This window comes from Nycticebus coucang, chromosome 10, assembly GCF_027406575.1.
Source record: "Nycticebus coucang isolate mNycCou1 chromosome 10, mNycCou1.pri, whole genome shotgun sequence".
In the NCBI taxonomy this organism is placed as follows: Eukaryota; Metazoa; Chordata; class Mammalia; order Primates; family Lorisidae; genus Nycticebus; species Nycticebus coucang.
The window spans coordinates 31,900,554-32,044,732 of NC_069789.1; the positions used below are offsets into that span (position 1 = coordinate 31,900,554).

General features: G+C 41.1%; 2 protein-coding genes and 1 pseudogene across 3 annotated transcripts; 1 reads left to right on the forward strand and 2 right to left on the reverse strand.

The window, feature by feature from the left end:
* Positions 1 to 16,377: 16,377 nt before the first annotated feature.
* Positions 16,378 to 47,588, reverse strand: TAF5L (TATA-box binding protein associated factor 5 like). 2 transcript variants are annotated; one of them, XM_053605780.1, is made up of 5 exons: positions 47,404 to 47,588; positions 36,338 to 36,482; positions 32,317 to 32,421; positions 26,542 to 27,266; positions 16,378 to 18,342 (listed from the first exon to the last, which is right to left on the reverse strand). In XM_053605780.1, exons 2-5 carry the CDS (start codon positions 36,477 to 36,479, stop codon positions 17,545 to 17,547), a joined length of 1,770 nt encoding a protein of 589 aa, XP_053461755.1. In that variant the 5' UTR covers positions 36,480 to 36,482; positions 47,404 to 47,588; the 3' UTR covers positions 16,378 to 17,544. The 2 variants fall into 2 exon arrangements, with proteins under 2 accessions (XP_053461755.1, XP_053461756.1); XM_053605781.1 differs by lacking the exon at positions 47,404 to 47,588 and adding an exon at positions 46,828 to 46,974.
* Positions 47,589 to 47,725: 137 nt separating this feature from the next.
* On the forward strand, positions 47,726 to 86,363 carry URB2 (URB2 ribosome biogenesis homolog). The gene is made up of 10 exons (XM_053605779.1): positions 47,726 to 47,878; positions 49,148 to 49,286; positions 53,715 to 53,891; positions 56,047 to 59,395; positions 63,229 to 63,389; positions 65,177 to 65,287; positions 73,821 to 74,063; positions 77,641 to 77,728; positions 80,746 to 80,885; positions 84,458 to 86,363. Exons 2-10 carry the CDS (start codon positions 49,161 to 49,163, stop codon positions 84,653 to 84,655), a joined length of 4,593 nt encoding a protein of 1,530 aa, XP_053461754.1. The 5' UTR covers positions 47,726 to 47,878; positions 49,148 to 49,160; the 3' UTR covers positions 84,656 to 86,363.
* Positions 86,364 to 140,082: 53,719 nt separating this feature from the next.
* Positions 140,083 to 140,970, reverse strand: LOC128597392 (homeobox protein NANOG-like; annotated as a pseudogene).
* Positions 140,971 to 144,179: the final 3,209 nt, after the last annotated feature.

Here is a 144,179-nt window from a genome sequence, read left to right on the forward strand (position 1 = left end):
GATCTCCTTGTGATTCAGGAAGGTGCAAACCCCTGGAGTAGCTGCTCATTGGAGACAACTGGGTCAGAGCCCTGTGGGGTTATCAGTAACTGGGTGTGACAAAGGTGCAAGGCGGGGAAGGAGGCATCAACCTTCCCACACTAATCTATTTGCTAGGTGGGTCCCCCTGACCTCATGGAGCACCGGAGTAAGTCATATTTGAGTTGTCAGAAGATCCCTGTAATCTAGTTGTCAAAGACCTTGTAAACTCTCCCACCTGAGACAGGTGCTGACTGAGACAATTGATTTGGACCTTTTGAACTGAGCCAATCGCCCGAGTACTATCCAAGTGGTACACTGGATATGTGGTTGTAGGAAGGTTTGATTTTCCTTTTCCAATTGTTGCCTGTGGGGGAAGGAGTGACTTAATTATTGGTATTTCTCCACAGCTGAGACTTCAACAAAGAGTAACTGTTTCACTAGGGTCAGACAGAGAAAAGCTGAAAACAAGACAGAGCCACTTAGCCCAACCACACCAAGCAGGTCTCCAGTTTCTCAGACGGTAGCACTGTACGGGAACTTGGCAAAGCTCTAGGGGAAAAGGTACAGACACTAGTCCCAGCTTTTGGGCAAAGGGCTGGTTAATGACTATTCCTGAAGCCATGAACCCAACTTTTCTTTATCCACTCATCTAGTTAAATGGTGTAAAATAATCATGGGCGGGAATCAGTGGAAAAACTTTGGTAACCTGAATAACCAGAGTAGATCACCCTCCCCCCCCAAAAAAAGATATGGCAAATGTAACTGAAGATCCCATTCATAAACAGATGGCCGAGATGTGAGAAATCAAATTCAGAATTTGGATTGCAAACAAGATTAATAGAATGGAAGAAATGTTGGAATTAGAAATTCAAGGAGCAATTCAAAAGTTGTCTCAAGAATTCAACGAATTTATGGACAAAACCACCAAAGATTTTGACACCTTGAAGTAAGAATTTCCATCCCTCGAAGGTCTGAAAAAATATAGTAGAATCCCTCAGAAACAAAGTGGAGCAAGTTGGGGCAGCACCTGTGGCTCAAGGAGTAGGGCGCCAGACCCATATGCCGGAGGTGGCGGGTTCAAACCTAGCCCAGGCCAAAATCCACACAAAAAAAATACATAAATAAAAAAACACCAAAGTGGAGCAAGCAGAAGAAAGGATTTCTAACATTGAAGACAAAGCTTTTGAACGCTCCCAAACTCTCAAAGAGGAACAGAAATGGAGAGCAAAAATGGATCATTCTTTCAGGGAGCTCTATGATACTTCAAAGAAGGCTAATATCCGCCATAGTGGAATCCCTGAAAGCAATGAAGTGGCTTTGCAAGGCACAGAGGCTCTTCTCCATGAAATTATTAAAGAGAATTTCCTAGACATGCCAAGAGACTCTGAAATTCAGATAGCAGACAGTTTTAGAACTCCAGCATGACTCAACCCGAATAACACATCCCCCGTGCACATCATAATTAACTTCACTGAAGTTAATATGAACGAGAAAATTCTAAAAGCAGCCAGATGTAAGAAAACCATAACCTACAAAGGGAAAAATATTAGAATGATGGTAGATCTCTCTGCTGAAACCTTTCAAGCCAAAAGAGGGTGGCCATCGATTTTTAATCTCCTAAAACAAAATAACTTTCAACCCCAGATCCTGTATCCAGCTAAACTGAGTTTCATTTATGATGGAGAAATTAAATACTTTAATAACATTCACAAGTTGAAGAAATTTGCCATAACCAAACCAGCTGTTCAGGATATTCTCAGACCTATCCTCCATAATGACCAGCCCAATCCTCTACCACAAAAGTAAACACACTCAGAAACTTTAGATGAAACTCCAAATTCCAGAGTGGCGAAAGGATTAAAAATGTCCACTGGAGTTTTGAAAAACTTGATACCAAAAATTTTACCAGGCTTATCAATATTTTCCATTAATGTGAATAGCTTCAACTGTCCTCTAAAGAGGCACAGGTTGGCTAACTGGATACAAAAACTCAGGCCAGATATCTGCCACATACAAGAATCTCATCTTACCTTAAAAGATAAATATAGACTTAGGGTGAAAGGATGGTTGTCCATATTTCAGGCAAACGGAAATCACAAAAAAGCAGGTGTTGCAATTCTATTGGCAGATACAACAAGCTTTAAACCAACAAAAGTAAGGAAGGATAAGAATGGTCACTTCATATTTGTTAAGGGTAATACTCAATATGATGAGATTTTAATTATTAATATTTATGCACCCAACCAAAATGTGCCTCAATTTATAAAAGAAACTCTAACAGACATGAACAACTTGATTTCCTCCAGCTCCATAATAGTCGGAGATTTTAACACTCCTTTGGCAGGGTTGGATAGATTCTTCAATAAGTAGCTGAGCAAAGAAATTTTAGATTTAAACCTAACCATCCAACATTTGGATTTAACAGACATCTACAGAACATTTCATCCCAACAAAACTGAATACATATACCTCTCATCAGCCCACGGAACATACTCAAAAATCAATCAAATCTTACTTTACAAGTCTAACCTCAGTAAATTTAAAGGAATAGAAATTATTCCTTGCATCTTCTAAAAGAGAATAAAAGTTGGAATAAAAGTTGAACTCAGTAACAACAAAAATCTGCATACTCATACAAAAACATGGAAGTTAAATAACCTTATGCTAAATGATAGCTGGGTCAGAGATGAGATTACGAAGGAAATTGACAAATTTTTGGAACAAAATGACAATGAAGACACAAATTATCAGAACCTCTGGGATACCACACAGGCAGTCCTAAGAGGGAAATTTATAGCACTGCAAGCCTTCCTCAAGAGAACAGAAAGAGAGGAAGTTAACAACTTAATGGGACATGTCAAGCAACTGGAAAAGGAAGAACATGCCAACCCCAAACCCAGTAGAAGAAAAGAAATAACCAAAATTAAGGCAGACTTAAATGAAATTGAAAACAAAAGAATTATACAACAGATCAATAAATCAAAAAGTTGTTTTTTTCAAAAGATCAATAAAAGAGATAAACCTTTGGCTAACCTAACCAGGAAAAAAAGAGTAAAATCTCTCATTTCATCAATCAGAAATGACAAAGACAAAATAAGAACAGACTCCTCAGAAATTCAAAAAATCCTTAATGAATATTACAAGAAACTTTATTCTCAGAATTATGAAAATCTGAAGGAAAATTGACCAATAATTGGAAGCATGTCACCTTCCAAGACTTAGCCAGAATCAAGTGGAAATGTTGAATAGGCCTATATCAAGCTCTGAAATAGCATCAACCATACAAAATCGCCCTAAAAAGAAAAGGCCGGGACCAGATGGCTTCACGTCAGAATTCTACCAAACCTTTAAAGAGGAACTCGTACCTATATAACTCAAACCTTTTCAAAAATATAGAAAAAGAACGAAGACTACCCAACACGTTCTATGAAGCAAACATCACCCTGATCCCCAAACCAGAAAAAGACCCCAAAAGAAAAGAAAATTATAGACCAATATTACTAATGAATATAGATGCAAAAATATTCAACAAGATCCTAACAAACAGAATCCAGCAACACATTAAACAAATGATACATCATGACCAAGTCGGTTTTATCCCAGGGTTTCAAGGCTGGTTCAATATACATAAATGTATAAATATAATTCATCACATAAACAAATTAAAAAACAAAGACCATATGATTCTTTCAATTGATGCAGGAAAAGCTTTTGATAATATCCAGCATTACTTCATGATCAGAACACTTAAGAAAATTGTTATAGAGGGGCCATTTCTTAAGCTGATAGAGGCCATCTATAGCAAACCCACAGCCAATATCGTATTGAATGGAGTTAAACTGAAATCATTTCCACTCAGATCAGGAACCAGACAAGGCTGCCCATTGTCTCCACTGCTCTTTAATATTGTAATGGAAGTTTTAGCCATCACAATTAGGGAAGAAAAGGCGATCAAAGATATCCATATAGGGTCAGAAGAGATCAAACTTTTGCTCTTCGCAGATGATATGATTGTATATCTGGAAACACCAGGGATTCTACTACGAAACTCTTAGAAGTGATCAAGGAATACAGCAGTGTCTCAGGTTATAAAATTGGCATTCATAAATCGGTAGCCTTTATATATACCAACAATAGTCAAGCTGAAAAAACAGTTAAGGACTCTATTCCATTCACAGTAGTGCCAAAGAAGATGAAATATTTGGAAGTTTATGTAACAAAGGACGTGAAAGATCTCTATAAAGAGAACTATGCAATTCTATGAAAAGAAATAGCTGAAAATGTTAACAAATAGAAAAACATACCATGCTCATGGCTGGGAAGAATCAACATTGTTAAAATGTCCATACTACCCAAAGCAATAAACAATTTTAATGCAATCCCTATTAAAGCTCCACTGTCATACTTTAAAGATCTTGAAAAAATAATACTTTGTTTTATATGGAATCAGAAAAATCCACAAATAGCCAAGACATTACTCAGAAATAAAAACAAAGCAGGAGGAATCACGCTACCCAACCTCTGACTATACTATAAATCGATAGTGATCAAAACAGCATGGTTCTGGCACAAAAACAGAGAGGTAGATGTATGGAACAGAATAGAGAAGCAAGAGATGAACCCAGCTACTTACTGTTACTTGATCTTTGACCAACCAATTAAAAACATTCAGTGGGGGAAAAGATTCCCTATTTAACAAATGGTGCTGGGTGAACTGGCTGGCAACCTGTAGAAGACTGAAACTGGACCCACACCATTCACCATTAACTAAGATAGACTCTCACTGGATCAAAGATTTAAACTTAAGACATGAAACTATAAAAATACTAGAAGAAAGTGCAGGGAAAATTCTTGAAGAAATCGGTCTGGGTGAATATTTTATGAGGAGGACCCTCCTGGGCAATTGAAGCAGCTTCAAAAATACACTACTGGGACCTCATCAAACTAAAAAGCTTCTGCACAGCCAAGAACACAGTAAGTAAAGCAAGCAAACAGTCCTCAGAATTGGAGAAGATATTTGCAGGTTATGTCTCCAACAAAGGTTTAATAACCAGAATCCACAGAGAACTCAAACATATTAGCAAGAAAAGAACAAGTGATCCCATCTCAGGCTGGGCAAAGGACTTGAGGAGAATCTTCTCTGAAGAAGACAGGTGCACGGCCTACAGACATATGAAAAAATGCTCATCATCCTTAATCATAAGAGAAATGCAAATCAAAACCACTTTGAGATATCATCTAATTCCAGTAAGATTAGCCCATATCGCAAAATCCCAAGACCAGAGATGTTGGCGTGGATGTGCAGAAAAGGGAACCCTTCTACACTGCTGGTGGGGAAATTTTTTTTTTTGTGGTTTTGGGCCGGAGCTGGGTTTGAACCTGCCACCTCCGGCATATGGGACCAGCGCCCTACTCCTTGAGCCACAGGCGCCGCCCTGCTGGTGGGAATTTAAATTAATACATTCCTTTTGGAAAGATGTTTGGAAAACACTTAGAGATCTAAAAATAGATCTGCCATTCAATCCTAAAATTCATCTACTAGGTATATACCCAGAAGACCAAAAATCACATTATAACAAAATATTTGTACCAGAATGTTTATTGCAGCCCAATTCATAATTGCTAAGTCATGGAAAAAGCCCAAGTGCCCATTGATCCTCGAATTGTTTAATAAATTGTGGTATATGTACAGCATGGAATATTATACAGCCTTAAAGAAAGATGGAGACTTTACCTCTTTCATGTTTACATGGATGGAGCTGGAACATATTCTTCTTAGTAAAGTATCTCCAGAATGGAAGAAAAAGTATCCAATGTACTCAGCCCTACTATGAAACTAATTTATGGCTTTCATATGAAAGCTATAACCCAGTTACAGCCTAAGAATATGGGGAACGGGGAGAGGGAGGAAGGGTGGGGGAGGATGGGCAGAGAGAGGGTGATTGGTGGGATTACAGCTATGGTGCATCTTACAAGGGTACATGTGAAACTTACTAAATGTAGAGTATAAATGTCTTAACACGTAACTAAGAAAATGCCAGGAAGTTTATGTTAACCAGTGTGATCAAAGTATGTCAAATGGTGTATAAAACCAGTGTTTGGTGCCCCATGATCACATTAATGTACACAGCTATGATTTAATAAAAAAAAATTTTTTTTTTCTATTGCGGGTTGAGTTTTACAAGTTCGGACGCCCCTATTAGGAACTTTCATTACAAGTAAATAAAGACAAAGAAAACTAGGGCACAGACACACAGTTCTGGCTTCCATAGTGTTTTAGGTCTTGCTCTGTTGCCCAGGCTTAAGTGTATGCAGTGGGGTCATCGTAGCTCCCAGCAACCTCAATCTCTGGGCCCAAGCAGTCCTCTCGCCTCAGCCTCTCAAAAAGCTGGCACTATAGGATCATATCACCACATGTGGCTAATTTTTCTAATTTTTTGTAGCGAAAAGGTCTTGCTCTTGCTCAGGCTGGTCTTGAACTCCCAACCTTAAATGCTCCCCTTACTTTTTAGGATTACAGGTGTGAGCCACCACATACAGCCTTGGGAGGAAACTCTGGAGACACTTGCTCTCTTTGGGGAGCAGTGTGTGCTCTAAAGAGCAAGAAAAAAGTTTCTAGAAACCCTCTCAAGCCTCTCCAGCTTGCATTAGTTCTGCCAATCACTGAAGCAGTTCCTGATGAGGGATAGTCATATTGGCTTATAATAAGCTGAGGTCAGTCCTGCAAACCTGACACTACTGCTATGTAGGGAAAAGTGAGACCAGAGTCAAGCACAGGGTCTTCTACAAGAGTTATTGGCTTGTAGTTGGAATTTGAAGTCTTGCAAAAAAAAATGTGATGGCCAAGGATAAGAGCGTAGAGTAAGAAGAGATGAGAGGTTAGGCTGATGCCTGGAGGTTTGCTAAAACTTAGAGTTCAGAAAGGAACAGTCAACAAAGGCCAGAAAACAGGAGAGGACGGCATCCTGGAACCTTGGAGGAGAAGGTCCTTTATAATAGGGATCATCAGTTGTACTAACGCTTGTGAGAATTCAAATAGGGTGAGGACTGGAGAGTGTCCATTGCTATTGGTGAGCAGGTTGATGATCTTAGCACTAGCACTTTTGGCTGAGAAATATAAATGGAAATAGGATGAAAATGGACTGAATAGAGGAAAGTTAAGAGAACCAGAAATAGGAACATTTCATTTATGGCTGTTGACATATCACAGTAATGAAGAAAGAACAGACATTTTACCATAGTAGCTAAGAAAATTGGCAATCCATAAGAAAAAAAAAAAGAAACTAGACTCCTATCTCATTATGCACAGAAATTAATTCCAGATAAATTAAAGATCTGAATGTGCAAGACAAAACTATAAAGTATTAAAAAGAATGTCGTCAGGACCTTGAGCTAGGAGGAGATGTCTAAAAGAAAAAAAGCACCAGCCAAAAAAGAAAAGATCGACTAAATTGAAAAAGTCAAAAGATGAAAAGACTAGCTACAGACTGTGAGAAGATACTAGTAAAACCAGCCTTGTGTCCAGAAAGAGTGAGTCTGTGGGACCTGCTGTGGGGCCTTGCTGCAGCTCTGCCATCCAGCAAGGTAGCCGGCCAGCCACTTGTGGCTACTGAGCACTTGAAATAGGGCTAGTGCAACTGAGGAACTGAGTTCCTTATTTTACTAATTTAAATTTAAATACATTAGACTTGGGGTTACCATATTAGACTGTTCAGAATTCTAGAAGATGGAAAGAACTTTTATAAATCAGTGAGAAAAAAGCAGCCAATAGGGGAAAAGGGCAAAAGTTCAGAGAGTTACTTCACAAAAGAAATCTAAATGTCCCAAACCAATACAAAGTTACTTAACCATTTATTCTTCATGGAAATTTTAAAGCAAATTTAAAGCAATGAGATACCGTTATGTACCCATCAAATTAACAAAAATGTAAACACTTGAGTGTCAAGTGTTGACAAGGGCGTGGGGTATTAGGAAGTCTGGTGAGAATGCAAATTTGTAACCAATTTGGAAAAAGATGTGGTATTACTTAGCAAAGCTGAAGAAAGATAGTCAGTGTACCCTACAATGTTGAGTGAAAAAACCAAAAGCAAACTAATTCTTGCAGAACGATTCTATTTACATGGAGTTCAAAATCACACAAAATCCAACTGTATACTTTTAGTACATATATAAAGAAAACAAAACTGTAAAGGCAACGGGCAGGTGCCTGACCAGGAAGGGAGAGGCCTGGGATGTTTTACTTCTTGACTATGCCAAGTGTGCTTTTTTGAGAATTGTTCTTTATGTAGTATGAAGAAATTTTATTTTGATATGTTACACACACTTTCAGGCCGGGCACAGTGGCTCAGGCCTGTAATCCCAGCACTCTGGGAGGCCTAATGGAAGGATTGCTTGAGGCCAGGAGTTTCAGACCAGTCTGAGCAAGAGCAATATGATGTCTCTCTACTAAAAGTAGAAAAATCTGCTGGGCATGTGCCTATAGTTCCAGCTACTTAGCAGGCTGAGGCAGGAGGATCACTTGGTTCCAGGAGTTTGAGGTTGAAGTGAGCTATGATGACACCACTGCACTTTATCCAGGTGACAGAGTGAAACCCTATTTTAAAAAGAGTGAAGAATAAGAAGTAAGCTCCCATTTGTACAAGACAGGAATGAGGACTGTCTGGCCCTGCTTGCCATCAATAGCCCTCTCATAACTATGGGAAAAGCCAGCCTGGGATAAAATCAGCCACTGAAGAGTACAAAGCTGCACTGCAGAACACAGGTGCCTACGTGAGGTGTAGAAAGACCCACCTGACCTCCAGACTTTCCATCATGTGAACCAGTAAAATTCCTTACTTTAAAAACCACTGGGAGTCAAGTTTCTGTCCCTTGTAGCACTCTAATGCTACTCCCAAGTTAGCACGAGCCCAGGCCCCACCTGAGCTCCAGGGTTGTCTATTCAACTACCTACTTGGTGTCTGTGCTTGGTTCTCTCATAAAAACCTCTAACTTAAGAAGTTCAAAACTGAACTCTTGGTGCTGCCCCCATCCTCCTCTTCTTCTGTTTCTGTTTACCACAGTAAATGGCAACCCAGTCCACTGAGCTGCTCATGACAAAAAGATGTGGGTCATCTATGACTCCTCTTTTTTTCTCCTCCTGTCTAGCCCAGCATGAAGTCCAGCCAAACCCACCTCTGAGGTGCACATCAGGTCTGCCCCTTCTCCCCACTTCCACAGTGGTCTCCTAGTCCCATTGCTCTCTTCTGTTCCCTGATGGTCTTAACTGGGCTCTTTCCTCTCTCTGTCCAGACTCTCCAACCCATGTTCCTTGTAAGTGCCAGTGACCTTAAAAAATCAGTAATTAGGGCGGTACCTGTGGCTCAGTGAGTAGGGCGCCGGCCCCATGTACCGAGGGTGGTGGGTTCAAACCCAGCCCCAGCCAAACTGCAACCAAAAAATAGCCGGGCATTGTGGCGGGTGCCTGTAGGCCCAGCTGCTTGGGAGGCTGAGGCAAGAGAATCACATAAGCCCAGGAGCTGGAGGTTGCTGTGAGCTGTGTGACGCCATGGCACTCTACCAAGGGCAGTAAAGTGAGACTCTGTCTCTACAAAAAAAAAAAATATATATTTATAAAAATATAAAAAAAATCAGTAATTAATACTATTATTATTTTTATAAGACATGTGTTCTTGCTATGTTGCCCAGGCTGGCCTTGAACTCCTGGTCTCAAGCAATCTTCTCACTTTAGCCTCCCCCCTAGCTAGGATTACAGGCACAAGCCATTGTGCCCAGCTCAAAATCAGCAATTATTTTCTATCATGCAGCAGTTAAAAAAAATGGTCTGTGGAGCGGGACAGATGGGATAGTTATCTGTCTATTGCTGCACAACAAATTACCCCAAACCTTAGTAGTTGAAATAATATTCATCTCACAGCTTCTGCATGTCAGGAATCTAGACATGATTAGCTAGGTGCCTCTGCCTCAAGGCAGAAAAGTGTCAGTCAGGGCTTTGGTTTCAAATGAAAGCTCAGCTAGGACAGGATCTGTATCACACTTGAGTCCTTGTGGCAGGTTTCAGGGCCTCAAGGGCTGTCTGCTCCATGGTGCAGCTGTCAATCATCAGCTGTGCCCTGTAGTGCTTAGCACAGACTGGGGTCAGTGAATGCTCTTCTCCCAGTGTTGAAACAGACTTCTAGTTGTCAATGTGCTCGGTCCTCCTATGGCCAGTGATACCCAGGTGGACGCTGGATGGCATCACAGCTGTTCTATATCCTTTGATGGCTTCCATCTCACTGAGGAGAAAGGCCAGACTCCTCCTGGAGCCCTGACACTACCCAACCTCGTGCCATGCTGTCCTGTGCCTTGTGCCGCCTCACTCCCAGTCTCTGATTTGGTTGTCTGAAGCACTCAACTGTGCCTGCCTAACTCCTACTCCAGGTCTCAGAGTAATTATTACTTCTTCAGAGATCCTTGAATACTTACTGTAAATTAGATCCCCTCATAGATTCTTCCGTAGCACCCTAAATAGTGTTTACTGTAGTTTGAAACTGTATCTTTATGGTGCAGATTAATCTCTCTCCCTTTCTAAACCATAAACTTAAGCCAGGGACTACATGAGTTTTGCTTACCACTATATTTCCACCCACTAACACAATGTCTGCTAATAGAAATTTATGTAAAAATTTCTCTTAGGAATTTTAGTAAGTTGTACTTCAATGAATCCAAGGAACTTTTGCATTCCTTAAGTTCTATACTGGACAGTTTCTGTTTATCACAAAGCAGTTTCAGAGTCATTTGGCTGCTATGTAGGTGTTAATAATATAAATTTTTGGTGTGGGCTGGGCATAAACAATGAATACTTCTCTTAAAACATGCAACTGAAAGCCAAACTGAAATACAGACTAGTGCTTTAATCCATATACTTAAATACCAATCTCATCAACAGCAAAGTCAGAAGACTGCTACTCAATAATCTTTTTTATGCAACCAAGACATTTTAAATAAAGGAAAATATAGTAATCGTATCTTTAGAAGTTGGATTCTGAATCTAAAAACTTTAAATGGTTTCCTATTTCCTCTCTCATTACTTTATCTTAATTTCTCTCTCTTCCATTTGGCCTGTCTCGTGCCAGATTAAAATTACAGTCAGATTTTCTGAGCCTCTCATTCTAAGAAATTTCAGCTGGTTTTCCTCAACATGTTCCCGCCCCGCCCCCCCTCCAAAAAAAAAAGCACATTGCAGTGATTTATCATTGTGGTTCAAAATAATGGGATATTCTTAAGTTTGTTTTAGTAATCTTTTGTCTAGGTCTGTTCTTACTGCTAGGTCCTGATCTACTTGTGCTGCTGATTTATTTGGCACAGAGAAGCATGAGCCTTGTAATGATTGCCAGGAACATTCAGTTACTACCATCCCAGTTCGCTCTTTATTTTACCTGGTATTTCAAGAATGAAAAGAGACACCAGAGCATGGGTAAGAGCAGGAGCTCTGCAGCTAAACACCCAGGTCCAAACTGACCTTCCCAAGTACAGCTGTGTGACCCTCGGCTAGTGCCTTGATCCACCAGTGTCTCAGGTTCGTTACGTGGGAAATGGGGATAAAAATACACTCACCCCAAAGAGAAGTTAATTTTCATAAAACTCCTGGAGTAGTTTCTCGTCCATAGTAAATGCTATCTATGCACTTATTAAATCATTTATATATTTATGGTGGGATTACACCAGCAGTGCATCTTACAAGGGTATATGTGAAACTTGGTAAATGTGGAATGTAAGTGTCTTGGCACAGTAACTGAGAGAATGCCAGGAAGGCTATGTTAACCAGTGTGATGAAAGTGTGTCAAACAGTCTGTGAAGCTAGTGAATGATGCCCCATGATCATATCAATGTACACAGGTATGATTTAATAAAAAAAAAATGTTGCCAAGGGGAGTAAAAAAAAAAAATCATTTATATATTTACATTCATGTTTCTTTTTTGGAGCTAAAAAATTATTTTTGCTATCTTTGGACTATATCCTGGGCGGCGCCTGTGGCTCAGTGAGTAGGGCGCCAGCCCCATATGCCGAGGGTGGTGGGTTCAAACCCAGCCCCGGCCAAACTGCAACAAAAAAATAGCCGGGCGTTGTGGCGGGCGCCTGTAGTCCCAGCTGCTCGGGAGGCTGAGGCAAGAGAATCGCGTAAACCCAAGAGTTAGAGGTTGCTGTGAGCTGTGTGACGCCACGGCACTCTACCTGAGGGTGGTACAGTGAGACTCTGTCTCTACCAAAAAAAAAAAAAAAAAAAAGAAAGTGAAGATATTGAAACTATGGAACATTTTCAAGCTATGTCCATATTGGGGGTGTGTATGGACAACAGAGCTGTGCTAGGTGTTCACTATTTCACCTATGAAACGGTGCTACTGCCAGCCCCATAGGGCTGCTTGGAGGGTGACAGCATTCAAGTGGGCACGGACAAAGACTCACAAACACAACACACGCCCCTTGTAATAATTTTAGGAATTTTGGGGAAGTCATATTACCCCACATTAAAATTAGTTCATGAAAGAAAAAAATAAGGGCAACTATCTATGCAGGTCACTAACTTCAATGGAAATCATAAAGATGAACATGACTGGTGATAATAGTTTAACAAAGGAAATTCTGTATTAACACAAACACACATAAACCCTTTCCAAATCATTCTAAATCAGCGATACTCTCACTTCTGAGAGTAATTCCATTCAGGAATGTTGTTGTTTTTAATACATAACAGACCACACAGAACCTAAGAGTTTGCATGTACAGATAAGAACATATTTGTTCTTACTCTAGGATTACCTCCAGAACAAGTGGAAGGTGATGCTGTCAGACTTTACCAAAGTATCCTTTTTACAATGTCTCAAATCTACAGATTTTGTGAATAAGAAACATTTCCCATTAATTAACATCAGAAAAAATGAAAGTTGGCATGGGGTGGCACCTGTGTCTCAAAGGAGTAGGGCGCCGGCCCCATATACCGGAGGTGGTGGGTTCAGACCCGGCCCCGGCCAAAAACTGCCAAAAAAAAAGTTGGCATGAAATCCTAGTCTTCTTAGAAGTCATCAAAAAATACAGTAATGTCTCAGTATATAAAATCAATGTCCACAAGTCAGTACCCTTTGTAAATGCCAATAACAGTTAAGATGAGAGGCTAATTGGGTGGTGCCTGTGGCTCAAAGGAGTAGGGCCCCGGCCAAAAAAAAAAAAAAAAAAGATAAGAAGCTAATTAAGGACACAACTCCCTTCACGTGGCTTCAAAGAAAATGGAATACCTAGGAATATATGTAACAAAGGAAATGAAGGACCTCTGTAAAGAAAATTATGAAATCCTAAGAAAGGAAATAGCAGGATATTAACAAATGGAAGAACATACCATGCTAATGGCTTGGAAGAATCAACATTGTTAAAATGTCTATACATCATCTAACTCCAGTGAGACTAGCCTATATCACAAAATCTCAACACCAGAGATGTTGGTGTGGATGTGGAGAAAAGGGAACACTATTGCACTGCTGGTGGGAATGCAAACTAATACATTCCTTTTGGAAAGATATATGGAGAACACTTAGAGATCTAAAAATAGATCTGCCATTTAATCCTGTAATTCCTCTGCTGGGCATATACCCAGAAGACCAAAAACCACATCATAACAAAGATATTTGTACCAGAATCTTTATTGCAGCCCTATTCATAATTGCTAAGTCATGGAAGAAACCCAAGTGCCCATCGATCCACGAATGGATTAACAAATTGTGGTATATGTACACCATGGAATACTATGCAGCCTTGAACAAAGATGAAGACTTTACCTCTTTCATGTTTACATGGATGGAGCTGGAACATATTCTTCTCAGTAAAGTGTCTCAAGAATGGAAGAAAAAATATCCAATGTATTCACCCCTACTATGAAACTAACTTAGGACCTTCACATGAAAGCTATAACCAAGTTACAACCTAAGAACAGGGGGAAGGGGGAAAGTGTGGGGAGGGAGGGGGGAGATGGGTAGAGGGAGGGGGATTGAAAGGATCACACCTGCAGTGCATCTTACAAGGGTACATGTGAGCCTTGGAAAATGTGCAATGTAAATGTCTTGGCAAAGTAACTAGGAAAATGCCAGGAGGGCTATGTCAACTAATGAGATGAAAATGTGTCAAATATTCTATGAAACAAGTGTATGGTGCCCCATGATCATATTGATGTACACAGCTATGATTTAATAAAATAAATAAATAAATAAATACAGAAGTGGAAAACAAATGTCTATACTTCTCAAAGCAATCTACCTATTCAATGCCATTCCTATTAAAATACCAATATCGTACTTTGAAGATTTGGAAAAAATGATTCTGCGTTTTGTATGGAACCAGAATAAAACCTGTATAGCTAAGGCAGTTCTTAGTAATAAAAATAAAGCTGGGGGCATTACCATAACAGATTTTAGGCTGTACTACAAGGCCATAGTGGTCAACACAGCATGGTACTGGCACAAAAATAGAGACATACACATTTGGAATCTAATAGAAAACCAGGGTAATGAAACTAACATCTTACAACCACCTAATCTTCCATAAACCAAACAAGAACATACCTTGGGGGAAAGACTCCCTATTCAATAAATGGTGCTGGGAGAACTGGATATCCACATGTAAAAGACTGAAACTGGACCCACACCTTTCCCCACTCACAAAAATTGGTTCAAGATGGCAAAAGGACTTAAATTTAGGGCATGAAACAATAAAAATCCTCAAAGAAAGCATAGGAAAAACACTGGAAGATATTGGCCTGGGGAAAGACTTCATGAAGACGACTGCCGTGGTATTTGCAACAACAAAAATAAACAAATGGGACTTCATTAAACTGAAAAGCTTCTGTACAGCTAAGGAGACAACAACCAAAGCGAAGAGACAACCTACACAATTTGCATATTTTGAATCAGACAAAAGCTTGATAACTAGGTTCTGTATATAGAAGAGAACTCAAATTAATCCACATGAAAAAAGCCAACAATCCCATATATCAATGGGCAAGAGACATGAATAGAAGAACCTTCTGTAAAGACGACAAATGGCTAACATATGAAAAAATGCTCATCACCCCTATTTGAGAAATGCAAATCATAACCACTCTGAGATAGCATCTAACCCCAGTGAGAATGGCCCACATCACAAAATCTCAATGCAGATGCTGGCGTGGATGTGGAGAGAAGGGAACACTTTTACACTGCTGGTGGGACTGCAAACTAATACAACCTTTCTAGAAGGAAGTATGGAGAAACCTCAAAGAACTCAGGCTAAACCTCCCATTTGATCCTGTAATCCCATTACTGGGAATCTACCCAGAAGGAAAAAAATCCTTTTTTCATAAGGACATTTGTACTAGACTGTTTATCCCAGCTCAATTTACAATCACCAAAATGTGGAAACAGCCTAGATGCCCCCCAACCCATGAATGGATTAATAAGCTGTGGTATATGTACACCATGATTGAATACTATACAACCATTAAAAAATGGAGACTTTACATCCTTTGTATTAACCTGGATGGAAGTGGAACGCATTATTCTTAGTAAAGCTTCACAAGAATGGAGAAGCATGAATCCTATGTTTTGGTATGAGGACAATTAATGACAATTAAGGGCACGGTGGGGGTGGGGTAAGGGGAGACCACAGAGAGGAAGGAGGAGGGAGGGATGGGGAAAGGAAGAGCAGAGAGGGAGGAGGGAGGGGGGCAGGGCCTTGGTCTGTGCCACACCTTTTGGGGGCAAGACACGATTATAAGAGGGACTTCACCTAACAAATGCAATCAGTGTAACCTAGTTTCTTGTACCCTCAATGAATCCCCAACAATAAAAAAAAAAAAAGAAATCCTAGTCTTCTCATTGAATTTCAGCTGGTTTTCCCCAACACATTCCCCTCCTCATACACATCACAGTGATTTATCATTGTTGTTCAAAATATGATGACTCGTGGTGTCCTTGCCAGAAAATTATGTTTTGAAGTACACTTAATTTTGAATGAGTCCTTTATCTGGAATTGAGTTTATTAAAGAACCCAAGCCTTATGCTGTGCAGTAGAGAGTGGTCTTTTAAAGGAAGCTGGAAGTAGGACATTACCAAATATCTCTAGATGGTAAAATAAATGTCGTATCCAGTCGGCAACCATCAACTTGCATGTAAAAACATAAAATGCCATCAGTTATCCAAGGGAATGCCAAGGTAAATCACAATTTAAAGTAAGCTGAAGGGAACGCAGAATGGATAAGAGCACACCTTCACTGTTCACTGCTGCTACCCTGACGCGAAATGACGGGAGTGTCATCCCACACTCACCTGTGTTCAGTTTAAATGAGATGCCGACACTTTTTTTTGAAACTAAATGTATTTTAATAGAAAACAAAATACAAAATAACTCTTTTCAGAAAACAAATATTTAATCCTTTTTCCACAAATTAGAACTTGCCTTTTTCTAGAGCATACTTTGATATGCGTGCGTACATACTTAGGATTCACTTCACAAAGTGTTCACTAGCCTGGTATTGCAGTGCAGGAGGTGGGAGCGGATCATCACAGGCTAGAAAGATACAGAGAAAGCTATACCTCTGAAGGGTCATTTGGAAATTCCACATTTCTCTAATTCTATCTTGTGACTTATTACTCCAAGTTATTCTTTATCATAATCTTTCTTTTGAGCAGAGAGAATTAATAATAGAAGTGCAGCCATGGAAAGAATTTTTTTCCCCACCATCCCTGCAAAAGCCCAAGAGCCCAAACTTTCTCAATCAAACCCACCCACCCCCTTCCAGGAACATGTCAACCGAGGCGATCAATTGACCACCCCAAATTTCCCTTTCTCCCTCAACACTGTGATACCAAATTCTCTGAATTCCCTGAACCTCAAAATTCCAAGTATCAAAGCCAGTGGCAGGAGTCAAACCTGAAGGAGAAAAGCAGAGAAGGTCCCCTCGGCCAGTGCTAGGTCTCCTCTTCTCAATAATAATAATAATAATATAATAACAATAATAAAAAATCCTCATTCTCTGTAATTATGGAAAAGGAAAGACTTTTTGTCAGGATCATCCCCTCCCCTTTACTAGCTCCCACCCCAACATCCCTCCACCAATAAGGACTTCCTTTCTACCAAGGGCAGGACGGTAGGTGACACCTCTGCCATTTACTTCTAGAGTGCTCTGCAACCACCGTCTAAGCAGACCAGCCCTGGACAGGGGACGGGACAGATGAGACAGAGACAGGAAGATGCTCGCTGGTGCAGGGCATGCCACGGGACCTCTGCAGCATCCTAAGTCTAGATCTCGTGTCCACTCCCCATTGCCTTGCCTCAGCCTCCAACCCCAACCCAGGCCTTTGATGCTGGGGGGCTGAGTGAAGGAGGACCTGCCTGGGATGAGAGCCCTGGAGACAGGGGAGCAGGGTGCTCTTTCACAGTCAGTGATTCAATCTCAACTTGTGGAAGGACGGCAACTGGAGGCCTTCACCACTGCGCCGGTCCATTCCAACAAAGAAAAAAAATTAATGTTCCTGATTTTCTTGTGTAATTCCAGTCACCAGAAGAAGGTTACAGGCCATGAACTGCACACTCAGAACGTTGCTCATCTGCCCAGTGTATACGCCCACAAGCTCGCTGGAGGAGCCGTCGGCAGGCGCACTGCAGTAAGTGTTCCTGATGTCCCAGACTCGCACTGAGTTGTCCATGGAGGCAGAGGCGATTAAGCCGCTGTCTGGACTGAAAGTGAGGCTGGTGATATTGTCTGTGTGGCCTCTCAGTTCTTTATAAAGGGTCCCAGAGGCCAAGTCCCACAGCTTCAACCGCTGGTCCTCGCCTGCAGATGCCAAGTATTTACCATTGGGAGAGAAGGCAAGAGAAAGCACAGGGCCACGGTGGCCTGTGAAGAGTCTCACCGAGCTCCCCTGCTGGGTGCTCCACAGACGCACAGTCTTGTCGGTGGAGCCTGTAGCTAAGTAGTTTGAATTCGGGTGGAATTTGACACAGTCCACATCTGCCAGGTGTCCTGCATATATCCTCAGCGGGTACGTCCGATCAAATGACCACAGCCTGGCAGTACGGTCGTGCGACCCACTGGCGAAGTACAGACTGTAAGGGCTAATGTCCAGGTCCCACACAGGGTAGGCATGTCCTTGGTACAACACAGTGTTGGTGAAACTCCCCAGGTCCCAGTATCGAATGGACATGTCCTCAGAACAAGAGAGCAACCCTGAGCTGTCTGCAAGGAACCTCGTGCTGTACACGGGTCCACAGTGTCCCCGCAGTACCTTCATCTCTGTGCCGGCACTGTCATCCTCGTCATCCTGGGAACATTGGGGGTGGGTGGGAAAGGAAATGTACATGAAAAAAAATGTTTAGTGGTTTGACAAAAAAAATGAGTCCAGGAAGAAAAAAAAAGAGAACAGAAACTTCTTGGGAAATAGTATTTACCCCAATAAATGACAGTGGTCTTGCCCTTAAAGGTCATCCCAGGAAAGCAACTCCAAACTGCATAACTGAATATAAAGTCTCTTACAAGCTGCTTTTCTTTAATTCATCTTGCAGGTAAGACTATACCAGATTACAAGATATAGAAATGCAAGGCTATTATTCTAGAATAATGACTGTGGACCTTACTCTTTGGTTGAAGATAACACATGATTTCAAAATCTGATAAAAAGTTAGCCTGTGTGATTTTCATTGTTAATTCTGATATATGCCATTTGGAAGCATTTACTTCTGAATTTATATGAAGTACTTAGATTCTTTTATTATATAGGCATTGTCTTCAGCTGTCACTTTTTGATGCTTTACAAGCCATACTGCTATTTCTATTCTACTGGAAAAAATTCTGACCTGTTACACCCACAGCTGGGGTTAATGAAGGCAGACGTGGCCTCACTTTCAGATTAATACAGAACTATTAAAGGAATTTAGCCAAAATAAAGCTGGATATGTGAAAATTAACACTAAGCTAGAAAGGTGTGGTTCTTTGTAAATCACACTCTCCCCTTTTCCCCGAGTTACAAAACAAGGCATGGATTCAGAATTGCTTTAAATGTGTGGTTCTCAACCTTTGGGTTGTGACCCTTTTGTAATAATGAAAATACATCTTGCATATTAGACATTTACATTACAATTCATTAACAGTAGCAAAATTAGTTATGAAGTAGCAATGAAAACAATTTTATGGTTGGGGGTCACCACACACTAGGAACTGTATTAAAGGGTTGCGACATTAGGAAGGTTGAGAACCACTGCTTTAAACAAAGCCAAGCAGGCGGCGCCTGTGGCTCAAAGGAGTAGGGTGCCGGCGCCCCATATGCTGGAGGTAGCAGGTTCAAACCCAGCCCTGGCCAAAAACCAACCAACCCCCCCTCACCCCCCCGCCTCACACACACACACACAAAAAGCCAAAGCCAAGCAACTCCTGTGATGGATGCTTGGAAACAGCTTCCTGTGTGGAGGACAGAAGACAGCCACTTGTACTCAGAAAAGGCCCCTCTCTCCTTCCCCACAAGTGTATTGCCTATTTTCAAAACCCATTTTTTTCTTTATTCCCTAATAGATAAGCTCCTGACAACTACAGCTTTCTCTATCCTGGAATTCATAAATTACAAAGGGTTTTAATTAAACACTAGAAGAAAGGAGTAAGATGAAGATTCTTGAACTGATCAACTCTGTTGACTCATGTGGGAGCCTTTAGGTCTTACAAAGGAAAGGGGCATTTTTTTAGGAAGGACACTTTTTTTACTTGAAAAACATTACATTCAAAATAAAGGAATGTCTCCAATGTGTACATCAGGGGTTCTCAAACTGCGCCCCGCGGGCCACATGAGGTGGTGTGATTCTATTTGTTCCTGTTTTGTTTTTTTACTTCAAAATAAGATATGTGTAGTGTGCATAGGAATTTGTTAAGTTTGTTTTTTTTTTAAACTATAGTCTGGCCCTCCAACTGTCTGTGGGACAGTGAATTGCCCCCCTGTTTAAAAAGTTTTGAGGACACCTGGACTGTACATATTTGAGAAAAAGTTAAGAGAAAATAAACACTGATGTCCATGAATATTCTAAATGGCTGTTTCACATACTCGACATTAAAAATATATAAGCATTAACATTCTAATGAGTGCCACCAAGAATATTTGTAACTTTCCTTTCCACACAGCTTACAGCACTTTAAAATTTCAAGTTTAAGAATTATGGAATGTGGGAGCTAAAATGACACCAGATGAATTAAAGATCTTTTGAAAGTTAACTGTGAACTAAAGGGCTTGTTACTATTGCTGAGGCCTAAATGGTAATCATTTGGAAGAGGAAGCCATGGACGTGGGCCTTCACCTCCCAGTGGGGACCTCATGTCCTGGTTGGAGAGGTAGAGAGACATGCACGCCAGGAAAGTAATTGGCACTCTCAATGGCCCCCTTGACTGTCCTGGGTTGGTGGACCAAGAAACAGAGAAACCAGAATGCTCTTGCTGGCTATCACTCTCAGCTCTTTGCCAGGCTACAGCTTAAAATAACACAGCCATGTTTCTCTGTGGCTCACCCCCTCCCACAAGGGCCTCAGCACAAAGGGGCGGCTGATTCACAGGTTCTCATTCTCTCCCACAGATAGGATGATTTTCCACAACTCACTGTGCTTCTGATGGGATTCTGAAAGGGTGTGCATGCCAAATAGAAATGTTTAATCTGTGAAGTGTATTCATGCAATAATGAGTCTTCATTTTTTTTCTTTTTTTAAGACAGTAGGCTCTGTCACCCAGGTGGCAGTGCAATGGTGTAATCAAGAACTCACTGCAGCCTTGAACTACTAGGCTCAAATAATTCTCCTGACTCAGCTTCCTGAGTAAGCCAGGACTATAGGCACGTGTCACCATGCCTGGCTAATTTTTAAATTTTTTGTAGAAACAAGGTCTGGTTTTTTTGCACAGGCTGCTCTAAAACTCTTGGCCTCAAGAGATCCAGCTTTAGCTACTCAGAGGGCTGGGATTACAGGCATGAGGCCCTGAGCCAAAACTATGAGTCTTAAACTATGTACATATAAAACATACAGAAAGTAGAAATTTAAAGGTTAAAAAAAATAAGAATCAACAGATCTCCAAATATTATCTAATGGATCTTTGTGCTGTAGTCTGCCAACCCTGCTCTGGGCCACAGAGTTCCCACAAGTCTCACGTTTGTTACAGCTGCCTGTTCCTGGACCAAAAGGCTCCTTGTCCACTCAGTTCAGAAGAAGCTCTCTAGTCTTCCTACATCAGGGGTCCTCCATGGGGTTTGAAATTGACCCCTGGACTATTCTTTAATTAGCCATCAATGGAACTAAAAGAATTCAACTTGGCTGGTTACAATTTAGAAGTGAGTGATGGCCATCTACATGAGAAAAGATAGCAGTGTGAACCAGAAAAGAAAGGGAGGCCACTGGCCAGGGCAGATCCACATGTGCTGTTCACGTAAATACACATCAGATTTCTAAGAATTAGGACCAAAAATGAGAGGTATGTAACATATTCCATAAATAATCTTTTATATCATTTTCATGCTTAAATGATAATTTGTTCATCTTGGATTTAATGAAGTATAATACTAAAATTATTTGATAATATTTTTTCCTCTTTAAATGCAACTATTAAAAATTTTTCTTTTTTATTTTGTAGAGACAGAGTCTCACTTTATGGCCCTCGGTTAAGTGCCATGTGTGAGTGCAACCTCCTGTTCCTGGGCTTACACGATTCTCTTGCCTCAGCCTCCCGAGTAGCTGGGACTACAGGCGCCTGCCACAACACCTGGCTATTCTTTTGTTGCACTTTGGCCCAGGCCAGGTTTAAACCCGCCATCCTCGGTATGTGGGGCTGGTGCCCTACTCACTGAGCCACAGGTGCTGCCTGCAACCATTAAAAAAATTTAAAGTACATATATGTCTTACATTATATTCCCATTGGACAGCACTGACGTAAATAACGTTTTATATCCAAATCTAGAACTGAATGTTGCTGACAATGTTGGCTTCTTTCTTTTCAAATTTAAAGACCAGCTTGGGGAAAGAGTCATCAGACAATAAGTGAACTGAATATGGGAGTTTTATTGTCAGGCTAAGGGGGCAGGATGCTGACAGTGATGAAGGTAATTGTGTACACATAGCTGAAAAGAAAAGTGCAAATCCTTGATTTCCTATCTGTGGTTTTGGCATGTTGCTCAAATATTAAAAATACATACTTATCAATTAACAGACAAAAGTTGGATATCATTTCTATCTCCATTTCATATGGAACAAGGAATGGAAAGCGATGATCTCACCCTTCACGTTAGTGTCTGAAACTGGAGGAGGGCTGCTGTACCAAGGCACAGTGAGAGACTGGCATGTCAATTAACACATTTCCAAAGGTGAGCCTAGATTATCTTCAAGTGGGAGAGAATGGAAACTGTATTCATTGTGCACTATGAATCCAGTTTTATTTAGCATAATTAATAGAGAAAATTTTATGCTTACATAGCAGGCTCTTGGTTATTGTTTTCTTTTCTTTTTTTTAAAGATATAATTCACATATAATATTCAGTCTTTTAAAAAAGTGTACAATTCAATGCTTTTAGTGTATTCACAGAGTTATGCAACAGTCATCACTATCTAATACAGAACATTTTCAATGACTCGTAGAGAAACCCCAGTCTTTCTTCTACACTCAGCCCCTGACAACCAAACTACTTTCTGTCTCTACCAAAGGGCCTGTCTTAGTTACTTCCTATAAATGCAATCATACAATATGTGACCATTTGTGACTTCTTTGCTTAGCATAAAGCTTATGGATGTTACAGCATGTATTAGTATTTTACTTCTTTTTATGGCCAAGTAATATTCCACTGTATGCATATGCCACATTTTACTTAACCATTCATCTGACAATGGACATCTAGACTGTTTCTACTATTGTGAGTAATGCTGCTATGAACATTCACATACAAGTTCTCAAGGGAACGTATGTTTTTGATTCTCTTGGGTATATGTCTAGAAGTGGAATTGCTAGATCTGAACACTGTTAAATACTGTTAAAATGTTGTAATCCTGAGTTTAAGGACATACTTATTACTTTAGAAAGGATGGAGTAGAGTAGAAACTAACTTTTTAATTTGGTTTACATGGTTCTTACTTCCTATTAACCTCTTTAATCCATGCATCTTCACCATTTACTTTGACCTGCTTAGCTGCTTGCTACAGGCACGTTGAGTCTGTAACCCCTGCTTTAGGAGTCTTGATTTTAACTGTGAATTCTATAAGGAAAAAAGAAAGTCCAATTTCTCTCTGAGGAAGCATTAAAACCAAACTGTCATAAATAATTTGCTTTATTTATTTATTTAATTAGAGTGCCATGGAGTCAAGGCTCACAGCAACCTGAAACTCTTGGGCTTAAGCAATTCTCTTGCCTCAGCCTCTCAAATAGCTGGGACTACAGGCACCTGCCACAATGCCCGGCTATTTTTTGGTTGCAGTTGTTGTTTAGCAGGCCCAGTCCGGGTTCAGACCTGCCAGCCCTGGTGTTATGTGGCCAACTTTGTCAGAAACCAAATATAAGACTTTGGGTTCCAAGTGCTGTGACAGAATGGGGTGAGAGTACAGAAATCCCAAGCAGGAGGAAACTCCTCAACAACAAAATAGGAGGATCTTGATTTTAATTCTAAAGTTAAAAGAAAAAAATATATTCTTAAAAAAGCAGAGGCTGGAATCTACAGTACTTTCAATATAGATGATGAATAAACCAGAAAGATAAATAAAGCACCTTGCTCTTGTCTTGACTGACACAGCACTGCCATTCACCCAGCATTTGAACTGAGACAGCCGTGTCTCCCACCCCACCCCGAGGTTTCCTCTCCCCCATCCCCTGCAATAATCAGTAACTGTGCTTTTCACCAGTCTGCGCACGGTTGCCTTTCCCTCCACTACCACCACCTAGTTTGGCTGCCGGAAACAGCCCTGCATCACTTCCTGTCTCACCTTCGCTCCCAACCCCAGCCATACTTAATTTCTTTCAGTTCCTGAAAGAACTCATGTCATTCCTCACTTCTGAATCTTCAAATACACTTCTTCTGATGGCCAGAAATCCCCACAGGACAACAGAGTCACAGAGCTAGTTTTCAGTGGTGGCCAGAGAAGAGTCTTAAAACTTTTTTAGTTTACTATTCTAAGATACCATGCCATAATGCTATCTTCCTTAATGCCCAGAATAATCTCTAAACTTTCCATCATTAAAGCAAATAAGGTCAGAGACATAATTTTTTTAAGAAACAGGGTTTTACTCTGTCACCCAGAGAATAGCAGTGCTCACGACAGCCTGAAACTCCTGGGCTCAAGTGATCCTCTTGCCTCAGCCTTCCAAGTAGCTGAGACCACAGGCATGTGCCACACACCCAACTAATTTTTTTTTTTTTTTTTGCAGTTTATGGCTGGGGCTGGGTTTGAACCTCTGGCATACGGGGCCAGCCCCCTACTCCTTTGAGCCACAGGCACTGCCCAATTTTTTTTTTTTAATTTACCCTGTTTAAGGGCAGTGCCTGTGGCTCAAGGAGTAGGGTTCCAGTCCCATATGCTGGAGGTGGCGGGTTCAAACCCAGCCCCGGCCAAAAACTGCAAAAAAAAAAAAAAAAAAAAAAAAAATTTACCCTGTTTGTGGTGGGCAGAGGGAGGGTGATTGGTGGGATTACACCTGCGATGCATCTTATAAGGATGTATATGTGAAACTTAGTAAATGTAGAATGTAAATGTCTTAACACAGTAACCAAGAAAATGTCAGGAAGGCTACGATAACCAGTGTGATGAAAACATGTCAAACGGTCTATAAAACCAGTGTATGGTGCCCCATGATCGCATTAATGTGCACAGCTATGATTTAATAATAAAAAAAAATATTACCCCATTTGTAATTTGTAAAGACAGGGGTCTTGTTACTTCCTGGGCTGGTCTCAAACTCCTGGCTTCAAGTGATCCTCCCACTTTGACCCCTAAAGATGCTGGGATCACAGGCATGACCCATTCCACCCATCCAATTTTTTTTTTTTTTTTGAGACACAGTCTTGTTAGAGTGATGTGGGGTCACAGCTCACAGCAACCTCAAACTCTTGGGCTCAAGGAATTCTTTTGCCTCAGCCTCCCAAGTAGCTGGGACTACAGGTGCCCACCACAACCCCAGCTACTTTTAGAGACGTGGTCTTGCTCTTGTTCAGGCTGGTCTTGAACCTGTGAGCTCAGGTGATCCACCCACCTTGGCCTCCCAGGGTGCTGGGATTATAGGGGTAAGCCACCTTGCCCAGCCCATCCTATTTTTAAATTACAGAAAATCAAAAGTAGATGAGGGAAGTATCCTTCAGTTGTATGTGAAGAACTCCCAAGCAGCAAGAACTATGTCCAAGGAAAAGAGAAGCCTGATAATTCAAACACAAGTGCAATGAAAAATACCTTTGGAGGGTACTCTAGAAATCAGAGCTTGTACCTGAGAATCCATACTCTTTTATTCATTGTAACAAAATTCTCTAATTATATTGTCTTAGTGGCAAGAATCCAAAATTCAAAATTTCAAAGGCTATACTAAGAAAAGAGCAGGAAAATAAGGGTTTAGTGTACCCAATATTCCTGACATCCTTAATTGTACTTTAGCTAGAGTGATGTTTACTCCTTAATATATCAACCCCATGTAAAGAATTTTTCACCTCAAGTAACTTGAGGCAGAGGTACCTAAATTTCAGCAGTGACAGGACAAAAATACTTGTGTCCACAGCTCTAGTGGGACCATGCTCAGAGAAAGTTAGCTCTGCGTGGGGTTTCCCTTATATCTCCTTGGCCCACGTTCTTTCTAAGACTATGATTCTCAGTGACCTGCAACTCGGGTCACAGGGTCTGCCCTTTTCAAAGACGATCCCAAAACAAACTAAATAAGATCTGACAACAGATGGTCACACTGACTGACAGGTGAACTGGCAATTTGCTTCCATGTTACTCTTCAAACTGGGGTCTGGGATCACCCTGAGGCACACCCAGCCAGAGGCTAGGCTCTGGCCTCAAAAGCCAGCTACTCCGGTGTGGTGAGATTGCAGGGAAGCTAGCTGCTGCTGAACCATGAAATGGCACAACTTTTGTGGGGAAATGATAATATGCAAAACAGTTTAAAATGTAGACCCTCTGACCCAATAATCTTACTTCTCAATATATGTTTGCAAATGTGCACATACAAAAATGAATATATACTGTAAATCTCAACTAAAGTCAGTATTAGTTAAAGGTTTTTAGGATTAGTGATGTTATCTACATTTCAGACAGCAATAAATAGTAACCATCCATCAATGATATTAATATTGTTAAAAATAGTTTTCATCTTTCAGGTGAGGCATGTGCAGGAGTTCAATGGCTACAGGTTATGTGGCTTTAGCTACATGATGAGGGAAATAAGGAAGTCCGTTCTCCATAAGGTCTGTTGTGTTTGTTAAGAATAGTCTAAGCAAATTGGAAAAGCAGGTGCAGGGAAGAAAAAATGGTATTCATACCTCCTCTTCCAGAATATCACAAGCCAAGTGGATACGGGACACGTCTACTTGATGGGGCTCTGATTTTAACTTCTTGGATCGTAAACTCCAAAGTTTTATGCAAGAGTTGTCAAACCCAGCCGCAAGCAGCTTGCTATCAGGGGAGATTTCTGCAGTGTTCAGCAGCTGCTCTGTGTTATAGAAGGCATAGAAGCAGATGGTAGTGAGGGAGGGAGGTCCGTCCTTGACACGCTTAATGCTCTCCTGAAGGACCTCCAGAGCGGCCTCATTCTGTAGAATAGGGCTGGGCACATCAGGGGGCTCTAAGCCATTGCTCTCTCCGCGAGAGGAGCTGCCACTGGCATAGAGCTGGTAGTCTGTTCTCTTGGCAGGTTGCACATCAAGATGAATATGTAAGGTAAGGACTTTGCACAGGGCAGTATTGTTGTCACTTTGGAGGTAGCGGATAAGGTAGTTGTAGCTGTCTTCCTGGAGACGGATTACATACTTGTTATCTAGGAATGCTCGGAGCTTGAAGTTAGACAGGATGTCCTGGATGGTCTGAGTGGTCTGTAGCTGCTCAATGACATCCTTCTGGCTAGCATTCTGCAGAAACATTCCATGGAAGCGGCTGTAAAAACTTTCCACTGTGCTCTTGGAACTGTTCTGGACCAGGTTGAGATGGAGGTAGACAAAGAGAGGATAGAGGAGAGGCATCACTTCGTGGCTGTGCTGGGAATCAGAATCTAGGAAGAAAAGAATTGAGGGCTTTATAATCAACATTATCTCACAAAGTGCTGTGACTGTCCTGGGGAGCCCACCATCACATAGTAACACTCTCTTGCCAGGACCCCATTTTTTGAAACTACTGATTGAAATATAAACCTAACACGGAATTTTGGAATTTCAAAATCCTTTGATTGGAGAAGGAAGAGCATGCACTCTGAAGTCCACAAACCCAGATCAGAGACTTTACACCCAGAGGATTTAAGCGACTTGTCTAAGTTCTAGCAACACTTCAGTAGCTTGTACCCCTGTCTTCAAAGTTTAGTATTTTTTCTCGATATATGAGTATTTCTCATACTGGGGACCTTAGACCTCTGGGATGTATTCTTGGGACACTTTGAGTTCTTCACACACTTTTTTTTAACTTGATAATAATCTAAAAATCCATGAGCTTGAGGATAGAGTGTCTAAATGGCCACTTAGCAGGAAAAGTGCTCTAGTTTGTGCTTTATGATTGCTTTTGGCATCCATCATCTCAAGTGAAATCAAAGCACTTTTTCTAGTGGGCTCATTAACTTCTCTGGCTATATGGGATGGCATGTCCTAATACTAAGATGACAGCATTTATTTGTAATTGTCCCATCCGTGTACTTGTTTTGATTTTTATGGTTAAAAAGTAAAACTTTTCGTTTGCAGTGCTAATTTATAATGGACATCTGTATGTCATTAAGACTGAACTATAGGTTGCTTCAACCTGAGATACTCTTATATCCTTCCCTAGTATTTTGAGGTTTGTTATCATTTCCTAACACTTAATTTGTGCCTCTAAGTAGCTGATGCCTTTAAGTCTCTTTCTCTTAAATTCCAGCCCCAAATGCCCATTGCAAGATATACAATAGGATGCTATTGTCATTAAAACGTGTAATTTCTCTGCTGATTTCTGTTCAGTAAGGTATTATTATTTGCCCTAGTCTCAAAACCTGAGTCATCCTCACCTCTTCTTCCTTCATTCCTGAGCCTTGGAGATTCTACCTTTGTAACTTAACTATGAAATCAAGACCCCACTGCATTTCCATAACACTGTCAAGCTCTGATCCCTTCTCACCTCATTCCTCAAGCATTGCCATGGACTTTTACTGACTGGTCAGCCTCCCAGCTACCCCTCTTACTAACCATTTTATAAACTGCTTTCACACTAATATTCATTTATCTTCAATCTAAAAACCTCATACTCAACACAGCTGCTTCCTTAGTTGTTTCTGCACAAAGAGCTGCCATCTCTCGCCTTTTATCATGTTCTTTCACATCCCCAAATCTTCTCCTCCTCTTCCAGTATATTGAAACCCAACTCACCCTTCAAGTAGTGACTTAAATCCTACCTTCTAGCCTGAGCAACACAGCAAAACTGCAGTCTCTACAAAAAATGAAATTAGCCAGTGTGGTGGGGCGTACCTATAGTCCCAGCTTCCCAGGAGGCTGGGGTAGAAGGATTGCTTAAACTCAGGAGTTTGAGGTTGCTGTGGGCTATGATCACACCCTTGCACTTCAGCCTAGAAGACATAGCAAGGAAAAACAAAAATCCTACCACTGGCTCAGTGAAGCCTTCCCTGACTATTCCATACTAACTCCCTTTCTCCTTTCATTACAAATGGAATTCCTATATGTATATCATTCAGCAATTGACCTTGTACTGGTGTGTGAAAGTGCTTCTACTATATTCAAACTTCATGCAAAAACTTTTACTTGTAGCCTTTTTTATTAGTATTGCTTACAAATTAGATTAATAGCTATATTATACACTTTATCTTGGAGCTCAGGAAATACTTGTTCATTTGGTTTAGTTGACTGCTCTTCAGACACCTAAGGGTAGAGAAAAATGGTCCAGGAAAAGCAGTTCATAGGGAACAATATATGAACTACTTCCAAATAATCTGTGACCAAAGGATTAAAGAATCAAATTATAGGCAAAACAGCAGCTTTCTCAGTTTTGAAATAAGACAAAAAAAAATTACAAAGGAAATGGTTGATAGATTATAATCTATTGAAATGTAAAGTTCTGGGAAACCAATCCTTGTGTTGATTTTTTAACAGTAAAGGTTGCTGTGAGCTGTGATGCTGTAAGGTAATCATTATGTAAAGTAGAATATACAATATACTTAGCCTTATAACACTTAAGAGTTATCCCAGTTTTACTTGACCCCCATAATGATATTTTAAAGGAAAGTATCTATCTCTATATTTACTACAGTCTATATTTGGAGAAAATGGCCAAAATGTTATAGGAAATGAAAAGATACAAATTAAACCCTCAAGAGGATTATCTTGTCAGTTTCGTAGTTGTTGAGTGATGGAATTCATAAATAGAGAATAGTCTGTTAAACAGTCACAAAATTGAAAAATAATGAAGATTAAATGTTTAGTAAAAAGAGTCTATTATGTTTAAACTGATAAGAAAGAAGCTACATAAGGCACTCATATCATATGAACGTTAAACATCTCAGAACAGCAATCCATTCCTGCTAAGGATAAAAAAAGTAAAAGTGAATTTATATAAGAGCTTCATTCAGGCTTGGCACCCATAGCTCAGTGGTTAGGGCGCTGGCCACATAACACCACGGGTGGCGGGTTTGAGCCCGGCCTGGGCCTGCTAAACAACAACTGCACAAAAAATAGCTGGGCATTGTGGTGGGCACCTGTAGTTAAGAGAATCTCTTAAGCCCAAGAGTTAAAGGTTGCTGTGAGCTGTGATGCCACCGCACTCTACCAAGGATGACACAGAGAGACTCTTGTCTTGGAAAAAAAAAAAAAAAGTTTCATTTCAGAGGTAAGCAAGAACTTGGAGACAAAGAGTTATTTTTAATCATTGGCATTAGTTTTCCAGGCTTTAAGCAATTAAAAAAATTTTTAACATTTTTTTTAAAAAAATCTTTCCCATTTTTTATTTGTACATAATCATGGAAAACTTTAGCTCTGTTTTTATGAAGTTATTTTACTCACTTTAAAAATGACTGTATTTATCTCTCCATGATAGATTCATCTTACCACATTCATATTACCTCTTTCATTCATTCAGCCTGTGTTTGTGTTACTCACTAACTATATGCTAGGACAGATACTGTCCTAAGATGTATGGATATGGTCCCTGCCCTCCAGGAGAATATCTTCCAATGAGAAAGACACAAAGTAAAGCACCAAACAGATACTAGTGATGTACTCTGTATACTTATGCCAGCGAAATGGCAGGAGCCATTATATATAATATTTATATATAATATTTATGTTTTTTGAGACAGAGTCTCACTCTGTCACCCTGGGTAGAGTGCCATGGCATCATAACTCACAGCAATTTCGAACTCTTGAGTTTGAGCAATCCTCTTGCCTCAGCCTCCCAAGAAGCTGGACAGGCATATACCACTATGCCTGGCAAGTTTTTCTGTTTTTAGTACAGATGGGATCTTGCTCTTGCTCAGACTGGTCTCAAACTCCTGAGCTTAAGTAATCAACTTGCCTCAGACTCCCAGAGTGCTAAGATTACAGGTATGATCCATCATACCCAGCAAGAGCCAGGAGTTTCACTCTGTTCAAGTTGGAGTGCATTGGTATAATCATAGCTAACTGCAGCCTCAAACTTCTGAGCTTGAGGGATTCTCTGGGCTCAGCTTCCTACAGGTGCATGCCACTACACCTGGCTAATTCTTTTCCTTTCTTTCTTTCCTTTTTGTAAAAACTGAGTCTCAATATGTTGCCAGGCTGGTTTTGAATTCCTGGCCTCAGCGATCCTCCTGCCTTGGCCTCCCAAGGTTCTAGGATTACAGGTGTAAGCCACTGCTCCTGGCCTTGTTTGATTTTTTTTTTTGAGACACAGTCTCACTTTGTCACCCTCTGTAGAGTGTTGTGGTATCATAGCTCACAGCAACCTCAAACTCTTGGGCTCAGGCAATTGTCTTGCCTCAGCCTCCTGAGTACCTGGGATGACTCTGCCACAACACCCAGCTATTTTTTAGAGACGGGGGTCTCACTCTTGCTCAGGCTGACTCACCCTCCTAGAGTGCAGGATTAGAAGCATGAGCCACCACTCCTGGCTCTTGTTTGTATTTTTTTAATCACTGAAGCATTGCTATGTAAAATAGACTAACTGGGAATAATTTTATTATTACAGAATTGCAATGATTTTTGCAGTGAAGCATTAAGACATCTAGTTCATCACTGAGGTGATTCACCCCGGTGAAAATTTTCACGTTCACATCCCTTTCCTTTTGGGGCTCTTGATGTTTTTCCTCAACTATTTGCCAAGCTCTTCCTGTAGAATGGTTACTGACTTCTTGTATTTAATGGGACTGTTTTTTTCCCCCTATTATGTGGTATAGCATTTTTAAAAATTCCTATCTCAAGTGGTTAGTCTGCCACCCATGAACTGGCCTGAACTAGAACGTCTGACTTTTTGCCTGCTGAATCATGAGGACTACTGTCTAACATGTTTGGAAATAAGATCATTTTAAGATGTACTGTGTTATTAGCACAGATAAAATGTACATTTCAAACATGTTGCATTTATAGATGTTTCTTCACGTGGCTGACTTAGTTTTTACTTATTCAACATCAGTCATGGTGCTGACGGCCACCAATAAAACTAAACAAAAAACTCAGAGCCCTTGCCCTTGTCAACTTTAACCTCATGATTTAACTCTCTCAGGAATACTAACAGACCATAACTTTGAATGTCAAGAACCAAGTACATTTTTTTTTTTTTTGAGTGTGTGTCTCAACTCTGTTGCAGAGGCTAGAGTACAGTGGCCTCATCACAGCTCACAGGAACCTTGAACTCCTGGGTTCAAATGATCCTCCTGCCCTGGCTTCCTGAGTAGCTGGGACTACAGGTGCCCACCACCATGTCTGGCTAATTTTTCTAGTTCTTGTAGAGACGGGGTCTTGCTCTTGCTCAGGCTGGTCTCACTAAAGTACCTTTGAATCTCTACTACCTAACACCATGCTGGGAATATAGTAGTTCTGAAGGAGATTTGCATTACTCGATTTCTTAGTAAGAAAATGTTTCTCGTGCTGAATACTTACCAGTGAGAAAATTCCGCAGGCGTCCAAATTGTACTTCATATTGCTGGGGCTCTGCCTGGCAAGGGGCTGCAGACACTATGTTGGCACAACCAGATTCCGACTGAACTAAAGAGGAAAAGATATACGAGACAGGGCAGGAAAGAGAATTATTAACCCAATAAGGGCGGGATGGATGGAGGAGGGTGTTGAAGTTTCAGCAGATTTTGGGAGTGCGTTGGGGGTCATGGTGAAGTGAGGTAGACTGAGGACACCTGTGTGTTGCCTTTCCCACTTGACATGAGGACAGGGAAATGAGAAGGTATAAAGTATAGAGTAAGCTGAGTGAGAGAGGATGGTTACATAAGTTTGTATAGATTTATCTGGAGATGTTCAACCCCATGTTCTGACATTTTACAACATCATGCCTTGGCGAGGATCCACTGTCAACCATTGTGATGGGTACTCAGTGGGCCCCTTCAATCTGAAAATCCAAGTCTTTCAGTTAAGAAAAATTTTCCTGAGTCAGTTTGGTAATTCCTTTCTATTCTCTGACTCTTAGAATTTCAAAGTTGAATCTTCTGAACAGATCCTCTAATTTTCTCTCCCATAATCCATTTTTTTGCCTTGTAGCTCTTCTTTATGGGCGGGTTCTTCACCTTTTAATCCTTCTGACTTTTCCCCTAGGTTACTTGGAAACACCTAATGATTTTTCATTTTTACTATGTGACATCTTTTTTCCCCTTCTCCTGGCTGTCTGAAAGTGAGACAATCTACCACCGATTGGAATTCTGTGGGTACCATGGCTCATCATCCAGGATGACTTGGGAGGGCAATTTTGCAATGTCAATGTCTTTTGCTTTTTTCTCTTGGGCAGATCGGTCTCACCAGGGAGGAACTTTTACCTGCCTTCCTAGAGGATGGGTGCCTGGCTATAGCATTCTGAACAGGTGAACGGGGGGAAGAAGGCTGGGGTTTCAATATTCAGTATGTAAACATGCACTTAATTGCCATTCTGAAAAGAAAACCTGAATCCCCTTACCCTGTTTACATGGATGGAGGAATGGTGATTAATGCAGCAGGATTAAGGAAGCCACAACATAAAACATAGATAGGGGATACAGGTAATAAGAAAGTCAACCTACTCTGAATCCAAGAATCAAGTCCAAGAATCAAGAGCCAGCAGAGGCAGGAGATCTGCTGCAAGGCTGACTGGGAGGTGCAGGCCTTCTCCCTCTCCCTCATGTTGCCCCATCTTCAGTTAATCATCACTAAGTCCCACCAATTCCTAACATTTATTCTTGCCTTTCTATTTCCATTGCTGTCCCTCAGGCTGTCCTCACTTCTTGTTGGGTTATACCTTCTAACTAATTACCAGATTCTAACCTGGACCCTTCCCAATCAATGCTGCCACCAGAGTGGTTTTTCTAAAATTCACATGATAACCTGGCTACCTTCCTCCAACTTGTCCCTGCTTGGTAAATGAACCATGAGACCTTCTGGGGAACATTTCATGACCTGCCATCCTAATTTACATAATCATCTCCTCTGCCCCCATTAAACCTGAGGTACTCCCCTCCGTCCCCAGAACTTACTACATCATCCTCTTCTATAAACACTGACTTACCTGCCTTGCTTCCCAACTAGAACATTGCTAAGAGCTAGAACTAAATCTTAGCTATCTCTAGAACCTTTCAGCACTTGGCCTACAGCAGATGTTCAGTAAATGTCTGCTAAACAAAGACATAATTATGCAGATTACTCTGTTAACAGAAAGACCCAAGACAAAATGTTATTATGGTCATATTTCACATTTCTCACTTTTCCTGGTGGCTTTCCAGAAATAATACCAACGTTCCTAATAAGCTGTTATATCTAAACTAAGCTAACTAGGAATAGTAGAGCTCTGGACTATCATTTAACAGTGATCATTTCTACTTTCCTCAAAGAATTATTGCCCCCAGGCTTCAAAGAATGAGGGGCAGCAGGAGATGTTTCATGCACTGTAAAGGCTGTGATGGCAAGTTCAGAAGGAGTTAGTCTGGAGTGGGACAGAAGCCTTGTGAATTGACTATACTACCAAAATCAATAAAGTACTTATTATTCCATGCCAAGGCCACCATCTTAGCCATAATCTCATCCAGGCTGTCCCCATGGGGTCTGAAGTAAAGGAAGAATGGATGAGTCTGACTCTAAAGTGAAGGCAGATTGCTGACGGGGCTTGTTAGTGTCTCAGGGGGAGTTGGGAACCACCCTCGGGTCTTTATTATCTATCACTCTTCTCACAGCAGTGGCATAAACCCTGGGTCCTTGACTTTGATGGTGGCAGGAAAACAGAGAGCTGAAGTAACTGCTATTACTAGTATAGAGGGTGAAACCATTAAGGAATAGAGCAGGTGGTGACAGATGTTTGAGAGCAGAGGAAGTCCAAGAATCAAGAAGAGAAAAGGACACAGGCTGAGCACATAAGGGGAACCAGGGCTGCAAAAGCATTGCTAACACCACTTCCCCACATAGCCTAAAATAGTTCATGATACCCTAAAGCATCATAGCAATCCCCCCCGAATCTCCAGCACATAAATTCAATATAAAATTATATCACATTAAAATCTGAACCCACAAAGTAGGGGAGTAACAATTATAGGAAGCTCTCCATGTCTATGGATTCCATCTCCATGGATTCAACTGGATTGAACATGGGTACACACATACACACATTCCAAAAAGCAAAGCCTGGGTCTGCTGTGCCAAGAACTACACTGAGTTCATGTAAATGAAGTGGTGTGCTGGCATTGGCAGTGACCTTGAGCTGGTTTTAAGTGCACAGGAGGATGCATGCATGTTATATGTAAACACTATGTTATTTTACATCAGGGACTTGAATATCCATGGATTTTGGCATCCAAGAGGGGTCCTGGAACCAATATCACACAGATACCAACGGACAGATGTACACGTTACACTGATGAATTTTTTTTTTTTTTTTTTTTTTTTGAGACAGTCTCAAGCTGTCACCCTGGGTAGAGTACTGTGGCATCACACAGCTCACAGCAACCTTCACTCTTGGGCTTAAGCGATTCTCTTGCCTCAGCCTCCCAAGTAGCTGGGACTACAGGTGCCCCCCACCCCCAACACCCGGCTATTTTTTGGTTATAGTTGTCATTTTTTTTTTTTGTAGAGACAGAGTCTCCCTGTACCGCCCTCAGGTAGAGTGCCATGACGTCACACGGCTCACAGCAACCTCTAACTCTTGGACTTATGCGATTCTCTTGCCTCAGCCTCCCAAGCAGCTGGGACTACAGGCGCCCACCACAACACCCGGCTATTTTTTGGTTGCAGTTTGGCTGGGGCTGGGTTTGAACCCGCCACCCTCAGCATATGGAGCCGGCACCCTACTCATTGAGCCACAGGCGCCACCAAGTAGTTGTCATTGTTGTTTGGCCAGCTCTGGTGTAAACGGCTGGTGCCCTAGCCACTTGAGCTACCAAGCTTACACTGGTGGCACCAAGCTTACACTGGTGGATTTAACTCAAGTTCTTCTAAAGGAGAATGTGATTTCGAAACAATAAAAAACAAGAAGAAAAATTTTAAACCTCAGCAATGTATCTATACCATCCGATTTCCAAACACTGATCACTTACCCAGCACATCTGACTTCCAGGGGCGAGGCCGTGCCAGACGAGAGGGGACCTGTGCAAGGAGGGTTAGAAATCCTGTGCGGAAGTTTGGGTCACGAAGGATAATGGTTTACACAGGAAAAAGTGGCACATACCGTCAGTACCGATAAAATAACTGAGAAGTTCTGAGGAAGGAAATATGACTTCACCTGGGGACACACAAGAAGTTTTCAGAAGTGGCATGTGAGCATGGCTTTGAAGGAGATGGGACTCTTGAGGTCAACAACATTTATGGATACAGGTCACTGAGGCTTCAGGACAGTCTGCTTTCCCTGGCACTACCTTGGGAAGAGAAGTAATTCTACACAGACAATGACATGAGCTCTCGTGCTTCAGGCTCACTTCATCCCAGGAGCCCCCATCATTACCTGTGAGATTGGCTGCCATCTCCTCAGCAGTCTGTGACAGCCGCAGCCCTTGCTTCAAGGGACCATCTGAGTCCATGTATTGCCGGCGTTTGAGGTAGCAGGACACTGCCATCTGAATCTGCTCGGCGCGCACTCGTTTCATGACCTTTGAGGGGGAGGGAACCACAAGGTGCCAAAACATCAGGGGCTGGGAGAGCAACTTATCTCACCACCACAGCACAAACAGGTTCAGTACACAGCAGGGAAAGAACACCAACACAGCTGGCTAAGTGGCTTCCTCAAGATGCAAACTAAGGCCAAGTGCTGTGGCTCATGCCTATAATCCTAGCACTCTAGGAGGCTGAGTTCAAGACCAGCTTGAGCAAGAGCAAGGGCCCCCGCTCCATTTATACTAAAAATAGAAAAACTAGCCAGGCATTGTGATGGTGCATATAGTCTCAGCTACTGAGAAGGTTGAAGCAGGATTGCTCAAGCCCAAGAGTTTAAGATTGATGTGAGCTATGATGAGGCCACGGCACTCTAGCCAGGGTGACAGAGTGAGATTCTGTCTCAAAAAAAAAAAAAAAGAAAAGAAAAAGATGCAAACTAAGTTCCTTAATACAAACTACCCTTTACCATTTTGTCTGTCTCTCCAGTGACAAAGCACCCAACTTCAACCATGGAAAATAAGAACAGCATGGATAATAAAACCCATAGGTCACTTCCAAGTTCTGTTTGTGTTTATTTTTTAGATAGAGTCTCACTATGTTGCTCTTGGTAGAGTGCCATGGTGTCACAGCTCACAGCAACCTCAAACTCTTGGGCTTAAGTGATTCTCATGCCTCACCCTCCCAAATAGCTAGAACTACAGGCGCTCGTCACAACACCTGGCTATTTTTTTTGTTGTTGTTGTTGTAGTTGTCATTGTTTGGTAGGCCCAGCCTGGGTTCAAACCCGCCAGTTCCAGTGTATGTGGCTGGTGTCCTAGCCGCTGAGCTACAGGTGCCGAGCCACCAAATACTGTTTAATACCATGATTTCAACTAGCCCCATGAACATTTTCATTAGAGATGCTAACAAGGAACAAACAGGGCCAGTGTAAGCGTCAGGGATTTTTATTTCTCCTCACTCTCAAGAGAGTGCCGTGGCCTCATCACAGCTCACAGCAACCTTAAACTCTTGGGCTTGAGCAATTCTCCTGCCTCAGCCTCCCCAGGAGCTGAGACTACAAGCACCCACCACAATGCCTGGTTGGTTTTTCTATCTTTAGTAGAGATGGGGGATGGGTCTCACTCTTGTTCAGGCTGGTCTTGAACTCAGCCTCCCAGAGTTAATTAGCAGCAAACCAGGCAAAAAAAGAAGGCAGGAGGCAATACAAAATCAAAGACCTAAGAAATTCAGAAACTCGGTAAATAGATGTTGACAAAGTATGAAGTTACTAACGAGGAAAAGGACTGCAATATTTTTTTCTTAATAGAAAGGAAAAGGCTGCCAGCATTAAGTCAAAGATTTGAACAATGAATTTTCATTTTAATCATATTATCACCTCTTTTATTCTTTATTTAAACCACAAGTACAGAAAAGCAACAGAACAGTAAGAGCAGCGCTTGTATACATATTAGAACATGTCTCTTACATTCCTGTAAGAAAGGAGAGGAGAGTGGTAGGAAGTGAGATGAACAAGAGCGTTAATTTTGAATAATTCAAGCTTTGAATTTGAAGGTTTGTAGAAATTAAAAAAAAAAAAAAGAAAAAAGGGACTATTTCCCTTCACTACTAAATTTATTATCAAGAATGACAGGAACCCTTAGTATTTATTAACATGGCCACAAATACTACTCTGCCAGAAATAAGGAATGCTGCAGTCCAGATGACCAGCAGGAGCTGGGTTAGTTGTCTACTGTTTCACAGAAACACTTTCCCTCCAGGATTAAACGGAACGTGCATTCTGGAAGGCATACAACATCCCCATACACATATGATTCCCACCAAAGTAAAATTCTCAGCATCAAGGGTTCCCAGGGTCTTTGTGAGGGAGATCTGTTCTTGATCATTTATGTGGATCTGTTTAAGTTTTCAGTTTCAGTTACATGCAGTGTTCTCCTTTGGGAGTTCCTTCATCCTTTTTTTAAGATTTAAAATTCCACTCTTTTCAGAAATCTATTATTTATTTTTCCTTTAAGTACTTAAAAACCTTTATTTGCATCTAATTTTTATCCATCTGCAATTTCTTTTCATGCATGATGTGTAGTGAATAACTGAACTATAGCCAACACCCTGTCCCCAAATCATCTGTAAATACCTTTTTCCTCCAAACTGATTTTTGATAGTTCTTTTAAAATATATTGTGAAGACATACTTTTTAAATTCCTTAAAAATCATAGAACACAGCTAACAGTGAAGGTTGGAGACCTACAAGCAAATAAGTAGTGAGTTTCTTGTAGTTATTCAACCTTAATTAGGTGCTCAGCAAAAAGGGCCTCCCCCAACTTGACATACACAGGATCGTTACAACTAAGACAGGCTTGGCACTTGTCTAAGGCTTCGGCAGCTTTGTGGATCCCCCACGCGAGGCAACTGTCAATGAGGGTGGTCTTTAGTACCTCTTGTAAGGCACTGTTAAGGTCCACTACACCTGCAGCAGCAAGGCCTTCCTTGGACAGGCAGGGGTTATGGGCGAAGCTGAACTTTGAATGCACCCGCTACTTGAGGAAAGAGAGCTAATACCAGCATTCTGATACTTTTGATGGTAGGATTCCCTGCTCTCAATATTTGCCCATCAATGAAGACAGATAATTGTTTCTTTTCTAAGCCACAAATCAGCATTACATCATCAATGATCCTCTATGGTTCTCTAATGTGGCATACACAAGAATACCTTTGAGTGTATGTGTATAAATAATTTCAGCTCAGAGACTCTGATTCAATGTCATATTTAGATAAGCAAATTAAATGCATATAGAGGCTGTGACAGTACTGCCCTTTTCCAGTGTGGCCCAAAGTCAATCCTAGTCAATCCAATCAGTTCCCCCACTTCCAACCTCCATATAGCATGCTAAAGCTGCATTTAACTCCAAGAGGGCCTAGACTTACACTCTCCCAAACCTGCCCCGTTTCGTACTTTAGCTGAGACGAGAACCTTTCCATATTTCCCACTGCGCTTGTGGAGATTACACGGGAATGCAGGCCTGCATCCCAGGAGACTGGTTCTCTGAGAGAACCTGACAGGGAAAAGCTCTGCACAAGAAAGATCAAAGGGGCAACAGACCCTGGGATGACACAGTGTCCTCAAGGTGAGATAAGACATCAAAGTTAGGAAAGATTATAAACAGACTAGAATAAGAACACACAATGTAAAAATTGGCCATATCTGGCATTGCCAGAACCTAGTTTGTAAACTCTTATTCTGGTAAACGTGTCCAAATTTGCTGCTCAAAGTGGCAATTTCTTTGAATCCAAACCAACATTTATGACAAAGGACCTGCCAATTTCTTTGAATCCAAACCAACATTTATAAGCCAACTGCAGGGTCATAGATCTAATGGCAAGAATTCTGGTAGTCACTCTTTTTTATAATCACGTTGAACTCAAGTACCAGAGACTTGAATCAGCTTAGCTGGACTCAGAAAAATTACCCACCCCCCCACCTCACACTCTGGCAGTACTAATATCCATAATGGGACACATATACAATAATCCATAAAATAGACCTAAGACTCTTGAGAGACTCAGACACAAGACTATTCAGTAGAATTTCAAGTTACCTGCTTAGCTCTTCCTATAATTATAAAATCTTTTAAATTTAAATTGGGTTTGAATATAATTACATACTTTTTAACATTTCAAAATTTCCTATAATTTCTAACTTATATAAAAATACCTAAATTTTAAAGGTAAAAATAGACATCAAATACCCTTTTCATATCACAGCATTTCTGGAAATAAAAATGAAGATCTTGACAAAACGTGTATCTCTTTCTCATATAGTGTAAGAGCTGCCTGCTCCCCCACTGATAGCTCAGCAAAGTTACTGCATGAACCTGCGTGATCACGTCAGTGTACCTCTGCACAGGAAGCACCACAGCCACATTTTAACTGTAGAAATGCGGGGCAGCAGTGATGCATGGCACCCAGGTGCACTCTTGAGATGACAGTGTCAGACTCCTGTCTGGATAATCTCTTCAGTGGTGACACTGCCTTCTAACCCCACCCGCGCATGTTCTAATGGATGTGGTGGGGTGAGCAGCGCTTGGAGAGGTGTCCCCCTCTCATATGGCACGTTAAGAAATCTTCCTCCTTCCCCATAAGGTGGCATCTTTGAGAAAAGGTGAGTTCAAGATAAATCCAGGCAAACTCACCATATAATCCTCAAATTAGCTCCCCAAATCAGTCTTCTGACAGTTGGCTACTTTTTTTCTCTAAATAACTTTTTTCCAATTGTCAATAAAACAGATGAAAAAGTTATTTTTGCATTTTTTGTAAAGTATCTACTAGAACTTGAATATTAGTTCTCTTATTTGCAATAATCTAAATGGTTACAATATCTATCAAAAAGTCTTTCTAAATAGGACCTAAAGATCCAGCTTTTGCATTAATTATCATGATAAAGTACACTCAATTAGCTTTGTGAAAATACAAATCACAGCTGAAAAATAAATGAGCCATACTACTCATATTTTCAGTCATAACTCATATAATTTCAGAATTATAATGGCCTGTCCTATTCAGTCTTTGCTCAAGACTGACACTTGAACTAGAAGCTATGTTCTTTTCCCATGGTGTTTTAAGAAATGAAATGGCATATGAATAAGGCCACAGCTAGGGCGCAGGATGCAAGGCAGAACCTGGAGTTTTGATGGTGATGGTGACTAGACAGAAAGCATGAAACTCCACCGACAGACGCCAAGAGAAACCAACTTTCTCCAACATCAGCTAGGACCTCCAAGATGTTCCAGAAGTCTTTTTTTTTTTTTTTTTTTACCAACTGCTTTCCCTACAGTCATCATAAATCTTCAACAGTCTCTTTACCCAGCCAGGTGACTCTGCTTCCAACCTCAGCAGGCTATTGATTGAGACTTGACCTCAACTCTTGTCCAAGCTAACTGATCACTTTCAGCACTATCCTTCTTGGTGTCTTGCCTGGATCTGATGCTCCTGAACATGCAGGAGTCCAGGAGTCCCCGCCTCCCCCCCAAAACATTTCCTCCTTGGTCCCTCTCCATTGCAGGCCTGTTTTCTAGTTCTCCTGCTTCTATTCCTATTGCTTCTCATTCTTCATATTCCCTAAATCATAACTTTACTTACAGCCTCTAGTCAGACCACCTTCCTGAGCTCAACAGATCAATAGACATTTCCATTTGGATGCTTGCAACTTCTACCTGAAATTACTCATAACAGAATTTATTTTTCTTTTAAGATGTCTTCCCTTTTTTCCCAGCTTTTCTAGCCAGCTTAAAGATGTCATTATCTATCATTAAAGCAAAAAACCCAGATATCATCTTAAGATTCTTTTCTTTTTCTCCCTTCTAAGGGGCCACCAATGCCTATTTTAAATGGGAATTCTCCCAACTTAACTTAAATGTGTACCCAAACACCCATCAATCCAAAGTACATCAGTCAATACACAAAACTGGGTATATGTATACCATGGAATACTATTCAGCCATAAAAAGATGGAGATTTTACATCTTTTATGTTTACCTGGATGGAGTTAAAAACACATTCTTCTTAGTAAAGTATCTCAAGAATGGGGGGGGGATGTATCCAATGTACTCAATACTAATACAAAAACAATATATAAAAACGCTCATGTGGATAAAACACAAATACAGTCTAGCAAGGGGGAGGGGGAAGGAGGGAGAAGAGAAGATGACTGGTGGGAGGAGGGAGGGCATTTGGTGGGATCTTGCCCAATGCACACAATGACAGGGTATTCAGAGCAATGTCTTTTACAGCTTGAATTTGGAAGTGAGAACAATGTGACCTAAAAATTTGCTCCCTCATATTAATTTGAAATTTAAAAAAAAAAAAAAGTATGGCTAGTGCAACTGACCCAGCCTGGTACCCCACCCTCACTGCTGCTGTCAACACAAATCACTTCTCAACAGGACTATTCCAATATTCTCCCACCTTTAGCCCATTCTCTACTCACCCTTTAGGAATGTAGCCAGATCACAGGACAGAGCTAATTATGTCACCCTCAAGACTAAAATCACTCCTGCTCCATGCAGGTTGGCTGCTCTTGATATCACTATTTCTCAGCTTCCCCAGACAGAGTTCCCTAGGGTTGAAGCTATTATTAATTTTGAAATTCATGTTAAAAATAAAGTGAGTACTATCTAGCTTCTGCTTGAAATAACTTGACAATTTACTTTTTCTACTTTAATACTGTTTTATGGCACAGAAAAATTGCTTCTATACAAAACCTTGTTAACATGGAAGAGTATGGCACAATTTATAGAATGGATTATCTACACCACTTGTTTCACTACTTAAAAGTTTCTTGGTACCAAAGTTATCAAAATAAAAATAGAAACAAAAACTCTGATGTATGCTCCATCTGCATATGCACCTACAGATAGAAGAATGAATAAGGGGGAATGTTTTCTTATGCTTCCAAGTGTGGTTTGTAGAGCTGTTTTAAAGACATGATGATGTTTATGCATGCATGTATGTGTAGAGTGGAATGATCTTCAATTTTTTATGGCAAACCAGTACTCTTCAAGAGGACTTTTGGCAAAGACGGAAGCGTTCTAGATCTGTACTGCTCAGAACAGTAGCCACTAGTCACTAAAATGTGGCTACTGAAACTAAGGAACTGAATGGTTTTGATTAATTTTATGTGGTTAAATATTGCCTGCGATCATTGCATTGGATAACAGCATTAATTCTATAGCATAACATTCATTACTTTGTGGAACTAATGCATAAGTGCCTTACCCTAAAAATGTCAATTCACAAAGTTCTGCCTAACACTTCTGATTAATAATTACAGAATCTCCAAAAGTTAGTAATTTGTTTGCAAAAACAGCTACCTTTTGCCCACACTGTAAAGTTTTTAAGATACAGATACATTTCAATACATCTTGCTGGAAAGACATCTTTTTTGTTTGACTGCTAAACAAAGAATTATGAATGGAAGATCTTTATAGTGTTTTCTAAACGCTGCCAGTATACAGTGATCTTCAGATCTTCTTAAAAATCAAAAAATGGGGAAGTAAAAGGGAATTTGCTTTAGCAGAAAAACAGAGCAGCAGTTAATTTCTGTAAAATGTTCAACTAAAAGGTAAGCGTGGCTCGACGCCCGTAGCTCAGTGATTAAAGCGCGGGTCACATGCTCCAGGGCTGGTGGGTTCAAACCCAGCCCAGGCCTGCTAAACAACAACAATTAGCCACGCATAGCAAGACTCAAAAAAAAAAAAAAAAAAAAAATGCTCGGTGCCTGTGGCTCAAGCGGCTAAGGCGCCAGCCACATATACCTGAGCTGGCCCGGCCGGCCAAACAAAAATGACGGCTGTAACCAAAAATAGCTGGGCGTTGTGGTGGGCACCTGTAGTCCCAGCTACTTGGGAGGCAGAGGCAGGAGAATCACTTAAGCCCAGTAGTTGGAGGTTGCTGCGAGCTGTGATGCCACAGCGCTCTACCCAGGGTGACAGCTTGAGGCTCTGCCTCAAAAAAAAAAAAAAAAAAAAAACCAAAACAGAGCCTAATAATAAAATGGCCCTCAGCAGTGTGGGGTGTGGGAAGGTAAACAAAAAAAAAAAAGTAAGCTCCAACCTAAGATAATCTTATCTTTGCAATGAAAAAATTAAAAAGTAAACTTTTAGATCAACTTAAATTTAGAAAATTAATAAGAAACCTTTTAGGATGGTAGATGAAAGTCAAATGTCTATTAATATAATTTTTATAAATTTATATTTATTTAAAATATAAGGCAATATATTAATTCATGAAACAATTTTACTCTCACTGTTCATATCTTAAACACCAGTGTCTATGCCACTACATCATCTACACTACAAATCATCAATTAAGCCACTACAAATCATCAAATTCTATTTCCCAAAACACTTTATCTTCACATCTACTATATCGGTTATGATAATACAATTTTTGAATCCACACAAGCTCTTCCTAGACATCTCAGCTCAAGCCATCAATACCTATCAGGCGGGGAGAGTTTCTTTTCATTCATCAATTACTATACTAATTTTTTTGGGGGGGAGATCTGTAAAAGATCTGTTTTCAATGGCATGTAACATTTGCACTTTGTGAGACATCAACCACCTTCCCCAAGAATGACTAAACTTTTTTTGTTTGTTTGTTTAACTGATTTGGAATGATCTGTTTCCTTAATGCCTTCTGTAAGTATTCCCCAAGCTTCCAAATTTGGATTAAAATGCCTAATTCTGCTCAACTGTCATTTTCCTTTGGAGTCATAGGAAGATATGGAGCTGCTAAGATAAGTAGATGGCCCTTCCCTACTTTCCACCCAGTATCACACTATTGCAGGCACAATCTTTATTAAAAGCTAATCTGATGTCATCTGTGCTATGTGTAAACATTTTATATTAACTTCACTAGTGTGGAGGATACTGTGTCATTTCCAGGTTACTCAGACCCACCTTCGTTCACATAACAGGACCAATTCTGGGTTCTCCTCACTTCAGGAGCCCTGGTCAAGGCCCTTCCATTACATGGAAGCACCCCAATGGCACCCTGTCTCATCCAAGCTTCATAGCACAGCTTAGGCACCTCTTCCTCTTTAGAGCTTCCTGATTATAGTTCCCTCCACCTGCCAGACCCAGGAATAACCTCAACCACAGTACTCATCTCACTACTGTCTCTTTCCTACAACCACCAGTAACACCTAATACCATTTATACACCACTGTAAGATGCTATCTGACGTGCTTTACACGGATTATCTTCTTTAACCTCACAACAACTCCACGAGGTAGGTAACATTCTTCAGAGAGAAAGTTGAGTCTCAAAGAAGTCTAATAATCTGCCCAGAGTAATGTAATGTCAGGAAGTGGACCCAGACCATTGGGCTGAAGGGTCTGAGCACTTACCCTGTGTAGTACCTTGCTGCTCAAAGGACTCTCCATTTGACCAGAGGCTTCATGCAGAGGGTACACAGTGAACACTCAGCAGGTGTTTGCTGACAGGATTATCAGAATAGTTACTATCTAAGAAGCCACTGGTTACATGGCGAGAAGGTTGGAAACTTGTCTTCTAGTACTGTCCACTAGTTGAAAAGATGATCCCTAGGGCCCCTTTCCAGCTAAAATAAATCAGCAAAATCAAAATCCCCTCTCTTTCCCCAGAGAGGTCCTTCATAGGGGTTAACATACTGTTTGCAAAAACAAAAGCAAGTTACATGAAGACTTTATCCAGCCCCCCAGCAACGAAACACACATAAACTTCACATTTAAAGGCTGGAGCAACAAGATACATGAATCTAATTTGTGGTTGATGATAAAGAAAAGCACTTGAGGGCGGATAAAGAAAAGCACTTGAGGGTGGCGCCTGTGGCTCAAAGGGGTAGGGCACCAGTCCCACATGCCAGGGTGGCAGGTTCAAGCCCAGCCCCGGCAGAAAACCACAAATAAGAAAAAGAAAAGAAAAGCACTTGAGGCAAGAACACCTTGGGGTTTTCTACAGTTTTCCACTTTAACATGGATTTTTAAGACAGGCATGATTTACAACTCATGAAGAAAATCAAAGTTAGCATCTATTACAATTAACACAAAAAACTTAGGCCTACAAGGAACCTATGAGGTATTTTGCCAAAAAGAAATTATAATAAGTAGTATGTATAGAGTGCCTTTTCTATGTCTGGCATTTTCATATACATCATTCTCTTTCTGGGCACCTTTAAAAAGGTCTACTTTTAAGTTATCAGTCATCATCCTATTTTATAGATAAAGAAACTAAGGCTTAGAGAGGTGATACAGGTAGCTACACGGTTTCAATTCCAGATCTACATTGTCAACAAACTCTATGGGTTACATTACGTTCCTCTTAGTTTAAAAATGTAGCCAGGCTCATTTAACTTGTTAAGCACATACTTCCTTTCCTACTCTCACTTTCTAAGTAGGGCTGTGACCAAGACTGGGCAATCGCCACCGTGTCCTCCCCGACCCCCCAGCTCAGATGTAGTAGCACCATCCCTCAGGGGATATTCTGTGTCACCCACCAGGAGACAACCTCCGCCCTCACAGTTCCTCCTCTAACAGCTCCCAACTGCTTGTCAGCGGGAGTCACCATTCCCAGACTTCAATTTGCAAGGTCAGAGTTCAGGTACAGTAATTTAAGACAGACGCCGCATGGAACTGGCATTACCTTCTGATCCCAGAACCACACAGGCTGCGAGATCCGCGTTGTAACGACTTCCACAACTGATGGGGAAAGTGCACGGAGCGTCCCCGTACTCTAGGGGACGCTTCTGCTAGGTCTAAAATGACACAGCTGCTTCCAACCATCCACTAGCTTCTGACCAAGGCCTTACCTGACACACGGTCACGAGCCGAGGAGCAGGGCCCGGGACCCAGAGCTGCCCGCCCCTACGCGGCGGTCACTAGGCAGCGAGCCCAGGAGGTAACCCTGCGGGGCGGCATCCCCGCCGGCGAGCCTCTCCAGCCCGCGGTGTCACGTGCAGAGGTCGGCTCCACACCCACCCACGCACAACCATGTGCCAAGTTTAATCCCGAGTTCGCCCCAAAGACACTTCCGTTTCCTTTAAATGAAAGGTAGACGTGGAGGGCGCGAACGGGACCCCTTCCCCGCAGATGCCCCCACCTCCTCCGCCCGCCCCGACGCCGTCCGGCAGGACCCCGCCGGAACCGGGACGCCGAGCCGGCCCAGGTGCGGCTGCCGAGCGCAGGCCACGCCGCCGCCAGGACTCGGAGGCCACCGCGCCCGCTCGCCGCGCCCCCGCCCCCTCGCCCCGCCTCCGCGAGCCCCACCCCTACCGCCCGCCGGCAAGAGCCGCAGCGCGCCCGGCCGGGCCTCCCCCGCCCCCGCCCCCGGCCGCCCGGACTCGGCTGGCGCCCCCCGGCCCTCCGCCCGCGTGCCCCGCACTCACTGAACATCCCAGGCGGCTCCGGTTGCCCAGGCTGCCGCCGCCGCCTCCGGACTGCTTCCGCCTCCGTCGTCTCTGCTGTGGGGTTTCGCTCCCACGGCCGGCTCAGCTGGGCCTCGGCGCCCCGCGGCCCGCCGCCCCCGCCGCGGCCCTGGGCTGCAGCTCCATGTCTGACTGACACTGAGCGGGCGGCGGGCTGGGCTGGGTCTCAACGCGCAACGGTCTCCGCCAATGGGCGAGGCGCCTCGGCGCTCGGCTGGCGATGCCTGGCGAGCGTGCCGCCCCGCCCCGCTGCGCCGCCGGCGTCGGGCGGAAGGAGCGAGCGGTGGAGCCCACGTGGTGGATCTGCGAAATCGCACCACGGCGGCGACCTCAGTCTCCGTCCGCTGTCTTCACCTGGAGGTGGGTCGCGAGGTTAGCTCCCTACCTGCGGTGTGCCTCGAGTTGAGTCCTGCCTCCACCGGCAGTAGGTCTCCAGGTGAGTCCCCCATTCCCCCTGGGTCTCGACGTGAGCCCTCCCGTGGGCCCCGAGATGACCCGCACACACGCGGTGTGACCCCAGGTGATTCTTTCCACCTGCGACGAGCCCCCAGGTGAGACCCCCGACCCGGGCGGGATCAGAGCCTCGCGCTCCTGGCGGTCGCGTGACGGTGGGCGGGTCCTGGAGAGCACAACTCTATAGAGTCCAGGACTAGAGTATCTCCGGCATCATTGTAGCCAATTCAGCAAACACTTGTTAGGCGCTTTGTACCCGTCTCGATGAACTTAAAAGTTAAGTTGTTTAACTTGTCTCGGATATTTTGACAAAACAGGAAAACTGATAGCACTTGACTGTTCCTGTTCTGTGTAATGGAGTGAAGGATATTTTATCCAGTGTTCACTCTTTAGTTATGTAGTTATTTGCTGAGAATAAATTCAGAAAATAGGATTTTAAGATTTCGAAAAAATGCAGGTGATCCATAGTATCGGTGTTGTTCTTATTTGTTTTTATATATGATAATCTTATTTTTGTGTTAAGTATCAGTAAGTTTTTCTCTTTCACGAGGAACTGACTTGTTTAAACACCTCAGTTTTATGGTAACTGTTAGTGGTTGGTATATTTGCTATTTATGGTTTTATTGTATTCTACTTTTATAGTCTTTCAATTGTGTAAATATCTTTTGTAGAGTCTTTTGGAAGGTGTTTGTCTTTGTGAATTGGTACATGAATGAATACATTAATAATAATTATAGTGGATGTTAGTTTTGCAGCTGAAGTAATGGTATTTGGGGATTAGGTTAATATTGTATATCTTTTTCACTTGCAGAAATATTACTTTCCCAAAATATTGGTTATTTATCAATTAATTATCAACTATTTAATAGAGGTAGACCTAATACATAATAATTGCTAGAAGATACGTGTTTCCTTTCAATCTAAAACCTTGTAAGAATGACTCTTTCCACAAGTAATCTGAATACTTTTGTTTTTGCCTTGTTGAATTTTTGCCCATTCACCTTTATGGGTGTGATGTTTGATTATAATTGCAATACTTGTAATCCACCTTCTGCGCCTGCAATCCGTTTTCTACCTACTTTTGTCTGAAACAATATACAGGGTGGCCATAAAGTTCATGTGGAATCTTAAATTGCCACCCTGTATATTATGTAGATAGTAAGATACATAACACTTCACTTTATGTTGTCTATTCAATTTGACTTTACTATATATATATATTTTTTTTTTTTTTCATTGTTGTTAATTGTAGGTAAAGTGTAGCAATGGCTGCGGTTTATTCTGGCGTTTCCTTTAAGCTTAAGAGCAAGACAACGTCCTGGGAAGACAAACTAAAACTAGCTCACTTTGCATGGATTTCCCACCAGTGCTTTCTTCCAAATAAAGAACAAGTAAGTTTAATGTGAAAGTTATATTTTTATAGTCTATCATAATAATTATCACTCCTTGCACATAAATTGCACATATTGACATTTAGTTAAAAAAAGATTAAATATTGGGGAGGAAATTTCTTTGAAAGTTAAAAGTAGTATCTGCATAAAAAGTAAGGGGTCAGGTAATTCATTAACAAAGTTTTTCTGTTACAAAACCTCATTTAGCATTTATTTTGTTTGGAAGCATCGTATCATGCATTACATATATGCATTAGAGAAGTTATACTAGTTAGGTTCTGATAGTGTGTTGGTAACTGTTTATAAATGTAAAATGATGTTCTGTAAGTAGCTGCTTGATAGTGCTTTGATAAAAATATTCGGGATTTGATAAATGGAAGGTTGGAAGTAGAAGAGTATTAGTATTTTAACAAAGCCATTATAGAAGTAAGGTAGGTACCAAGAAAGATAGTGTTAATATTTTTCTTTTTCTTTTTTTTTTTTTTTTTTTTTAGAGACAGAGTCTTACTATGTCCCCCTTGGTAGAGTGCTACAGCTCACAGCAACCTCTAACACTTGGGCTTAGGTGATTCTCTTGCCTCAAGCTCCCCAGGAGCTGGGACTACAGGGCGTCCACCACAACGCCCAGCTATTTTTTTTGTTGCATTTTGGCTGGGGCCGGGTTTGAACCCTCCACCCTTGGTATATGGGGCTGGCGCCCTACTTACTGAGCCACAGGTACCGCCCGTGTTAATGTTTCTTAAAATTTTTTTGGCTAAAAAATAGTTAATATGATAAACACAAGGATGACAACGTGATAAACATGAGGATGATTCTTTCACTGTATTAAAGAACTGATTCTTTAATATAGCACAATATTTATCGAGGATAAGCAAGTAGCGTATGTCTCCTGTCTCATATGTCACTTGACTGCACACGAGAGTCATCTTGAAAGGCTGACGGTCAGCCTGGCAGATCTGCCCAGGGTGAAACAGGGGAGGTCCTGGCAGGCAATTCGGTCACTGTTTTCATCCTCATCCTGGGAGGCTTTTTCCTTCTGGTATCTCTCACTGTTTGTACTGCTGTTAACAGCTCTGGCATTGTGGACTGTGGCCTGACCACCTTTCCTCAATGTGAACGAGAAAACATTATACAATAATGGAAACTACATATGTATAATCCACTTTTTTGTAAAGTATTTGTGCATTATTTCATTTTGACTATCTAATAGTTTCAAAGGTTAGCTCACAAGTAACATAGGGAAGCTAGGACATGCATCTTAGTCCTTTAACTTTTGCTAGTCCTTTCGTTTCTTTTTTGTTTGTGTGATTTCATTCTGTGGTAGTTCTGAGCAGTTGTACTTCTAACTTTTAAAACTTAGTGCTGGCATACCTCAGAGATATTGTAGGTTTGGTTCTAGATCACTGCAGTGAAGTGAATATTGCAATTTAAAGCAAGGTATGCAAATTTTTTGGTCTCAGTGCATGTAAAAGTTGCCTAGTAAGTATATAATAGCATTGTGTCTAAAAAGAATGAGCATACCTTTAAGTAAAAATACTTTATTTCTAAAAAGTATTAATGACTCATATATTTTTTGCTTCTCGAAGGTCTTTTTTTAATTAGCTGAATTTAAGATTCAGCTGGTGGTGGGACAGGTCTTACCTCCATGTTGATGGCTATTGACTGATCGGGGTGGTTGTCAAGGGTTGGGGTGGCTGTGGCAGTTCCTTAAAATAAGACGAGGTTTTTCACATCTAATGACTCTTCCTTTCTCAAAAAATTTCTCTGTGGCTTAGAATGGTGTTTGATAGCATTTTTACCCACAGAAGAATTTCCTTCAAAATTGGAGTCAGTCTTCTTAAAATCTGCCACTGCTTTATCAGTTTTATGTTTACATAATGTTCTAAATCATTTGTTATTTCAGTATTCACAGCGTCTTCACCTGGAGTAGATTCCATCTCAAGAAACTACTTTCTTTGCTCATCCTTAAGAAGCAACTCCTCATCCATTCCCATTTTATCATGAGATTACAGTAATTCAGTCATGTCTTCAGGCTCCTCTTCTAAGTCCAATCCTCTTGGTATTTCTCCCCCATCTTTTGTTACTTCCTGCACTGAAGCCTTAACCACCTCAAAGTCATCCAAGAGCATTGGAGTCAGGTCCTTCCAAATTTCTGTTAATGTTGATATTTTGGCTTCCTCTCATGCTTTATCACAAAGGTTCCTAATGGCATCTATAAAGGTGAATTCTTTTCAGAAGATTTTCAATTGACCTTTGCCCCGATTCATCACAGGAATCACTATGTCTGGCAGCTATAACCTTATGGAATGTATTTTCTTAAGTAATACGACTTGAAAGTCAGTCCAGGTGTGGTGGTTCATACCTATAATCCTAGAATTCTGGGAGGCCAAGACATGAAGTTTGAGCTCAGGAGTTAAAGATCCCATCTCTACTAAAAAATAGAAAAAATAGCCAGGTATCATGGCGGGCACCTGTAGTCGCAGCTACGTGGGAGATTGAAGGCAGGAGAATCTCTTAAACCCAGGAGTTTGAAGATGCTGTGAGCTAGGCTGATGCCATGGCACTCTAGCCTACACAACAGAGTGTGACACTGTCTCAGAAAAAAAAAAAAAGCCAAAAATACTCCTTGGTCTATGGACTGCAAAACGGATGTTGTGTTAGCAGTCTTGAAAACAATATTCATGTCCTTTTACCTCCCATCAGGATCTCCTGGATGACGATGTGTGTTGTCAGTGAGTAGTCATATTTGGAAAGGTTTTTTTTTTTTTTTTTTTTCTGAGCAGCGATAGGTTTCAATAATGGTCTTGATATATTTGGTAAACCATTCTGCAAACAGATGTGCTGCCATCCAGGCTTTGTTTTTCTATTTATGGAGAACAGCCAGAGAAGATTCAGCATCGTTCTTAAAATCCCTAGGAAAGTGTCCAGAATTTTCAGAATGATAAATGGGTATCGGCTTCCACTTCAGATCACCAGCAGCATTAGCACCTAACAGGAGAGTCAGTCTGTCCTTTAAAGTGTTGAAACTAGGCATTGACTTGTGAAAGTCCTAGATGGCATCTTCTTCTAGTAGAATTTTGTTTCATCAACTTCAGCCTGTGGATCACAACCCCTTTGTAACAGTGAAAATACCTCGCAGCATTAGGAAGGTTGAGAACCACTGATCTACATTGAAAATCTATTGTTGAGTGCTGTCACCTTCATCAATGATCTTACTAGATCTTCTACATCAGCACTTGCTGCTTCAACCTGTACTTTGATGTTATACCTTAAATGTCCTGCCCTGACCTCAGATAGTTTCCAACTTTCTTCTGCAGCTTCCTCTCCTCTCTCATCCTTGAGAGAACTGAAGTGAGTTAGGGCCTTGCTCTGGATTAGGCTTTGGCTTGAGGGAATGTTGTTGCTGTTTTGATCTTCCATCCACACCACTCCAACTGTGTTCATCTCAGCAATAAGGTGTTTCCCTTTCTTATCATTCGTGGGTTCACCAGAGTAGCACTTTTAGTTTTCTTCAAGAAGCTTTCCTTTGCATTCAGAACTTGGCTAATTGTTTAGCTCAAGAGTCCTGGCTCTCAGCCTGTCTTCGTATGCCTGCCTCACCTTTCAACATGCCTTCCTCACTAAGCTTAATAATCATCTCTAGCTTGGAATTTAAATTGACAGTTATGTGACTCTTCCTTTGACTTGTATACTTGGAGGCTGTTGTAGAGTTATTCACCTACCTCGTTGCTGTATCTCAGGGAATAAGAGTGGCCAGAAGATAGGGAGAGAGATGGGGGAATAACCCATTGGTGGAGCAGTCAGAGCACATAAAACATTTATCATTTAGGGTTGCTGCCTTGTAAGGACAGAGTTTGTGGTACCCTGGAACACTTATAGAAACTTCAAATATCACTGATCACAAATCACCATATCAGATTAATAATATTGAAAAATCTGAAGTATTCTGGAAATTATCAAATGTGATACAGAAACAAAGTGAGCACATGCTGTTGGGAAAATGGCACTGATAGATTCATTTGATGCAGGGCTCCCACTAGCCTTCAATTCATGATGCAAGTAATATCTACAAAGCACAGTAAAATGGGGTGTGTCTGCAGAGCTTCAGACAAGTTGGTAAGACATGTGAATCTCACTAGAAACTTTATTTTTCCTGGATGAAGATATATGTAGTTGCTCTCCCCCCCCTTTTATTTATTTATTTATGTATATTTTTTTTAATTTTTTTTTATTAAATCATAGCTGGGTACATTAATATGATCATGGGGCACCATACACTTAGTATGCCATATAATATTACCAAAGGTAAGTTTTGAAGGAGAGTTTTGTTTTTTCCCCCCTGATAATTGGATTTGGATAAAGTCTAGCATCTTTCTCTCTTGGCAAAGAAATTTATTTATTTTCAGTGTTTGTTTTCTCCAAATTCAGGTATTGCTTGATTGGGCAAGACAGTCATTGGTTGCATTTTATAAGAAAAAACTTGAACTGACGGAAGATATTGTTGAAAGGCTTTGGATCTATATAGACAGCATTTTACATAGCAAGAAATTGCAGAATCTCCTCAAGAATGGAAAGACAGTTAACCTTCAGATTTCCCTCGTCAAGGTAACGCTGTCTGTTGTGTTGTACTGTCTGTGTTACTTGCATGTCTGTTCATTTCCTGTTAATGCTGGAGGCTTATTTGTTTGAGGATCCTATATGAGTGTATAGGAAATGTCTAGGAAGTAGAGAGGGAAATAATATTAGAATTATAAAAACATTTATTGAATAGAAATTTTATACTCTGTTAAGCACTTTGATAATTTGATATTCAAGAAAAGCTAGAACGGTTTCATGAACAGGTTGTAGATTACTTTCTTAATTGGAAAAAGTAGCCAGCAAATTATGTACCCTGAGTTTTATGTTTTTTTCCTTCACCTTTCTTTTGCCTGAAGGGAGATCAAAGGCCAAAATCTGGATGAAACTTTTCTCAAAGGTTTCTGACTGAAACTGATTTTGAAGTCTCAGGTTTTGAAGTATATTGAATGAATTTCATTGTCAAAATTAAGTCTGTTAAAATATTAAGAGTTTAACTAGTTACAATAAAAACTATTACTTAGTGTGCTAGTGTTCAAAGAGGTTAAGGAACTTTCCTAAAGTAATGGGGTTAATAAGTGGGATTTGAACCCAGGTCTACCTGAATGCAAAGCTTGTGCTGTGAAACCTTACCCACATGAGTGTGCAGGCAGGGAAAATTGGTAGAGGCTTGTAAAAGAGAATGAAATAGTTGAACTGCCTGATGGTTTTGTAGTCTAGGCCCAGCTGGTTCTTGAAATTATGTTCCAAACTGTGTCACTGTTGAAATAATAGACTGCTGGGCTTGGTGCCCGTAGCTCAGTGGTTAAGGTGCCAGCCACATAGACCACAGCTGGCAGGTTCAAAACCAGCCCAGGCCTGCTAAACAACAATGACACTACAACAAAAAAATAGCCGGGCATTGTGGTGGGCACCCGTAGTCCCAGCTACATGAGAGGCTGAGGCAAAGAGAATCACTTAAGCGTTTGAAGTTGCTGTGAGCTGTGATGCCACAACACTACCAAGGGTGACATAGTGAGACTCTGTCCTAAAAAAAAAATAAATAATAGACTAATGGTTACCAAAGAGGGTTATTCTCAGTGGTCTTTTGGGGTGTAGGAAGAAAATCTTAGAATGTGTCTAAGATAAAAAGAAATACACTTTTTAAATTTTAACTTTTAATTTAATTTAATTTGTTTTGCAGTTTTTGGCCAGGGCCGGGCTTGGACCCGCCACCTCCAGCATATGGGGCCGGCACCCTACTCCTTTGAGCCACAAGCGCTGCCCTTTAATTTTTATTTTTATGTATATTTTATAATTATATAAAATAGTACTGAGTATATAACATGTGTATACAGTTTAGAAATAAATTATACTGATTGGATGTAAATGCGGAAATGATTTTTACTCATGAGTTGTATACTCAAAAATTTGGAATGCATTGGCATTTAAGGAATTGATATTTTTGTTAACAGCTTTTTCCATAAGGATTCTAAGGGCCTTGCTTGGCTGTTATGTGAATAATAATGATAATAATAATACCTATCTTCTTGGGCACCTAGGATCAGTTTGATTCTCAGATTTCCTAAGTCTGGGAGCAAATCACATAGCCAGTAGGTGAACTTCAGAACCTGCCTGGCTCTCTTAATTTCTGATGTTTGTGAGTTTTGGACTTTTGAGAGCAGTAGATAAGTCTTTTGAGTGGACTTACTACTGTAAGTAGTAACTGGCAACATTGGCTTTTCTTTTTTGAGAGTGCCCGTTTGCTTTGGCTTTTTTAACAAGGAAGTACAGTTAACCTTAAACATCTGTTTTGGACCATAGGATCATAACCCAAAGTGCTGATGTCCATCCGTCTGGTAACATCCAAGGTGAATTATAGGTTTAAGATCAAAGAGGAAGTAATCTTTGGCATTAAGCTTTACAAAACCTAGCTTTTTAGAAAGGGACAGTAAATTTACAAAGGGCCAGCTTCTTTTCCAGATTTGTATTAGTAGGAAATGGATGTGTGAGGGAATTGTAAAGCAGGCACTTTGCCTTATTTTAGTGCATTAAGCAAATGTCAAGTTCACTGAGATGTATAATCTGGACATTTGTTTCTTACCCAAATAAGGGTAAGGGGTCAGTTTATTGGTCCTTTGAATTTTTTTGGTATATGCATGGATTTAGGGCCAGTAATGAGTTTGCTTTCTTTCTTAATGCTCAGATCATAAATGAGAGAATAACTGAGTTCTCTCATTTGGGATCCCAGAGGAACATCTGTGCTATCCTGAGCTGCTGCCAGGGCATCCTCTCAGTGCCTGCCCTCGCTGTCATCTACACAGCCAAACAGGAGCTGCTGGTGGCCTTGCTGAGCCAGCTTTGCTGGTCAGCCTGTCGGCAGCTGGAAAGAGCCATAGCAGCCCAGCTGTTAGAGGTCATTCACCTGGCTCTTGGTCATTACCTCTTGATCCAGCAGCAGCAGGTCAACCCAAGACGTGCTTTTGGAGATGTGAGTGGGCATCTTTTTCAGCCCTGCTTGGTCTTGAGGAATTTACTCTCTGGGGGTACGTGGATGCAGGCTGGTCAGGCCCAGCTGCGGCAGGTGCTGAACCGGGACATTAGGAATCAGCTGGAGACCATGCTCCGGGGTGGAATTTTTCGGCCCGAGCTGCTGTCATCTTACAAAGAGGAGCTCTTGGACCAGCAACAAGAGGACACGAGGATGGGAGCCATGAAGAATCTTCTAGCCCCCATGGACACCATGATCAGCAAGCTGGTCAGTGCTGGCTATTGTGCACCATCCATTCATGCAACTGTTGTGGCGAACTCAGTGGCCTTGCTGTATAAGCTCTTTATAGATTCTTACTCCAAGGAAGGAAACCAGCTTCTCTGCTTCCAGGTTCTGCCCAGGCTGTTTGGATGCTTGAGGATTTCACGGCTGCAGGAGGAGCAGGTAAAAGCCCTGTCTACTTCAGATTGGACCACAGAACTTTTGGTTGTGGAACAGCTGCTCAGCACAGTGGTCAGCAACAATATCTATAACATTGCTGCTGACAGGATCCGTCATGGAGAGGCGCAGTTCCACTTTTACCGCCGTTTGGCTGAGCTGCTGATAAACCATTCACAAGCATCCATTCCAGCCTGGTTCCGCTGCCTCAAAATTTTGATATCTCTGAATCATTTGATTTTGGAGCCAGACCTGGATGACCTGCTGGCTTCAGCTTGGATTGATGCAGAAGTAACAGATTTTCGGACCAGAAAAGCCCAGGAGGCACTTATTCACACTCTCTTCCAGACGTATGCCAAACTCCGGCAAGTGCCACGGTTATTTGAGGAGGTTCTAGGGGTGATCTGCCGTCCAGCTGCAGAGGTGCTGAGGCAGCCTGTGCTGGCCTTAGGCCCCTCCACAGTGCTCTGTGCGTGCCTCCTGGAGCTGCCTCTGAGCCAGATCCTGGATACGTGGTCCTTTGTGTTGGAGAAGATCCAGTCTTTAGTCTTGCCCTGTTTGTGGAGTGATGCTGACATGGCCCTGAAGTTGGTGTCCCTTAGCTCACTGCTGCACTGCATCATGTTCAACATGATGAGCCTGGACAGCAGCACACCCCTGCCTTTCATCAGACGGACACAGTGTACAATGGAGAGGATGCTGAGAGAGATAGTGCAGCCCCTGCTGGTTCTTCTCCTGGACCCCGTTGGCCCAGAGGCTGAGCTATGGCTACAGAAGGTCAGTGACTCTGCACTCCTGCTGTCTCACACCTGGGCCCAAGTGGACACCATGTTCAGTCTGAATTGTAGCCAGTACCACTCTGTGTGTGGGTCCCGGGCTGGTGTTGCTCTGGAGGACTCCAGCTTCCCTTCGTTGCTCCCAGGTGTAGAAGCACGGCATTGGAAGAAGATAGAGATGTGTGTAGCTCAGTTCAACTCTCTTGGCAGGTATTGCTTAGAACAGCTCTATGTTCAAAAAATTAAAAAGACTTTAATGCAAACCAGTTTCCTGTCTGAAGAAGCCCTTCAAATTGTGAGGTGTGACGCTGCCTGTGTTATTGCTTCTGGCAGAGAAAGCTTGAATCTCTTGAATCTTGAAATGATGGCTTCCTGGGATGGCCATGTAGGGACAGTGAATGCATCCACCTACCCTTCAGCACACTGGCACTTAATTGCATCGAATCTCACAATTTTGGTATCCTATCTTTGTCTGGATGATGTGAGATACCTGGCAGGTGTCCTGCTGAGAACTTTACCAATGAGCAAAGCCCAGGAAGGCTCAGTAGGTGAAGAGCTGGGTGTCACGCTGGGAAATGTATCCAAGGCTGTTCTGCACAGCCCCCTGTTTGTGGAGATGCAGCCCCTTCACTCTGCTTTCTTAATGTGCATAACTGGCAGATGTTCCAGTGTTCTGTGTTCTGGGGCCCCAAATGACCAGAGTCGTCTTAGTCAGCAGCTTCCTTGGCTTTTTGAAAAGGGCCACACAGCTGTGGCTCGTTGGGAAAACAGATTTGTGAAAGTTGGACCCGAAGGTATAGAACCCAGTAAAGAAATTGCACAGAATTTACTGTCCCTGGTCAAAAGTGACTTCCCCATACAGCTGGAGGAGGAACAAGTAGAAAGCATCTTGGGGCTTTTAGAAGTTATTTCCGCTCTGCAAGAGGCTCTGGACAGCCTCTTGCCACCCCATCATGTGCATTGTTTTCTCCTGTTTCTGTCCATGGCTGTTAGCAAACTGGGGCACTCCTGCCCCTCCTCACTGGCCCTCAAGTTCTTGGTGACTTGCTACAGGCTTCTTGGTCACCTGCAAAGGGGAAGAAGTGCCCGCCTGGTGTTCAAGATCATGTATGCTAGTGATATTTTTGAGATCATACTAACCTCATTGTTCAAAGCCAGTGGTAGATTGCTTACTGAGACTGATGACCCCTCTTGGCTGGAATTTCTCCAAGTGATAGGGACATTCCTAGAGGAACTAATGCAGATGCTTATCCAAATGAAGCTGAGTGTGGTGCTCAATTTTAGAAAAATCACCACATGCCTCTCTAGTTATAAACTCTACACTGAGGTAGCTTCTGGCAAACAATTGGAAAATCAAAAAGCTCTGAGCAGGCAGCTCCTTCTGGTGCTGTTAACCAAGTTGTGCCAAGTGCTAAGACCTTGTGTCAAAGAAGCAAGGCTGGGCCAGGAGGCCCTCACAGTGCTCCGTAAGCTGCTGCAGCAGGCCGTGCAGCACACAGGGGCTGTGGTGCAGCTCTGCTTCCCACCAGGGACCCAGGCCCAGCGCTTTCCCACGCATCTTGTCATGGCTGTCAGCGTGCTCTTGGAAGCAGACCTGAGCCAGCAGCACTACCGGGATGGAGAGACCGAGATTTCCCAGGAGGCAGACAACACACTTCCCTCCCGTGCTGCTCTCTACCAGGGGGTGTACGTGCAGGTGCTGTCACAGTTGCCGGCTCTGGCAGGGCATGGTCAGTCTTTTCAGGCAGTGTTGCAGTTCTTAACCCTGTTCTTTTTGGCCCCAGAACTCCATCCCAAGAAGAACTCTGTGTTTATCTCCATGTTTCAGTCTGTGGGAAAAGTTCTTGCAGGTAAGATATTTTCTCAAGCTAATTCTATGCTATGGAGGTTGCTGCCTCCCTCCACGATTATTGGAACAGTGAGTAAGTTAACTCGTGGTGTAATTCCAAAGGCACCGCATGGCAGCAGGGAGGACATCTGCCTCCTAGGCCTGGCCCCACAACTTCCTGGCTACTGGCTACATTCTAGGCACGTGTAACCCTTACAGTTGCTCCCTACTATTCATGCAGATCGCCTCCCAGGTATGTCTCTCAGCACCTCTGTAGCTCACTTATTTTGAAGGTATATATATATTTATGTTTATAGTTGTGAAATCTGTTCCCCTCCTGTTTTTTAGCCTTTAGCTTATCCTGACCAGGGAAGAGTCACATAAATAACACATGCTCAGGAGGTTCTACTGCATAAGGCTGTCCGTGCCATAAATTGACCTTAACACGAAGCAAAATCTGCCAATTTCAAAAAAGTAGAAATGACTTAATTTTTTAGGAGACTCCTACAGTTCCCTGAGGGCAGGATTGTACCTGCTTAGTCCAACCCCGCAGGGCTCAGGGAGTCAGGTGTAGGCCTGCCTGTGTCATCAGAGAGTCAGATGTCACCTTGCCCACAACTAACCCCAAACACAGCTAGAGGTGAGAGCTTGAGTCTTCTTGCATGGAGAGTTATCTGCAATTCACTAGGTCAGAGGTTAATGGTTACCTTCAAAATAATAGTTATGAAAACTGTTGAGGGATATCTAAAAAATAGTAACGTTAATCAGAAAACTTACTATATAAAATGTTAAATATGCCATGATTGCAACTGTGTAAGTATATATACCTGTAGACACAAGCTAGAAACACATGCAAAAATTAAAATAATTATTGCATTGAAGTGTTGAAATTGTTGCTCTTTTCTTTTTTTTTTTTGAGACAGTCTCACTTTCTTGCCCTCGGTAGAGTGCTGTGGCATCACAGCTCACAGCAACCTCAGACTCTTGTGCTCAAGCAATTCTCCTGCCTCAGCCTCCCAAGTAGCTGAGACTATAGGCACTTGCCACAATGCCCAGCTATTTTTAGAGATGAGATCTCACTCTTGCTCAGGCTGGTCTCAAACCTATGAATTCAGGCAATCCACTCTCCTCAGCCTCCCAGAGTGCTGGGATTATAGGCATGAGCCACCACGCCCATCTGCTCTTTTCTTATTTTATACCATTTTAATATTATATTTTAATAATTAAAATGCTTTTCTATGATTTAATTAAACTTGCCACAAGCAAGGGATAGATGATAATATTTTTTGGATGGCCATTTAGCGCTAGTTATGATTTTTCTCTAGAAGTAGCTATATTTAGTATAGTAAAAGATCATTAAGATTTGTTATTAGTATATAAAAATAAAATATGCTTTTATTCCCCTGAAAGGATAAAAAAAAGGTTAGCAGATGACATTTTTTCTGTTTCAAGATAGCTACACTACAGTGGTAGTGGGTCTTTTCTTTTTCATTTTGGTGGTTATGAAGGAGTTGGGCTTAGGACAGTCTTGAGTTGAGGTCAGGGGTTGTTAAGCACACCTAACCCTGACCCTCAGAGTACATGCTGAATTGTATGATCTCCAGTGGAATAGCAGGGACAGGCTAGGGCCACAGGCTTGCCTCAGTCTAGGAAGTCAAGCCCCCTGGTCTGCGTAGGCTGGTGCCAGGAGAATGATGTGCTGTGGCCTCCCGCTCAGTGGCCTCCCTGTCTCTGGCTGGATTGTGGATTAACTAAAAAAGCTTTGATAATTGTGTTCTTCCATCATCTGTCAGTGACTCTTAGGGTATGGTGTTCACTTTCCCAACAACTAAAATTAAGTCTTTTATTAAGACTAATTACAGCATTCTAAAGAATCTCCTAAGAAATGGCAGCTGGTGGTCTAAAGCCCTGGCCCCTTTGTTAACCAGAGTACCCTATTCCCCCTTGCCCCCAGCCCTAGTAAGTTGAGATAATCTTGAAGCCCTAAATGTGTGTTCTGGACTTACCCCAGGGACAGAGCACCTTGGTCACAGCGAGTTCAGGCTTGGACAAGGCCAGCTTGCCACATTGCCCATAGCCCACCAGCCTGGAGCTTGCTGTATCCAGGCCTCATATACCTGAGATCTTGGACTCTGTCCAGAGGAGCCAGAGTGGTGGGTGTTCTGGAAGAAATGCCCATGGAGGAGTGGCCCAGGGCTGTGGCAGGGAGCAGACTGTGAGGGCAGCCAGTGGCAGTTCCTGTGTCCTCAGGGGCGGCAGCTCAGAGGCAGTTTCACCTGTAAAGAGAGCTTTTATAAAGGATGCTTTTGGACAGCAGGATGGATTATGGAAACCACCACTTTTAATTGCTTCCTGTGTGTGTGGAATTGTATCCTGCTCTGGAGATGAGTGAGGTGTTGAGCTGGCTTGTCTAACTAAACAGACATCCACACAGCACAGACTAGACTCTAGTTACTAGAGGATAGTGAAGTGCAGGGGAGTGACTCAGAACTGTGGGACTGGGTGGAGAGGCTACCTGCAGGCCAAGCTTGACTGGTCTTCAAGAGGCAGATGGCAGGATCTTCCATCTGGGGTGGGCCAAGCTTGAGTGGCCTTCAAGAGGCGGATGCCAGGACCTTCCATCCAGGGCAGGCCAAGCTTGAGTGGCCTTCAAGAGGCAGATGGCAGGACCTTCCATCCGGGGCGGGCCAAGCTTGAGTGGCCTTCAGGAGGCAGATGGCAGGACCTTCCATCCGGGGCTGCTGCAGTGAGTTCAGTGCCCTTTTTTGTCTGCTGACCACCAGATTTGGTGCTGGTACGCCCCAAGGTCGTGGTTCTAGAGTCTTACAGATTGTCAGAGACTTGAATCTTTGTCTCTCAGAGCTTTTTTTGGTCTCCCTTCCCAGTGCTGTAAATAAGTAAGCAAAAACTGGAGTTTCAGCAAGAATTCTGGAACGTGGAGTAATCACGATAGGGCTGAATTGCGAGAAAGATGAATTGGGTCAGGTGACAAAGGGGCTTTGAGTGCCCTGACTTTGGGTTTTATCACAAGACCGTGGGGCAGAGGACACTGGAGATGCTGGGAAGCAGCTGGATGACTTCAAAAGACAGCCTCCCAAAATGTAGGGTACTCTTGATCTTTTTGACATTCCTGTTTGTTTAAAAATATCACCTCACTCCTGCACCCCTACTGATTTCATAATAGAAATACAAGGAAAATAGCTTCAAGCTGACCCTTGAACAACATGGGAGTCAGGGTGCTAATACTCACACAGACAAAAACCCATGTATAACTTGTAATCAATAGGCACATTTTGTGTGTTATGTATTATATACTGTATTCTTACAATAAAGCAAGCTAGAGAACAAAAAATGTTGAAGAAATCATACAGAAGAGGAAATGAGTTTAGCATTCATTAAGTGGAAGTGGATCATCATAAAGGTCTTCTTCCTCCTCCTCTTTACACTGAGGAGGCTGAGGAGGGAAAGGGAAGGGAGGGTTGGTCTTAACTGTCCCAGGTGGCAGAAGTGGAGGAAATTCCTGTGTCAGTGGACCCATGCAGTCCACATCTGTGTTCAGGAGCCAACTACATAAAATAATAGTCACCTATCTTCTGTGGCGCAAATTTAGCTACTTCTGAGCATGGGTAGTCTTTGTGGGGGCTTACCCCACACAGGCGTGTGTGTGAGAGAGGGCATGACGCTCTCATTGTGTCCCCACTTTGTCCACCAGCACTGTGTCACCATGCCCCTAACAGCATGACTTTAACTGTATAGCATTGCATGCCTGTACACAATTTCATCTTCTGGCTACCCTGTATTTCACCTGTCTGTGGTTTTTCAAATTTTAACAGTCTTGGTTCCTTTTCTATACAGATCCTGCAATTCCTGCTCAGGTAATGCAGGATATTGAGCCTCATTTGAGATCCTTGTTCACCCAAATGTTAGAGGCAGCAACGACAGAGGACTTTAGGCTGGTGATGTGGCATATTCTTCAAGGACTAGACATCAGTAATATGTGGAAAGCAGATCTGCAGGTGGGTGGCATGGTGGGCCCAGAAATGATGTTACTCAGGTGGGAAAACTTACCTGAGGTGCAGTGTCATCCCCGAAACTCATCAAACCAACAAAAGTTCAAGCTAATGGAGACTGTAAGCACAGAGGGACCCATGGAAGGGAGCTGGCCTATGGGGCAGCAGTAGAAAGCAGACTTATTTTTCAGAAAGGAACTTCTTCAAATTACATATGTGTAATCTTACACAAAATACTATGTAAATTCTGTTCATCCTTTGCTTAAGACCTCTCCCACTGTACTTTTTAAAAAATTTCATTTGATTTGGTCATATAGCCCACATGCCAGCATTTGAGAAGCATGCAGGTCAGAGGGCCCCTTTGGCTTGCCCTGGAGTTACTGATAAGGCCCTGTGTGATGGTGCATTTGCTGGAGTCCTTTGTACATAGCTACCATACTGGGAGTTGCTTCTCTACTGGGCACTAGACTGTCCCCACTTTCACATAATGAGGAAGGCCACAGAGCCAGTGGTCAGCATGGCCGGACTACAGCCAGGTCCAGGCCTTTTCTGCCTTACAAGTGGCTTTTTGACACCTGGCCTTAAGCAGCATACTGGCAGTGGATGTTGATTTGCAGGAAGAAGAGCAACAGGGTAATTTGGGAGCTTCCAGGAGGGGCAGGTCAAGTCTCCGGCAGCTGGGAGAACCTGGTCTCTGAGCACGAGGAAGGGGAAGAAGGATGAGAGCAAAGGACAGAAGTCAGGATTGTGGGGCTGCACAGCATTAGGGGGTCAGGAGGAAGAGGCTGGCATAAGGTTGGAATTGAAATTGATCACGTGAGATGCCTGGCATGGGCACTCAGTAGAGGGAGGCCTGGCCCTCGTAGTCCTGTGTTTTCAAACTGTTGCCCATGACCACAGCACCTGACCCAATTGTCTTACTTTTTGTCTTTCTATAAGGCACCAGTTCTCAACCTGTGGGTCGCCACCCCTTTGTAACAATGAAAATACATCACGACATTAGGAAGGTTGAGAACCACTGCTTTAAGGCCTCTTCTTTTATGTGTGAGCATAGTTGGTTCTTTTTTCCCAAGTAGCTGGGACTACAGGAGTCCACCACAACGCCTGGCTATTTTTTTTTTGTAGTTGTCCTCGTTGTTTAGCTGGCCCGGGTCAGTTTCGAACCCCCCAGCCTTGGTGTATGTGGCTGGTGCCGTTACCACTGTGCTATGGGCGCCGAGCCCTTTTTTTTTTTTTTTGAGACAAAGTCTCATTCTGTCGCCCTGACTAGAGAGCCATGATGTCACAGCTCACAGCAACCTCAAACTCTTGGGCTTGCCTCTTGCCTTGGTTTTTCTATTTTTAGTAGAAATGGGGTATCATTCTTCTTCAAGCTGGTCTCGAACTCCTGAGCTCAAGGAATCAGCCTGCCTTAGCCTCCCAGAGTTCTAGGACTACAGGCGTGAGCCAGAGTTCTAGGACTACAGGCGTGAGCCACCATGCCTGGCTGCATAGATAGTTCTTGCTCAGTGAAGTCACAGCCAGCATCTTAGGTCACAAAACACATTACTTGTTCACTGTTATGGCTTAGTGAGATGCTGCTGAAAGACCCAGCTCTACCCTTTCTCACTTGGTCTCTGCCTGCTGCTGCTGTGAAGGAACGCACCCTACCCAAGCCTTGTTCACGTTCCCTGACACAGGGCTCTCAGGCTCCCCTCTGTCACTTAAGCCCCATAGCAAGCTTCTTCCCCAGGTGGAGTTCCCCTTACGAGAGAGTGGCTGTCTGCTGCTAACTGTTTTCCCTTTTGGCTCAGGCCGTTTTGTCAGCTGTTACATTGCTCAAGCTGCTACTGACCTGCCCACTCTGTGGAGAGAAAGCAAGTCTGTTGTGGCTTGCATGTCCCCAAATAGTCACGGCTCTAACGGTGAGTACCCTTAGGGGAGGCGCCCTCCAGTCCATCCCCTCCCTCTTCCCCTAAAGACAAAATCTGGCCACATAGGCTCTGCTCCTGGTTTGTAGGAGAGTATAGGATGGATGCTTCCTGAGATGGGTGCGTGTAGGGTGCCAATTTGGGTGTCTGAACACGTTGGTGTTGGCAGTAGAAGTTGTGGGAAGAGTGTGGTGTCAGGAGACATTTAGGAGCATCGGGGGCATCAGACGGGCAGTAGTAAGGAATATGGTGGTGAGGTAAGGCTATCGTTAAAGCCTATTTAATCAGATGAGATAGGAAGGAATTAGGGGGTTTTCTCTGCCCCAACAAAGTGTTGTAGTAAGTTTAGTGTGTGTGTTTATTTGTAGAGGTATGTAAGACTCATGATACAGTGAAAGAAAAAGTACTTTATAGAATAGACAGTAATGTTGTGGATAGGATGTTGTTTTTTGGTTTTTTTTTGTTTTTTATTTTTTGGTAGAGACAGAGTCTCACTTTATTGCCCTTGGTAGAATGCCATGGCATCACACAGCTCACAGCAACCTCCAACTCCTGGGCTTAAGCATATCTCTTCCCTCAGCCTCCCAAGTAGCTGGGACTACAGGCGCCCGCCACAATGCCTGGCTATTTTTTGGTTGCAGTTCCTCCGGGGCCAGGTTTGAACCCACCACCTTCGGTATATGGGACCGGCGCCAGGTGCTGCCCCACAGAACGTTATTGTAATCTTACTGAGATGCTAAATTTTGTGTGCAGGAGCTGCTTGGCTTTCATGTCACTAGAACAAAAGTCTGATTCAGACTGGGACTGTATTGTCCTGTAGAGATACTGAGTGCTCTCGTGTCTAGGTGCAGGGGAACAATGTGTGTTTTACCGTCATCCTCAGCCCCAATTCTAGCTTTTGCTACCTGAGAAAATTGCCCTGGGTGAGCACATGTCCAGGACAAAAGGGTCTAATCAGCAGACTTGGTGTCCCATTCTCTGAGGGTCTGACCGGCAGACTTGATGTCCCGTCCTCCTGAGGGTCTGACCGGCAGACTTGGTGTCCCGTCCTCCTGAGGGTCTGACCGGCAGACTTGGTGTCCCGTCCTCCTGAGGGTCTGACCGGCAGACTTGGTGTCCCGTCCTCCTGAGGGTCTGACCGGCAGACTTGGTGTCCCGTCCTCCAGAGGGTCTGACCGGCAGACTTGGTGTCCCGTCCTCCTGAGGGTCTGACCGGCAGACTTGGTGTCCCGTCCTCCAGAGGGTCTGACCGGCAGACTTGGTGTCCCGTCCTCCAGAGGGTCTGACCGGCAGACTTGGTGTCCCGTCCTCCTGAGGGTCTGACCGGCAGACTTGGTGTCCTGTCCTCCTGAGGGTCTCACTGGCAGACTTGGCGTCCCGTCCTCCTGAGGGTTGGACTGGCAGACTTAGCGTCCTGTCCTCTTGAGGGTATGGCCAGCAGACTTGGTGTCCCGTCCTCCTGAGGGTCTGGACAGCAGACTTGGTGTCCCGTCCTCTTGAGGGTCCGACCAGCAGCCTTGGTGTCCTGTCCTCCTGAGGGTCCGACCAGCAGACTTGGTGGTCTGTCCTCTTCCTTTTCTTTTTTTTTTTTTGTTATTGTTGGAGATTCATTGAGGTATAAGAAGCCAGGATATACTGATTGCATTTGTTAGGTAAAGTCCCTCTTACAATCCTGTCTTGCCCCCAAAAGGTGTGGCACACACCAAGACCCCACCCCCTTCCCTCCTTCTCTCTCTCTGCTCTTCATTTCCCCACCCCTCCCTCCTCCTTTCTCTCTCTGCTCTCCCCTTTCCCCACCCCGACCATGTCCTTAATTGTCATTAACTATCCTCATATCAAAATTGAGTACATAGGATTCATACTTCTCCATTCTTGTGATGCTTTACTAAGAATAATGTCTTCCACTTCCATCCAGGTTAATACGAAGGATGTAAAGTCTCCATTTTTGTTAATGGCTGAATAGTATTCCGTGGTGTGCATATACCACAGCTTGTTAATCCATTCCTGGGTTGGTGGGCATCAAAATTTACATTTTGGCGATTGTAAATTGAGTTACAATAAACAGTCTAGTACAAGTGTCCTTATGATAAAAGGATTTTTTTCCTTCTGAGTAGATGCCCAGTAATGGGATTGCAGGATCAAACGGGAGGTCTAGCTTGAGTGCTTTGAGGTTTCTCCATACTTCTTCCAAAAAGGTTGTACTAGTTTGCAGTCCCACCAGCAGTGTAAAAGTGTTCCCTTCTCTCCACATCCACGCCAGCATCTGCAGTTTTGAGATTTTGTGATGTGGGCCATTCTTGTTGGGGTTAGATGGTATGTCAGGGTGGTTTTGCTTTGCATTTCTCTAATAATTAGGGATGAAGAGCATTCTTTCATGTTTGTTAGCCATTCCTCTGTCTTCTTTAGAGAAGGTTCTATTCATGTCTCTTGCCTATTGATATATGGGATTGTTGGCTTTTTTCATGTGGATTAATTTGAGTTCTCTATAGATCCTAGTTATCAAGCTTTTGTCTGATTCAAAATATGCAAATATCCTTTCCCATTGTGTAGGTTGTCTATTTGCTTTAGTTGTTGTCTCCTTAGCTGTACAGAAGTTTTTAAGTTTAATGAAGTCCCATTTGTTTATTTTTGTTGTTGTTGCAATTACCACGGCAGTCTTCTTCATGAAGTCTTTCCCCAGGCCAGTATCTTCCAGTGTTTTTCCTATGCTTTCTTTGAGGGTTTTTATTGTTTCATGCCTTAAATTTAAGTCCTTTATCCATCTTGAATCAATTTTTGTGAGTGGAGAAAGGTATGGGTCCAGTTTCAGTCTTTTACATGTGGATATCCAGTTCTCCCAGCACCATTTATTGAATAGGGAGCCTTTCCCCCAAAATATGTTCTTATTTGGTTTATGGAAGATTAGGTGGTTGTAAGATGTTAGTTTCATTTCCCTGGTTTTCTATTAGATTCCAAATGTTATGTCTCTATTTTTGTGCCAGTACCATGCTGTCTTGACCACTATGGCCTTGTGGTAGAGCCTAAAATCTGGTATGGTGATGCCCCCAGCTTTATTTTTATTACTAAGAACTGCATTAGCTATACGGGTTTTTTTCTGGTTCCATACAAAACGCAGAATCATTTTTTTCCAAATCTTGAAAGTGCGATGTTGGTATTTTAATAGGAGTGGCATTGAATAGGTAGATTGGGGAAGTATAGACATTTTAGCAATGTTGATTCTTCCCTGCCATGAGCATGGTATGTCCTTCCATTTGTTAATATCCTCTGTTATTTCCTGTCTTAGGATTTCATAGTTTTCTTTATAGAGGTCCTTCACCTCCTTTGTTACGTATATTCCTAGGTATTTTGTTTTTGAAACTATGGTGAAGGGAGTTGTGTCCTTAATTAGCCTCTCATCTTGACTGTTTTTGGCGTATACAAAAGTTGTGGACATTGATTTTATATCCTGAGACATTACTATATTTTTTGATGACTTCCAGGAGTCTTGTGGTTGAGTCTTTGGGGTTCTCTAAGTATAAGATCATATAATCAGCAAAGAGGGAGAGTTTGACCTCCTCTGCTCCCATTTGGATGCCCTTTATTTCCTTGTCTTGCCTAATTACATTGGCTAGAACTTCCAGCACTGTGTTGAATAGTAATGGTGACAGAGGACAACCTTGTCTGGTTCCAGTTCTAAGAGGAAAACCTTTCAGTTTTACTCCATTCAGTAAAATATTAGCTATGGGTTTGTCATAGATAGCTTCAATCAGTTTCAGAAATGTGCCACCTATGCCTATACTCTTCAATGTTCTAATTAGAAAAGGATGCTGGATTTTATCCAGTGCTTTTTCTGCATCTATTGAGAGGATCATATGGTCTTTATTTTTGTTTCTGTTAATATGATGGATAACGTTTATGGACTTGTGTATGTTAAACCAGGCTTGCATCCCTGGGATGAAACCTACTTGATCATGATGTATGACTTTTTTGATGATAAAATCTAATCTGTTGGCTGTGATATTGTTGAGAACTTTTGCATCTATATTCATTAGTGAAATTGGTCTGAAATTCTCCTTTTTGATTGGGTCTTTTCCTGGTTTTGGTATCAGGGTGATGTTTGATTTGTAGAACGTGTTGGGAAAGATTCCTTCCTCCTCAATTTTTTGGAATGATTTCTGCAGTACGGGAATAAGCTCTTCCTTGAAGGTTTGATAGAATTCTGGTGTGAAGCCATCCAGACCAGGTCATTTTTTTGTTGAAAGCTTTTTTTTTTATTGACTGGGATTCATTGAGGGTACAATAAACCAGGTTACAAAGATTGCATTTGTTAGGCAAAGTCCCTCTTGTGAAAGCTTTTTTATTGTTTCTTTAATCTCAGTGCTAGAAATTGGTCTGTTCAGGAGCTCTATTTCTTCCTGGCTAAGTCTAGGGAGAGGGTGTGATTCCAAATATTGATCCATTTCCTTCACATTGTTAAATTTCTGGGCATAGAGTTTCTGGTCGTATTCAGAGATGATCTCTTTTTTTTTTTTTTTGTAGAGACAGAGTCTCACTTTTATGGCCCTTGGTAGAGTGCCGTGGCCTCACACAGCTCACAGCAACCTCCAACTCCTGGGCTTAAGCAATTCTCTTGCCTCAGCCTCCCGAGTAGCTGGGATGACAGGCACCCGCCACAATGCCCAGCTATTTTTTGGTTGCAGTTTGGCCGGGGCTGGGTTTGAACCCACCACCCTCGGTATATGGGGCCGGCGCCTTACCGACTGAGCCACAGGCGCCGCCCCAGAGATGATCTCTTTTATATCTGTGGGATCAGTTGGTATTTCCCCTTTATCATTTCTGATTGAGGTTACTAGAGATTTTATTTTTCTATTTCTAGTTTGGCCAAAGGTTTATCTATTTTATTTATTTTTCCCAAAAAACCAAGTTTTTGTTTCGTTAATTTTCTGAATGATTCTTTTGTTTTCAATTTCATTGATCCTCTGATTTAATTTTGGAGATTTCTTTTCTTCTAATGGGTTTAGGCTTAGCTTGTTCTTCTTTTTCCAATTCCGTAAGATTGCTTGTGAGTTTGTTGATGCTCTCTCTTTCTGTTTTTCGAATGTAGGCATCTAAAGTGATGAATTTTCCTCTCAAAACTGCTTTCGCAATATCCCACAGGTTTTGGTAGCTTATGTCATCATTGTTGTTATGCTCAAGGAAGTTAATGATTTCCTGTTTTTTTCTTCCTGCACCCAACTGTCATTCAACAGAATGTTGTTTAATTTCCGTGCCTTTGTGTGGGGTTGAACGTTTTTGTTGGAGTTGAGTTCCACTTTTAGTGCCTTGTGATCTGAGAAAATGCAAGGTAAAATTTCAATTCTTTTGATTCTGTCGAGGTTTGTTTTGTGTCCTAGGATATGATCAATTTTGGAGAATGTTCCATGGGGTGATGAGAAGAATGTATATTCTTTATCTTTGTGATGGAGTGTTCTATATACATCTGTCCAGCACCGATGTTCTAGGGTCTCATTTACATCCCTTATTATCTTTGTTTAATTTCTGTTTAGAGGATCTGTCCAGCTCTGTAAGAGGATATATCAAATTGCTCAGACTGAGTAAGGTCTGTTTCAAGAATCTGGCATTTAAATTGGATGCATAAATATTTAGAATTGAAACGTCGTCTTGTTGTATTTTTCCCTTGACCAATATAAAATGACCATATTTGTCCTTTTTTACTTTAGTTGCTTTAAATCCACATGTATCTGAAAATAAGATTGCAACTCCTCTTTTCTTTTGAATTCCGTTTGCCTGAAAAATTGTCTTCCAACCCTCAACTCAGAGTTGTAATTTGTCTTTTGAAGCTAGGTGTGTTTTCTGCAAAGAGCAAATAGATGGCTTGTGTTTTTTAATCCAGTGAGCCAATCTATGCTTATTGAGTGGGGAATTCAAGCCATTAACATTTATTTAGATAATTGATAAGTGTGGTAGTATTCTATTCATCTTATTTTGTGAGAGTCCATTGCTTAGTTTTATCTTTTGCATCAGTGTGGAAGTTAGGTTGTGTCCTTTAATTGCTGAGTTCTTACTTTGCTGCTGATCCATTGTGATGGTCAGTGTATAGAACAGGTTGAAGTATTTCCTGTAGAGCCGGTCTTGTTGTGGTGAATTTCCTCAGTGTATATCAGTAAATGATTTGATTTCTCTGTCAGTTTTAAAGCTTAGCAGGGTATAGAATTCTGGGCTGGAAATTGTTCTGTTTAAGTAGATTAAAGGTAGATGACCATTGTCTTCTTGCTTGGAAAGTTTCATTAGAGAAGTCTGCAGTCACCCTGATGGATTTGCTTCTGTAAGTCAACTGGTGCTTACTCCTGGCAGCTTGAAGAATCTTTTCTTTTGTCTTGACTTTGGACAGGTTCATCATAATATGTCTTGGAGAAGCTCTGTTATAGTTGAGGTGACCTGGGGTCCGATATCTCTCTGAAAGCAGTGTATCAGAATATTTGGTGATATTTGGGAAATTTTCACTTATATATTCTCTAGTATGGCTTCCATTCCCCTGGGACATTCTTCTTCCCCTTCTGGGATTCCTATAACTCATATGTTTGAACACTTTATAAAGTCCCATAATTCTGTCAGCGAATGTTCTGTTTTCTCTTTCTTTCTTTCTGCCTCTTTTACTATCTGAGTTATCTCAACAGCTTTGTCCTCTACCTCTGATATCCTTTCTTCCGCATGATCTAATCTGTCATTGATTCTTTCTACTGCATCTTTAAGTTCCCTAATTGACTGCTTCAGTTCCTTCAGCTCTGCTATATCCTTTCTATATTCTTCATATCGTTCATCTCTTATTTGATTCTGTTTTTGGAGTTTCTTTTGGTTATTTTCCACTTTATCAGCAGTTTCCTTCATTGTTTACATCATTTCTTTCATTGTTTTCATCATGTGTATTCTAAATTCCCTTTCTGTCATTTCTAACATTCTTTATAGGTGGAATCCTCTGCAGTGGCCACCTTATGGTCCCTTGGTGGGGAGGGGGTTGCTCTGGACTGGTTCTTCATGTTGCCAGGAGTTTTCTGCTGGTTCTTCCTCATGAGTGATTTCTTTTATCTGTTTCCTTACCCTAATTTTCCTTTCACTTCTTCTTGATCTTCAAGTTGCCGTGCCTCTGGACTAGGGTTTTCCATGAGTCCCAGTGTGCCAAAACCAGTCTCACTCTATACCCGAGGGCTAAGGCTGTAAGGCCTCTTAGTCCCCACCTTTAGGCTGCTCAGTCAGTCAGATTACTCACTCATACCCGATCCTTGTTCTGCGACCCTGAGGGTGGAAGTTGCTTGGGCAGTTCTCCCACATTGGCTCCACATGGCCCGGGTAATCACTATTAGGTCTGTCTGGCTCAGCGTCTCAGTCTGGGGCCCTAGGCAACACTTAAAATCCTCCGTACTCTTGCCCAAGTTCTCCCAAGGTAGTTCAACTGAGTGCCAAGTCCACAAAACCCAAGCAGCTCACAGGTAAGGCCTTTCTAGTTTGCAATCTCACTGCTGCTGTACTTACAGCTGCCGGCAGGATTAGACTAAATGAACACACGCAACCACTTGCCAGTTTTCCACTGCTTTTGTCCTCCTCCTGGGGTCCAGAAGTCTCTCACTGACTCCCTGTATTGTCAAGAGAGATGTTTTGGGCAGATCCCACCAGCCAGATATGCGTGGAGTCTTGTCTCCCCAGACTCACTGTGCCCAGTTGCAAGGAAGCTGTTACTCGGCCGCCATCTTGCTCCTCCCCCTGTCCTCTTGTTGTCAGCTTTGCTGACTTGTCAGTTTTCCAAATACTGCACTAGTGGGTGTGAATGGAGAGGTTTACCTGTTCTGATGACACCATAGCAGGCCTGCTCTGATAGGAACAGGAGCCTAGAATCCTGTTAGAATGTAACAAGGAGTCTGCATAGCCAGAACAGCTGGCCAAAAGATGCATTGCAAGAGATGGATCCCAGAAGGCCTCGGGCTCAGTGTTTGAGGGCATTAGTGTCACAGGTAAAGTCTCCTTGGTTGTGTAGGTAAGATTCGGGTACCCTCATGTTCATCCTGTTCTCATTATTTTCTAGAACAATGTTTTTTGTTTTTTGTTTTGAGACAGAATCTCACTCTCACCCTGGGTAGAGTGCCGTGGCATCATAGCTCATAGCAGCCTGAAACTCTTGGGTTCAGTTGATCCTCTTGCCTCAACCTTCTGAGTAGCTGGGAGTATAGGCGATTGCCACAATGCCTGGCTAGTTTTTCTTTTTCTTTCTTTCTTTCTTTTCTTTTTTTTTTTCTATTTAGAGACAGTATCTTGCTCTTGCTCAGGCTGGTCTTGAATTCCTGAGCGCAGGTGATCGACCCATGTCGGCCTCCCAGAGAGCTGGGATGACAGGTGTGAGCCAAGTGACACCCACCTGCCTGTTGACTGCGTCCATTTATTTTGAAGCAGGGACATTGTTGTGACAGTCACTCAATGCTTTTCGTGTCATTGTGTTTTGTGTTATTTTGGAGTATCAACTTCATTTCTCCTTCCTGCTTTCCCCCGTTTGCTACAGCTGCAAAACCGAGAGGCTTGTCAGAAGCAGCCTGTGCCCCTTACTGTGATCGAGTCTATCCTAGACGTCCTGGCTGCCCTGCTACGGCAGGGGGAGGAGGCCATTGGCAACCCCCACCATGTCAGCTTGGCCTTCAGCATCCTGCTCACAGTTCCTTTGCAACACGTGAAGCCAGCAGAGTATGGAAGCATCTTCCTAAGGGTGCACAACGTGCTCTTCTCCATCCTACAGTGCCACCCCAAGGTGAGACGGAGGGAGAGACCCTCAGTCAGCTCGTCCTTTATGAATAGGGCAATGTAAGCTGGTAGAAAAGCAGCAGGCAAACTTTACTCTTGAGGGATAATAAAAATAATGATTTGTCAGGCAAACTTCCTGGTTTCAGTAATTTTCAGGGCCAAGAGGTATTTCAAGTCCAGAAGTCCCACCAGGCTACTTGAGCTAGTTCATCTGTGTTGAGTCTGGCACTTTGGATGATATTGGTGTGCTGTAGTTTGAGAGCTTCTAATCTGAAATCCAGAATGGTCCAATATCTAAAACCTTTTCTATTTACCTAATACTCCAGCCAGAGGCAATAAAATCCAAACTTTTTTGAGTGCTGATGAGATGCCACAAGAGGAGACTTTACACCGACCTCAACGTGATGGGTCACGCCAGAACACAGGCAAAACTTTGTTTCATTACAAAGCTATTAAAAATATTGTATGAAATTACTTTGGGGCTCTGTGTGCAACATGCATATGAAACAGAAGTGAATTTTGTGCTTAAACTTGGGTCCCGTCTCCAAGATACGGGATTATGTATATCCAAATATTCCAGAATCCAAAATCTAAAATCTTCTGGTCATAAGCCTTTTGGATAAGTTTGATACTAAGACTATACTATTTAAGGAAGCTTACTAGCAATTAGGCTGTTTTTGCTGGGCACATATTTAAGTCACTCGCTTACATCTCTTGTTGGATTTATAATTGAAATGAGTATAGGGAGTGAGGCATATGTGCTGCCTTTTAAGTTAAACTGATGTCTCAGGGAAAAGATTGCAGTTCAGCTAACTGAACGTTTGCTACGTTTCACCCCGTTAGCAACCCTGTGAAGGACGTGGTAACCTCAGTTAACTGATGGGTAAGCTGAGGCTCAGCACCACTAAACAATGTAGTCAAAGTCTGCTTCTTTGAGTCTAAATCTAATATTGCCACCACTATCCATGTGGCTGACAAGTGGGAACTCAGATATGACATACAGTCATGTGTAGCTTAATGACAGCAGTGTGTTCTGAGAAGTGTGTTGTTAGGCAGTTGTGTCACTGCAGACATCAGAGTGCACTTACACAGACCTGGATGGTGCAGCCTGTCACACACCTGGGCTTTAGGGCACAGCTGTGGCTGCACACTGGTACAGCTTGTTACTGTACTGAGCTTAGTAGGCAGGTGTAACACAATGGTAAGTGTTTGTGTATCTAAATGTGGCTAAATATAGAGAAGGCCCAGTGAAAATGCAGTGTTTTCATCTTATGGGACTACTCTCATTGCAGTTATTGACCAAAGTGTTGCTTTTTAACGCATGATTGTATGTCACATATATATAGGTGCACAGAGGTTTTTTTCCTTTTTTTTTTTTTTTTTCTTTTTTTTGAGACAGAGTCTCTTTGTGTTGCCCTCAGTATAGTGCTGTGGCGTCACAGCAACCTCAAACTCCTGGGCGTAAGTGATTCTCCTGCCTCAACCTCCCAAGAAGCTGGGACTACAGGCGCCCTCCATAATACCTGGCTATTTTTTGTTGCAGTTGTCATTGTTGTTTAGCTGGCCTGGACTGGGCTCGAACTTGCCACCCTCGGTGTATGTGGCTGGTGCCCTAACCACTGTTGAATGGGCTCTGAGCCCAGATGTTGTTTTTTTTTAAGTGTTTTGACGTTATGAGGCTAGAGATCCACCAGCAATGCAGTTTTTAAGAAAAAAATATTCTCTAGCAAACTAAACATTGATGAAATTGGGCCTCACTCTAAAGTATCCTCCAGTTGGCAGTTGACCTTTGGTCCAGCTTATCTTATAGCATTTCTGTTATTAAATTTCTCTGCTGATTTACTGTATGATATATATACACTGCAAATTAATTACAAACTAAAACTGAAGATCTTGCAGAAGATGCAGGATTTCATGAACTTGATGAAAGTAATATTAGAAAGTCTCTTGCCAACCATTAACAAATGACCACTTAGTGGAATTAGATAATTTAATAAGTAGGAACATGGTGGATGTGACTCATCCTGGCAGCTTGCACGTAGGATTACATGAGGGATTGAGTAGGGAATCTGACAAGTGGGCCCAAGGCCGAGCGTGTGAGCACACACATAGTAGGTCTGCATTTGTATGGTAGGCAGTCAGCACAGTCAGAAAACCCAGCAGAACGATGAGCAGCTGGGGCTGTGCTAAGCATTTTACCTGTTTTAATGTGGGTAATCCTCAACAACAACTTCTTATCCTCATTTCGTGGATGAGGAAACTGAGGCACACATGTATGGAAAAAGCTAGATGGTTTGTCCAAGAGGAGCCAGAGTGTGTGCATCCACATAGTCTGCCCTCAGATTTGTGTGCAGCAAAGGATTAAGAGAGGATGGTCCTGGAGAATTTGCTGAAACTCTGGAATACTTTTGCAAAAAATTCCTATATCTGAACATGCTACAGATAATTTGACATGCAGGGTGAAGTATTATGCTATCAAGAATTTTGTTGGGGGTGGCACCTGTGGCTCAGTGAGTAGGGCGCCGGCCCCATGTACCAAGGGTGGCAGGTTCAAACCCAGCCCCTGCCAAACTGCAACAAAGAAATAGCCGGGCATTGTGGCAGGCACCTGTAGTCCCAGCTGCTCGGGAGGCTGAGGCAAGAGAATCGCCTGGGCCCAGGAGTTGGAGGTTGCTGTGAGCTGTGTGACGCCACAGCACTCTACTGAGGGCAACAGAGTGAGACTCTGTCTCTACAAAAAAAAAAAAAGAATTTTGTTGGACAGATTATGCCAAAGAGAATCCCAACACGTGCTTTACTGTTTATTCATTTTAAGTATTAGTGCAGCACTGTCCAGTAGACTATTTGGCAGTGATGGGCCTGTGCTGTATCTGCGTTGTCCAGCCCAGTGACCACTGGCCACAGGTGTCTTGACTACTTGAAGTATGTCCAGTGTGACAGAAACTGAGTGCTTAATTTTACTGAATTCTTGTTAATTTAATTGTAAGCAGTCACATGTGGCTTATGGCTGCTCTGTTGGACAGTGTCTAGTTGTGATCTGACCTAAGGATGGTGGAGTATAAAAGAAGCATGCTTGCCATTGTAATCTCATTTTTCAAGATAAAATCCCAAAGTAGACCTTCTCACCTCTATTACTTGAGCAGTTTTGGTCCCCATTTTAAGTGAATTTTCTTTATGTAATCTTTTTTTTTAAAATACCAATTCTACTTGAATAAATTGGTTAGTTTTGTTCCTTTTATTATTTATTACTACTCATTACCAGAATAGATTAGTACTAGTTTAGAGTAAAACATACAGAGTCAGCAAATTCTAAACTAGGTTTGCCCCTTAGATTCCTGAAGTTTATGCAGTATGGAATCCCTATTCCAAATGGTCAAGCAAGGGTTAAAAAGTTACTCCCCCCCACCCCCCAGGTGGGTGAACAGTAACACCATGCCGGTGACTATGCCTGGGTGCACACTGCTGTTCTTAGTGTCCTCATAGACAAAGCTCAGAAGAAAGCAAGTGTGTGCTCCTTTAAATTAGAAAACCTTAAAATAAGCAGTCACTTATGCACTTTTATGTTCTTTTATCTGTTATCACAGGTGATGCTGAAAGCCATCCCTTCTTTCTTGAACTCTTTTAATAGATTGGTGTTTTCAGTTATGCATGAAGGGCGACAGAAGGACAAAGGTAACCCAGAGTAACAGTATCAGAGAGGGACACAGTTTCGAATGTGTTTATTATGTGATGTTGCTGGAAATAAAACTACTCAGTTGGGTTTACTTAAGAGAAATGTTCAGATCATCAAATGATTACTCAAAATAATTTTTTAAAAAATTTCAAACTGTCATATTTTACCGTCTCCAAACAGTGGCTGCATCTAGCATCTCCTAAATGAAATAGTTCTTTTTCTGGGCAAAAAGAGCCTAAATTTAGGAAATATTTATGGAGCATATATGCCCTTAAGGCAGCGGTTCTCAACTTGTGCGTCGTGACCCCTTTGTAACAATGAAAATATATTCTGCATATCAGATATTTACATTACGATTCATAGCAGTACCAAAATTACAGTTATGAAGTAGCAACGAAAATAGTTTTATGGATGGGGGCCACACAACACGAGGAACTGTATTAAAGGGTCGCGGCATTAGGAAGGTTGAGAACCACTGGCCTTAAGGAGTTTGCAGTTCAGTGAGAGCTTGGAAGCAGTGGGAAGTTGTAGAGCTCTCTCATTGCATAAAGGCAGTGAGTTCTTGTGTCTTGCCTTTCCAGCCCAGTCTCAGCAAAATTGTGCTTGCTTACCTTTGAAACAAAGTGCCACATGGCAATAGCGAGTATTATGTGTGCAGTTCATTCTTCATCTTTGAAGTTTGTTGATTCTGCTGAACTCCTAATTTTGAGGAGATGTTCTCGTTTAAAAAAACTGTAGCCAGGCACAGTGGCTCACTGTGTAATCCCAGCACTCTGGGAGGCTGACACAGGAGGATCACTTGATCTTAGGAGTTCAAGACCAGCCTGAGTAAGCACGAGACCCTATTACTAAAAATAGAAAAACTAGCTAAGTGTGGTGGTGGGTGCCTGTAGTCCCAGCTATACAAGAGGCTGAAGCAGGAGGATTGTTTGAACCCATGAATTTGAGGTTCCTGTGAGCTAAGATGATGCCATTTGCATTCTACTTGGGGCAATAGAGTGAGATAATATCTCAAAAAAATAAAAAAATTACACATAAAATGAGAATTTCTATTTTTTAATTTTTTTTTTTTTCTTTGAGACAGAGTCTAACTCAGTTACCCAGGTTAGAGTGCTATAGTATCATCGTTCTCAGCACCCTCAAACTTTTGGACTCAAACGATCCTCCTGCCTCAGTCTCCTGAATAGCTGGGACTACAGGCACCCACCACAACCACTGACTCACTCTGAATTCCTGAGCTTAAGCAATCCTCTTGCCATCATGCCCAGCTTATTTTCTTTTTATTGGTGTCCTAATGCCCCCTTTTTATTGACCATATATTCTGTGGCAGAAATAATAAGTGCCAAGTATTCATGTTGTAAATACATTACAGTAGTTTTACTTTCATCACGATCATGTATGTGTTAAGCAGTCTGAAAAAGAGAAGGAATAGTCTATGTTAGAGGTTAAAGCATCTCACCAAAGATTATTGCCTATTGAAATGCCCCATGAATATTAACGATATTCATAAATTTCATAAAATTACATTGATCTAGCAAAATTGCATCCATACAAGATCTTTGGACACTTATTCTGTGTCTTTATAAAAGGTACTGTGCATTCTAAAAATCTACTTTAGATATATACAATGTCAGTATAACAACTTGAATCTGTTTCAAGTATACAACATAGTGAGTTTTGACAGTTGTGTGTATATGAAGCCAACAACACAATCAAAATACGGAGGATGCCAAAAAAAAGTGCACACATTGTAAAAGATTCTGCCCATGGAAGTGGAGTTGATGCCATCACTGGTCAAGTGTACCTGAACATGCTGTGTATGTCCATTTTACCTGTAGTTCGTACACTTCTGGGGGATGATCAGTTTTACTTTCATCACGATCTCTTAACATGTGCATATATTTTTTGCTGCCTTCTGTATAGAGCATTTCCAACATCCCCAAAGCTTTCTCTTACTACTATTCAGTCCTTCCCTCATTCTGGCTCTAGCTCTAGGCACCCAGCCATCTGCTTTTTGTCACTGTGGATTCATGTATATTTTCTAGAATTTTATAAAAGTGGGCTCACCATTATGCTATATGAAAGAAAGCTGGGAGCATACTCTGGTGTGTGCTGGGACTTCCCCATGGCTCTAAGTCAAGCTGTGGAGACACATTAGGCAATTTGAATTCTTGGGAGGAATTTGCCAAAAGGGCATGGATGGTCTTGGCACCATATGGTAGGAAGAACTAAGAATCAGAAGTAAACCTGGGGAGATGGGAGATCTGCTGGTGACAGTAGCATCTTATATCTATCTGCCTCTAAAAGGCAAATACACAATTTTTGAAACTTAAAAAGACAGAGGCAGGCCAGGCACGGTGGGTCACATGAGCTTAGGTGTTCAAGACTGGTTTAGGCAAGAGTGAGCTCTGTCTCTGCTAAAATTTGGGAGGCTGAGGCAGGAGGATCCTTTCAGCCCAAGACTTTGAGGTTGCTGTGAGCTGTATGGTGAGGTCACATCACTCTAACCCAGGCAACAGAGTAGGACTCTTTTTTTTTTTTGAGACAGCATCTTACTATGTCACCCTTAGCAGAGTGCCATGGTGTCACAACTCACAGCAACCTCAAACTCTTGGGCTTAAGTGATTTTCTTGCCTCAGCCTCCCATGTAGCTGGGACTACAGGCACCCGCCACAACTCTTGGCTAATTTTTTTTGTTGCAGTTGTCATTGTTGATTTTAGCCAGCCCCCGCCGGGTTTGAATCCACCAGCCTCGGTGTGTGTGGCCGGCGCCCAGATTGTGTTTTTAAAAAATAAACGCAAATATATAATTAGGGTACCTTTTAAATCATATGATACCAATAAATGATTTTTTCCTTTAAGATAATTTTCCAAATTTTTTTGTTTTATGTCTGTCTTATATAAATCCACCTCCCTTTTATATATAATAGCAATCCTAGATTTCATCCTAAAAATTGTGAAGTTTGAATGCACTGTTTTTGAACTAATGCATTGGGATATGCTTTGCTGTGTGTAGGAAGCACAGATGGCCTGCCTGTAGTCTTGGAGTGTGCACGCCTGGTGGAAAGGATGTACAGTCACGTCGCTGCACGCGCTGAAGACTTCACTGTCTTCTCCCCATTTATGGTGGCCCAGTATGTGTCGGAGGTGCAGAAGGTAAATCAGGTTACCTGTCTCTCACAGAAGGCTTTGGACTTTATGCAGAGTTCCTCAACTAAAATGGCAAGTGATACTTGGGTCTGGCAGCAGTGTGTGTGGTGGTCTGTGGGTGGCGAGTGTCCAGCACCTGCAGGTTCATGGTGAGCACTGGCTGCAGGGATGCACACAGGTTGTGTGCATGGAAGGTGCTCAGTACTTGTTCTCCGTTGCTCTAGCACAACCCTGGGCCTGTTTTGGTTAGGCTCTTGAGTAATAGAATAGCGAGATGAAATGAAATGATCCAGGAACAGGAGTGCTCGTGGGACCAGGCTTCATGGAGACCTGAAAGTGTGGTGCTGGGCTTCAGGATTCTGGAGTCCCCTTCATTAGCAGGACTTGATGGATCTGTGCTCCTGGGGTCTGCCGTTCACGTGACTCAGTTGCTTCCAGCTGGCAAGGTAGAGATGCAGGTAGATTTGTTCAGATAGATTAAGGAAAAATACTTTTGTCCAAATTAATCTGACTCTTTGACTTAATGTTCTGGATGATTCATTATTTAATGGTTATCTTACTTTCAAATGTCAATGTGCTAATTTCAAAATTCCCTAAGCTGTGTAGCCTATGGTGAGTTCACTCCATGACTTTATAAATCTAGGCTATATAAATCTTATTTCATTTAAATTGACTGTCATAGGCTTAAGAAAGGTGTAGTTTATCTGTGTATCTGTCCACTTGTGTGTGTACAGATCTATATTTACCTTGTTTTCTGCCTGTATAAAACTTTTATAAATCTTATGAGAACAATGATAAAATCACTGGTAAGCTTGTTAATGGTGGACCTGTCAGCATTTCTCCAGGGAGGCAGGCTGAATGGGGCTCCTCAGAAAACCCAGAGCTGCACCAGCTTCCACCCCTCCTCCTATCTCCAGTGACTTGTAGACCCCGCTGGCCCTACTCACTCAGTGGATGAAGCTGCCTACCTGTGGGTAAGGGAGAGGGGGCAGCCTGGCCAAATGGGTCGGGCCCGGGTCTTCACCTGATGAGGGCCTCAGAGCATGAGAAAACCCCTTCAGATCATTCTTTGACTAAGATGTGGGTCTGTAATTTGTTTCCTTATATTATTTAGCATTTTTATAGTCTTGATTTTTTTTCCAATCACTTGTTTCATTAATAAGTTTTTTGTTTTTTTTTTTTTTAATGAGACAGACCCTCAAGCTGTTGCCCTGGGTAGAGTGCCGTGGCATCACAGCTCACAGCAATCTCCAACTCCTGGGCTCAAGCTATTCTCCTGCCTCTGCCTCCCAAGTAGCTGGGACTACAGGCGCCTGCCACAAGCCCGGCTATTTTTTGGTTGCAGCCGTCGTCATTTGGCAGGCCCAGCCGTCATCATTTGGCAGGCCCAGGCTGGATTTGAACCCACCAGTTCAGGTGTATGTGGCTGGCACCTTAGCTGCTTGAGCCATAGGCGCCAAGCCCATTAAAATGAGTTTTTGATGAAAGAAAAGCTGGCATTATTTTCTGTTTTACTTGGGAATAAAATGAGGCACTGGAGTGTCACTTTGCTAAGGGAAGCAGTAATTTGAACCTTTAATTACTAATTATTATTCTGAGATTTACATTATGAAAAGTCTCTGGTTTCCTGGCTTCATTATTTGTGTCTAATGTATGTTTATCAGTTATAGTTTTATTTGGGAATCATCTAAGGGTATAACATCCCCAGAATCCATTGGCAACAGTCTCTGGTTTCATCTTTCATTTTTTTAAGTTTACTAATGAAGAAAACATTCTATATGCATTAGAGTTTCTAACTGAGGAAGCCGTAGCTCTTTCCGGACTAGCCTGTGTAACTAAATGCTAGGCAGCAAGTATAGCTAAATAGGTCTCCTCTGCATTCCACTCACATTTCTGCAGAGTGGGGTATTGGTGGTAGAACCTGTTGGTCGTCAAGGCAGATGCCCTTCAGGACAGGGTCAAGATTAGAGATGATTCTACAGGCCTGCTTGTCTTACTTCCTACCAGCAGTTGTATCTGCCCTTCGACTTACAATGGGGCTACATCCTGATAAACCCAGTGAGTCAAAAATATTTGATTATTTGGCAGCACAGGATCTGAACCTTTGGAAGTAGAATTATTTCTTTGGTAAGCATTGATTAAATGAAGGAGCAGGCACTCCACTACAAAGCCCCCACCTTCACCCCCACTGCTCCACTCTCGATTTTTAAGACCAACGGTGACTTACGAGGTTTTGTTTGTTCATTTTGTTTGGTCTTTCCTTTCCATTGCCTTGCTGTGAAATTACAGACAAACCATTTTACCTTTGGTTCTTATGTGTTCCTATCATCTATAAGGTGGTTAAATTTAACATGGTCACCTGTCAAAAATTTTTGAACTGTTACATGAAAAGGACCATAACATTGATAACAGCATCATCTTAGTGACAGACACAAATGGCCTCTTCAGGAACATACATCCCAATGGATGCCATCATGCACCAGAGTCCTCCTAGCTGATAAAATATGTCCTCACTGGAAACTGTTTGCAGAGAGGCCCTGACTCTTCCATGCCAGCAGAGTGGTAAAATCCTAGGCCTGTTGGCCAGTACCTTACCACTGCTTTATTTTTTTCTACTTTTTTTTATTGTGGTAATATACTGTAGTATAAGATTAAACTTTACCGTCTTATACCCTTTTCAGTGTGCACTTTAGTGGTATTAAATACATTTCATGATGTTATGCAACCATCACTGTCATCTGTCCCCAGAATTCTTTATTATTGCTGCTTTCTGATTTCGGCTACTGAGGTTCAACTGAAACTTGAACAGTTGTGGTAAATCCTGGCATCTTTGATTAAATGTTAGTCTGAGTCTCTGCTCTGGAAGTTTGGTGGAGCACGAGGTATGGCCAGGTGGGAGCTGTCTGCCACCCGGCTGCTAGATCCAAACATCAGGGAAGAAGGCAGGAGGACCAATTCAGCCATTCCTGGGCAGTTAGGAGTTGAGGGCATATTGTGTCCCTGCTGACAGAAATGAAACGGTATCTGTTAGTGATAGTCATAAATCCCTTCTGTGCTTGGGTGATGTGATGTTAGTGGAGTACCTAATGAGGTCTATGGGTGATCAATTTGATAGTGTCAGAACCCTCCTGTCATGTTCTGGGTGAGATGGGGTTACAGTCTTATAGTTGTCCTATACAGTCTTATAGCACAGCTCCAAGGTGACCAGCTGTGTGGAGGAGTCTGACACAGTGGTCAGGTGGCTGCTGCTGTAGGATTTTGAATTTTAAGAGCCCAGTGTTTTCATTGCCCCTGGTACACATGCAGGCGACATGCTACACATGGCAAGGCCACCCTGCCGTTCTGGGGGGTTTTATTCCATGTTTGTTTGCTTGACTTAGCTTCTATTTCCCAAGAATATGAACTTTAAAAATATATGTATTCAATTATTTGAGTTAGGTACAAAATTACATTTTAAAAGTGGATGTCTGTTTATTATCAGCTTGGCAGTGGAAGTTGACATTACTTCCCAGGATGATGTTGGCAGATGTGGATCTCTGCTCCGGTGTGATCTCACAGGGGTGTGCCTTTCTTCCCAGGTGACCTTGTATCCAGCTGTGAAAAGCCTGCTGCAGGAGGGCATCTACCTCATCCTGGACCTCTGTATTGAGCTGGATGTCCAGTTCCTACGGGCCTCACTCCAGCCAGGAGCAAGAGATGTATTTAAGGAGCTGTACAATGATTATCTCAAGTACCACAAGGCTAAACATGAAGGAGAGAGAAGATACACCGTCTAAGGCCATCACTGACATTTTACAGGGGCCTTGCCGAACAAGTTGGAGAATGAGACTTCAGATAATGGGATTTGCAGTGTGATCCATATGCAAATCCTTTGGGGCTTATGTATTATATTATATTTTGATGCAATTTACATAATGTTTTTCTTACTGAATAGTTTTTACTCTATATTTTTATGCATTAAGTGTTGCAGTAGAATCCTGAAATTAGACCCTGGCATAATGAGATGGATCCAGTAGAAAAATTGCTGACTGTATTGTGACCTTTCTATACGTGGTTCTTGTCTTGATTCAAGACACTTGTTTGGTGTCCCCTCTCCCCGCTAGGAATTTTGCAGAACTTAGTTTTTTACTTAAGGTACATGAGTATATAATTAAGCTCTATTTAACATTCTTGCCTTTTAATTTTTTTAAGTAACATGGGAAGCATTCTCAAAAGTATCACTTTTTCTGCCTGCCTTGTGAGTGTGCCCTCTGATCAAGCTGAGGGAAGTCAGTGCCCAGTGCCTGAGGTGTCTGGGCAGGGCAGAGCACGGGCACCCGTCAGGTAGTGGATGCTCTGTTAGCAATGATTCTGGCTCCTGCCTGGTCTCTGCTTCAGCTCTGTGACATTTCTTCTGGAATTTTTTTCTATTCAATTTAGGAAATAATTTTACTTGTTTTTTCCTACTACCTAAGCAATATATTTTTATTGTAGCAACTGCAGAAATAAACATAAAAAACTTTTAAAAAATTCACTCTAAGTCTGAGCTACCCAAATGATCTCTGTTGTCACATTGGAGCATCTTATCTCATCCCCTGTACTGTGCATAATATGTATGTAGATATGTATATAAATATATGGTGGCCACAATGAATCAAATTTTTTTTTTAAATTTAGGGTTGCCTAACCTTTTCCCTGTGTGGTATTTCAGTAACACTATTGGGTCAATCAATGAGACATGGCCACTTTTAGAGGCTATGTGGTAGTTCATTGAGTAGACAGCTGTTTTATTTATTTTTATTTGAGTCCTCCATAATCAGACACTAGGATCTTTCCAAATTTCCTTTGATGGATGGTGCCTGAAGTTGAATTACTTCCATAAGAAGAAGTCCCATGAGTTGTACTGCTTATGAGAAAACCATGCCAATTTTAAAGGATTTACATAAATATGACCAAATTTCCTGCTAGAGAGTATACTAATTTATTTTCCCACTAGTGAATCAACTTTAGCATTTATTTTAATATTATTTTTATTTTTTAATGCTTCCTCAATAGGAGAAAGGTGGTATGTTGTTTTGAATTTCTTTTTTTATTATTATTAAATCATAGCTGTGTATATTAATGCAATCATGGGGTACCATACACTGGTTTGACACATTTTCATCACACTGGTTAACATAGCCTTCCTGGCATTTTCTTAGTTATTGTGTTAAGACATTTATATTCTACATTTACTGAGTTTCACATATACCCTTGTAAGATGCACCGCAGGTGTAATCCCACCAATCACCTTCCCTCCGCCCATCTTCCCCCCTCCCTCCCATCCCTCCCCCCTTCCCCTTATTCTTAGGTTATAACTGGGTTATAGCTTTCATGTGAAAGCCATAAATTAGTTTCATAGTAGGGCTGAGTACATTGGATACTTTTTCTTCCATTCTTGAGATACTTTACTAAGAAGAATATGTTCCAGCTCCATCCATGTAAACATGAAAGAGGTAAAGTCTTTATCTTTCTTTTTTTTTTTCACTAATTAGTAGGTTTTTTTTTTTATATTTACTATTTTCTTTCTTTTTTTTATTATTAAATCATAGCTGTGTACATTAATGCGATCATGGGGCACCATACACTGGTTTTATAGACCGTTTGACATATTTTCATCACTCCGGTTAACATAGCCTTCCTGGCATTTTCTTAGTTATTGTGTTAAGACATTTACATTCTACGTTTACTAAGTTTCACATATACCCTTGTAAGATGCACCGCAGGTGTAATCCCACCAATGACCTTCCCTCTGCCCCCCTCCCTCCTCTCCCTTTTCCCCTTCCCCCTATTCTTAGGCTATAACTGGGTTATAGTTTTCATGTGAAAGCCATAAATTAGTTTCATAGTAGGGCTGAGTACATTGGATACTTTTTCTTCCATTCTTGAGATACTTTACTAAGAAGAATATGTTCCAGCTCCATCCATGTAAACATGAAAGAGGTAAAGTCTCCATCTTCCTTTAAGGCTGCATAATATTTCATGGTGTACATATACCAAAATTTATTAATCCATTCGTGGATCGATGGGCACTTGGGCTTTTTCCATGACTTAGCAGTTACGACTTGGGCTGCAATAAACATTTTGGTACACATGTCTTTGTTATAATGTGATCTTTGATCTTCTGAGTATATACCTAGTAGAGGAATTATAGGATTGAATGGCAGATCCATTTTTAGATCTTTAAGTGTTCTCCAAACATCTTTCCAAAAGGAATGTATTAATTTGCATTCCCACCATCAGACCAGTGGACATTTTTAATCCTTTTGCCACTGTGGAAATTGGGTTTTGATCAAAAATTTCTGAGTGAGTTTACTTTGTTGTAGAGCATTGTGCTGGTAATTGTGGAGGGTGAGTCTTAGAATATCCTAAAGAGCTGATTTAGTTATGGCAAATTTCTTCATCATGTGAATTTCATTATAGTATTTGACTTCTCCATCATAAATGAAACTCAGTTTACAGGATCCTGGTCTGTAAGTTGTTTTGTTTTAGGAGATTGAAGGTCAATGTCCATCCTCTTCTGCCTTGAAAAGTTTCAGCAGAGAGATTTGCTGTCATTCTAATATTTTTCCCCTTGTAGGTTATGATTTTCTTATGACTGGCTGCTTGCAGGATTTTCTCCTTCATAGTAACTTTGGTGAAATTAATTAACAATGTGTCTAGGGGATGCTTTATTTGGATCGAGTTGTGCTGGGGTTCTGAAACTGCTATCTGAATTTCAGTATCTCTTGCCATGTTTGAGAAGTTTTCCTCAATTATCTCTTGGAGTAGAGCATCTGTGCCTTTTGGCCATCTTCTTCTCCTTCAGGCATTCATTCCTATGTGGTGAATGTTTGCTCTTTTGGAGTGGTCCCACAACTGTCTCAAGGAATGACCTGTTTCTGCTCTCTATTTCTCTTCATCTTTGAGCATTTGGGAACATTCAAAAGCTTTGTCTTTAATGTCAGAGATACTTTCTTCTGTCTGCTCCATTCTGTTACTGAGGTATTCTACTGTATTTCTCAGGTCTTTGATTCTTGCCTTAATTTTGTCAAAATCTTTGGTGATCTTGTCTTGGAATTCATTGAATTCTTGAGACAACTTTTTAATTACTCCTTGAACTTCTACTTCCACCTTTGCTTCTATTCTGTTAATCTTATTTGCCATCCAAATTCTGAACTCAATTTCTGACATCTCAGCCATTTGTTTATGAATGGAATCTTCTACTGCATCTCCTTGTCATACCTTGGGGGAGTCGATCTACTCTGATTATTCATGTTGCTAGAGTTTTTCTGCTGATTTCACCCTATGGTTATTTTTCACCCTTTGGCTAGAGAAGCTGGGTAAGGTGAAACTGAATTGAGGGCTCCTGGAGTTTTAATTTACCCGTCTTTTACCAAAGAGCTGAGACTGGTGATGGTGGCTTTTCCCCTATAGCTTTACAAAGGTCCTGTTCAGTACTATAGCCTGAGACTCTGGGGAATCGCTTGGTGTGATGGGGCTAGGTGGCTCTGTCTTGTATTCAGGTAGACACTGTCCAATCCTAGTGAATCAGTGACTTTAGATTGATATCTCAGCTGTGGAGAAATAAAAGCAACTAAGACACCCCGCCCCTGGCCCCACTCCCCGCAACAACTGGAAGAGGAGAATCAAACCCTCCCACTACAACACAAGCAGGGTACAACCTTGGAGGGTCCCTGGGTGATCAGCCCAGATCAAGAGTTCCAAACTAGTTGTTTCCATCAGCACAAATGCAGGTCAAGTGGGAGAGTTGAAAAGGTTGCTAGCAACTAGACAGCTCATGTGTGACTCGCTCTGATGCTCATGGAGTCAGAAAGCCCTCCCAGCAAAAGAATTAGTCCATGGGGGCTGGTGCCTCCTTTCCCACCATGCACCTCCATCACACCCAGTCACCGGTAACCCCACAGGGCTGCAGTCCAGCTCTCTCTAATACTCAAGTACACCAGGGATTTGCACCTGAGTCAAAGGGGAGTCAATGCCTCCACAACTGGGCGTCTCACTGTGTGACCTGCAGGTGGGATGAGTTCAAGCCTGACTCCCTCCTGTGTTCATTGGAAACTGGGGAGTGTTCCACCTGTGTCTGTACCTAGCCATGGGTTACTGTCGCAGCGTGTGGTTCTCTCACTCAGAGACCACCCCTCTGCCCTGGCCACACTCCGCTTCTGGGACCCCTGTGAGGTGAGGTCAGGCTTCCTCCATGTTCCACAGAACTGGGGAGGTGTCTTTCCAAAATTTGACCCCAGTGGGAATGTGCCAGGGAGGGTCTGTGGAGTTGCCAGCTCAATCAGGGGTGGCACTGCTGCTCTTGGGCCGCTGTGTTGAAAGAGTGGGGGTGGGGGCAGTGCCACTGCTGCTGCACTGGTCAGAGGAGCCGCAGCTGCTGGTGGGCAGTGCTGCCGTCTTGGTCCCCCAGTCGGTGGTGTGTGTCCCAAGCTACACACTTGCACTTTCACAGCACGGGGGCACGTTTTTCTCCCCTTGCGATTCCCTGCTTCTACCAGAGTTACAGTTTCAGTGCAGTTGCCCCACAGCCCATGAGATGCCCCTCCCTAGCAAAAATCTGTCAGACACTGGATTCTGCAGTGGGTAGGCTTCCAGACCGCCAGGAGTGGAGAAAGGGTGGATTGAGAGTTCAGGAAGGTAGGGAAAATATTTGTTCAACTTTTATTCTAGGCAAGAGACTGCCTGGGCTTGCAGTGGGATCTCTCTGGAGAAGGAGTCCTGGCCTTCAGCCACTCTCTCCCATGTGGTGATACAAGAGGTCTTCTGTTCACTACTCGCTTGTAGAGATAACATGGCAACCACTCTCTTGGAGCGGGGGTAGGGGAAGGATTCTCATCCTCTTTGTGGTGGGTTTTGTACCTGAAATTTTCTTCTTTGGAGTCCCAGCTTGCCTCAGCAGGGATGACATGAACCCATCAATCCTCTCTCTCAGCTCAGCTCCCGATCTTCAGCTTTATTGGAATGGTTCTGGCTATTATTTTTCCCTCTGGACAGGAGCTTCTGCTGACAGCTGGCTCCAGCCAGCCATCATGCCTCTTCCTGCACAAACCAGGCACTTTCACGAGCAGAGCCATTGCTGCTGGGGCTGCTTATCTTCTCACCTGCCCAGATTTTATTCTTGACCAGTGATTTTCAACCAGTGTGCTGTGAAAAATTTTAAAGATCATTAATTAAATTATTCTCAAAAAGAGTTCAAAGCACAGTAAAAATATGCTTTTTACTCTTTTTTTTTTTGATCAACATAATTTAAGTGTACTGTGGAAGTGTATAGGTTCAGATGTGCCATGAGATAAAAAAGGTTGAAAAACAATTTTTCTTGGCACAGTTGCTATTGTCTTGGGTTTCTTACGCCTGTTCAGACGTGGATGTGGCCCTAGGTTCTTTCCCTTTCTTTCCTGTCGGCTCCCCTCAGCTCCTTCCCTCCTTTCTGCGAGGTGGTCCTAGCATGCCTCCGTGCCAGGCCTGCCTCTGTCAATATGGGATCCTTTGGTGAACAATATATGTAGCTTATGAGATGTATGACAGCCCTTGTATTTTTACTTTTAAACTTATGAAATTATATACATATGTATTCATTCATACTTTGATTTCACCAACATTATTAACTTTTTCTAATTGTGAGACTCTGGATAAGTTACTTAGTTTCCTGAGTTTCATTTTCTTGTCCTTGACATGGAGGTAATAATGTTTTACTCCAGGGTAGTCCTATACCTTAAACAAGACAAATTTTGGCAGGCTCTGTCTGCTGCAGGGTGTCCCCCCTGACAATCCTTTCCCTTTCCCAAGGAACATGGTGAAGTGGCTGTGCCCAGGAGCTCGTGGCCTATTATGCCCAGTCCCAGGTATGCAGGGTCCCTCCAGGGGCTCTCCCCCCCATCCCGCTGTGTGGTGGTAAGAGTATGCACTCCGGAATTATGCTATCCCAGCACTACTTAGTATTTGCAGCTTCTATGCCTCATTTTCCTTCTAGCACATACCTCACAGAATTGCTGGAAGAATTAAGTTGGTTAGAATATGAAGAGAAATTAGAACAGTGTGTGGCACATAGTAAGGATTCAATAAATAGTAGCTGTCATCATCCTCATCATAATTCATCACCAGTGGGAGGAGTGAGTTGAAATCCAGCGTTGCTTAAGAGCCAGTCATATTTGAAATTACTTGTGACGGCCTCTTCCTTGTGGGTAGTTGGAGAAAACCATCAGTTGCTGGAAACATTAGACTGAGCCAGTGTGAAGGTTTGTTCCTGGAAGAGCACAGTGAATTGGGCCTGTAAGTAGGTGGGCGCCCTGTGCTGTAGTCACGGCAGGTGGCCTTGCTGTCCAGGGCCCTAAGTTAGGGTGCCAGTCTCTGGGTTTACATCCCATTACTACTGGTCTTTAGAATAAAAATTGAACTATGAACACCTAGAAACCTCACTTTTCTGAATTACAAATCTTTTTTTTTTTTCATTCTGAGGAGGCACTGTAATTTTGTGATTCAGAACATGGATTCCAATCCAAGCCAGACATACTTAATTTGAATCTCACCTTCCATTGATAAAGCTATCTGTGTGACTTTGTGCACACTTCACTTCTCTGTGGCTTGGTTTTGTTGTCAGGAAAAATGGGATAATAATTGTAAGTGCTTGTATGGTTGTCTCAAGGATTTAATGAATAAGTATCCTTTAGTAAAGTCCCAGGAAAAGAATAAGTGCTTTTATTATTATTTTTTAAGTGTTGTCCCAAACTCTTTATGGTGAAAAATATCAAAATTATAGAGGTTGAAAAAAATAGTACTGCAAACACCCATATGCTCCGACCTAGATTAAAAAATTATTACTATTTGATATATTTGCTTTATTTCTCTCTATGTATGTAGGTGTGTGTGTGTGTGTGTGTATACGTACAAAAAATATAAAACTTTTGCCAGTGTAGCGTGAAGAGAAGCTGCTGACTATATTTAATTCCTCAAATCATCATCCTGCTCCTAGTGATAAGGACGTTCTCCTTATTGCTACAGTAAGGATGTTACTACATAGCCACAATGCCTATCTCACATATCAGAAAAATCAAAGGAATTTAAAAACCCTTTATTTTTCTTTTTTCTTTTTTTGAGACAGAGTCTCACTATGTCTCCCTTGGTAGAGTGCTGTGGTGTCAGCTCACAGCAACCTTCAACTCTCAGGCTTAAGCCTGATTCTCTTGCCTCAGCCTTCCAAGTAGCTGGGACTACGGGCGCATTCCACAATGCCCTGCTATTTGTTGTTGTTGGTGGTGGTGTCATAGTTGTCATTGTTGTTTAGCAGGCCCAGGCCGGGTTTGAACCAGTCATCCCTAGTGTACGTGGCTAATGCCCTAACCACTGAGCCTGGGTGCTGAGCCAAAACAACAACAACAACAAAAAATCCTTTAATGTTCATTGTATATTCAAAAATTTTCAATTGTCTCAAGAAAAATATTTGCATAGTGCCAGAGAATAACCCTAAGGATTACCTACTGAGTACAAAAAGGGAGGAGGTACATTTACATACAGAGATCTGGCCTTGTTAACTAAATGTACGACTGCAAAGTAGCAGTCTGCTGTAGTGCAGTATGTAGCACACACCACCACAAAAGAAGCATCTGTGCCAAAAATTCTGCTTCTAATCTAATCTAACCTCTAGACCTTCACTGTTCAATACTGTAGCTGCTGGCCATATGAGCTATTAAACATTAAAATGTGGCTGGTCCAGACTCAGATGTACTGTAAGTATAAATTATGTACAATGTTTTGAAGATTCACTTCGAAGAAATAATATAAAATATCTCATTAATATTTTTAAAATATTGGTTAGGTATTGAAATTATAGTATTTAGTGAGTTCAAAAGCATGTTCACATAATTATAATTATCTTCACCTATCTTAATTTTTAAAAATGTGGCTCCTAGAAAAATTTAAACAATATCTGTGGCCATATCACATTTGTATTGGATGGTGCTGCTTGAAATCTCATTTTCAGAAAGTTAGAGGATGAAGGAACAAGACAAGTGGTATCACAAGGAAATTATCAGATAAAACTAGAATTGGGACATTTTATAAAACTTTTCAAAAAGCCAAAGTCATGAAAGAAAGAAAAAGGTAAAAGGATTATTTGAGATTAAGACTATAGAGATAAACCCAGCAATATTTGAATCTGGATAAGGTCCTAAAACAAAAGCAACCAACCTTCTTCTTACACATCATCACTAAATAAAAAGTACAAGAAACATTCTGAGAAGCTAATGTTAGGTAGCTAGTGCGATATGAGTAGGGATGATGATGGATGTGGGTAGGCTATTTTGGATTGGTCTGGGTTAGGCTGACCTGGGCTGTTATGGGAATTAAGACCTTGCAGGTGGGTCGTTTTCAAAACTCTATTTTAAGAACAGAGTTAATAAAGACCCTAGAGGACTTCCAAGAAGTAGCTGATATTCCTCAAAGTTGTGTATAAAACCCCAAACCGCACTTTTCCACAGTGCCTGCAGTCACACTGACAGGGCCCAGCTTGCTGTACACGTTATTAATAAATACTTTCTTTTTACTAAAACCTTACTTGCTTTCTTCAACTGTTTTGGAGACTATCTTGAGTCATCATGCTGCTCTAACACAGCTGTTATAAAGATAAGCAAGAACTAGTTGGTGAAAGGCGTGTTATACACTTTGGTGAGGACATTTCAAGTAGTTTAAGAGGAGTTTGTTATTGGATATGATTATGCAGGTTTTGACTGGAAAGTGGGATGCTTGTGTTTACGATGTCATTTTTGGAGTGTTTCTAGGGAAGAATGGCCCAGGAGAAGGACTTTTTTTATTTGAGAGATGGGTTTCTTGCTATGATGCCCAGGTTGGCTTCAAACTCAAGAGGACATTTATGTAGAGAGATCACAGAGTTTTGAGATGGGGTTTGGTGGGTTGTGTCTATGTACACTGAGGTTGCTCTCAAAAGTCAGAAGTTGTCACAGAATCAGTGATAATAAAATACATAATGAAATTTAAGGAAAACCTTGAACTCCTTTACTATTATCATCTTTGTGTCTTTGCCATTGGGTCATTACACTTGAGTTGCCATCCCTAGCCATAGACAATAATAAATGTTTTGGCACAAAAAAGAAAGGCTTTTTGGGTTCCTAATGTGGACATGATCCTTCTGGAATCAAAATACCTACCACTGGGCCTGGAAGCCGGAGGCTGGGGGTGCTATACCTGTCTCTCTGCAGAATTTGCAGGTGTTTCATTTTTATTTGCTGCTGCTTTGAAATAGCTCACTTTCTCAGAGCGTTGAAATAGTTTCTGCTCTATTTCATTTTAGAAACATCTGAAAGCCAACGGATAGAGACGAGTTTCATGCCAGCTCTGTGCTTTTCTCTATTCAAATTACACATTAATTGAGAATAGCTGTGTTTTTAATTTCCAGAGAACATGAAATGAGCATTTAAGGAAATTGATAGGCAGTGTGCTTTGTACCTTGTATCATATTTGCAATGTATTTCTGATTTGGTGGTGGTGATTTTATTTCCAAGGTCTCATGTTGGAATGAGATCTGTTCCTTTTTTTCCTCCCTTGGTAAATGAATCTCAATTCAGAGATGTTAATTCAGAAATACTGAAATAGACCTAGTTTTTAGTGCTAAGGAAAAGGCATTTGGGAATTCCATGCTTATTTGCCCTGTGGGTTTCTGTGATTCTTGGTGACTTTAGTTAGCTCTTCTTGTCCCAAAGAGATGGACAGACACACTCTGCCCTCATACTTTGGCTTCTGGTTGGAAATCATCCTGGTGAAGTGTGTGCTTTCATGCTGTGAGGCTGCACAGCATCAGAGAAGCCTGCTGTTCTGAGACATGCCCACAGTAGAAGCCGGCTGTCTGCACAGGCTGGGTTCACAGCGAGGCAGGCCTCTCCTGCAGAGCCCCTGCACAGGGGGAACTTGATTCAGCTCAGCAGTTTCAGAAACTTTGCTATATCGGTAAACCAGTATTGGCTGGATTTGAGCACTCACTGACAATATCACAATTATCAACTGAAAAGGTCTACCCCAGATAAGATTCACTTATAGTGACTATCTTATTTGCACTCTTAACTAAAGCGCCATAGTTCCACCCAGTTTCAGGAGCCTTGGGGTGCTGGATTCACCGGCTGGGGTTTGCCTGGAGAGGCTGATGTTGTGTAAAAGGAGCTGCATCATCCTAAAGAGTGTTTCACGTAGGCCTTGCCCCCAAGGCTGCATCCATTTTCCCAGACATGCTACCTGTGGCTCTGCTCCTCCTTCAAAATCATGTCAAAGTGAAACACAATGACAGAGATATGAATTTCAAATTGAAAAAACACTTCACAAACTTTTATATTTTAACTTTTGTTGATTCCATATTACCTAGAAAACACCTTACAAATTATCCCAACACACCTGTGACCAAGTCTGCACATTGTCCCCAGTATCTGTCCTCACTGTCTTGCAGTGTAACTGAACTGTTAGCCAGCCATGTGGCTGCCAAAGGTGAAGACTATGTAATGAGCTGAAGTAATGCATGCATCTGCAGGGTCGTTTCTTCAAATAAAGAAGGGAAATAAGTTGTCCTTCCTGCTTCCTGGAGCACAGCCACCTTGGACCATGCAGACAAGACAAATACATGGGGGACAGTTGCTGACCAGGAAGAAGGCGCCTGTGTCCCCTGCCTGCCGTACCTGTTAGAGCAGAGACATTGATCACAGTTTATTCACTAAACACCCTCAAGGTCTCCCCCTCCCTGGAAGTCAGGCAGAGCTATGTTTGGTTGTGGTGTATGGTAACTTCCGGGTTGGGGCGTGCACAGTCTGAACCTCTCCTCTGGGGCAGATGGAGGTGGTGGAGGCGCAGCACCTTGGCCCACCTGGTGACTCTGAGTCCTGCCAGAGCCCCACAGTGCTTTCCGAATGTGAGGCTTGGCAGGCTTGTGTGGGGCTGCTCCAGGCCCTCGCCAATGGCCTCCCTGTCCCCTACTCCACTGTTACGGTCTCTTTCTGTGTTCTGAGGAGATATGGCACTTCCTGCCAGCCTGCTCAGAATAAAGCTGCAGACATTAAAACCAGTTGGCTGAAGCTTGGAATTAGCTCTGCTGCAACTGGGAGTCCCATGACTCAAGTCCTTCTGGTATGTGGGGCAAGGACCTTGGATTGCCCACCGTTGGCTCTGCTTTTCACTGTCTGTGTAATTAGAAATTGGCCTAAATCACAAAGGGCTCCTTGTTGCTTTACAGGCTGAACTTTTTTCTTTTTGCGGGGAGATTCTCACTATGTCACCCTGGGTAGAGTGCTGCGGCGTCACAGCTCATAGCAACCTCCAACTCTTGGGCTTAAGCGATTCTCTTGTCTCAGTCTCCCAAGTAGCTGGGACTACAGGCACCTGCCACATTGCCCGGCTATTTTTTGGTTGTAGTTGTCGTTGTTTGATAGGTTCGGGCTGGATTCCAACCCGCCAGCTCCAGTGTATGTAGCTGGCACCCTAGCCGCTGAGTTACAGGCCCTGAGCCTTTACTGGCTGAATTTTTTTTTTTAGGAAACATTAAAATTTGTTTTAATACTTATTTGGGGAAAAAAAAAAACACACTTGTAGTGAATGAACAAGAAACATTTTTATGCTATTATTTGTATCTACCATGCCATGAATTCATAGGGAAAGAGGTTCCAATTAGCTCAGGGAGGCACCTTGCCATTGAATGTGACAAAGTGTTGATCGACTTTTGAATTCATGGGAAATAGGTTCCAGCACCTTGTATCACTGTTACATGGGGACTATTGGTTATCCTGTGTGCTATGCTGTACACATATTATGCCATGAGCTCATGGGGAATAAATAGGTTCTTGCGCCTAAAAACATGGGTCCACTAGTACTACTGTGTGCTATGTTATATGCTTATTATGCCATGAATTTATAGGGAATGGGTTCCAGGAGCTCAGGCTCCTTTCCATCAGTTTTCACAAAGTGGGCTTCTCTGGGTGGCGCAGGCTGGTGCTTCAGTTGAACCCAGGTACCTTTCTCTTTGGCTTCCTTCTTTTTCTGATTATTTTCCTTCACACGTTTCAGGAAGCTATCTCGGCTCTTAGAGTGCTTAATATGCTCAAAATGAACATTAATCCTCTTGGCAAGGATCTTGCCCTTAACTTGTTTGTTTACAACAATGCCAACAGCATGCTGGGTAACATTGTAGACTCTTCCAGTTTTGCCATGGTAACATTTGTGTGGCATGCCTTTTTGAACAGTACCCATTCCCTTGATGTCTACAATATCACCTTTCTTGTAGATTCGCATATATGTGGCCAAAGGAACAACTCCATGTTTTCTAAAAGGCCTAGAGAACATGTATCAGGTGCCTCTCCTCTTTCCCTTTGTGTTTGTTATTTTGGTGAATTACTGGAAGATGGCGTCTCCCTACTGGCTAAATTTTTTATTTTATTTTATTTTATTTTTTTTTATTGTTGGGGATTCATTGAGGGTACAATAAGCCAGGTTACACTGATTGCAATTGTTAGATAAAGTCCCTCTTGCAATCATGTCTTGCCCCCATAAAGTGTGACACACACCAAGGCCCCACTCCCCTCCCTCCATCCATGTTTCTGCTTCCCCCCCCCCCCATAACCTTAATTGTCATTAATTGTCCTCACATCAAAATTGAGTACATAGGATTCAGGCTTCTCCATTCTTGTGATGCTTTACTAAGAATAATGTCTTCCACTTCCATCCAGGTTAATACGAAGGATGTAAAGTCTCCATTTTTTTTAATGGCTGAACAGTATTCCATGGTATACATATACCACAGCTTGTTAATCCATTCCTGGGTTGGTGGGCATTTAGGCTGTTTCCACATTTTGGCGATTGTAAATTGAGCTGCAATAAACAGTCTAGTACAAGTGTCCTTATGATAAAAGGATTTTTTTCCTTCTGGGTAGATGCCCAGTAATGGGATTGCAGAATCAAATGGGAGGTCTAGCTTGAGTGCTTTGAGGTTTCCCCATACTTCCTTCCAGAAAGGTTGTACTAGTTTGCAGTCCCACCAGCAGTGTAAAAGTGTTCCCTTCTCTCCACATCCACGCCAGCATCTGCAGTTTTGAGATTTTGTGATGTGGGCCATTCTCACTGGGGTTAGATGATATCTCAGGGTTGTTTTGATTTGCATTTCTCTAATATATAGAGATGATGAACATTTTTTCATGTGTTTGTTAGCCATTCATCTGTCATCTTTAGAGAAAGTTCTATTCATGTCTCTTGCCCATTGACATATGGGATTGTTGGCTTTTTTCATGTGGATTAATTTGAGTTCTCTATAGATCCTAGTTATCAAGGTTTTGTCAATTGAAAATATGCAAATATCCTTTCCCATTGTGTAGGTTGTCTCTTTGCTTTGGTTATTGTCTCCTTAGCTGTACAGAAGCTTTTCAGTTTAATAAAGTCCCATTTGTTTATTTTTCTTGTTGTTGCAATTACCACGGCAGTCTTCTTCATGAAGTCTTTCCCCAGGCCAATAACTTCCAGTATTTTTCCTATGCTTTCTTTGAGGATTTTTATTGTTTCATGCCTTAAATTTAAGTCCTTTATCCATCTTGAATCAATTTTTGTGAGTGGGGAAAGGTGTGGGTCCAGTTTCAGTCTTTTACATGTAGACATCCAGTTCTCCCGACACCATTTATTGAATAGGGAGTCTTTCCCCCAAGGTATGTTCTTGTTTGGTTTATCGAAGATTAGGTGATTATAAGATGTTAGTTTCATTTCTTGGTTTTCAATTTGATTCCAAGTGTCTATGTCTCTGTTTTTGTGCCGTATCATGCTGTCTTGACCACGATGGCTTTGTAGTACAGACTAAAATCTGGTATGCTGATGCCCCCAGCTTTATTTTTGTTACTAAGAACTGCCTTAGCTAAACGGGGTTTTTTCCGGTTCCATACAAAACGCAGAATCATTTTTTCCACATCTTGAAAGTACGATGTTGGTATTTTGATAGGAATGGCATTGAATAGGTAGATTGCTTTGGGAAGTATAGACATTTTAACAATGTTGATGCTTCCCGTCCATGAGCATGGTATGTTCTTCCGTTTGCTAATATCCTCTGCTATTTCCTTTCTGAGGATTTCATAGTTTTCATTATAGACGTCCTTCACTTCCTTCGTTAGGTATATTCCTAGGTATTTCATTTTCTTTGAAACTATGGTGAAGGGAGTTGTGTCCTTAATTAGCTTCTCGTCTTGACTGTTCTTGGTGTATACAAAGGCTACTGACTTGTGGACATTGATTTTATATCCTGAAACACTGCTGTATTTTTTGATGACTTCTAGCAGTCTTGTGGTTGAGTCTTTGGGGTTCTCTAAGTATAAGACCATATCATCAGCAAAGAGGGAGAGTTTGACCTTGTCTGCTCCCATTTGGATTCCCTTTATTTCCTTGTCTTGCCTAATTGTATTGGCTAGAACTTCCAGCACTATGTTGAATAGTAAAGGTGACAGAGGACAACCTTGTCTGGTTCCAGTTCTAAGAGGAAAAGCTTTCAGTTTTACTCCATTCAGTAAAATATTGACTGTGGGTTTGTCATAGATAGCTTCAATCAGTTTTGGAAATGTGCCACCTATGCCTACATTCTTCAGTGTTCTAATTAGAAAAGGATGGTGGATTTTATCAAATGCTTTTTCTGCATCTATTGAGAGGATCATGTGATCTTTATTTTTGCCTCTGTTAATACGGTGAATAAAATTTATGGACTTGCATATGTTAAACCAGCCTTGCATCCCTGGGATGAAGACTACTGGATCATGATGAATGACATTTTGATGATAAGCTGTAATCTATCGGCTAGGATTTTGTTGAGAATTTTTGCATCTATATTCATGAGTGAGATTGGTCTGAAATTCTCCCATTTTTTGGGTCTTTTCCTGGTTTTGGTATCTGGTTGATGTTTACTTCATAGAATGTGTTGGGGGAAGATTCATTCTTCCTCAATTTTTTGGAATAATTTCTGCAGTACAGGAATAAGCTCTTCCTTGAAGGTTTGATAGAATTCTGGAGTGAAGCCATCTGGACCAGGGCATTTTTTGGTTGGAAGATTTTTTTATTGTTTCTTTGATCTCAGTGCTTGAAATTGGTCTGTTCAGGAGCTCTACTTCTTTCTGGCTGAGTCTAGGGAGAGGGTGTGATTCCCAATATTGATCCATTTCCTTCACATTGTCAAATTTCTGGGCATAGAGTTTCTGGTAGTATTCAGAGATGATCTCTTGTATCTCTGTGTGATCAGTTGTTATTTCCCCTTTATCATTTATGATTGAGGTTACTAGAGATTTGACTTTTCTATTCCTCGTGAACCTGGCCAATGGTTTATCTATTTTATTTATTTTTTTCAAAAAACCAACTCCATGTTCCATTAATTTTCTGAATGATTCTTGTTTTCAATTTCATTGATCTCTGATTTGATTTTGGATATTTCTTTTCTTCTACTGAGTTTAGGCTTAGATTGTTCTTCTTTTTCCAATTCCATAAGATCTCTTGTGCGATTGTTCATGTGCTCTCTTTCTGTTTTTCGAATGCAGGCATCTAAAGCGATGAATTTTCCTCTCAAAACTGCTTTTGCAGTATTCCACAGGTTTTGGTAGCTTGTGTCTTCATTGTTGTTATGCTCAAGGAAGTTAATGATTTCCTGTTTTATTTCTTCCTGCACCCATCTGTTATTCAACAGAAGATTGTTTAATATCCATGCCTTTGGTGGGGTCAAGCATTTTTGTTAGAGTTGAGTTTCACCTTTAGTGCCTTATTGTCTGAGAAGATACAAGGTAAAATTTCAATTCTTTTGATTCTGATGATATTTGTTTTGTGCCCCAGGATATGATCAATTTTGGAGAATGTTCCATGGGGTGATGAGAAGAATGTATATTCTTTATCTTTGGGATGGAGTGTTCTATATGCGTCTATCAAGCACAGTTGTTCTAGGGTCTCATTTAAGTCTCTTATATCCTTGTTTATTTTCTGTTTAGAGGATCTGTCCAGCTCTGTAAGAGGAGTGTTAAGGTCCCCTGTTATTATGGTATTATCAGATATCATATTGCTCAGACTGAATAAGGTCTGTTTCAAGAATCTGGGAGCATTTAAATTGGGTGCATAGATATTTAGAATTGAAATGTCTTCTTGTTGTATTTTTCCCTTGACCAATATAAAGTGACCATCTTTGTCTTTTTTGACTTTAGTTGCTTTAAATCCACATGTATCTGAGAATAAGATTGCAACTCCTCTTTTCTTCTGAATTTCATTTGCCTGAAAAATTGTCTTCCAACCCTTGACTCGGAGCTTTAATTTGTCTTTTGAAGCCAGGTGTGTTTCTTGCAGACAGCAAATGGATGGCTTGTGTTTTTTAATTCAGTCAACCAATCTATGTCTCTTCAGTGGGGAATTCAAGCCATTAACATTTATTGAGATAATTGATAAGTGTGGTAGTATTCTATTCATCTTATTTTGTGAGAGTCCATTGCTTAGTTTTATCTTTTGCGTCAGTGTGGAGGTTTGGTTCTGTCCTTTAATTTCTGAGTCCTTACTTTGCTGCTGATCCATTGTGGTGGTCAGTGGGCAGAACAGGTTGAAGTATTTCCTGTAGAGCTGGTCTTGTTGTGGCAAATTTCCTCAATGTTTGTATATCCATAAATGATTTGATTTCTCTGTCAGTTTTGAAGCTTAGCTTAGCATGGTACAGAATTCTGGGCTGGAAATTGTTCTGTTTAAGTAGATTAAAGGTAGATGACCATTGTCTTCTTGCTTGGAAAGTTTCATTAGAGACGTCTGCGGTCACTCTGATGGATTTGCCCCTGTAGGTCAACTGGCGCTTAGTCCTGGCAGCTTGCAGAATCTTTTCTTTTGTCTTGACTTTGGACAGATTCATCACAATGTGTCTTGGAGAATCTCGGTTAGAGTTGACATGACCTGGGGTCCGATATCCCTCTGAAAGCAGTGCGTCAGAATCTTTGGTGATATTAGGGAAATTTTCTTTTATAATATTCTCTAGTATGGCTTCCATTCCTGTGGCACATTCTTCTTCCCCTTCTGGAATTCCTATAACTCGTACATTGGAACACTTTATAAAGTTCCATAATTCTGACAGTGAACATTCTGCTTTCTCTCTCTTCTTTTCTGCCTCTTTTACTATCTGAGTTATCTCAAGAACTTTGTCTTGTACCTCTGAAATTCTTTCTTCTGCATGGTCTAACCTGTTGCTGATACTTTCCATTGCATCTTTAAGTTCCCTGATTGACTGTTTGAGTTCCTTCAGCTCTGCTATATCCTTTTTATATTCTTCATATGGTTCATCTCTTATCTGATTCTGTTTTTGGATTTCCTTTTGGTTATTTTCCACTTCGTTAGCAGTTTCCTTCATTGTTTCCATCATTTCTTTCATTGTTTTCAACATGTGTATTCTAAATTCCCTTTCTGTCATTCCTAACATTTCTGTATAGGTGGAATCCTCTGCAGTAGCTACCTCATGGTCCCTTGGCGGGGTTGTTCTGGTCTGGTTCTTCATGTTGCCTGGAGTTTTCTGCTGATTCTTCCTCATGAGTGATTTCTTTTATCTGTTTCCTTGCCCTAATTTTCCTTTCACTTCCTCTTGCTCTTTAAGTTCTCATGCCTGTGGACTAAGGGTTACAGGACCAGAAGGGTGAGAAGGTTGACAAGCAAAAAAGGGATGAAAGAAAGGAGGACCGAGTGATAAGAAAAAAAAAAAAAAAGAGAGAAAGGAGAGTTGGTGGGGAAAAGGACTGTTGACAAAAAGAAGAGAGGCACAGAAAGAGGGATACAGAGCAATATAGGTGTATAGTAGGGTACTTTGACACAACCTTAAAAAAAACCCACCTTCTGGGGGTGCCCATTTGGGTGGTTCCCTTGAGGTCAGCAGCTCTTTGCTAACCTGATCAGACACAGTACCGCACCTCCACCAAGTAGAGAGGAAAGACAAAAATGCTATAATTCAAACCAAAACAAGCAAACAGAAAACTTTATGGGATAAAATTGGGTGAAAAACCAAATAATAGTGGTAGAAACACTAGCAAAAATGAAGTTCTAGTTATTGAAAAAGGCAGCAATGGGAAATTATAATTAAAGTAGAAAAATTGAGAAAGAAAAAGGATCTGTATGGAAAAGCTTGAAATTAAAAAACAATACAACATCAACAACATCAAAATAAACAAACAAACAAAAACAACCAAACCCCCCCCCCAAAAAAAAAAAAAAAAACAGAACCAAAAACAGAGCAGTATGTATATGTTATTGAATATTGTCTGGGCAACACGTGGTCTTCTGGAGTATGAGATGTTAATCACAGTTCTGATATGACTGGAGGCTGCTGATTTCTCAAACCCCAGCAGGTAGACACCCTAAATCTCTCTTCAGCCCACTTAAAAGGCACTTTGAACTTGTAAACTTGCTGAGCAGAAGCTTTCTCAGGAAAGTGCTTGTCGCTGGAATCACTGCTGAAGTGGCCATCCACTTACCCAGTGTGCCAAACCCAGTCTTACTCTGCCCCTGAGGCTTAGGGCTGGAAGGCAGCTCAGACCCCACCCTTAGGCTACTTGGTCACTGGGTTACCAGCTCCCACCCGATTCTAGCTGTGTGACCATGAGGGCAGAGCTTGCTGGGGCAGATCGCTCACAATGGCTCCCTGTGACCCACCGCCAAACACTATTAGCTCCGTCTGGCTCAGCGGCTCAGACTGGGGCCCTAGACAATGGCCAAAGTTCTCTGTACTCCCGCTCAGGCTCTCCCCAAGGCAGTTCAACTGAGTGTCAAGTCCAAAGACACCAAAACAGTTCACAGGTAAGGCCTTTCTGGTTTGCAGTCTCGCTGCTACTGAACTTACAGTTGCGGGCGGGTTTAGACGGATTGAACACACGTGACCACTTGCCATTTTTCCACTATTTTAGTTCTCCTCTTGGGGTCCAGAAGTCTCTTGCTGACTCCCTGTATCCTCACAGGGGTGATGATAGGCATATCCCACCAGCCAGACCTGCCTGGAGTCCTATCTCCTCAGACTCACGGTGCCCAGATGCAAGGAAGCTGTTACTCGGCTGCCATCTTGCTCCGCCTCCAACTTTCCAGTTTTTAACAGTTGCCTGCTCGCTTGCGGGGGTGTCCCGGGGCAGCTGGCCTCTCCCTATTTTGTCTCCCCACACAGTTGCCCATGCTGGCTCCTCAGCCGGTCCCCATGCACCAGAGACAGTAGAGTAGTTGGCAGCTCTGCGCTCCTGCCCCGGACGGCGGCGTCCCAGGTCAACGGCTCTCCTACTGGCTAAATTTTTAAGGCCTGTGCCTTACTCAGCCTTGTGCTTAACAAAAAAGGAAGAATCTATCTGGATCCTTGTACTGCCATTGAATGAGCTTCCTTGGAGAGCAGTCAGACCCATAGCAACCATTTATGCAAACAGGGGAAGAACCAAAATATGTTTTATTGTTAAGCCACTGAGATTTTGGGGTTTTGTTTTTTTCCCTGTCAGCACAGCTTAACCTAACCTGAAGAGTCCACGAACTCTTGATGGAGCAATTTCATAGAGGAGAGCCACCATGTTAGTCTAGACACATATGCAGAGAGAAATACCATTCTGTCCTGTTTAGTCCACTGTTTTTTTTTGTTTGTTTGTTTTTCTTAAAAATCACAGCCATCTGGTCCTATATCCTAACAAACACCCGTAAGTCTTGATATCTCAACTCAGAACTATTCAATAGTAAGTACTCGATAGATGTCTGTTAACTGAACTGAGACACAGTGTGGCTAGGGGAACCATCTTTGTCCCCAAATGGAGCATCTCATTCTAATGGCCAGATTATTCTCTTCTGAATCTGCTGGATTAGCACAGGGAAATTCTTCCATAATGAATAAATGAATGAAGGAATCTCTTGTCCATCCCTGTATCCCACCACCCTTCCTTCCAACCATCCATCCATCTGTCCTCCCATTCATCCATTCAAACAGAAGGAAAGCAAAAAAACTAAAAAACCCTCTGCCCTCACAAAACTTACTTTTTCACAAGCAAAGGAGCCAGAGAAATAAAAAAAGATTCTTCTTTATCTCTTATTCCCTATTTCCCAGGTCCCTATTTCATTATAGATTTTTTTCTAGCAACATATAAAAATTAGGTTTCTGTTTTCTTGGTTGCAATCACATTTATGTCATAGTTTCTTGATATCATACTCTGTGTCTTGATTATTCTTAGGAGTCCTAAATCTTCTCATTTTCACATGTAGGCAACCTGTTGTGTTATTTTTATAGTTAACTATGGTTTTTAGTATGTTTTATTCACTAATAGTTTCATTTACACAGGGTAACCTTATTTCCAAGTTTTGGAGGCATTTTCCTTCTGCATCTAAATGACATCTTCTATAGAAAAATTCACTCATCCTTTTAACAGATACTTCGTGAGTAGGAAGTATGTGCCATACTGTTCCAGGTGTCAGGGTGTGGAACTGATGCACATCGCCAAGTCTGCCCTCGTGGGGCTTACCTTCTAGTGATGCAATGGTGATCGGCTCTGATTACAAAGGTATTCTGTGAATGAGACTACAAGAAAGGAAAAAGTATTTTCACCAAATTATTTTAATTCTAGTTAAAACTGAAACTGAGGAATTTTCCTAAACTCAGTACTATAATTTAAATATTAATACATAATTTCTTTGCCATATGCCAGAGCAGTAAAAATCTTGCTTAAAAAGTTGACACAGGTCCAAATTTTTCTTCAGTGAATTTTTTCTGGTTTCCGTAATTTGTTTTATAAAGATATAAGCCAATTTTCACTAATCATCAGCCCATTTTCTTTCTCATTAGGATTTGCACTCAATATATTCCACTTGTGCACAGCCCTTCGATCTGAGCCACCATTAATTTTAATGTGTATTATGCAAACTACCTTATGAGTAAAAATTATCATAGATGATTCTCAAATGGATTTAATAGTTTTGCTTTTATGTTGAAACCCAATACTTTTTGCTGAGCCAGGTTGTGAATCCTTTCTGTCACCACACATGTTAGTTTTTCATTTTATTTCTGACAAATAGAAACACCTGAGTATTTTCTTCTATATTTTAAGCTGCATGATGACTATTACCTGGCTGACTGTCCAAGTGATATTTTACTTGATGTCTTCAGATTTTTTGATGTATATTGTACTAATACTTCTTCCTCACTAACTGCATCTCATTTCAAGTATTCTCCTTGCTTTCTTTCAATACCTAATAAAATCTTTATTTATAAAGCAACTTTATTTCCATTATAAAGAAGAAAAGAACATCTTTCAAGCCATAATACTGTGTTGCATGATCAAAGCCATACTTTAAAAGGAGCTGCCTCATTTGCTTCTACCTATAACCTGGTTGCAAGCCCTAGTCATTATTTACAAGATTAAAATGTTCTTCTATTTATAATTAAACTGTGAGGGTCACTCTTTTTATTTTCAAAATCTTAGAAGGAACACAAAAATAGCATTACTATATAAATTTGTATTTTATATGTTATTCTTAAAATAGGTTAGAATTTTGCTTATTGACATTTAGAAATAATAGTTATGAGATAATATTGATTTGTATTATCAAAACCAAATTATTCCATTTAGGTAGGAATCTAAGTAAATCTTTTCTTTTTAAAGCGATAGTATAGAGTTTATTGACAGATATTGAGAGAAAGATGGATAAGTAAAAGAGGGAAAAAAAAACCTCTGGCAGTAGAAGTGGGGGAACCCAAGTGGGAAGTGCCCACTTCAGTCTGGGGAGTTTTTTTATTAATGCAAGCATACAATTAGGTTATAATGTTTGCATTTGTTAGGTAGACTCCCTATTGTAGTTGTGCACTCACCCAGGAGGTGTGCCATATACCTTAACTTTGTGCCCATTAAGTGGAAGCACACCAACCCCCCTCCCTCCTCTGTCTCCCCACTCACCCCAACTTGAACTGAGTTGTTTTTTCTATTCTTGTGATAACCTTACTAAGAAGAATGTGTTTGAACTCCAACCAGGTTAATAAAAAAGATGCAAATTCTCCATCTTTTTTATGGCTAAACGGTATTCCATGGCCAAGTAAATCTTTACTAGTTCCTTAATCTTAAGCTTCTTCTCTCTCTCTGGGGCTCTGTTTCTAACAGCAATGTAGACCATGTGCACTCCAGGTTTATCTTAGAAAGGCTTTTGTACAATTCTTATTTTTTGTCTCCTTTTTAAAAGACACAATCTCACTTTGTCACCCAGGCTGGATTGCAGCAGCTTGATTGTATTCCTGGGCTCAAGTGATCCTCCTGAATCTCCTGAGTAGCTGGAACTACAGGCCCATACCTCCACTACTGGCTAATATTTTATTTATTTGTAGAAATATGGTCTTGCTATGTTGTCCAGACTGATCTAAAGCTATCTTCCAACCTCAGCTTCCCAAAGTGCTAGGATTATAGGCATGAGCCACTGAATTTGATAAATCCCTATTAAAATATGTATGGTAGATTCCCTGAAGAAAATGCAATTCTCTCTCTCTCTCTCTCTCTTTCTCTCTCTCTCACTCACACACACACACACACACTTCTTGTTCAAACCAGTCCTCTGAGAAAGTTGTGAACTGGACTGTGTTGGTTTGGCCTCACGTAGAATTTCCTAAACTCCCATTATTTGACTTTATGCTGACTGCAGTTAATTGGGTGGATTGCAAATAAATGTGCATAAAAGTTATCGTGGTATTCATTGTAAGGACGTTGTCAAGGATGTTATTCATGATATGCAGTATTCTCTGTATAAAGACTCATGGGACACAGGTATAAAAATTTGAGGGATATCTTTATTTTTATCTCAGAGATATTGTAACTCTTATAATGAGTTTCTTCCTGTTTTGCATTGGCCACTAGGAATCTTTAGTTTTTTTATTGTCTTCCAATCAAGACAATATGGGATAAAATTCCAGAGGATAATCAGGCTGTAATTTCTTAGCTATGTTTTTTCACTACCTTTATATCTCAGCTGTTTAGCCTAACAGGTAAGAACATAAAGTGAGGTAGTGATGAGTTGAAGAATGAGCTTGGGCTTTGGAATTGGATAGAATTGATGTCAGAACTCAGTCTGCAAGACTGGGCATGGTGGCTCACGCCTGTGATCCTAGCACTCTGGGTCACCCAGGAGTTTGAGACCAGCCTGAGCAATGCAAGACCCTATCTCCACTAAAAAGAAAAGACAAGGAAATAAAGAAAGGGAAAGGGAAGGAAAGGAAAAGAAAAGAAAAGAAAACCTAGCCAGAGGATGTGATGGTGCACACCTGTAGTCCCAGCTTCTCAGGAGGCTGAGGCAAGAGGATCACTTTAGCCAGGAGTTGGAGGTTGCTGTGAGCTACGATGACATCATGGCACCCTATCTAGGGTAACAGAGTGAGACTCTGTCTCATAAAAACAAAACAAAACAAAATATCTCAATCTGTAAGTCACTAGCTGTGTGAATTTGAACTGTGAATCCTTTTGGCTCTCCTGACCAATCTCAAATTCCATTTCTACATCACTAGAACTCTCTTTCTTAGTTAGGGCTTTAACAAATAAAAAACAAAAAGTATCAGCCTGTGTATAGCTGCTATATTCACTATGACGTATGTCTCTGCCCGACGGTGTAGACCTGGGGTCCCCTTTGAGTCCTGAATCCTGCGCTTACCGTGAACTTTCACACTGTGCCATTGGTCATGTTCTGACATTTCCCATCCACTGTGGGGACGGCCTTTTGATATTTCTGCAGTTTTTCCTCTCAGATTCTCCTGATACACATGGCGAGCACTTTGTAGCTATCTGTGCTATGTGACACTGTCTCCTGGTCACAGTTAATTGAATCAGGAAAAGGCAGGTAACATAGGCAAATTTTTGTCCCTTCCTTAGGTCAATTTAAGGGTGGGCTGGACATGGTGGCTTGTACCTATGGTCCCAACACTTTAGTAAGCTGAGGTGGTAGGATCATTTGAGGACAAGAATTTGAGACCAGTTTGAGCAACATAGCCAGATCCCATCTCTAAAAAAAAATTTTTAATTAGCCAGTTTTGGTGGTACATGCCTGTAATCCCAGCTACTTGGGGGACTGAGGCAGAAGGATCGCTTGAACCCAAGAGTTTGAAGCTGCAGTGAGCTGTGATTGCACCACTGCACTCCAGCTTGGGTGACAGCAAGCCCCCATTTAGGGGCTCTTCCTTTTCATTTAATGCCTAATTTTGTCTTTCTTTTCATATTTACTTCCTTCCTTCTCCTCCTTCTCTCCTCACTTTCTTTCCCTAATTTCCACTGCTGTGTTCAATAAAAGTCATGACAATGGACACTCTATGTTGTTCCTCATCTGAGAGAAAAAGTTTTCAGTCTTTCACCATTGAGTATGATGTTAGCCGCAGGTTTTCAATAGATGGCTTTGTTATATTAAGGAACTTTTCTTCTGCCCTAGTTTATTATTTTAAACAGTGACTTCTGTGTAAGTTCTATTAAATTTATGCTAGTTTTGAGCCTGGGAAGTCATAAGGATATGTAACTCACATGTCTCTTGACCTATCTTGACCTAGTAAAACACCATGGCCCAAAGGAAAAAAAAATCCTTTTCTAGTGTGGCAGTCAAGGTGTTAATCATAAAAGGGTGTTAGAGTTTTCAATTTTTTTTGTGCATCAATTGAGATAATTTGAGGTTTGTTTACCCCTTCATTCTTGTAATGTGGTGTATTATATTTATTGATTTTTATAGTTGAAACAACCTTATATTCCAGGAATAAATCCTACTTGTCATAACATACAGTCCTGTTAAAATTATTCTGAATTTGGTTTGCTTGTATTTTATTGAGGATTTTGTATCATATTCTAAAGGTCATTAGTCTGTAGTTTTCTATCTTGTGATGGCTTTATCTGGCTTTGGTGTCAGGGTAATGCTGGCTTCATAGAATGAGTTAGGAAATATTAATTTCTCTATTTTCTGAAAGTGTTTGAGAATGACTGGTGTTAATTCTTCTTTAAATATTTGGTAGATCTTACCAGTGAAGCCATCTGCTCCTATGCTTTTCTTTGTTTTGAGGTTTCTGGTTATTGATTCTATTTATATGCTTGTCATAGGTGTATTCAGAATTTCCATTGCATTGTGAGTCAGTTACAGATACTTCACATGTTTCTAGGAATTTTTCCATTCTGTCTAGGTTATCTATTTTGTTGGTGTGTAATTGTTCACAGCAGTATCCTCTTATAATCCTTTTTATTTCTTTACACCTTTAATAATTTACCCACTTTCGTGCATAATTTTAGTTATTTGTGTATTCTCTCCTTTCTTCTTTGCTACTTAATCTAGGAAATGGCTTGTCAACTTTGTGGGTTTTTTTTTTTGTAGAGACAGAGTCTCACTGTACCACCCTCCGTAGAGTGCCGTGGTGTCACACGGCTCACAGCAACCTCTAACTCTTGGGCTTACGCAATTCTCTTGCCTCAGCCTCCTGAGCAGCTGGGACTATAGGAGCCCACCACAACGCCTGGCTAAACTTTGTGGGTTTTTAACAATAACCAGCGTTTGGCTTTATTTATTCTCTCTATTGTTTTTCTATTATCTATTTCATTTACCTCCACTCATTTTTATTGTTTCTTCAGCTAGCTATCATTTTATCTTGTTCTTCTGTTTCTAGGGCCTTAAGATGTACAGTTAGATGATCAATTTTAGGCATTTCTGACATTTAATGTAAGCGTTCACAGCTATAGCACCCCACTAGTCATGCTGTTGATGCACCAGCTGCAGTGTGTTGGGTGTCATTTGCATTTGTCTCAAGATGTTTTCTAATTTCCTTGTCATTTCTCATTTTACTCATTGTTTATTTAACAGTATGTTATTCAATTTCTACACATTTATGATTTTTTCCAGTTTTCTTTGTGTTTTTCATTTCTAGTTTCATTCCATGGTAGTTGGAAAATGACCCTTTGTTTAATTACAGTCTTTTAAAATTTATTAAGACTTGTTTTGTGGTCTAGTCTAGAGAAAGCTTCACGTACACTTGAGAATATATTCTGTTGGGTAGATTGTTCTGTATATGTCTATTTGGTCTAATTAGTTTTTTGTGTTGTTCAGGGACTCTATTTTTTTTATTGATTTTTCTGTCAGGTTGTTCTATCCATTATTGAAAGTGAACTATTAAAGTCTTTACTACTATAGGTAGGGAGAATAAGATGGCGGCCGAGTAACAGCTTCCTTGCAACTGGGCACTGTGAGTCTGGGGAGATAAGACTCCAGGCATCTCTGACTGGTGGGATCCGCCTATAATTATCCCTTTGAGGATACAGGGAGTCAGCGAGAGATGTCTGGACCCCAAGAGGATGGAAAAATGGCAAGTGGTTGCATGTGTTTGATTGGTCTAATCCCACCGGCAGCTGTAAGTACAGCAGCAGTGAGACTGCAAACCAGAAAGGCCTTACCTGTGAACTGCTTTGGTGTTTTTGGACTTGGTACTCAGTTGAACGGCCTTGAGGAGAGCTTGAGCAGAAGTGTGGAGAACTTTGGGCATTGTCTAGGGCCCCAGACTGAGCTGCTGAGCTGAACGGAGCTAATAGTGTTTGACTATGGGCTGCAGGGAGTGATTATGAGATAACTGCCCCGGCAAGCTCTGCCCTCAGGGTCACAGAGCAAGGATCGGGCGGGAGCTGGTAACATAGTGACTGAGCAGACTAAAAGGTGGGGACTGAGCCATCTTACAGCCTTAACCCTCAGGGGGAGACTGAGACTGGTTTTGGCACACTGGGTAAGTGGATAGCCACTTCAGCAGTGATCCCAGTGACAATCACTTTCCTGGGAAAGCTTATGCTTAGCCAAGTTTACAAGTTTAAAGTGCCTTTTAAGAGGGCTGAAGAGAGATTTAGGGTCTCCACCCTGTGGGGTTTGAGTAATCAGCAGAGGCCTCCAGTTGTATCAGCATTGTGATTAACATCACATATCCCTGAAGACCACCTGTTGCTCAGACAATATTCAACAAGATATATATGCTGCTTTTTTTGTTCGTTTGTTTGTTTTTTGTTTATTTTGTTGTTGTTGTTGTTTTATTAATTTCAACCTTTTCCGTACAGATTTTTTCTTTCCTTTTTCATTCTTTCTTTTCTTTCTCAATTTTTCTAGTTTAAATACAATTTCCCATTGCTGTCTTTTTCAATAATGAGAACATTTTTGCTAGTGTTTCTACCCCTATTATTTGGTTTTTCACCCAATTTTATTCCAAAAAGTTTTCTGTTTGCTTGTTTTGGTTTGATTTATAGTATTTTCTCTTTTTTTTTATTGTTAAATCATAGCTGTGTAAATTAGTGCAATCAAGGGGTACATTGTGCTGGTTTCATATACAATCTGAGATATTCTCATCAAACTGTTCAATGTAGCCTTAATGGTGATTTATAGCATTTTTCTCTTTCCTCTCTACTTGGTGGAGGTAGGGTACTATTTCCGATCAGGTCAGCAAAGACTGCTGACCTCAAGGGAACCACTCAACTGTGTACCCCCAGAGGTTGGTTTCATTTCTTAAGGTTGGGCCAAAGTACCCTACTGTACACCTATATTGCTCCTGTCTCCCTCTTTCTGTGCCTCTCTCTTTTTTTTTTTTTTTGTCAATATTCCCTTTTACACATCCCCTCTCCTTTCTTTCTTTTCTTTTCTTTCTTTCTTTTTCTTTCTTTTATCCCTTCTTGCTCTTCAACCTTCTCATCCTTCTGGTCCTGTACCAAAAGGACTCATCGAAACCTTAGTCCACAGGCATGGGAACTTAAAAAGCAAGAGGAAGTGAAAGGAAAATTAGGGCAAGGAAACAGATAAAATAAATCACTCATGAGGAAGAATCAGCAGAGAACTCCTAGCAACATGAAGAACCAGTTCAGAGCAACCCCACCAAGGGACCAGGAGGTAGCTACTGCAGAGGATTCCACCTATAAAGAAATGTTAGGAATGACAGAAAGGGGATTTAGAATACACATGATGAAAACAATGAAAGAAATGATGGAAACAATGAAGGAAACTGCTAATAAAGTGGAAAATAACCAAAAGGAAATCCAAAAACAGAATCAAATAAGAGATTAATGATATGAAGAATATAGAAAGGGTATAGCAGAGCTGAAGGAACTGAAGCAGTCAATTAGGGAACTTAAAGATGCAATGGAAAGTATCAGCAATAGGTTAGACCACGCAGAAGAAAGAATTTCAGAAGTAGAGGACAAAGTTCTTCAGATAACTCAGATAGTTTAAGAGGCAGAAAAGAAGAGAGAGAAAGCAGAACGTTCACTGTCAGAATTCTGGGACCTTATGAAGCAGTCCAACATATGAGTTATAGGAATCCCAGAAGGAGAAGAAGAATGCCCTAGAGGAATGGAAGCCATACTAGAGAATATTATAAATGAAAATTTCCCAAATATCACCAAAGATTCTGACACACCCCTTTCAGAGGTATATCGGACCCCAGGTCACCTCAACTCTAACTGAGCTTCTCCAAGACACATTGTGATGAACCTGTCCAAAGTCAAGACAAAAGAAAAGATTCTGCAAGCTGCCAGGAGTAAGTGCCAGTTGACCTACAGGGGCAAATCCATCAGAGTGACTGTAGATTTCTCTAATGAAACTTTCTAAGTGAGAAGACAATGGTCATCTACCTTTAATCTATTTAAACAGAAGAATTTGCAGCCCAGAATTCTATGCCCTGCTAAGCTAAATTTTAAAATTGATGGAGAAATTAAATCATTTACGGATATACAAACATTGAGGAAATTCACCACAACAAGATCAGCTCTACAGGAAATACTTCAACCTGTTCTATACATTGACCATCACAATGGATCAGCAGCAAAGTAAGAACTCAGAAATTAAAGGACAGAACCTAACTTCCACACGGATGCAAAAGATGAAACTAAGCAATGGACTCTCAGAAAATAAGATGAATAGAGTACTATCACACTTACCAATTATCTCAATAAATGTTAATGGCTTGAATTCCCCACTGAAGAGACATAGATTGGCTCACTGGATTAAAAAACACAAGCCATCCATTTGCTGTCTGCAAGAAACACACCTAGCTTCAAAAGACAAATTAAAACTCTCAGTCAAGGGTTGGAAGACAGTTTTTCAATTTAAATGCTCCCAGATTCTTGAAACAGGCCTTACTCAGTCTGAGCAATATGATATTCAATAATACTATATAACAGAAGATTTTAACACGTCTCTTACAGAGCTGGAAAGATCCTCTAAACAGAAATTAAACAAAGATATAAGAGATTTAAATGAGACCCCAGAACAATTGTGCTTGATAGACGCATATAGAACACTCATCCCAAAGACAAAGAATATACATTCTTCTCCTTACCCCATGGAATATTCTCCAAAATTGATCATATCCTGGGACATATCAACAGAATAAAAAGAATTGAAATTTTACCTTGTATCGTCTCATATCATAAGGCACTAAAGGTGGAACTCAACTCTAACAAAAATCTTCGACCCCACACAAAGGCATGGAAATTAAACAACCTTCTGTTGAATAACAGATCGGTGCAGGAAGAGATAAAACAGGAAATCATTAATTTTCTTGAACAATGAAGTCACAAGCTACCAAAACCTGTGGGATACTGCAAAAGCAGTTTGGAGAGGAAAATATATCACTTTAGATGCCTACATTCAAAAAACAGAAAAAGAGCACATCAACAAACTTACAAGCCATCTTATGGAATTGGAAAAAGAAGAACAATCTAAGCCTAAACCCAGTAGAAAAAAAGAAATATCCAAAATCAAATCAGAGATCAATGAAATTGAAAACAAAAGAATAGAAAATAGAAAAGAATCGTTCAGAAAATTAATGAAACAAGGAGTTGGTTTTTTGAAAAAATTAATAAAATAGATAAACCATTGGCCAGACTAACTAGAAATAGAAAAGTAAAATCCCTAATAACCTCAATCAGAAACGATAAAGGGTAAATAACAACTGATCCCACAGAGATACAAGAGATCATCTCTGAATACTACCAGAAACTCTATGCCCAGAAATTTGACAATGTGAAGGAAATGGATCAACATTTGGAATCACACTCTCTCCCTAGACTTAGCCAGGAAGAAATAGAGCTCCTGAACAGACCAATTTCAAGCACTGAGATTAAAGAAACAATAAAAAATCTTCCACCCCCAAAATTCCCTGGTCCAGAAGGCTTCACACCAGAATTCTATCAATCCTTCAAGGAAGAGCTTATTCCTGTACTGCAGAAATTATTCCAAAAAACTGAGGAGGAAGGAATCTTCCCCAACACATTCTATGAAGCAAACATCACCATGATACAAAAACCAGGAAAAGACCCAAACAAAAAGGAGAATTTCAAACCAATCTCACTCATGAATATAGATACAAAAATTCTCAACAAAATCCTAGCCAATAGATTACAGCTTATCATCAAAAAAGACATACATAATGATCAAGTAGGTTTCATCCCAGGGATGCAAGGCTGGTTTAACATATGCAAGTCCACAAATGTTATCCACCGTATAATAGAGGCAAAAATATAGATTATATGATCCTCTCAATAGATGCAGAAAAAGCATTTGATAAAATCCAGCATCCTTTTCTAATTAGAACACTGAAGAGTATAGACATAGGTGGCACATTTCTAAAACTGATTGAAGCTATCTCTGACAAACACACAGCTAATATTCTACTGAATGGAGTAAAACTGAAAGCTTTTCCTCTGAGAACTGGAACCAGACAAGGTTGTCCTCTGTCACCTTTACTATTCAACATAGTTCTAGAAGTTCTAGCCAATACAATTAGGCAAGACAAGGAAATAAAGGGAATCCAAATGGGAGCAGAGGAGGTCAAACTCTCCCTCTTTGCTGATTACATGATCTTATACTTAGAGAATCCCAAAGACTCAACCACAAGATTCCTAGAAGTCATCAAAAAATACAGTAATGTCTCACATTACTGTCCACAAGTCAGTAGCCTTTGTATATGCCAATAACAGTCAAGATGAGAAGCTAATTAAGGACACAACTCCCTTCACCATAGTTTCAATGAAAATGAAATACCTAGGAATATACCTAACAAAGAAGGTGAAGGACCTCTATAAAAAAATTATGAAATCCTAAGAAAGGAAATAGCACAGGATATTAACAAATGGAAGAACATACCATGCTCATGGATGGGAAGAATCAACATTGTTAAAATGTCTATACTTCCCAAAGCAATCTACCTATTCAATGCCATTCCTATCAAAATATCAACATCATACTTTCAAGATTTGGAAAAAATGATTCTGCATTTTGTATGGAACCAGAAGAAACCCTGTATAGCTAAGGCAGGTCTTAGTAATAAAAAGAAAGCTGGGGGCATCACCATACCAGATTTTAGTCTGTACTACAAAGCCATAGTGGTCAAGACAACATGGTACTGACACAAAAATAGTAGAGACATAGACACTTGGAATCAAATAGAAAACCAGGAAATGAAACTAACATCTTACAACCACCTAATCTTTAATAAACCAAACAAGAACATAACTTGGGGGAAAGACCCACTTCCTGTATTAGACTCTCACACTCTGGGTCACTATTCCTCAGCCCTACCTGCATCAAACAGCTAGGGACAGTCCCTGTATTCCAGACACTGCTGAAATTATTCAAACTAGCTAATCCTAAATCTGCTTTCCCTGCTTTGCCTATTCCTACCCACTGAAACCATTGTAAAGTCTCCTACCCATCTTATTTATTTAATTTATTTATTGTTAGATGGAGTCTCACTCTGTTGCCTAGGCTGGAGTGCTATGGTGTCAGTCCTATGGTGTTTGGTCACAGCAATTCCAAACTCCTGGGTTCAAGTGATCCTCCTGCCTCAATCTCCCGAGCAGCTGGGACTACAGGTACCTACCACAATCACAACCACCTGACTAACTTTTTTTAGTAGACATGAGATCTCAGTCTTGATCAAGTTAGTCTTGAATTCCTGAGCTCCAGGGAGCCTCCTTCCTCAGCCTCTCAAAGTGCAAGGATTATAGGTGTGAGCCACCACATCTGGCCACTGACCATCTTCCAACAGCAGCCTTCTCCTGATCTGTTGGCCTCATCATACCTGAATAATAATATAACCTACATTTTAAAACATATATATATTGCCTTAGGGATATAACCAGAACCCAGGTCAAAAAGCAGCATGACCAGCATTTCCAGAGCTTTGTGTTCTTCTGTCACCCAGACACATTTATTAAGTGGCTCCTGTCACCTCCCATGTTTGCCTCTTTCCCACATATGTACCAGTAACCTGGGTGCCAGGCTGTGCTTAAGAGGCACTGAGGGTGCAGGGGTGAGCCAGCAGAGACAGTCCCTGCCTCACCAGGTGTGTCCTTTAGTGGAACAAGCAGTGATTAGTCGAACATTGGAACACATGAACACTGCACATGCAATAGCAAACAATGGTATGTGCAAGGAAGAAAAATCAAAACTGTAAACATGTATTGTGTCCTGCTCTGTGCAGGCCAATTCTGTGTGTTATCTACGGTACTCCCCCCAACCTGAAGGCCCATAGATGAATACTGTTAGTGTGTACATCTACACAGGAGGAAAGCCAAGCCAGGCCTTGCCAAAGGTGCAGGGGAGAGAGGCAGGGCCAGCCAGGAAGGTGCTCGCACAGCTTCCCCTGGCTGGAAGCCAGGCTGAGCTAGGGGCATCACACACATCGGGGAATGATGGCAGCCACACCAAGGGCTCCCCAGTTTGCCCCTCCTCTTGTTCCTAACTTTTAGGGACTGCTGAGTTGGAGTCATTGCCCAAGGAGAAAGGTGAGGATCTAGCAAACAAGCATATCTGGAGCTCCTACCAGGGGCTGTGTGTTGGAACCTCAGGGGTCAGAATCTCGTAAAGCATGACTTTGCTCAGGGAGTCATGTGTATGGCCAATTGATAGCTTCAGACAACAGGACAAGAGCAGCACAGAGTGGGAGGGCCTGATTTATTGCCACATAGAGAGCAGCTATCATGAGGGCTTGTCCATTTCAGAGGCAGGAAGAGTTACTGGAAAGGCCTATGTGGTCAAGGAAGACGTTGGGAGAGACTGGGCTCGACCTGAGCCTCAAAGAATAGGTGAGATTCAGGAAGATGGACAAGCTGGGAGTGCATGCTGTGAAGGTGTGTACCTGCTAACAAATCTGTGTCCAAGGCAGAAGGTGTGATTCTGTTTTAGTCTGCACTGGCCTCTGCACCAAAGAACTTCACAGCTGAGATTATGCAGCGTCTTTAATTTGCAGGGACATTTTTTTATCTGGTGTAGATAGCTGACACCTGGTGGGAGCAGCCCCAAGCTTGAGGTGGCCTCGGACCCCAGGATGGGATCTCTCACTGAAAGCAGGGTGACCTTGGGTGAGGTGTTTGAATGTTCTCTGCTTTAGTGTCTTTGTGTCTTAATGGAGGGTTTGGACACAGCTGGCATTTTATGTGTTCTGAGGAAACAGGGACTGCTCAACAGATTGTCTGGGACAGGACAGATGAAGCAGCGAGATCAGAGGCATTGAAGATGCCTAAGTCTGTGTGGTAGCCGACTGCACAGATGACTTTGGAACCATGTGAGGGTTAGAGGTGCCGACTCCTGCACAGTTGAAAATTCACGTATAACTATTGATAAAGTTATACATGAATAACTTTGCTTACTCCTTTGGGACTCCTATGCAAGGCTGGACTTAAACAGCCAAAGCTGTGGAACCAAAGACACGTTCCCCAAATCATTGCTGTGCACAGACCCCAGTGACCTTAGTTTCCCTCCTGCTTGCTGGCCTCAATTTTGTAAATGCACACTGCATAAGACAACGTACATGCACCTCTAGGGACTTCCGTGATAAGACAGATATTCTTCCCTATGCTAGATATTTTTCCCGGGTGAATACATTCTAAGGAAACAAGAACATTTCTACAGTGATGAGAGAGAAGCATTGATACTTACAGTTGTATGCTGGCTGGGCCTTCCTGACTGTGACTTATAGAAGAGGAAGAGGAATGTGCTTGGCAGAGATTACACTTGCTTTTTTATTTTTTATGTATTTCTGTTTTGTTTTTTTTAGCTTGACCAACAATGTCTCAGCAGGTCTACAGAAAAAGTCTGACCATGTATAAATGACTTGAGATCATGAACTAAGTAAAATCTTTCATGTAAGTTTTAGTTATTTCTATTAAATATGCAGAAAAATAAGAAATAGATATCATACTGTTGTCAAAACTGCACTGGGGTTTTGGTCTAGGTACAGTTGTTTGTTACACAAGGATCCAGTTATTGAGACAAGATTGCCAAGGAAGAAAGGAATTTCAATGCCACAGACTTGTCAGGAGAACAGGAAAACTGCCTGTCCAACCATGGCAGATCCTGGGCTTTTAAAGGAGGGCCACGTGCCTGGGGGCACTTACCTGGAGGTGGCAAGTCCTGGGTCAGGAATCTCCACCCCTTGGTCTTGGCGATAATCCATCATTTCTGGGAAACAGCTCAAAGGAGCAATACATTTGCTAGGGATACATGTGTGTGTCACTGATCCTGATATGGATGTCTCAAAACCACTTTATATGCTGGCTTTGCCTGGAGTGAGGAGCTACACATGGGATTTCTTACAAGTCTCCAGTTCTGTGACAGAGACAAACCCTTGCCCCTAAAGTATGGGGCTGTAAACTCATGTTTTACTTCCTTTTAGGGCAAGAATCAGAATCGAAGGAAGATATCTTCACTTTTACCCAGACCCCAGGACAAATTTTGCTTCCAACACATATTGCCCTTTATTGCAAGTGTTAGTGGTGCCTTGTCCCAGGCTTGGGATCGTGGAGGTGCCCTTGCTGGCAGGAGGGAGAAAAATGTGCTATGTATTAATCTATGATCATATTCTGCTAATCACTGGTGATGAAGGTAAGTTGGATTAATAATTATTAATGATAAGCAAGAGATTATCTTGCTTACCAGATTGAAACTGTCCTCAAAGGTTAAAAAGAATTCTGCACAAAAAGGGGAAAAAAAGTATAAAGAAAAAAAAGCTATACAGAAAGTAGCTATAATTAAGCATTTTTCAGGCTGCACTTTGGCCTTCTACCTTGTAACCAAAAATCTCAGGTAGCATCCGAATGACTATGTGCATCCCCACTGCTCCCATAGATGGGGTTTCTGACTTAGACTCATGAGGCTTTTGTTTAAGAATTAATTTGCATTCCATTGTTCCTGTAGACAGGATCTCTGCCTTTAGAGTCATCAGGATTTTTTTTAAAGCATTGCTTATAATGTTTTTCAGATCTCCAATTCCAGTGGAACAGTTGACCCTAACAAGTTTGAAGACCCCTGCAGATCCCTGAGTCAGCTGGGAATGCAGTTTCCTTATCATTACTGCACCTGTACTCTTCACCCAGCCAACCATCTCCACACTTCTGCCCACTCCAAAACATTTAAAATCTCTAACCCCAGTCTCTTCAAACAGGTGGACTTGAGGTTTCCTCCTGTGTCCTCATTTGGCAGTGTATTATTAAACCTTTTTCTGTGCTGCAACCTGGGGTCTTGGCATATTGATTCACTGTGTAAATTGGGCAATGAACCCAATTTGGTTATTTTATAGTAATAAAATCTGCCCATTTTTTTGTGAGGACATAGGGATGCTTTATTCAGGGATCATATTTTTGGACATTACCTTTTTTTTGTTTTATTTATTTATTCATATTCATATTTTTGAGACAGAGTCTCACTCTGTCACCCTGGGTAGAGTGTCATGGCATTATAGCTCACAGCAACCTCAAACTCTTGGGTCCAAGCGATCCTCTTGCCTCAGCCCCAAGTAGCTGGGACTATGGGTGCTTGCCACAATACTTGGCTATCTTTTAGTGACTCAGGCAGGTCTCAAACTCCTAAGCTCAAGCAATCCACCCACCTAGGATTCCCAGAGTGTTAGGATTATAGGCATGAGACATCGTGCCCAGCCTCCTTTTTTTGTTTTTAGTTAAAAAGCAAAAAAAAATAAAAAAAATAATAAATAAATAATTCTATCACAGATCTTATTTTTTCCCCTGCCTATTTGAATGTCTTATAATAAACCCCTTAGTTATATGACTAACAATTATACTGGCTTACCTCACAAGCAATACTATGTTTTCTTTTCTTCTTATTCTTATTTTTTGAAAAATGCTTTTATTAAATAGTAATACTTTCCACTGTTGTTTAGGATGCAGAAAGCTACAAGAACATGACACTCCTACCCTGATAGCAATAAAAATCCAGATAATTAGCTGGATGTTGTGTCAGGCGCCTGTAAGTCCCAGGTACTCCAGAGGCTGAGGCAGGAGGAGTGCGCTTGAGCCCAGGAATCTGAGGTTGCTGTGAGCCAGGTTGATGCCACTGTACTCTAGCCTGGGAAGCAGAGTGAGCCTCTGTTTCAAAAAAAAAAAAATACAGATAGTTTAGAAAATTATAACTTTTTCAAGGCCTTCATAGAGCTAAGTTTGTGAAGGAAACTGGAGAATTGAATTCCAGATCATTAAACCAAGGATCTGACTATAGAATCTTTTGCTTAAATTAAAATACTCCAAGATCATGAAAAGATGTTTTAATAAATAATAAATATTTTGTTTTCACATTTAGATTTATGCATCTTTAAAAATAATATGTTGTTTTCACTTTCACATTTGTACTTCTTTAGAAGTGATCAAATGCACCTAGTTTTTAACTCTTTTTTTTTTTTTTTTTTTTTTAACCATTCGACACATTTTTATCACAGTGGTTAACATAGCCTTTCCGGCGTTATCTCAGTTACTGTGCCAAAACATTTACATTCACAAGCTATAGCAATTTAACCAAGTATTGACCCAAGAGAATTGAAAACTTGGAATATTATTTGTCAATAAAAAGGAATAGAGTAAAATAAAAAAAAAAATAAAAAAAAAAATACTCCAGAAAGAGCAAAAGGTCAGAGTATGCAGTCTTTGAAGAGATTAAAGATCCTTAAGGTAAAGGGTCTTGAAATGGGGAGATTATCCTGGGCTATGTTGATGGGCTGAGTATAATCAGATGAGTCCTTAAGAGCAGAGAATAATTCTTGGCTGCTACAGGAGATTATTACTGCTGTTCCTGGCTTTGAAGAAGGTAAAAGAAGGCCACAAGCCAAAGAATGTGGGTGACACTATGTTGACTATAAAGAAATATATAGGGTAAGAGTAAATAGATAAGTAAACAAAGTAAACCAAATAAACAGTAACAAAGTAAACAGTAAACAAAGGAAGCAGGAGTGTTTATATTAATATCAAAGTCAATTTCCAAAGCAAGAATTTCACCCAGGGTTAAGAAGAATTTCTATATGATAAAGGGGTTAATTCCTTAAGAAGATATAACAATCCTAAATGTGTATTTATCTGGGCGGCGCCTGTGGCTCAGTGAGTAGGGTGCCGGCCCCATATGCCGAGGGTGGCGGGTTCGGACCCAGCCCCGGCCAAACTGCAACAGAAAAACAGCCGGGCGTTGTAGCGGGCGCCTGTAGTCCCAGCTGCTCGGGAGGCTGAGGCAAGAGAATCGTGTAAGCCCAAGAGTTAGAGGTTGCTGTGAGCTGTGTGATGCCACGGCACTCTATTCGAGGGCGGTACAGTGAGACTCTGTCTCTACAAAAAAAAAAAAAAAAAAAAAAGGAAAAAAAATGTGTATATATCTAAAAACACAGCTCCCAAATAAAGGGAAAAAAAGATAAGAAAGAAGAAATAGACATATTCACAAGTATAGTTGGAAAGTCCGACATTCCTCTGTCTGTAATTAAAACAAATAAGGAGACAAAAAGAATCAGTAAGGATATAGAAAATTGGAACAACGCAGTTGTGGGAGTTGGCCTCCAAGATGGCTGTCAGTGTTCTCATCTTCTTCTTTTTTTTTTTTTTAACTTTAAGATTTATTTTTGTAACTTTTTTAAACAGAGAAAACAACACACTCGTTGGGGGAAAGGTGAGGGATTGAGAAGACAGGCCCTGGGTAAAAATTATTAGGACAGCACCTGGAGTTGATAGGCCTGCCTAGGAGAGAAACACAGGCACTGCCACGCCAGCACAGGGGACAGCTACTGTCTGGGGCTCAGCAGACCAGTCCACGCACCACGCAAGGTTGCTATAGATCCAAGTCATAAAAATCTGAGTGTTCTCATCTTCTGGTGTTCACACTCAGGTGTAGTACCCTCCATGTTGTGCTTGAAATTCTTCCACAATGTCTTTTGTTTTTTAAATTAAACATTTTTTATTTTATTTTAAAATTTTAATTAATTTATTTAAAAATTTAATTTAATTGTTTTTAGAGATGGAATCTTGCTATGGTGCCCAGGGTGGTCTCAAACTCTTTTTTTTTTTTTTTTTTACAATAACTTTTTTTTAAGTTAATATATGCAGAATAGGAAACTGAAAAACACAAGAAGCAAAGAACAAAGTCATCCACAATCATAAGCAGTTTAGTTTGACACCCTTCCAGATCCTGAGTGTACACACACAATACCTGATTCCCTGGGATTGAGATTGCACATTATGTGTCATGCTTTTTCACACGTCATGAATATTTACCAATCCCAATCTCAAAGCTCTAGGAGTATTTTGATAACCAAGAATATACTACACCAACTCAATCTGTTAGGGAAGAGTGTAATCCTGCCTTTCTTGGGACGAAAATTTCATAGAAGACAAAAATGGCAACGAGCCTCTAGATAAAAGTACTGGCAGAGTTCCTATTAAAATGCTGCATTCCAAAAAAAAAAAAAATTACTGCATTCCCTTACTGCTCACTTTAAAATGAAACATACAGCAAAAGTACGCTAAGTATAATGTTTGTAATTATCAGATGTATACCATTAAAATATTAGCAAGAAGGCATGTTTTCATTGAATTACTTAATCTATATATTTTTATAGTATAGCCAAAAGGGATGCACATGCATCGGTGGCTACCCTCAAAATGTAATGTGAACACACCTGCATACACCACTCCTATCAGGCTTCCTTCTGCCCCTCTGCTGCTAGCCTCAAATGCTTGAACTCAAGGATCCTCCTGCTGTGACTACAGACAAGTACCACTGTGCCCAGATCTTTCAAAAGTCCTATCTCTTGTTCCTGATGCTTCATTCTACATAATTCATTCAGATTTACTTTTTTCCCAATAATTCTCTCTTGATTTACGTCTCATCTGCTGTTAAACAAACATAGACATTTTAATTTCAGTTATTATATTTTTTATTGTTTAAATTTTAGTCATGTAAATTTTTTCTTTTAATTGTTGGGGATTCATTGAGGGTATAATAAGCGAGGTTACACTGATTGCAATTGTTAGGTAAAGTCCCTCTTGCAATCATGTCTTGCTCCCATAAAGTGTGACACACACCAAGGCCCCACTCCCCTCCCTCCATCCCTCTTTCTGCTTTCCCCCCCATAACCTTAATTGTCATTAATTGTCCTCATATCAAAATTGAGTACATAGGATTCATGCTTCTCCATTCTTGTGATGCTTTATTAAGAATAATGTCTTCCACTTCCATCCAGGTTAATACGAAGGATGTAAAGTCTCCATTTTTTTTAATGGCTGAATAGTATTCCGTGGTATACATATACCACAGCTTGTTAATCCATTCCTGGGTCGGTGGGCATTTAGGCTGTTTCCACATTTTGGCGGTTGTAAATTGAGCTGCAATAAACAGTCTAGTACAAGTGTCCTTATGATAAAAGGATTTTTTCCTTCTGGCTAGATGTCCAGTAATGGGATTGCAGGATCAAATGGGAGGTCTACCTTGACAGTGCTTTGAGGTTTCTCCATACTTCCTTCCAGAAAGGTTGTACTAGTTTGCAGTCCCACCAGCAGTGTAAAAGCGTTCCCTTCTCTCCACATCCACGCCAGCATCTGCAGTATTGAGATTTTGTGATGTGGGCCATTCTCACTGGGGTTAGATGATATCTCAGAGTTGTTTTGATTAGCATTTCTCTAATATATAGAGATGATGAGCATTTTGTCATGTATTTGTTAGCCATTCATCTGTCATCTTTAGAGAAAGTTCTATTCATGTCTCTTACCCATTGATATATGGGATTGTTGGCTTTTCTCATGTGGATTAATTTGAGTTCTCTATAGATCCTAGTTATCAAGCTTTTATCTGATTGAAAATATGCAAATATCCTTTCCCATTGTGTAGGTTGTCTCTTTGCTTTGGTTATCGTCTCCTTAGCTGTACAGAAGCTTTTCAGTTTAATGAAGTCCCATTTGTTCATTTTTGTTGTTGTTACAATTGCCATGGTAGTCTTCTTCATAAAGTCTTTCCCCAGGCCATTATCTTCCAGTGTTTTTCCTATGCTTTCTTGGAGGATTTTTATTGTTTCATGCCTTAAATTTAAGTCCTTTATCCATCTTGAATCAATTTTTGTGAGTGGGGAAAGGTGTGGGTCCAGTTTCAGTCTCTTACATGTAGACATCCAGTTCTCCCAACACCATTTATTGAATAGGGAGTCTTTCCCCCAAGGTATGTTCTTGTTTGGTTTATCAAAGATTAGGTGGTTGTAAGATGTTTGTTTCATTTCTTGGTTTTCAATTCGATTCCAAGTGTCTATGTCTCTGTTTTTGTGCCAGTACCATGCTGTCTTGACCACTATGGCTTTGTAGTACAGACTAAACTCTGGTATGCTGATGCCCCCAGCTTTATTTTTGTTACTAGCCTTAGCTATATGGGGTTTTTTCCGATTCCATACAAAATGCAGAATCATTTTTCCCAAATCTTGAAAGTACGATGTTGGTATTTTGATAGGAATGGCATTGAATAGGTAGATTGCTTTGGGAAGTATAGACATTTTAACAATGTTGATTCTTCCCATCCATGAGCATGATATGTTCTTCCATTTGTTAATATCCTCTGCTATTTCCTTTCTGAGGATTTCATAGTTTTCTTTATAGAGGTCCTTAACCTCCTTCGTTAGGTATATTCCTAGGTATTTCATTTTCTTTGAAACTATGGTGAAGGGAGTTGTGTCCTTAATTAGCTTCTCATCTTGACTATTCTTGCTGTATACAAAGGCTACTGACTTGTGGACATTGATTTTATATCCTGAAACATTACTGTATTTTTTGATGACTTCTAGGAGTCTTGTGGTTGAGTCTTTGGGGTTCTCTAAGTATAAGATCATGTCGTCAGCAAAGAGGGAGAGTTTGACCTCCTCTGCTCCCATTTGGATTCCCTTTATTTCCTTGTCTTGCCTAATTGTATTGGCTAGAAATTCCAGCACTATGTTGAATACTAAAGGTGACAGAGGACAACCTTGTCTGGTTCCAGTTCTAAGAGGAAAAGCTTTCAGTTTTACTCCATTCAGTAAAATATTGGCTGTGGGTTTGTCATAGATAGCTTCAATCAGTTTTAGAAATGTGCCACCTATGCCTATACTCTTCAGTGTTCTAATTAGAAAAGGATGCTGGATTTTATCAAATGCTTTTTCTGCATCTATTGAGAGGATCATGTGATCTTTATTTTTGCCTCTGTTAATATGGTGGATTACGTTTATGGACTTGTGTATGTTATACCAGCCTTGCATCCCTGGGATGAAGCCTACTTGATCATGATGAATGACTTTTTTTGATGATAAGCTGTAATCAATTGGCTAGGATTTTGTTGAGAATTTTTTTATCTATATTCATGAGTGAGATTGGTCTGAAATTCTCCTTTTTGTTTGGGTCTTTTCCTGGTTTTGGAATCAGGTTGATGTTTGCTTCATAGAATGTGTTGGGGAAGATTCCTCCTTCCTCAATTTTTTGGAATAATTTCTGCAGTACAGGAATAATCTCCTCCTTGAAGGTTTGGTAGAATTCTGGAGTGAAGCCATCTGGACCAGGGCGTTTTTTGGTTGGAAGATTTTTATTGTTTCTTTGATCTCAGTGCTTGAAATTGGTCTGTTCAGGAGCTCTATTTCTTCCTGGCTGAGTCTAGGGAGAGGGTGTGATTCCCAATATTGATCCATTTCCTTCACATTGTCAAATTTCTGGGCATAGAGTTTCTGGTAGTATTCAGAGATGTTCTCTTGTATCTCTGTGGGATCAGTTGTTATTTCCCCTTTATCATTTATGATTGAGGTTACTAGAGATTTGACTTTTCTATTCCTCGTTAGTCTGGCCAATGGTTTATCTATTTTATTTATTTTTTCAAAAAACCAACTCCTTGTTTCATTAATTTTCTGAATGATTCTTTTGTTTTCAATTTCATTGATCTCTGATTTGATTTTGGATATTTCTTTTCTTCTACTGAGTTTAGGCTTAGATTGTTCTTCTTTTTCCAATTCCATAAAATCTCTTGTGAGATTGTTGATGCGCTCTCTTTCTGTTTTTCGAATGCAGGCATCTAAAGCGATGAATATTCCTCTCAAAACTGCTTTTGCAGTATCCCACAGGTTTTGGTAGCTTGTGTCTTCATTGTTGTTATGCTCAAGGAAGTTAATGATTTCCTGTTTTATTTCTTCCTTCACCCATCTGTTATTCAACAGAAGATTGTTTAATTTCCATGCCTTTGGGTGGGTTTGAGCATTTTTGTTAGATTTGAGTTCCACCTTTAGTGCCTTATGGTCTGAGAAGATACAAGGTAAAATTTCAATTGTTTTGATTCTGTTGATATTTGTTTTGTGTCTCAGGATATGATCAACTTTGGAGAATGTTCCATGGGGTGATGAGAAGAATGTATATTCTTTGTCTTTGGGGTGGAGTGTTCTATATGCGTCTATCAAGCACAGTAGTTCTAGGGTCTCATTTAAATCTCTTATATCTTTGTTTAGTTTCTGTTTAGAGGATCTGTCCAGCTCTGTAAGAGGAGTGTAAAAGTTCCCTGTGATTATGGTATTATCAGATATCATATTGCTCAGACTGAGTAAGGTGTGCTTCAAGAATCTGGGAGCATTTAAATTGGGTGCGTAAATATTTAGCATTGGAACATCTTCTTCTTGTATTTTTCCCTTGACCAATATAAAGTGACCATTTTTGTTTTTTTGACTTTAGTTGCTTTAAATCCACATGTATCTGAAAATAAGATTGCAACTCCTCTTTTCTTCTGAATTCCATTTGCCTGAAAAATTGTCTTCCAACCCTTGACTCGGAGCTTTAATTTGTCTTTTGAAGCCAGGTGTGTTTCTTGCATGCAGCAAATGGATTGCTTGTGTTTTTTAATCCAGTGAGCCAATCTATATCTCTTAAGTGGGGAATTCAAGCCATTAACATTTATTGAGATAATTGATAAGTGTGGTAGTATTCTATTCGTCTTATTTTGTGAGAGTCCATTGCTTAGTTTTATCTTTTGCGTCAGTGTGGAGGTTTGGTTCTGTCCTTTGATTTCTGAGTTCTTACTTTGCTGCTGATCCATTGTGGTGGTCAGTGTGCAGAACAAGTTGAAGTATTTCCTGTAGAGCTGGTCTTGTTGTGGTGAATTTCCTCAATGTTTGTATATCCGTAAATGATTTGATTTCTCCATCAATTTTTAAGTTTAGCTTAGCAGGGTACAGAATTCTGGGCTGGAAATGGTTCTGTTTAAGTAGATTAAAGGTAGATGACCATTGTCTTCTTGCTTGGAAAGTTTCATTAGAGAAGTCTGCGGTCACTCTGATAGATTGGCCCCTGTAGGTCAACTGGCGCTTACTCCTCGCAGCTTGCAGACTCTTTTCTTTTGTCTTGACTTTGGACGGGTTCATCACAATGTGTCTTGGAGAGGCTCGGTTAGAGTTGAGGCGACCCGGGGTCCGATATCCCTCTGAAAGCAGTGTGTCAGAATTTTTGGTGATATTTGGGAAATTTTCTTTTATAATATTCTCTAGTATGGCTTCCATTCCTGTGGCACATTCTTCTTCCCCTTCTGGAATTCCTATAACTCGTATGTTAGAACGCTTCATAAAGTCCCATAATTCTGACAGTGAACGTTCTGCTTTCTCTCTCTTCTTTTCTGCCTCTTTTACTATCTGAGTTATCTCAAAAACTTTGTCTTCTACCTCTGAAATTCGTTCTTCTGCATGCTCTAACCTGTTGTTGATACTTTCCATTGCATCTTTAAGTTCTCTAATTAACTGTTTCAGTTCCTTCAGCTCTGCTATATCGTTTTTATATTCTTCATATCGTTCATCTCTTATCTGATTCTGTTTTTGGATTTCCTTTCCTTTATTTGCCATTTCCTTCATTGTTTCCATCATTTCTTTCATTGTTTTCAACATGTGTATTCTAAATTCCCTTTCTGTCACTCCTAACATTTCTTTATAGGTGGAATCCTCTGCAGTAGCTACCTCATGGTCCCTTGGCGGGGTTGTTCTGGTCTGGTTCTTCATGTTGCCTGGAGTTTTCTGCTGATTCTTCCTCATGAGTGATTTCTTTTATCTGTTTCCATGCCCTAATTTTCCTTTCACTTCCTCTTGCTCTTTAAGTTCTCATGCCTGTGTACTAAGGGATACAGGACCAGAAGGGTGAGAAGGTTGAAGAGCAAGAAAGGGATGAAGAAAGGAGCACTGAGTGAAAAGGAAAAAAAAAAGAAAAATAGAGAAAGGAGAGCGGGTGTGTAAAAGGACTATTGACAAAAAGAAGAGAGGGACAGAAAGAGGGATACAGAGCAATATAGGTGTACAGTAGGGTACTTTGACACAACCTTAAAAAAACCCCACCTTCTGGGGGTGCCCAGTTGGGTGGTTCTCTTGAGGTCAGCAGCTCTTTGCTAACCTGATCAGACACAGTACCGCACCTCCACCAAGTAGAGAGGAAAGACAAAAATGCTATAAATCAAACCAAAACAAGCAAACAGAAAACTTTATGGGATAAAATTGGGTGAAAAACCAAATAATAGCAGTAGAAACACTAGCAAAAATGAAATTCTAGTTATTGCAAAAGGCAGCAATGGGAAATTATAATTAAACGAGATAAATTGAGAAAGAAAAAGGATCTGTATGGAAAAGCTTGAAATTAAAAAACAAAACAACATCAACAACATCAAAATAAACAAAAAAACCCAACGAAACAAAAAAAAAATACAACCAAAAACAAAGCAGTATGTATATGTTATTGAATATTGTCTGGGCAACATGTGGTCTTCTGGGGTATGAGATGCTAATCACAGCTGTGATACGACTGGAGGCTGTTGATTTCTCAAACCCCAGCAGGTAGACACCCTAAATCTCTCTTCAGCCCACTTAAAAGGCACTTTGAACTTGTAAACTTGCTGAGCAGAAGCTTTCCCAGGAAAGTGCTTGTCGCTGGAATCACTGCTGAAGTGGCTATCCACTTACCCAGTGTGCCAAAATTGGTCTCACTCTGCCGCTGAAGCTTAGGGCTGCAAGGCGGCTCAGACCCCACCCTTAGTCTAGTTGGTCACTGGGTCACCACCTCCCACCCAATTCTAGCTCTGCGACCATGAGGGCGGAGCTTGCTGGGGCAGATCGCTCACAATGGCTCCCTCTGACCCACAGCCAAACACTATTAGCTCCGTCTGGCTCAGCGGCTCAGACTGGGGCCCTAGACAATGGCCAAATTCTCCGCACTCCCACTCAGGCTCTCCCCAAGGCAGTTCAACTGAGTGCCAAGTCCAAAGACACCAAAACAGTTCACAGGAAAGGCCTTTTTGGTTTGCACTCTCGCTGCTACTGAACTTACAGCTGTGGGCAGGTTTAGACGGATTTAACACATGCCTCCACTTGCCATTTTTTCACTGTTTTAGTCCTCCTCTTGGGGTCCAGAAGTCTCTTGCTGACTCCCTGTATGCGCGCAGGGGTGTTGATAGGCAGATCTCATCATCCAGAGATGCCTGGAGTCCTATCTCCCCAGACTTATGGTGCCCAGATGCAAGGAAGCTGTTACTCGGCCGCCATCTTGCTCCGCCTTCAGTCATGTAAAATTTTTATTCTTTAAACATATTGTACATATTTTTGTAAATTCTAATTTAAATTTCAGAAGTCTTTGTGGATCAAATTCTGATGTTTATTATAATATCTTCTAGAGGTTTTTTTTTTTTTTAGAGACAGTCTCACTTTATCATGCTTAGTGGAGTGCCATGTCACAGCTCACAGCAACCTCTAGCTCTTGGGCTTAGGTTATTCTCTTGCTTTAGCCTCTGGAGTAGCTGGGAATACAGGTGCCTGCCACAACGCCCGGCTATTTTTTTATTCCAATTTGGCCAGGGCCGGGTTTGAACCCGCCACCCTTGTTATGTGGGGCTGGCACCCTGCTCACTGAGCCACAGGCTCCACCCATAGAGATTTGTTTTCTTTGTATTAAATGCTATATATTTTTTGTGACTTCATATTTGTTGCAATTTAATCTGTGGGCAGTCTTTGAGCCCCCTGATTAAAGTAGTTTTCTCCAAGGATTTGAATGTGCTGGGGAGGAACTGTTACTCAGGACCTGGTTTCTAAAAAGACTTAGTTTGAGGTTTTTCTAAACAAACAGGCAGAATAAAAATTTGGTATACAAACATTTCTGAGAACTGTGATTAGGCTATGAATCTCAGGGGAGTTTCCCCCCCTTCTGTGTAGCATCAATATATGAAAGAGCAATTTTCTTCATGGTCTACTGTGGGTGAGAACAGGTTTACTTCTAATTTACTTTCAAATTAATAGTATAACCTTTTGGGACACTAGCATAATAAGGGTGTCTGTTAAAATAAAGTTCTCACCTGAGGCAGCCTCTGACCTTGTATGTCTTATGTCTCTTGAGGGTGTAAACACTGAGACTCAAATCTAGCACAGGCTTTCATCATGAAAGCTGGCTTTAGTGCCTAAGCTATCTCTTTATTTCTAACTTTCTTTATTACGTATTTTTTTTACCTTTTCCCAAGATTCATTGTGCATTTAAAGTTGTGTTTTTTACATCAGTGAATGTATGTCAACATAACATAAAAGTAATCTTTTAGAGTTGAAATCAAGGTAGAGAGTTTGCCATATTTTAAAAGCAAAAGATAGGCGGAGCAAGATGGCAGCAGAGTAACAGCTTCCTTGGATCTGGGCACCGTGAGTCTGGGGATATAGGACTCCAGGCATCTCTGGCTGGTGGGATCTGCCTACCATCACCCCTGAGAGGATACAGGGAGTCAGCGAAAGACTTCTGGACCCCAAGAGGAGGACTAAAAGAGTGGAAAACCAGCAAGTGGTCACGTGTGTTCAATCCGTCTAAACCCGCCCGCAACTTCCACAGGCACAAGAACTTAAAGAGCAAGAGGAAGTGAAAGGAAAATTAGGGCAAGGAAACAGATAAAAGAAATCACCCATGAGGAAGAATCAGCAGAAAACTCCAGGCAACATGAAGAACCAGTCCAGAACAACCCCGCCAAGGGACCATGAGGTAGCTACTGCAGAGGATTCCACCTATACAGAAATGTTAGGAATGACAGAAAGGGAATTTAGAATACACATGTTGAAAACAATGAAAGAAATGATGGAAACAATGAAGGAAACTGCTAATAAAGTGGAAAATAACCAAAAGGAAATCCAAAAACAGAATCAAATCAGAGATGAACGATATGAAGAATATAAAAAGGATATAGCAGAGCTGAAGGAAATGAAAGAGTCAATCAGGGAACTTAAAGATGCAATGGAAAGTATCAGCAACAGGTTAGACCATGCAGAAGAAAGAATTTCAGAGGTAGAAGACAAAGTTTTTGAGATAACTCAGATAGTAAAAGAGGCAGAAAAGAAGAGAGAGAAAGCAGAACGTTCACTGTCAGAATTATGGGACTTTATGAAGCGTTCCAACATACGAGTTATAAGAATTCCAGAAGGGGAAGAAGAATGCCCCAGAGGAATGGAAGCCATACTAGAGAATATTATAAAAGAAAATTTCGCAAATATCACCAAAGATTCTGACGTACTGCTTTCAGAGGGCTATCAGACCCCAGGTCGCCTCAACTCTAACCGAGCTTCTCCAAGACACATTGTGATGAACCTGTCCAAAGTCAAGACAAAAGAAAAGATTCTGCAAGCTGTCAGGAGTAAGTACCAGTTGACCTACAGGGGCAAATCCATCAGAGTGACCGCAGACTTCCCTAATGAAACTTTCCAAGCAAGAAGACAATGGTCATCTACCCTTAATCTACTTAAACAGAACAATTTTCCAGCCCAGAATTCTGTATCCTGCTATGCTAAGCTTCAAAATTGATGGAGAAATCAAATCATAGGGATATACAAACATTGAAGAAATTCACCACAACAAGACCAGCTCTACAGGAAATACTTCAACCTGTTCTGCACACTGACCACCACAATGGATCAGCAGCAAAGTAAGAACTCAGAAATCAAAGGACAGAACCAAACCTCCACACTGATGCAAAAGATAAAACTAAGCAATGGACTCTCACAAAATAAGACGAATAGAATACTACCACACTTATCCATTATCTCAATAAATGTTAATGGCTTGAATTCCCCACTGAAGAGACATAGATTGGCTGACTGGATTAAAAAACACAAGCCATCCATTTGCTGTCTGCAAGAAACACACCTGGCTTCAAAAGACAAATTAACGCTCCGAGTCAAGGGTTGGAAGACAATTTTTCAGGCAAATGGAATTCAGAAGAAAAGAGGAGTTGCAATCTTATTTTCAGATACATGTGGATTTAAAGCAACTAAAATAAAAAAAGACAAATATGGTCACTTTATATTGGTCAAGGGAAAACTACAACAAGAAGACATTTCAATTCTAAATATCTATGCACCCAATTTAAATGCTCCCAGATTCTTGAAACAGACCTTACTCAATCTGAGCAATATGATATCTGATAATACCATAATAACAGGGGACCTTAACACTCCTCTTACAGAGCTGGACAGATCCTCTAAACAGAAATTAAACAAGGATATAAGAGACTTAAATGAGACCCTAGAACAACTGTGCTTGATAGACGCATATAGAACACTCCATCCCAAAGATGAAGAATATACATTCTTCTCATCACGCCATGGAACATTCCCCAAAATTGATCGTATCCTGGGACACAAAACAAATATCAACAGAATCAAAACAATTGAAATTTTACCTTGTATCTTCTCAGACCATAAGGCACTAAAGGTGGAACTCAACTCTAACAAAAATGCTCGACCCCTCCCAAAGGCATGGAAATTAAACAATCTTCTGTTGAATAACAGATGGGTGAAGGAAGAAATAAAACAGGAAATCATTAACTTCCTTGAGCATAACAACAATGAAGACACAAGCTACCAAAACCTGTGGGATACTGCAAAAGCAGTTTTGAGAGGAAAATTCATCGCTTTAGATGCCTACATTCGAAAAACAGAAAGAGAGCACATCAACAATCTCACAAGAGATCTTATGGAATTGGAAAAAGAAGAACAATCTAAGCCTAAACTCAGTAGAAGAAAAGAAATATCCAAAATCAAATCAGAGATCAATGAAATTGAAAACAAAAGAATCATTCAGAAAATTAATGAAACAAGGAGTTGGTTTTTTGAAAAAATAAATAAAATAGATAAACCATTGGCCAGACTAACGAGGAATAGAAAAGTAAAATCTCTAGTAACCTCAGTCAGAAATGATAAAGGGGAAATAACAACTGATCCCACAGAGATACAAGAGATCATCTCTGAATACTATCAGAAACTCTATGCCCAGAAATTTGACAATGTGAAAGAAATGGATCAATATTTGGAATCACACCCTCTCCCTAGACTCAGCGAGGAAGACATAGAGCTCCTGAACAGACCAATTTCAAGCACTGAGATCAAAGAAAGAATAAAAAATCTTCCAACCAAAAAATGCCCTTTTCCAGATGGCTTCACTCCAGAATTCTATCAAACCTTCATGGAAGAGCTTATTCCTGTACTGCAGAAATTATTCCAAAACATTGAGGAAGAAGGAATCTTCCCCAACACATTCTATCAAGCAAACATCACCCTGATATCAAAACCAGGAAAAGACCCAAACAAAAAGGAGAATTTCAGACCAATCTCACTCATGAACACAGACGCAAAAATTCTCAACAAAATCCTAGCCAATAGATTACAGCTTATCAAAAAATCATTCATCATGATCAAGTAGGCTTCATCCCAGGGATGCAAGGCTGGTTTAACATACGCAAGTCTATAAACGTTATCCACCATATTAACAGAGGCAAAAATAAAGATCACATGATCCTCTCAATAGATGCAAAAAAAGCATTTGACAAAATCCAGCATCCTTTTCTAATTAGAACTCTGAAGAGTATAGGCATAGGTGGCACATTTCTAAAACTGATTGAAGCTATCTATGACAAACCCACAGCAAATACTTTACTGAATAGGGTAAAACTGAAAGCTTTTCCTCTTAGAACTAGAACCAGACAAGGTTGTCCTCTGTCACCTTTACTATTCAACGTAGTGCTGGAAATTCTGGCCAATACAATTAGGCAAGACAAGGAAATAAAGGGAATCCAAATGGGAGCAGAGGAGGTCAAACTCTCCCTCTTTGCTGATGACATGATCTATACTTAGAGAACCCCAAAGACTCAACCACAAGACTCCTAGAAGTCATCAAAAAATACAGTAATGTTTCAGGATATAAAATCAATGTCCACAAGTCAGTAGCCTTTGTGTACACCAATAACAGTCAAGATGAGAAGCTAATTAAGGACACAACTCCCTTCACCATAGTCTCAAAGAAAATGAAATACCTAGGAATATACCTAACGAAGGAGGTGAAGGACCTCTATAAAGAAAACTATGAAATCCTCAGAAAGGAAATAGCAGAGGATATTAACAAATGGAAGAACATACCATGCTCATGGATGGGAAGAATCAACATTGTTAAAATGTCTATACTTCCCAAAGCAATCTACCTATTCAATGCCATTCCTATCAAAATACCAACATCGTACTTTCAAGATTTGGGAAAAATGATTCTGCATTTTGTATGGAACCGGAAAAAACCCCTTATAGCTAAGGCAGTTCTCTGTAACAAAAATAAAGCTGGGGGCATCAGCATACCAGATTTCAGTCTGTACTACAAAGCCATAGTGGTCAAGACAGCATGGTACTGGCACAAACACAGAGACATAGACACTTGGAATCGAATTGAAAACCAAGAAATGAAACCAACATTTTACAACCACCTAATCTTTGATAAACCAAACAAGAACATACCTTGGGGGAAAGACTCCCTATTCAATAAATGGTGTTGGGAGAACTGGATGTCTACATGTAAAAGACTGAAACTGGACCCACACCTTTCCCCACTCACAAAAATTGATTCAAGATGGATAAAGGACTTAAATTTAAGGCATGAAATAATAAAAATCCTCAAAGAAAGCATAGGAAAAACACTGGAAGATATTGGCCTGGGGAAAGACTTCATGAAGAAGACTGCCATGGCAATTGCAACAACAAAAATAAACAAATGGGACTTCATTGAACTGAAAAGCTTCTGTACAGCTAAGGAGACGATAACCAAAGCAAAGAGACAACCTACACAATGGGAAAGGATATTTGCATATTTTCAATCAGACAAAAGCTTGATAACTAGGATCTATAGAGAACTCAAATTAATCCACATGAAAAAAGCCAACAATCCCTTATATCAATGGGCAAGAGACATGAATAGAACTTTCTCTAAAGATGACAGACGAATGGCTAACAAACACATGACAAAATGTTCATCATCTCTATATATTAGAGAAATGCAAATCAAAACAACCCTGAGATATCATCTAACCCCAGTGAGAATGGCCCACATCACAAAATCTCAAAACTGCAGATGCTGGCGTGGATGTGGAGAGAAGGGAACACTTTTACACTGCTGGTGGGACTGCAAACTAGTACAACCTTTCTGGAAGGAAGTATGGAGAAACCTCAAAGCACTCAAGCTAGACCTCCCATTCGATCCTGCAATCCCATTACTGGGCATCTACCCAGAAGGTAAGAAATCCTTTTATCATAAGGACACTTGTACTAGACTGTTTATTGCAGCTCAATTTACCATTCGCCAAAATGTGGAAACAGCCTAAATGTCCACCAACCCAGGAATGGATTAACAAGCTTGTGGTATATGTACACCATGGAATACTATTCAGCTATTAAAAAAAAATGGAGACTTTACATCTTTCGTATTAACCTGGATGGAAGTGGAAGACATTATTCTTAGTAAAGCATCACAAGAATGGAGAAGCATGAATCCTATGTACTCAATCTTGATATGAGGACAATTAATGACAATTAAGGTTATGGGGGGGGGAAGCAGAAAGAGGGAAGGAGGGAGGAGGGTGGGGCCTTAGTGTGTGTCACACTTTATGAGGGGCAAGACATGATTGCAAGAGGGACTTTACCTAACATTTGCAATCAGTGTAACCTGGCTTATTGTACCCTCAATGAATCCCCAACAATAAAAAAAAAAAAAAAGCTAAAGATTACTCTGTCTACCGATGTGTGGATTAAGATAGTGTTTTTCCAAAATGTGTTTTTCTGCTATCTGTATTAGTATCCTTAGGACTGCTTACTTAAAGAACAGGGTTTTAGGCCTCAGTCCTACCTATTAAATACAAGTTTTCTGGAGCATGGAGAATGCTTGAGTCAAGCTGAGGGTCTGTGAATCATAGACAAACTAAGGTTATTTGTATTATATACTGTATTATTTTTTTTAAATAGGTAAAATGGATTTTATTTATTTTTACTTAGACTGTGTAAACTGTTACTGATACACGATGCAGCCAAACAACACATCTTTCTACAAACAGTAGAGTAATGAACAAATCAGGGGTTGTAGTCAAGAGCAAAAAGGGGCAGAGGAAATCCATGAAGTGCATTCTAGCTAACACTTCATCTGGACAGTTGAGGATTTTAATAAGGAAATCCCTCTATTCCTCAAAGTAAAAGTAAGCCTCTTTGCCCACTTCCCTGGCAGTGGAGTCCAATTCGGTGTCCATGGCAAACGTATCTTGCTCTTACTCTGTAAACCTACCTTTCTCTTCCTCAATAAAACTTGTTTCATGCTTGCCAAAAAAAAAAAAAAAAATCACTGAAAAGCTTCTGTACAGCTAAGGAGACAATAACCAAAGCAAAGAGACAACCTACACAATGGGAAAGGATATTTGCATATTTTCAATCAGACAAAAGCTTGATAACTAGGATCTATAGAGAACTCAAATTAATCCACATGAAAAAAAGCCAACAATCCCATATATCAATGGGTAAGAGACATGAATAGAACTTTCTCTAAAGATGACAGATGAATGGCTAACAAACACATGAAAAAATGTTCATCATCTCTATATATTAGAGAAATGCAAATCAAAACAACCCTGAGATACCATCTAACCCCAGTGAGAATGGCCCACATCACAAAATCTCAAAACTGCAGATGCTGGCGTGGATGTGGAGAGAAGGGAACACTTTTACACTGCTGGTGGGACTGCAAACTAGTACAACCTTTCTGGATGGACGTATGGAGAAACCTCAGAGCACTCAAGCTAGATCTCCCATTTGATCCTGCAATCCCATTACTGGGCATCTACCCAGAAGGAAAAAAATCCTTTTATCATAAGGACACTTGTACTAGACTGTTTATTACAGCTCAATTTACAATCGCCAAAATGTGGAAATAGCCTAAATGCCCACCGACCCAGAAATGGATTAACAAGCTGTGGTATATGTATACCATGGAATACTATTCAGCTATTTAAAAAAATGGAGACTTTACATCCTTCGTATTAACCTGGATGGAAGTGGAAGACATTATTCTTAGTAAAGCATTACAAGAATGGAGAAGCATGAATCCTATGTACTCAATTTTGATATGAGGACAATTAATGACAATTATGGTTATGGGGGGGAAGTAGAAAGAGGGATGGAGGGAGGGGGTTGGGGCCTTGGTGTGTGTCACACTTTATGGGGGCAAGACATGATTGCAAGAGGGACTTTACCTAACAATTGCAATCAGTGTAACCTGGCTTATTGTACCCTCAATGAATCCCCAACAATATAAATAAATAAATAAATAAATAAATAAATAAATAAATGAAAAGAAAAGTAAACCTATCATTTGAACCTGCAATCCCACTACCAAATATCTACCCCAAAGCCTTTTTACCCTAAGAAAGGACATTTGTACTCAAATGTTTATAGCAGCATAATTCACAAAGCAAAGAGATAGAAATAAAACAACCCACGTGCCCTTCAACAAATGGATTAATAAATTGTGGTGTATGTATACCATGCAATACTAGTCAGCCACAAAAATAGATGGAGATTTTGCATCTTTTTCAACATGGATGGATTTGGAGAACATTTTCCTAAGTATCACAAGAATGGAAAAACAATCCTCATATGTACTCTATACCAATTTGAAACAAGAAGATTAAGAATCACAGACCCACAGAGAGAAAATCTCAAATTCGAAAAGGGAGAGAGAAAGGATTCAGTAGCTTCCCACCCAAGAGGTACAATGCATGGGATATATGGCACATTCCCAGAGTGCAGGACACAGCTACAACTCTGCCTTTAACCTTTCATGTGTAAATGATATAACCTAATGGTTACATAGTTTACCTTTTTGTTTTGCCCATCCCTGAAGCATTCAACTCTAACCACAGACAATTACAATTAATTGGAAATAAAAATAAAAAATATCCTTGTCTTTTAAGTATTCACTTGTGAGAAAAAAAAAAAAAGACCTCCTAATCTCAGAAAGTGGAAATAATCCTTCACACATCTTTGTATTTTTTTTACTTTCTAAAGCTATCCAAACTAGTTACTATAACTACTTTATCTACAACCAGAGCCATGTTCTATCATGTTGTCCATAACAGCCAAGGTTATTGAAACCTCTGATTAGACTCCAATCTTGCAATAGGCACACTGAGAGCCAGAACAGAGGGAGAATAGTTTCTCTAAAATAAAAAAATAAAAAATTAGCCAGGCACGGGGGTTCAAGCCTGCTTATAATTTTAGCACTTTGGGAGGCTGAGGTGTTTTGGTAGATTGCTTGAGCTTAGGAGTTTGAGAAAAGCCTGAGCAAAATCAAAACCCCATCTCTACTAAAAATAGAAAAACTCACCAGGCATCATGGTGATAGCCAGTAGTCCCAGCTTCTTAGGAGGCTGAGGTAAAAGGATTGCTTGAGCCCAAGAGTTTGAGGTTGCTGTTAGCTATGACACCATGGCACCCTAGCCAGAGTGACAGTAAAATTGTCTCAAAAAAAAAAAAAAAAGACTGAAAATAAGAAAGAAAAATTCTGAGAGGAGAGGATTTAGCCACTGATCACACTGAGCAATACACCCATCTTCACACATCCTCAGACTGCATATTCACTGAGTAATTTAGGAATGAATCCATGGTTTGTGGGGAGCTAAAATACTTAGTGGCTTGATGGATTACATTATGGCTTTCTCCAGCAGCTTTCAAGGCAATTTCCAAATCACTGGCAAGAAAATTTTGCTGGACCTGCAGGCAGGACTATAAAGGCTCCTCCCCACAGTTAAAGAAGGGATTGTTCCAGGCCTGACTATTCCAGGCTTGGGTGCACCAGGTCTGACTGTTCCAGGAATGGTTACTCCAAGACTGGCTGCTCCAGGTTTGGTTGCTCCACACTGGAAGGTTTCCGGATGTGTTCATCAGGCACGTCTGGTGATAGGAAGAGTCAAAGCTTGGGTATTCCATGGGGGCTGAGGCCTGAGCCTGAGTCATACTGTTGGTGTTCTTTAGCCAGTTGTTTTTCTGCCATCTCTTAGATTTCATTCGCTGGTTCTGGAACCAGGTTTTAACCTGTTTATAGCTAAGATTGAGGATGTTGGAAAGTTCTTGCATCTGTTGGAGACTGAGGTATTTCTGTCTCTGAAATCTATCATTGAGTATACACAGCTGGGTTGTAGAGAACATGGTTCTGATTTTCTGTTTCTTGACCTGGATCTTACCTTCCTTCTTCACTACACTCTTCTCTACAGAAGTGTGCTGTTTTACTTTGGGACTAGTGGAAGAGTCAGGGCTGTCCTGAGCCAGCAGATCCATAGAAGTAGGAAGAGAATAGGCAGTCTCTGTGAAGGGTACCTCTGTAGAAGACATTTGCAAGGATGGATAATTTTCTTCAGGCCCACAAATCATAGGCATTGAAGAAGAATCACTTGAATCAGATGCTTCAGGGCAAGACAGCCTTTGGGGATACGCAGGACCCACACTCACATTATTAAGAAGGGGAAAAATTCAAGAGCTGAACCATTAAAAAAAAAAAAAGGCTAACGCTTAAAATACCTAAATAGAATCTACAGAAAAAGATCCAAAAGCCAGGAGGAAGAACGTCCTCTCCACAACAGCAGGAGGCAACCAGCTCAATCCAGCAAAATCTACTTACTGTATTCTTACAACATAGTTAAAAATAAATAGTAAGAACAATACAGTAAGTTTGCTTTAAAAAGTAACCATGGAAATTTGATGTGTACTCATGCATAAGAATCAGTCCATTGAGCCTTCTATAAAAACAGAATTTTCATCTAACTCACTGGAGTATTGTGAAGATTAATTTATTATAGATTATAAAGTTGGTGAAAAAGGGCATGAGAAAAAAGTCATTAAACTGCACTAGAAAACTATTAAAGCTCTTAAATGGACTTGATTAAAGAAATTTGTCAGTACTCAGCTTTACTGTGTGCCCTGGTGTACTCCCAGTGAAGTCAGCAGCCTAAATCATTCATCATTGCTTACCCACAAAAGTTCGGCAGTCTTCTAGGGGAGAAAAAATACCAGATTTTCCTCAGGTAATTATGTGTGGAAAAAAATATAGACCTCTTCAAGTGAGACAAAAATTCTTTAATGTTTTTCTTCTATTGGTGTTCAATTAAATTTTGTATATGCCTTTTCTTCCAAATATATTTTTTCAACATAAATATCATATCAAGAGTTCGAAACCAAAGATAGGCTAAGGACCACTTTCTGGTATTCCCTGCCTCCCCAGGTGAATGAATGATTTGGCTTTGATATTTTCAGGAATGCCAGGAGGCTGATGTCACTCTCTTGTGTCCCCATCTCTGTCAAAGAACAGGAATTCAACTTTGCTCAAAAAGGCCAAAAACTTCAATTATTTCTGAGGAAAGCTCAAGGACCTCAGTTTAACTCATCCTCACCTTGGCCAGCAACTGGGCAAAGTTTAGGAGGTGGACAGACTAATTCAGGAGACACAAAGAGGTTAAAACTTTTGCTCCTTCAAAGGAGCAAAAAGGAGCTCCTTTTCTGCTCTGGACCACTTCTTTCTCTACAGGACATAGGTGATAATGTTGGTCCTCATTGTCTTCCCACCAGGAAAGAAGTATCTTTTCAGTCTCATAATCTCGAACTATGACTGTCAAATTGTCTATTTCTGTTTTCAATTTGGTCAGTTTTTCTTCATGTATTTCAAGACACTCTTATTAGGACATGTATGTTTATAATTGTTATGTCTTCTTGATGGACTGATCCACTAATGATATCCTTCTTTGCTTCTAAGAATAATTTTTGTTCTAGTTTGTTTTTCTTTCTTTTCTTTTCTTTTTTTCTTTCTTTTTTTTTTTTTTGCAGTTTTTGGCCAAGGCTGGGTTTGAACTGTCACCTCCAGCATATGGGGCTGGTGCCCTACTCCTTTGAGCCACAGGCACTGCCCTTAGTTTGTTTTTCTGATATGACAGCCACTCTATCTCTCTTTCGAAAGTTGTTTTTATCTTTTCCCATCCTTTTACTTTCAAACTTTTCACATCTTTGAATCTAGTGTGTACCTCTTTAGACAGCTTATATTTTGGATCATGTTTTGTTTTTTTTTTTTATTCCATGTTGATGTGAACTAAAATAAAATCTTAAGGCTTCACCCCAGCATCTGACTGGCTGGGTCCCTCTCTTGGCTGAAGGGGTCCCTGAAACTGAGTTGCTGGCCATGAGAAAGGAGATCATATATGCCTCATCAGCTCCCCCTGCCTTCTCAGAGATGTGCTCTGTGACTCACTAAAAGCCCTATGGCTACACAAGACATAACTTCAAGTCCTCAATATACACAACAAACTACATGAGTCTGGGCTATGTCCAGTAGTTAGTTTCTGACTAGCAGACCCTTATCTGAATTCAAGTATTCCTTTTTGCTGACTCCTGGTCTATTAGACAAAGCCTAACTCTTACAGCCAGTTGTCGGCTAAGGAATCTTTAAACCCGCCTATAACCTGTAAGTCCCTGCTTTGAAATGTCCCACTTTTTCAGATCAAATCAACATATGCCTTCCACATAGTGATTTATGACTTTACCTGTAATTTATGTCTCCCTGAAATGTATAAAACCAAATTATAATCCCATCACAGTGCGTCCACATGCTCAAGGTTTATTGGGTGTGGCTCCAGGTCATGGTCCTTAAATTTGGCTTGGAATGAAAGTCTCTTTAAATTATTTCACAGAGTATGGCTTCTTTTCTGCTGACATTTCCAATTTCTGTCTTTTGACTGGAGTGTTTAGTCCATTTACATTTAATGTAATTACAGGTTGAGCATCCCAAATCCAAAAATCTAAAATCTGATATGCTCCAAAATATAAAACATGGTGCCAATATCATGTTCAAAGAGAATGCTCATTGGAACATTTTGAATTTCAGATTTTTATATTTGGGATGCTCATTTGGTAAATATGCATATATTCCAAATCTGAAAAAATAATCCCAAATCTGAAACACTTCTGGTTCCAAGAATTTTATTTTATTTTTTTATTTTTTTTAATTTTTATTTTTTTATTGTTAAATCATAGCTGTGTACATTAGTGCAATCAAGGGGTACAATGTGCTGGTTTCATATGCAATCTGAAATATTCTTTTTTTTTTTTTTTATTGTTGGGGATTCATTGAGGGTACAATAAGCCGGTTACACTGATTGCAAATGTTAGGTAAAGTCCCTCTTGCAATAATATCTTGCCCTCATAAAGTGTGACACACACTAAGGCCCCACCCTCCTCCCTCCATCCCTCTTTCTGCTTCCCCCCCCCATAAACTTAATTGTCATTAATTGTCCTCATATCAAGATTGAGTACATAGGATTCATGCTTCTCCATTTTTGTGATGCTTTACTAAGAATAATGTCTTCCACTTCCATCCAGGTTAATACGAAGGATGTAAAGTCTCCATTTTTTTTTAATAGCTGAATAGTATTCCATGGTATACATATACCACAGCTTGTTAATCCATTCCTGGGTTGGTGGGCATTTAGGCTGTTTCCACATTTTGGCAATGGTAAATTGAGCTGCCATAAACAGTCTAGTACAAGTGTCCTTATGATAAAAGGATTTTTTTCCTTCTGGGTAGATGCCCAGTAATGGGATTGCAGGATCGAATGGGAGGTCTAGGTTGAGTGCTTTGAGGTTTCTCCATACTTCCTTCCAGAAAGGTT

Bases quoted from the DNA above. Each gene is read 5' to 3' on its own strand.
- TAF5L (XM_053605780.1), bottom strand. From the start codon at position 36,479: ATGAAACGAGTGCGCGCCGAGCAGATTCAGATGGCAGTGTCCTGCTAC. The intron at 27,267-32,316 runs GTAAGTATTCAG...TTTTCTTCCTAG, and splicing joins CCTGCGGAATTTTCTCACTG to ATTCTGATTCCCAGCACAGC. The intron at 18,343-26,541 runs GTATGAATACCA...CAATGTTCCCAG, and splicing joins GTGATATTCTGGAAGAGGAG to GATGACGAGGATGACAGTGC.
- URB2 (XM_053605779.1), top strand. From the start codon at position 49,161: ATGGCTGCGGTTTATTCTGGCGTTTCCTTTAAGCTTAAGAGCAAGACA. The intron at 63,390-65,176 runs GTGGGTGGCATG...CTTTTGGCTCAG, and splicing joins TGTGGAAAGCAGATCTGCAG to GCCGTTTTGTCAGCTGTTAC. The intron at 80,886-84,457 runs GTAAATCAGGTT...CTTTCTTCCCAG, and splicing joins ATGTGTCGGAGGTGCAGAAG to GTGACCTTGTATCCAGCTGT.